Raw genomic sequence first — 144,179 nt, forward strand, 5'->3', positions numbered from 1 at the left:
CGAATGCACGAAAAATCCAGAAAAAGCATAGCAAATGTTGGTAAAGTCAGAGTAGCTTTAATACTGTTAAAACAACCTGAACAGTCCTATAAACTAATCAGGGCTCTCTATATATAATTAAAGGGTACGATGTGATTGCTATTGTTTTTAGTACCGTCATCAACTACATATTGTATTTAATGGCTCAGCATAAGGATATACCGTTTGTTGTGATGAAGACACGTACCAAGTTGTACTACAGAGAGCTTCTATAACAGAAAATGCCCCCTTGCGCGCTATTGTCAAGGCGTCCTGCCAGTTCGTCCCTTTTCTATTTCTACCGCCTTAGGCTGGCGGCTGAGAGCCCGCTTTCACTGTCAGTACCGTCGCTACTGCCTCCGCTTCTGCCCCACCGGGATATACCGAGTATGGCTTTGCCAGCCGACCGCAATCCTCCTGTGCGCTCCGGGGAGAACCGGCGCATCAACCACAAAGAGTTGGACAACATTACTATCAACCACCAGGACTCTGAGCCCGGGGTCCCTTTGCATTCTCCCTGGACATTTTGGCTTGACAGGTAGGAGGGAGTATTCTATTATATCGCCCTTGCAGGTAGGTAGCGCTTTGTGCTCTGTTGCGAGGCGCCGAAGCACATAACTTCGGGGTAGCACGCAAATGTTACGCTGGGGAGAGGGGTTGTTTGTAAGAGTGTTATACTTGCTTTGAGCCTATAGGTGTGAAACGTTCTGGTGCCGCGCTAGAGTGCACAGAGTGGTGCTCGGATCGGTATTACGTCTGACCGCTTTATAGTGCTACGGATAAAGGAGGATACGTGGGAGATGAGGCAAGGTTCATTTATAACAAGTGGGTGGTATAATTTGTTGTGATTACTGAAGCTTATCCAACCCACCGTGTAGTTAATTGATGATATTGTAAATCTTCTTGGTTTTGGACAAAAACAATAGGGCACAGGTGGTGCACTGATTTGACAAGGTGGTCTGTGCTGCAGTCACATCACACATAACCTAATTAGTGATTTTGTACGTCGGGTTTTGATAATGGGGAAGCTTGTATATGGGAGCCACAGGAAGAGTGCTGTGTGCAAATGACAAAGCAAAGGTATGTGTATGGGTCAAGGACTAGAGATGGGCTAGCCAGCAAATTCTTAAGCAGAGATCCGGCTTGGCTGTAAGAGCCAAAGCATGAGTCAAGCCATAACAATCTTGGCATGTAAAATATACCACAAATATAATGTGCAAATAAGATAAAGCCTCTGAACTAAAACATGTTTTTTTCTTCAATGCTTGTGTTCATATCCTTGCCTTGATGGCTCTTAAGGTTAATACCTTTAACATGACCCCCCCATGGGTTAGTTACCTGAGATAACTATAACAGGCGAATTTCTGTGGTTTTGTACATTTAAAATGTGACCCTCCCTATAGTACCCCTATAACTTTTTTTTTTTTTTTTTAAGTGAATTCCTATCTTATTTTTTTAAATTCTATTTCCTAACTATAATAATATCCCTGTACCTTTAAAAACATTTTTTTTCAGGGAATTTCCATGTTTCTTTTTTTTTTTAAACATAAAGTAATTGTCATTACTATACATTAATCCAACTACTGCCGTGCATAGCCTTTGGCCTGTGGCCAGACCCTGCAGCCAAACTCCCTAACTACTTAACCCCACACTGTGCATGGCCTTTGGCCATGCACCGCAGGAGTCGGTCGCGGCCTGTTTCTCTGGGTGTGAGAATAGGTGTGACAGGGTGCATCTAGGTGTGAGAGTGGATGTATCACTGTCTTAGTGGGTGTGTGTCTGGGTGCGTCAGGGTCTGTGTGGGTCTGTGAGTGGGTGTGTGAGGGTCTGAGTGGGTCAGTGAGTGGGGGAGTCAGGGTCTGAGTGGGTGTGTGAGTGGGCGAAATATATTGAAAGAGTGGGATAGAGTTTGTTTTAGGCCTTGATGGATGCTATACTTAGAATGATATATTTCTGGATTAGTTGAAAAGAAAAATGTATTTTTCAATTAAAGAGTGAGATCACCTTTTAGTATGAACCTTAAACTTTTGAAGTTGAAATGAAAGAACGACCACAGGCATACCTGGAGTAGAACCCTCAACTTTCAGTGCAAGGGTCTTTGACTGTAACCTTTCGGCCATAGGTGACTCCTTAATGTGGTGCTTCCATACATAGCTATGATAGTCAAACCTCACGAATGCGATTGGAAAGAAATGTGAACAATCCATCACTAGGAAGGTTTAACAGTCAAAATGTAGTAAATAAACAAACACACTGCAGAGCGATACAAGGATTTGAACCTTTAGCCTCCTGAGTGAGAGCACAAGACCGTACTATTAAGCCAGAAGTGACTGTTCCGCTCTGCATCCAAAGATATCTATAACATTCGTACCAAACATCTTGCTAGTCTTACTCTTTGAAGTCTTTATATGGAGAGACCATTGCAGTGACAATTTCTTTCTTTCTTTCTTTCTTTCTTTCTTTCTTTCTTTCTTTCTTTCTTTCTTTCTTTCTTCCCCCCACCCCCATATCCCACTATGGGATGGAAGCGAGAGAGAGTAAAAAGGACTGCGGGTAGAGGGGCAGAGCCTCAAGGCCCCAACGGTCCTGGCCGGCTCCACATCATTTCCTCTGGGAGTGGGCATTGCTTCCACAAAGAGGAAGCTGCTTTGAAAAGCGTCTCCCTGCTTGGGGGAGCATTGGTTTTCCTGCGCTCATATTTGTGTGCAGAGAAACAGATGAAAACTCTGCTTTCTGACAACAGGAGCTGTTTGACAGCTCCCTCTGTCAGAAAGCAGATTTTGTTTGCTTTTGGTTGGTTGGAGTTGTTGGCTCCGGCCAAGCAAAAACAAGCAGCTATGTCTCTGGGGTAGGCACCCCGGAACAAAACAGGAGCTGGCCCTGAAGGGAGGCGGTTCTCAGGGCCATCACTGACTTCTCAAGGGGGGCTGTGCATACCACCTCCAACGAGCATTGCGCTGGGGAGGTGGATGTCCCCGGGAGTCCCAAACGGACCCCCATACTCTTGTAGCCCTGAGGAGTTAGCGGTCCCCAGGGCTATGGTGGGGCCGTGCACACTCCCTCCCGCACACATTTTATTTGCGAGAAACCACAGTGACGTGGTGGTCCCCGATACTGTGGAGGGTGGGAGGGACGGCACGTGGCCCCCTGTAGTATTTTCATTCAGTGCCCGGGGGCGGTGGCAGTTTCCCAGGGCTGCGGGGGGACGACTACTGTATGCACCCTCTTCCTTCCCCCCCCCCCCCCCCCCAAATAAAAAAAAAAATGCCTGAGGCCCATCTGTGGCTTTAAAAAAAAAAAAAGAAAAAGCTCAGGAGCCAGCGCTTGTGTGTGTTTTTTTTTTTTTCTTTAATTTTTCCCAAATTTGCCAAAGCGTCTCAAATTTGCAGAAAACATTTTAAAAAAATGTTTTGTTTGGAGGGGTGGGCTTGTTCCTCCTGGGACCCAACACTAGAGCTAAGGGGTCATGGTGACTACTGAGGCCACTTGTATTTTTTTTTTGGGGGGGGGGGAGCTTGGCTAAAGAAAACTTCATAGTTGAAGTGTTAGCAGATGTATATTATCAAACAATCCTGTGCCTGGAAAGACTGAAGCTACTTACACTCTGGGATGCCAGGTATCAGAAATGTTTAGTGCTGACACGTTTTGACCCACCAGCCATTGGTAAAGCAAAACAACAGTGATGCTGTACCCAAACTCCCTTAAAAAACACATTGTGATCATAAACAGACTGCCTGTGTTAGTGCAAAACAGCCCACCATAACAATGTCGATAGTTATGAATGTCTTAATCAAGGACTGAAGACTCGTGCACAAAAACATAAGATTTAAAACAATGAGTGAAAGTGGAAATTAAACCTCAAAACAGGCTGCACGAAGGGATTAACATAAAAGCCCTTCAGATTAAGTGAGTTGCTGCGAAGCAAAATAGGTCGAGAAACACCCCACAGAATAGGTTTACAGCAACAAGCTTCACAGGGCAAGAGAAGTTACCAATCCCATACCTAAAGAAATATATATAGTCAAAGTGCACCTGAGTAGTGTCACAATATTGAAAACCTTAATGGCGTACTGATTCCATACTAATGCTAAGTGGCTGATGGACATGGGCACTTGGGTACAAGCACATTCCCATGAATACATTGTCAAGTGACATGAAAACAATACCATTCTGGTGCCTTCACGCAGGCACTCTCAAATCAATAAGCAATTCTAAGTTTAAAAAAAAAACATACTAATCAGATTACAACCCTTCAACGAAATCAAGCCCTCGATGTCAATCACTACAAAATAGAATGGGTGGTTGCACATCCATACATTATGCAAAGTACAGTGAAAACACCATGTGAAATGAATGAACAATAAAAAATAAAAAAAAGTGGGGAAGAAAGGTTCCCTGCAAGGAAATTGGTTAAAAAATTGTCTGTAAGGACAGAAGTAATCAAATACATAGGAAAGTGACATGACATAGCAGAAATAAATATGCTGTACATCGTATGTACAAGGGAGTATGCTCAAGAAAAAACATTTGGGAGATAAATCTCTTAATCTTCAAAGTCCATCTTACTATTTCTTCCAAAATCAGTTGCTGCTTGAGACAGTTCCATTAGTACCAAAAGGAAGGTGTATACATCCATCGTAACAAAGCAAAGGATAACCTCAATAAAGGTACAGATTGCGTTCTCTGTCGCCTCCTCTCACATTGTTAATAGCAAAGAATAAAAGTTGTCAGTGCTATGTGTGTGATACGAATGGTAATGCCGGGCTACCTGGTAATTAGGATCCTTGTTATATCACATACGTGCTCCAAAATTCTCTTTTTCACATGAAAGATGGTACTTTCCACGTACTGGCACCCACAAGGACAGACTAAAACATAAAATACAAAATCACTGGTGCAATTTATAACCGGGCACTAAGTGATGTGCTTATGAATTTTGGGCAACATGTAAAAGCAAGGAGTCATAGGTTTCTTTACCAATACAAATTGATATTTATCTAGACCCAACAACCCTTGCTCATGCCAGTTAGAGAGCATAGTATGATATATTATGTCACTGTCTGTATAGGGACATAGAGGATTTTTTAAACTGCTCAATAGGACCAACTGTCTGTTGGCCTCTCTTAGCTACTTGTTAGCATTCCATAAAACAACATTGCCTCCCCTTGCCGCATGTTTTACAACAAAGTAGCTCTCTTGAGATTGTCAAGTGCCATTCTCCGCCCTTTAGTTAGATTCCTGGCAAACTGATTATTACTTTTCTGCCAAATCTTGATTAACTTCTTAGTAACATGGAATCAGTATTTCCTTTAAAGGTTTTCGATATTGTGACGCTACACAGGTGCACCTTGTCTATGTATATTTCTTTAAGTACGGGATTTGGTAACTTGTCTTTCCTGGTGAAGCTTGTTACTTTATATCTATATCGTGGCGTGTTTCCTGACTTATTTTGGTTCGTAGCAACTTATTTAATCCGAAGGGCTTTTATGTTAATCCCTTTGTGCGCCAGTTTTGAGGCTTAATTTCATTGTTCCCTCATTGTTTTACATCTTATGTTTTTTTGTTGAGATACTTCAGTCCCTGATTGAGACATTCATAGCAATCAATACTGTTATGGTTAGCTGTTCTGCACTAACACAGGCAGTCTGTTTATTATGTTTATGATCATAATGTGTTTTCTTAAGGGAAATTGGGTACAGTATGCCAATTCCCTCGCCATGCACAGTTTTGTCATCAATAATTTTACTGCAGATGTTAGTAGTGATATTATCACTGATGTAAAGAAGATGTCATGAGTGATGTAATATCTCGGGTAATTAGGTCGCGTGTTATAGTTACCTTAGGGCACGAGTTATAGTTACTTGAAATAATCCTAACTATAACAGCTGAATTTCTATACGTTTGTGCGTCTAAAATCTCAACCTAACTATAATATTCTGTAACCTTGGGTGTTTTAAAAATGTTTTTTTTTTTTTTTACTTTGAGTAAAATGCCCATCGCAGTGCAGGTGGGGAGGGGAGTTGGATGCTGGGCCTGGTCTGGCATTGTGCTGCTCTCACCCAGGCTCCCTCCTCCTTGCCATCCATTGTCCAAGACCTCCCCCTGCTCCCTCATTACAGCCCTGTGTGGCTGATGTTCTGCCACTGCTGTTCCTGCCTGCCTTGAAAAGTTAGCTTGCTGCCCATTCACCACTTCCCTACCCTCCTTTGTTCAAGCTCATGCACCAGCCCCCTCCTTCCTGCCCAGCATGGTCCGATGTGCTGCCACTGCCCTTTATTTAGCATGATGCCGTTGCCCACTTCTTCTGCCCTCTGTAGCCCAATTCTATGCCCATAATTGCCCTCCTGCTTACCCTCCATGCTTAGCTTGCTGCCCATGCCCTCCAATGTCTGTTTGCCCCCGCTCCCTCCTTTTTGCTCATCATGTTCCATGTGCCTGCCACTTCCCCTCCTATCTACTATAGTGTTCTTTTGAGCTGCCACTGTCCCTGCTACCTCCACCTTGCCTGCCCAGATTCCATGCCCCATCCCCTCCCTCCTGTCCTCCATGGTCAATTTTGCTGCCACTCCCTTCTGCCCTCCATGCTCTGTTGTGCTGCAGTTGCTCCTGCCTACCCTGCATGGTCTGTGTTGAAGCTCCTTCCCTGCTGTCTCTTGCCTATGTCCTGCTCCTACCCATCCTTTTTTTTCATAAGATACATTCTGCTATCTTTAACTATAGGTTGGGGGAGGTATGATGGTCTTGTTCCAAATGTACTTATTTTGACAAGGTGTGGGATGGCTTTGGTGTATAGCATGCTGTCACACCCCTCCTCTCTTTTAGAGCCCCCAACCCTCAGAAGTTATCTGAAGCATGGTTCATGGCTTCTAGTGATTATTATAATCCTATTATCCACTTGAGGATGATGAGGCTGATTTTGAGAAACACCTTGTGATGGGGAAGACTTTGTTGTTCATTTGGACAGGCAATGTTCTAATAAAAAGCTTATTGATTCTAAAAGAGAGTGAATGCGCCAAATGTGAGATTAAAATCTGGGGAATGAAAAACAAGGATAAAAGGATGAAACTCAAGAATAAGAGAGGTTGGAAAAGATCAGAACCATCCATCGTGGGGCTTACCCACCTGAGTAAAATATTGAGTGAATAATCATAAATAGGGTGAAAAGAAAGAAAGCAAAGTATTATAAATAGGCGGAGTTGGGGGAGACAGACTGTTGAATTTCAATTCATGGTTTGGTTGCATTGACATTAAATGTAACAAAATCATTAAGATCAAATTAGTAAGTCGCTGTTCTACCATTCAATATACTGCTGATACCAATAAATCATACATGTTTCAAAATAGCCTCACCTTATTAATAACAGATATTTGGTCTAAATGGAATTATTAGTTTTTTAGATTGCTACATCCTGTTTCAAGGCTCTCTTCTGGGAAGATATCTTCTGTAAATATTTTGCCTGACTTTTCTGGCAGCCGAAAATTATTAAGCTGCAGCTAAATAGACAGTCGGTGTCAGAAAATAAACACTCTGCAGTGCTGCTGAGCAAGTATTGATTTTATAATTAAAAAACGATGTTTCAGCCATTTCAGTGTCCAAGGGGGTGTAGAAGACCACCAAATGACAAACTACATCTTAAAAGGTCTGTCACATAATGAAGTTCTATGCACATTTTCACTGGCTGCCTAGTTTTTGGCAGGGGTGTGGAATTCCTGTGGCCACGGGCATTAAGTTCTTATGTTCATTTTATCCTGGGGACAAGTAGTCCCAACCCCCTCCAGCACAGACTCTTTGGCTGCCAGTTTAAAGGAAAGGGACCTGTCTGCAGTTGAGAATATTTATGTCCATGTGCTAATGCTGTTTGAACTTGTATTTATAGTTTATTAATGCAAAGTCTCTATTATTAGGGTGTGCACTTTAAATAAATATGCAACTTACAGTGGTTCCAGTAAAATGTATACACACACATTTGAGAAGTTTAACAATATGAGGCTACGTATTATGCTCCCAGAATTACTCTGATTAGATGCAAATGTTTGCAGAATCTTGTGATCACGATTGATGACTATTTGCTTTTAAAATAAAATGTTCAGAAAAAGAATGCAACTAGGACCAATTTTTTGACACATCATTTATTAAAACGTGTTGATGCATACTAGTATTTCCAAAAATATTCATGATGGAAAACCAGTGTAAACAGTTTCAACAAGATTGTGAGAAACATGAAAATATACAAGCATTGACAAAGCCACCGATCGATCCGACATTGGTGGTCATTCTTTTGGTTTTGTCAATGCAGCTCTTGTTTTCACATCACTTTAGTGATACTTAATTGTGGGAGCTGCCAGGCCCTCCCCATTGTATCGAGCATCGGCAAAAGCAAAAAAAAGTTTAGCTTTTTCTCAAAAACACACATTGCCCTATTAGTTCCTGACCTTAAGCAAAACTACTTTGTGTGCCAATATGCTCTTTGTGAACAAGCGGAATTTTATCTATCACTCACAGTAAAGCCAAATGATAGCTTGATAGAGAGAGAGAGAAATAGAATTTAAATAAAAACAAGAGGTCTTGGTTAATGCCAGACTTAATTAGGGGCCCAATTCTTAAAGAAAGTCACAAAAGTGCACCCATTATATATGTCTGTGCATTAGTTCAGAATAAAAAAAAAATCTAGTTGTCGCGTCAAGAATTTTAGGTTCTATTAAGTACACTGAGGTGAGGATTATGCTGCTTTCTTCTTTACTGACATAATGGACAGGACCTTTTGTTGATCGTGAGATGATGAAAAGCACACAGGCATAACTGTATGTAAATGATAACAATAGAATGAATACTGCAGAGATTATTTTTAAAAATACTTCATTTCTATTCCCTGAAAACACTTTTCAACCGGGACTGAATGCTACTTCTGTCTAAACTAAACCCATAGTGAACACTGTCTCTGTTTTGTCTTTGCTCAGGGATACTAAGTGAGGTTTCGAGGGTGAAATTACAACACCTAGGACTCACTTTGGCAGACACAGCACCTTTGGATGACAGGGCAGCTTCAGATGCCATTCTGTTTTACAAGATGACCATTCTTTGACCATTTCTTTGAACAGAAGCAAGTCCTAAAGAAATTGCAGTGGCATATGCTGCCTCTTTCTGTACCTGGGCAGGGATTTGAACATCCAACCTAGTACATGGCGAAAAAAGCTGGAGGAAAAGTAGTTTGGTTCAGAGATAGCACAGGCAGTCTTCTTCAATGTGGGAACTGACCGGGAGTGTAATGGATGAATTCAACTATATAAGCGCGGTAGCAGGTCCCAGACCAGCCTATGGGCATCCGCTGATAGGAATGTTTACCACAGGCCATACTCCTCAGTGGGTTAGTGGCAGAAATACAGGTTTACTGAAGTAACTCTGTGGTTATACAGGAATTATGTCAAGAACAGTGTTAAATTTACCACAGCGCACAAAAGGCTGCCAACCTGTTTTTCACATAGGCAAGGTGTATGGCACTACGTATGACAATTGTATCAGGAAATCAGGGCCCATTACGTACTGTAGGGGTGCTGTTGGATATGTATTGCAGTCCTTTTATACATTGCCCATAAGAGTACAAATCAAGATAAGTTGATTCTTTGTCTAGAGGTGTGCAAATCATTAACATGCCCCCTCAAACATCAGTGGTCAAGTGAGTGCAGATCCAGCAAGAAGAAAAGTTCAAGCCCTGTCATTACCCATCCGGCAGATGCAAATAGATGTTTTCCTGGTAAACAGAGTATCAATTTTGCCAGCTGGTAACAGGCAGTGCACAGTTACTTTGAAAACACTGGCTGCACTTTACATTATGAAATACCCAACAAATCCAAAGGGCAAGGCTTTCAGCAAAGATGGAGGGTTAACACCACAGTTGGTTTTGATAGCAGTGATCTGGCCTTCCTGGATGACATTAGTAATGGTGAGGAGGAGGACTGCATTCTGTTATTGTTGAGTCTGCGATTGTAAAGATGTGGGAGTTAGGCCCATTCTGAGCTCTGGTCGTAGGTTGGAAAATCAGATCAGGTCCAACAGTTGGAGTTTGGATGGAGCTGGTGGCATAGTAGGAGCAGGAGAAGCAGTGTAGAAAGGGACACATGCTGTTTAGGTCAAGCCTAGGCAAATCGCATGCGCTTTCTTCAAGATGTGTTATATCTCCCCTGTGGGCTTCGAGCACGACCATTGCTTTTAATTAGTTTCATTTGTGTTATTTTGAAAACCTGACTTTTCATTGGTGTATTAGCTATATTTGTCCCTCCTTTTGGTGTGTGGTTACCTCCCATGGCTGCTGGCCCTACTACATGTACTCCTTCCCTCCTGTTGGTTTAGAGTAGTTATGGCGCACTATTTTCTTTATTTATTATTGCTCATGTTTTCGGAATTGTGTTTTGGTGCTTTTCAAGCAAAGGTGCTCAGCTGACGGCATTTACAGTTGTAGCTTGTGTATACACAGTGTGTTTAATTATGATTTTTGATCCCACACAGCTTTTATTTTAGCAGCACAGCCTCAGTGTGCCGCGCTTTAGGTTTCATATGCATTCATTTTAATTTTACAGGGAGTAGTGTGTGCTTTTGGAGGCAAAGCCAGTACCATGTGTAAACAAACTTGGGTTAATGATATGCTTGTGGAGCCCACGTGGCTTTTGTTAGAGCAGCACAGCGCCTGCTTCAACGATGCAATGCATCTGATTTCACATTCATTTTTTTTGTCCCACCAACCAAAACTTTTATTGCTTGTTTAAAAGCATACGGTGGGGGGGTCAACATTAAGCATGAGTATGTGGAACCCACAATGTTTGTTTGCCTCTGGCCGCTCTACCTCCAGTCCCAACATCTGCGACATTAATTGCTTGTTTTACCTGTAACTGAGAGAGGCCTAAACAGTTAACAATAACAAATAGGGGCTGCTTGTGTCTTAAAGAGAAGCTGTGTCACTGCAGGCTGCTTTGCCAATGCTATTGTGCTGTTACACTGCGTGTGACGCCGTGACTAACTTATAGAGGAAACACTTACAGAATGCACAAAGAATGTACTATACCAACATGGCCTCCAGCCTTTACTTGTAGCACCCTTTCTGTGTCCGCTGTACAGTGCGGCAGTAAGTGTGGAAGGCTTGTGAGGTCACTGCACTTGTCAGGAACTTTGCAGTCTCCTCTAATCATTCATCTTACTGAATGATTTGCCTCTTATGTGCTTGCATCTTTGTTGCTTAACAATAGTCTTATGGACTAGTTGTCTTTGGATGTATTGGATCCTTTCCTGCCCAGCACAATTCCTCTGTTTGGGGAGGGGTGGAGAGAGCCCGTGATGCTGGGCTGGAGGGAAAGTAGTGCGAAGGGTGAGCGGTGAGAGTGCTGCTGGAGTGGGGCATGGATGAGTTGCTTCCTGCAGATTGCTGGCCTGATGCCAACCTCCTCTTGCTGGGAGAAAAACCCTAATTTCTAAATCCCACTACTGTCATTTTCTTTATTATTTTGTAATCTGTGAGTTTTAAACCTCAAGTCTTAAGTGCAGTGCTGAGAAACAGGAAAAAAAATTAAGCTTAGAGCTTAAAAACTTGCTTCTTACATTAGATGTGTGGTTTGTCCGCTGTCACATGAAATTTGCACGGTAGTGTGTTTGTGTCTATATATATATATATATATATATATATATATATATATATATATAATGTGTGTGTTAGAAATGGGGTATTTGGTGAGCAGTCAGATTACCCCTTGTCCAAGCAAGGACCCTCACTCTAGTCTGGGCAGAGGAGAAACACACATGGTTAACCCCCACTCACCCCCTTGGTAGCTTGGCACGAGCAGGCAGGCTTAACTCAAAAGCAATGTGTTAAGTATTTGCACCAACACACACAGTAATACAGTGAAAACACTACAAAATGGGCACCACACCAGTTTAGAAAAATAGGCAATATTTATCTAAATCAAACAAGACCAGAATGACAAAAATCCAACATACACAAGGCAATATATGGTTTTCAAAAGAATAAGAGTCTTATTCCATAGAAAACAATGGAAAAGTTGATTTTACACAAAGTACCTGGTTTGCGTCTAAAATAAAGCCTCATGGGCGAGTGTGCATCGGAAAAGTCAGCAATTCGTCGATTCCTTACTTGCAATTGAGGATGTGCGTCATTTTCCCTTTCTTGCAAGAGAGCGATGCGTCGATTTCTGGATGGAGCATCTCAGATCCGCGCAGAGTTGGGATGACTTTGACGCCCAGCGACGATGCATGGAAAATCCAGTTGCATGGTGTTAGAAAACCACGCTGCGTGGGGTTTGTGTGGTTATCAGCAGCCGCAAGTGGGTGTTGCATGTTGTTTCTCCAGCTGCGATGCATCGATGCGCGATGCAGCTGGAGAGTAGATTTCAGCCGCAAAGCTGGCGGCGTGTCATTTATCAGCCGCGTTGCAGATGGTGCGTCAAATTTCCCCACATGGCATTCTGTGCCTGGAGTTTCAGCTCTTGTTCTGGCAACTTCCCCTTTCAAGGGCCCGGGACTGTATAGGGCACTACTTGACAGGGCAGGAGTCTCAGCAGAGAGTCCAGGTGCTGGCAGGGGAAGTCTTTGATGGCCCTGAAAAACAGAAGGCAAGCTCAGTTCAAGCCCTTTGCGATTCTTCACAAGCAGGAATGCACAACAAAATCTAGTCTTTGTCCCCTTCCTTAGGCAGAAGCAGCACCTGCAGGATAGCCCAACAAAGTGCAGTCACAGACAGTGGCAGCACTGCTCTTCTCCTTGGCAAAGGTTCCTCTTGAATCCAGAAGTGATCTTGAAGAAATCTGAACTCTGGGGTTTTGGGTCCACTTATTATACCCCTTTCTGCCTTTGAAGTAGGCAAACTTCAAAGGGAAGTCTCTTGTTTGCCAGCTCATGCCCTGCCCAGGCCAGGCCAGGCCCCAGACACACACCAGAGGGTTGGAGACTGCATTGTGAGAGGGCAGGCACAGCCCATTCAGGTGTGAGTGACTATTCCTCCCTCCTGACTCTTCAGGATATGCAGGCTACACCCTAGCACACTTTGTCTAGAGGGGATTCACGAGCAGCCGAACTGTCAGACTGACTCAGACAGGGAATCTACAAGCAGGCAGAGTCACAGAATGGTTAAAGCAAGAAAATACCCGCTTTCTGAAAGTGGCATTCTCAAACTAACAATCTAAAAAACAACTTTACTAAAAGATGTATTTTTAAATTGTGAGTTCAGAGACACCAAACTCCAAATTTGTATCTGCTCCCAAAGGGAATCTGAACTTCAAAGTTATTTAAGGGCACCCCCCATGTTAAACTAGGCCTTGCAACAGTGAAAACTGAATTTAGCAGTATTTCACTGTTAGGACATGCAAAACACATCAGTACATGTCCCACCTGAACATACACTGCGCTCTGCCCATAGGGCTACCTAGGGCCTACTTTAGGGGTGCCTTACATGTATAAAAAGGGAACGTTTTGGGCCTGGCAAGTTGGTGCACTTGCCAGGTCGCATTGGCAGTGCAAGACTGCACACACACTGCAGTGGCAGGTTTGAGACATGTTTACAGGGCTACTCATGTGGGTGGCACAACCAGTGCTGCAGGCCCACTAGTAGCATTTGATTTACAGGCCAACAAAAACTGTTCAGAAAAAATAGGAAGGAGGCAAAAATATTGGGGATGACCCTGGCAAAAGGGCCAGGTCCAACAATGTATATAATACTATATATATATATATATACACACACAGCAGTTATTGCGCTGTAATTATATTGCAGCATTTATATAGTGCTTACTACCCCATGCTGAAGTAGCACGCTGGTCTATGTAGTGTGTGTGGCTGGAAGGATGGTGTCTTTGTTTCGATCCTATATGGAAAGTGGTTCTATGTCTTGCGTGATGATCACCAAGGTGTGGTTAGGGTGTTTTGGGACTCAGCCTATAGCAGTGTGTTGGATGATGAAGTGTAAGAGACAAAGACATGGTTTTATGGTTTACAGAAAGCTGTCCGCTTTGAATAGCTCTGCAGGTCCTTTTATTGTATGTCATATGATAGTGTACGTTTCTGCTAACTGCACTGGGTTATCTAATCTGAGATGTATTGTATAGTTGTGGTCCTGAGCTGGCATGTTTGGAGGGGGAGATATTTGGAGAATTGTGGTGGGATGGCCATTTTGTGGTTTTATCATCCCATATCTGAGTGTCTGTGTGAGATGTAAAGAATGGACAATATTAAAGTCCTCCAACATTGTCCAGTCATATGTGACAGATATCTTCAGTTATTCCATGCCTCTTCATTTGGTCATTTTGGCTGTACAGTGCTGGTGATGGGCAACCCTCATAGCAGACTTGTCTTAAGTGAATTTTATAGGTATAAGTTACAATTTGTTGTGGCCTGCTGCCTATTATGGTTTTAGTATTATTGTGGGTGCTATCTGTTGTGGTTGAATTGCACTTTCCATTGGAAATGGTATTTTTTGTTTTTTTAATTGCCTATATCTTTTAACATTGTGGCCGAATTTGTACACAATTTGGCAAATTGATGGCATAGTCAGATAAAGTCTGGCTGGTATACCAATTTTTGTGCAGATATGTGCGGGGGTAAATGTTAAATGGGAAGGGAGGAGTTGTTTTGCATTTTTTTTGCTCATGCCTAGCACACACTAACTAGCAGGTGAACAGAATACGTGGCTCGAAAGTAGATCTTTACTGAGAGAATGTGGTTCTGTTGGTTTGTTGTCAGTTTGAGAGATGGTAGTGTTTAAAAAGTTGCAGTTAATTCGTGTCATGGCTTGTGATTCCGGTCTGTCGTTTTTAGAACTTTTAAGAAATGTTATTGGCTGAATAATTATTATTATTATTATTATTTTTTGCCCAGCTACGTGGCCACCTTCTGAGGGGCCTGACTCCAAGTAAGTGCTTAGGGGTATCCAAAGGCTGGTAAAACTCAAGTCCCACACCAGGAAAAAAAACCCTACCAAAATAGTAGTGGGGCTCTCCGCTCATTTGAGAGTCACATGAGGTGCCATTTTAGATGCAGGAATCAACTGCCATTTTGTGGTTGACTCTTTATTCAGTTCCGACTTGAATTTCATGCTGATTTAAAAAAAAAAAAGTGAACACCTAACTGTTTCACCGCAAGCAAACGTCAGGTATTTGCATACACCTACTACTACTGTGTACATCTGTAGGCTCTGCAGTTTGTTGTTAGGCTGCAGGCAGAAGGGTGCACAGGTCTGTACCAAATACCCACAGTGAATAGCCAAATGCCATGTGGCACAGCGATTAGCTGATGGCAGGGGATGTGGCATAGGGCCGTACAACAGGACAGGTCTTGTGCCGAACCCCTACTGAACACAGCAAAATGTGGTATGCAGCGGGGGCTGCCTGACAGCAGAGAGTTGTGTGGATGGTGTGGCTGTAAGCCACCTTCTCCACCCATCCCCCATTGTCACAGCAAAAGGCAGTGCACCCCAGGGGTAGACTCAAAGCAGTAGGTACTGTGTAGGGACTAGCCACAGGCCTGGCTAGGCATGTCCACCCCGCTGTGCATGCTTGAGTACTGTGTGGTGCGAGGGTTAATGGACTGCAAGGCAGAGACCGGCTCCAAGCCAGGGCCTTAGTCAAATTCCTACTGCACTTAGCATTCGGCTGTGTCCAGCAATGGTTGGCTGATGGCAGAGGGATAGGTGCCTCTGCTCAGCCCCTGCTTTGCACGGTCAAAGACTGTAAGCCTCAGACACAGCCATTCCTGGTAGCCTGGGTGCAGAGTCTTGCAGCAGGCCAGGTCCTGCAGCCAAACCATCTGAGCATTGCCCGTGTTAAGTTCCATAGAGTCTTTATACAAGCCTGCAGCCCAAACCACTGGACGAAATTACACCAAATGTGGCAGAAAAGGTAGCTTTTGGTCCGCTATTCGTGTTTTTAGGGTCGCTCTGGCCTGTTGTAATCTCTGTGGGCTCTTAAGCATGTGCACTCTTGCTATTCATTCTCTGTTGTGCTTCTCTTAAATGCTTCACTTTTATTGGTGCATTTTGTAAAATGTCCCTCCTTTGTGTGCTGAGTTCCCTTCCAAGGGATTTCACTAAGTGAACACTTTTTTGGGCCATCACACTACGTCATCCTTCCTCCTGTTACAGCGTGACCTCCTCTGGTTTTGGTTTGCCTTTATTCCCAGCCTCGATCCTTTCACATTCAGACCTGCTTCTGTCAACTGTTTTACTTTTCATTTTCAATTTGTGTGGCAAGAAAAGTCCAGTTAGAAATTTACAACGCTAATAGCTGTAACTCGAGCAAATGCGAGACTCATTTCATTGTAAATGCTTGTTCTTACTTGGTGTAAATCCATTCAGTAGTTTTCGAGATTTTAAAGGAAATCCAAATTTGTATATCTATAAGTGCGAATACTTTGCATATGGTCCAGTTGTCGTGCTTAGATTCGAATGGCTGCCAACACTTCAACCAGGAAGTGCTGGCAACCACTCTGATGAAGCAGAGTCCCCAAAAAGACAGAAAAAAGAGGGTAGGGTAGGAATACCCTGAACCCCTGGACTTGGTCCGGGAGTCCCCTAAGGACCCAGCTAGGACAAAAAAGCATTTGTTTTATTTTCACTGCAAAATTTGCGAATTTTGTGGTGATTATTTGTTTTATTCATTTTTAAAAAGCAAGCGCGGCCTCTCGCACTTTCTTTTAATATTGCTCCTGGGTGGGCCAGGTCCCAGGGCCAAACTTATCATTACTAAGGAGAAGGTGCACGGGGGACCCCTCAGAGGGCTTTTAAAAGTGCTACGGACCACCACCTTCCCAGTGCTATAATATTAATATCATGCCGGGGACCCCCACCTCCCTGGAGCAACAAGTAAAACATGCAGGGGGCGCCATCTCTCCAGGGCAACAACTACCAAAGAGATGCAGGGAGCTGTGCAGACCCCCTGCCCCCACCTCCTCAGGGCTATATCAATAATATGATGATTGGGGTGCCACATGGACCTCCCAGGGACCACAACAATATTAATTCCATACGGGGGCCGCATGGAACCCCACCGCATGCAGGTAGCTTCATTTACAGCAGCTCCCTGCCTGCTGGAGTAATGTCGGCTGGGACTGCAGGGGCCTTGAGGCACCCTCTGTGGTCCCCTAATCATTAACTTTGAGAGCATGACCAAGGGAAAGCAAGTGTGTTTTCTTTGCATTTTTACCATGACTAGTTTTCTGTAATCCTTGATGGAGGTGTTAGCATCCTTTTCTTTTTTCGAGCACAGTATCTCATGTAGTATCTGTGACGAGTGGTTTCTTTCTTGACATAGGCTGCTGAGACCAGAGATCGTGTTACAAACATTTACAAACTACAAGTGTGTAAACTTAAAGGCCTAAAAGACCCACCCATTAGGCCTCTCTCCATATAAAAAAAGTGTTATGCAACATCTCTTCCTCCCCCTGCCACCCCACGCCCACTTTCCCTAGAAGATTAAGAGCTTACTAAAAAGGACTCCCATCAAACGTGTTCCCTGCGGAATTTGGAGACTCATGTATAGGAATATGATCTCTTCTCCACCAAACAAAGAAACATATAATGAGTGCTGTGGGGTAGGCTGCAATGCAGGCCCTGTGGCCAAACCCAGCCATGCACAGCAATTGGCTGTGAAAGGCTTTGGGTAATTATAGGGGCCAGGCCAGGTCCTGTGGCCAACTCCTGCTGCGAACTGCCAAAGGGCTTGCGTGGCATGGAGTTGGGTAGTTATAGAGGGCTGGCTGCAGGCCCTGCGGGCAACCACGACACACACTGCCACGTTATTACACGCAACAAGTGCACATCCAAAACAACAGATAGATGCAATACCGTTTGGAGAAATTGTTAGAACAAGATGAAATTGCAGCAAGGATATGGACTTTCACAAATGTATAGAAGATTTGAGGAAAAGATTTATAGTTAGAGGATACCGGGAAGAAATTGTTAAGAAGTCTCAGCTTAAAGCTTCTACAATTCCACGCTCACATACTTTACAGCCTCATGAAATGGCAAAATACCGCGGAAAGAACAACAATAAAGACAGCATAGGAATAGTTTTGGATTATACTAACAATTCCACTACATTACTAAAAAGCATGAGAAAACATTGGGGAATTTTATTGCAGGATCAAATATTAAGAAAGTATATCAATGATAAGCCAGAAGTATCATATAGGAGAGGATTGACACTTAACAACATCCTTAGTCCAAGTTACTTGAAGCCCAAGACTATACCGAACTGGCTGGATACTCATAATATGGGTTTCTTCAAATGTGGTAATTCTGCGATATGTAGATGGGCATGGCATGCGAAAAGAGATTTTCAAGGATTGGGGAATAAAGAATATACTATCAAAACGCATATCAATTGCAACACAACATATGTAATTTATATTTTGGTTTGCAATTGTCACAAAATATATGTGGGTAGTACTATTCGTCCTCTCAAGGTGAGGATCTCAGAGCATTGAAGAGTTATAAGGCAGGATGATGAGCGTTACCCTATTGCCTTACACATGAGATCATGTAAGGCACAGGGGCCACATAAGGATTTTAAGTTTTTTGGATTTGAGCATATCAAGAGAAACCAACGTGGGTGTAAAAGAGAATTAGCATTTAGAAGGAAGGAATCTATATGGATAATGCGGTTAGGTGCAGTGGAATAACGTTTGAACTCTGACTACGAATTAGAATATTATCTAGGGGATATGTAAAGGGATAGCCATGGTATTGGGCTATGAGTTATTTGTTATAGACCAATAATAAGATCAGAGTATTATCCTTGGTCTCTCGAATTGAAAGAATTGGATTACCGATATGAGATATTTATTAGTCTGTTTAATGGACATTTAGGAATCTGTTGAAGTACTTGTAAGGCAATTTTTATGTGCTATTAGTTACTCTATATGATATACTTAGTATCAGATGGATTAATGTAGAGCATAACTTGAGTAGCCTAACGCTATACTGTACTGTATTAGCGTTAGGTAATGTGATACATTACATGAATAATATTAGAACAAGATTGTTACATGAATTCAGTGTGTACTCCAGCAGAGAGAATAGCGTATGAGGGTTTGGAGCATGCGCACTGATGCACGATACTGTCAAGGATTAGTCCGTCTTCTATCTTGAGCTTAGAAGGGGCAGGGTTATATTCGTCGGAAGAGAGGATGGACTCTTTAATGAAAAACGGCGTACACACTGTCTAAATGGAAGCGCAACACAGGTATGTGGTTGCGCTACTAAGTGGAGAGGTTTAATGAATGAATGGGTGGGTGTATAAGGGAAATAATAACTCCTGAATCACATTACAGAATACGCCTCTTTGCTAAAAACTTTAATGGGGCATCCCGGTCAAGAATAAAGAAACAGAGTACATTAACTACACGCAGACGGTCGGGTAAGCGTTATCAAGTAAACGTTGCCTCCGTTAAGAGTTATCAGTGCCACAGGATAGAGATGATGGTATATTGTGCATTCTATAATTACAGATGACGAATAGCAACAAAATGTATTATATATACAATAGACTTTAATGGTGATTGACATTGAGAGATCAGGTACAGAGTTTTCATATTGACAGATCAGATCACTATTTAGCATGAGTTTTTTCCACGCAGTAATTTTAATGAGAAAGGGTGTTATCATTAAGAACTGCTATAATTCGAAGAGCCTAACATGGGTTCAAATGGTTACACAAGGGTATAAGGACACAGTTATAGGGTGCTTTGTATCACTAGTAGGGGAGACACTTATATAGGCTGTTTCAAATCACGGTTTGCACCTTCTTTGTTTTTGTAACAATGTGTTGAATCACTGAGCATGATTTCAGGTGATGGAGAATGTGAAAGTACAATGTGGAAGATACAATTTATAAATATGTATGTTGGATACTGTTTATTGTAGAAAGTCCTGAGGAAGTCAAGGGGTAATCCCCAGACGAAACACGTGTTGACTGGAACATGAACAATTTTGGATGAAGGAGTTTAAAGAAGATCATGAGTCAAACAATGGAGTGTTTTTGAATTATGGACTTTGAATATTCATTGATATATATTCAGCAAATTTCGAATTAAGGCGTGTGCCATTCATAGATTATGCAATTGTGATAGCAGCTGATGTTATCATTACCGGGTTTATTGGGGGACTTATCCCAGGGATTGGCACTGACTGATTTATTACAGATTTTAGTTTGAATGCATTGAAGAAGAGCGCCAAGTACTCCTCAAAAATCTCCCATTGGTAGTTAGAGTAACAATAGATCCTACCTTAACAGACCTATCCCTGTTTTTCACTTTAATGTCTAACCGTGTATCTTACAAGGGATATCTTCTTCTCACTTGAATATTTTACCGTAATCCTAACCCAGCATTAAATACTGCCCTAAGCCTTACTCTACACATAATACTTAGATTAATTTTTAAGATAAGGCTAACCCTCTGTAAATCTTGCATTACCTCTTATCTCGACACCCAACTTTTTACTCACCTTATTTGACTACGTGATAGTATAAATTGTGTTTTCAATATGTTGCTTTTTAAAGTAATTGCATATCAGTGTATAGTGGATGTGCACCAGACACCTTTCGTGAAAACATACAAATTTGGACTATGGGTAATCTTATTCTGTTATTGCCGCTCACAGAGTGCGCAGTAGGTGTAACTACTAGGCACACCTCTTGAAGACTGTGTGAGACTGCAGAGGGTGTCTCAGACCGCCCAGATAGGGGCAGCATAAAAACTCTTAGTTAGGTTTCATACTCTGTGTGGAGATAGGGAATTCCTTTTCCCAAGAGCAAATGCTTTAGATAAGCACTAGAAATAGGGATCTATCTAGCCCTGATGAAAGCCCTTGACCAGTTATTGGCACTCAAATGGACTCTACAATGTTGGCACAACTGTGGATGAACTTGGGCCAGCCTTTACATTTGGCGAGCTGGGCTGATGCCCAGGGTGCCAATATTCTGAGGGCTCATTGAGTTGTGTGCATTAAGGTTATGCCAACCCTTCTTATGTTGCTCCAGCCTTGTCCCTGCCTTTTTGTTTCTGTCTGATTTGCCAGTTTAAAGTGGCTTTAGTCATTCATTATCATACCACGGACAAAGTTTTTAACACCCCTCTAGCCCCCTGCCTTGCCCTCCCTTCATCCTCTGACCGCTGCTGACACACATCAACAAAACGATCATCTGCTTGAGGCTACTAAGATATTGGTGATTTAGGTGAGCTGAGGGAGGTCTGGGGATGTTTTTGTTAAGGGTCAAGTCACTGCTCATCCAGGTACTGATCAGTGAATGCCTCAGGGACCCCCCTGATGCCCCCTTTAATTCACTACCATCAGCAAGGATGCCTAATTTCTCCCCGGCCACTTCCAGGCCACTATTTCAGCAAAGGCCGTCTCTCGATGAACTAGCCATTAAATTAAATTCTCATCCAGTTTCACATTTCTGTTTAAATATACGTGAGGTACCCCCTAGTAAAGGGATTTCCTTTGGGTTTACTGCAGTGTATTTTTATAATTGGGGTCCAGTATGTCTTTTATCAAGAACTCCTTTGCACTGAGGTAGAGTCCTTCCTTTATAGTATAATTTTATTAGAGCGGGATGAGATCCTCTATGATTTAGCATACCTCAAGTGTGGGCGGTTTCCTCATCCAGTATATACGCACGACCAGGTTTAAAAAAAAAATAATTAACACTAACCTTAACTTTGTGAACTGATTCATCTGTACTTGCTACACGCTTCTTTTCTGCTGTACTTAGTCCGTCCACTTCTTTCCGTCCTACAGCAGTCAGTGTCCTGGAAAGAACAGGAGGAACAGCTATCAGATTACTGATACTAATTATATCAATCTCTCAAATTGTAAAAACCCCTACTGGATTTCTGAGCTGATGGAGATCCAGTCTGTAATGTTCTTACTTACTGCATGGAATGCTTTCTACATCAACATTGGAATATCACCATGTCACTTAGGAGGGTTATCATTGGAACAGCGATGTCAGTTGTCTGCTGGCTCCTGAAAAGGCTGCACTGGAGAGCTTACAAAATAAACATCTCTGTCTGATTTGTCCTGCATCATGATTCTTGGCCTGTTTGTTAGTAGTGGAAGAGAACATAACAAAGTGACAACAATTTGCTCCCAAGCCTTGAACGTCTGTGAGCTCAGGCCTCAAAGCGTAACACCAGGCAACAAGACATTTACCTCCACAAATAAAAGCAACTTTTGGATTTAAACAGCAGTTGTTCCATGCTGCTCTTGCTGGGGACAGACCATAGTTGAAACATGCAACTGTTTCAGTCAAGTCAGCCAAATCATAGGCTAACTTCTCATGTCCCAGGAGATGCCAGAGTTTTTGGAGCCATTGTTCATAGGTTGAGAGATGGCTTTCCCCCACAAGAAAGGATATTGTGCTTGGCTGCCAACAGAAGGTGGATATGCGCTTGTCAGTGATAGAGCTGAGGGGGTAGAACTCCTCAGATGGCCTGCAGTGGTGTGCTATCTTGTGGCACTTGTTGAGGGTGTAGCCCAGTTTCGGGAGATGGTGAGAAAGATTTTGTCCCAGAAGTCCTCCATGTGGGGGCACGACCATATAATGTAGAGAAAGGTACCTCTCTCCACACCCATGCCAATGTGTATCTGGGTGTGTAGGGTCTATAGTATGGAGTTTGGCTGGTGTCAGGTGCCAGCGAAGGGTTGAGGGAAATATTAAGGTCTTTATCCCATTGCTTTTGGAAGTACGGTCTAAGTGCGGGGAGTGATGTCGAGGATAGAGTATATCTGGGAGGTCAAGTGCAGTGTTGTGGGGAGGCACTGCAGGAAGTTCTCGAATGGAGTCAATGATGTGGTAGCACCTGACCGAATTGAGGAGTGTGTGATCCAGTGGTGAATTTACAGGTAGTGGATGCGTTCAGACTCTGGGATATCATAATCATCCGGGAGGTCCTCAAAGGACCTTGGGGTGTCCTTGTTGTAAAAAGTCCTGAAGGCGTTGAGCGTGGTGTGCCCGTAGTTTATTGGCCAGGAAGATTCCCAATGTTTTGCTTTCCTCATGATAAAGAGCCCCAGCCTCGTGATGAGGTAATTAGCTTTATACAGCTTTGGGGTATGGAGTTTGGACCGGACCATCAAGACCTTCCCCCAGAGTTTGTTTGCAGGTGTGTGTTAATGCTGTTGTTAGAGATCAGCCAGATCTGCAGCCAAGCTGGCCCTAGTGTGGTCTTGCACCCATTTGAGTCAGGCTGCCTTTTGGATGAGGGCTCCCAGGCCCCCTGAATTCAGGTCATCCCTGACAACCCTCATGTCCACATTCCCAGTATCATTGAGGGACACATAATCCACAAGGGTGGATCTGATTGCATTCAGCACAACGGGGTCACGGAGAAGGGAGTCAGGGGCCTGGATGTCCCAGAATGCAGGTGAGGAAATTTGTTTCACAGGATTGTCACCGCCACAGGGCCGTGGTCAGAGAGTCATAGGAAGGTGGTCAGCCTGAGGTGGTCGCCCTAAAGCCGTATGTTAATGTGCACAAAGTCTATCCTGGCATAGGTGCGGTGGGCCGCGTGGTAGTGGGCTGTATGCCAGGCATCGAGAAGGCCAAATTCTGTGAGCTGCGCTCTGGATATAGGACAGGAGCCCATCGGTGGCAGTGTTGCGATTTGTCTTGTTGTGCATTGGCGTTGAGGACCAAGTTAAAGTCCCCCCCCCCCCCCCCCCCCACCCTTTTAGAATCAGGGGGCTTTGTGCAAAAGCAGTGATAGTTTGTGAGGATTAGAGGAAGGCCGCTTGGCCAGTATTAGGGGCATATGCAGAGGCTATACATAGGGGTTGGCCGTCTCGGCTACCGTTGAGTGCTACCCATTTACCTTCCTTGTCAGGTTTGCTCTGTGAAGCGTATGGGTTGGGAGATGAGAATCACCACATCTCCTTTTTTGCCCTTGAAGGAGGCATGGTACTGGAGTGGGAACTTGTGAGAATAGACTCTACAAATAACGGTGCATAGATGGGTTTCTTGGAGCATGCAGATGACACTCCAGTTGCCTGGAGCGCTCCCAGAATGGCAAGACATTTAAAGGGGTTGTTGAAAGCCATGACATTGTACGTGATGACCTGTAGAGTGAAGGGGTTAGTAGTGGCTAAGGGGAGCATGGGTTGTGTGCTGTGGGGTACCATGGTGGACTAAAGAGTGAATGGGGTGGTTGGAGACTTTGTTGTATCCCACCCTCCCAAACCCCAACCAATAACTACAAACATGTCCATAAACAACAGAACAAAGAGAAACACAGCAATAAATAATGGAATTCTAGTCCTGAGAAGGCGCAGCAGACCTTGAAACTATCAAGAGTGAGACAGGAAGGAGGAGGATCAGTGGCTGTGTTGACCAAGAGCCGGGTCCTGGACCCCCCTGCCTAGGGGCCAGAGTTAGCAAGTGGATGTATCTGGAAGGAGCCTTCCCAGCTAGAACCAGAGGGGCCGAGTTTCAGTTACCAGACATGGCCATGCTGTCAGTGGAGCAGCTGAGTTGTTCCAGGAGCTGATGAATGCAACTTCTATGGGGCTACAGCGAAGCCATCCATCCAGCTGTAGACCGCCCTCTACCCAGAAGTTAGTGCCTGGGTACACACCTCGGCCACCAGTGCTTCAAGTCCATTGGCATCCAGACCACACGGGCCGTCTCTAGCATGGTGGTGAGTGCATGGGTCCGGTCCTTCCAGATGGAGAGAAGGTGAAATGAGTGGGCCCAGCGGTATTTGGTATGATGGGCAATGAGTTAGTCCGTTGAGGGCACATCACCTTGCTAGCATGGCCAGTGAAAGACCCTGGAAAAGGAGCTGGGCGCCATTGAATGACATGGGGCCCTCCTACCATACCTCGACATGATCAATTCCTTGTCAGGGTGAGGCGGTGGATGCAGGCCAGAATGTCCAGTATGTGCTTGCCTGCCCGGGAGAAGGGGACAAATCTGTGAGCTCTGTCCATGGGGATGGGGCTCCCTCTTGTGTATTACAGGACTGCGTCAGAGAGGTCCGATAGGTATTTGCAGAGCTCTACGTCAGAAACCGTGATTAAGACCCCTTAGATGTGGATGTTATTTAAGCATGACCTGTTCACCAAGTCCTCACTCTTCGCCTGGAGGAAGGAGATCTGGTCCCCTAGCTGGAGGAGTTGTTGTTGGGTGGTCTTGCCCTCTTTATTGAGTTTATTGATGGAAGTTTTGGTTTGGGCCACCCTGTCTCCAGTATTGTTGACATCTCTCTGGAGGGCGCAGAGATTGCGTTGGGGTTCAGCCTTAACACCTTTAAGATCATCTCAAAGCTCCTGTAACACTTGAAGGAGCTGGTCCCTAGTGACTTGGTGCAGTTGGCTGTCTAGTGGGTTGTCTGAATTACTATGATTGTGCAGGGTGGGGAGGAATCTCTTCCCTATGGGTGCAGAGTTGGCTGCTGGAGAAAAATCTTAATGTTGGAGGCCTTCTTGCCTTTGCCTCTGCCTCTGCCTCTGGCCATGGTGCAGGTAACCGCTGCGTGGAGTGAACCTCTAGTGCATGGGTGAGAACTTTTACGATTTATTTTGGGGGGCGAGGTGCAGAGGGCCCCCTGGAGCTGCCGTGCAGTGCTGTACTGGGCTGTCAAAATGTGTAATAAGTCACTGCGGTAGTCTCTGATGGCAATGGCAGGCTCTGGTCCACAGTCCCACTTCTCCCTACCACCCAGGGTCAACTCTTGGCCGGTGGGACCCCAGGCAGTATCAAGGGGGGAATGGGCCGTCAGAGACAGTTTAGAAGGCAGCGGTGGGTCCTGCTGCCCCCTTTCCACGCACGCTCCCTGCGTATATTCCCTGGCCTATAGATGCAGGGGGTGCAGTGTGCTAGTTCTCATGGTATGGGCACCATCCCTCCTACAAGCCTGGTAAGTGGTGAAGCCTGATGCAGGGGGAGGGCAAGGCTGTCTTCCATCCCCCTCTCCCAAAACCACAGTTACAGCAGCGAAGCCCTCACATGCAGAACTGTTTACTCCTGCTCCAGACACTTTCCAATGGCGACAGGCGTGACCAGCAGGACCGCTGGGGGCAGACGGAAAATGGTCGGGGAAACTGATCTTCCCTGAGTCCCACACTGCTTGGGGCACCCCCGATGTGAGAGCAGTTGGCAAGACTCAGTAGGCAGTGGCCATACTCCTCTTGGCATTTTGATCTTTTCAAGTGCTTTGCTATGTCTGTCAGGCCATGGTGCCTCACACTGGTTGTGCTGCAGTTGCGGGGTGGACTGCGCTCCCTTAGGCCGTGGTAGCAAATTGCTTGTCCCTGGGTGTCGAGGTGGGGCCGGTGACCGCTTATGAAGCGCTGGGGGCTGCATGAAAGGCGACCGGGCAGAAGAGCATTTGTCTGCATATATATTATGTGCATAGTTTCACATAAACATATCTGTCTTGTGCCAAGCTTTGCCTTAGGATCTTTTACAGCAATGCCACCACATACTGATATTAATTTGTTTTCAGAACAGAATGTTGAGTTACCATTGCTCTCAGCTCTTCAATGACAGAACAGCTCCTATTTCATACATGCAGGTTGATCTCTGGGGATATCTTTTTACATATGTCCCAGTACAAAATACCTAGTTTTCTTTCCTTACTCCACTGCTCTTACCTCTAAACCATGTGCAGAACATAGCTAAAGCCGCATCCCCATACCTCCTGGAAAAATGAAACCACTAGTGCCTTCCTCTCCCGAGCCCAGGTATTTATTCCCTGATGTAGTAAGGAACAAGCTTTGACAAAGCCAAAAAGTCTTGTGTTTTGTAACCTGTTGGCTTTGCCTATGTTTTTTAGCCATGCCGCAGAGTACCCAGAATTCTTTGCAACTGGCTAAAGTAGAAAAAAGCCTTTGATGTGCAGACCCATGCCATTTTGTAGACGCACATACAAAGAATATGTGCAGCTACATTATGACACAGGTGCTTTTTCCTTTTTTGTTACCAATCTGAGTTGAATCTGTAGTGTTAGAAAGGGGATCTCTAGTTAGCAGAGGCATACACCCTTGTCCAAATAGGGAACACAATCGTAGTCCGGGTAAGTCACAACACAATCCAAATTATCCTGTGCCCACCCTCTGGTAGTTTGGCACCTAGCAGTTAAGCTTAACTTGGAAGGCAATGTGTAAAGTATTTGTGCAATAAATCATACTGTAACACAGTGAAAACACCACAAAAATGTACCACACAGGTTTAGGAAATAGATCATATTTATCTGAATAAAATAAGGTCAAATCGACAAAGATCCACCAAGCACAATTGAAAAATCACTTTTAAAAGGTTTAAAAAGAGTCTCAGTCCTAGTAGTTGTTTCTTTGTAACACACAGTCCCTGAGATGCGTAAAAAATAACAATGCGTGGTGATCGCAGAGGAGGAGATGCGTGGAAACAAATAAGGTGTTGCGTCGGATTTTCTGGTGTGGCACAGACAATGCGTCATTTCTATCCATGCTGCAAGGAGTTGCTTCGCTTTTCAGGCACGCAGTTTTGGTTCCTCACTGTGATGCGGGGTTATTTTGACGCCCAAGGACGATGTGTTGAAAATCCTTGATGAGCTGTTAGAAGGAGCAGGTGCTGCGTCGATCCAGTAGGCAATGAATAAAATTTTCTGTCACAAGGCAGGCGCTGCTTTCAATTTTCCATCAGGAAGTTGGTGCTGCGTCGTTCCAGTCGGCAGTGCGCCAATTTCCCAGTCATGATGCAGGCTGTGCGTCGATTTCTGCAGGAGTTGTCGATTTTTCAATTAACAAGGTTTTTCTTGAAGAGGCAAAGTCTTTGTTGGCCCTGAGACTTTAGAAACAGGAGGCAAGCTCAATTGAAGCCCGTGGAGGGCACTTCAGGAGGAAAGCAGAGTCCTTCCAGCGGAGTCAGATGCCAGCAGGGCAACAAGCACAACATCAGTCCTTCTCAGCAAAGCAGTTCAGGTGAATCGTTTGGGCAGCCAGGCAGTTCCTATCACAGAGTGCGGGTGTAGGTTCAGACGTTTCTGATTTGGTGTGGTTAGAGACTCAGTTTATTTACCCAGAAAATACCTTTGCTGTGGGGGAAACGTCAAAGAGTGGTATTGAAGTGCACAAGTTCCCCTTTCAGCCCAGTCCTGTCTGCCAGGATCCTGGTGGAGGGTTATCATCAGTCCTGTGTGTGAGGGCAGGCCACTGGCTTTTAAAATATAAGTGTGAGCTCTTCCACCCTTCCTGCCCAGGAAGACCCATTCAGTATGCAGATGAATGCAGATGTGAATGAGTGTCCTGTGTTTGTGGTTGTCTGGATGGAACGCACAAGCACAGACCAGATGAGAATTAGAGACAGGCTGAAAGGCACAGGTGGTAGTAAGTACAGAGAATTGCCCACTTTCCAAAAGTGGCATTTCTTAAATAGTAATATTAAATCCAACTTCACCAGTAAGCAGGGTTACTCGTTCCATATCTGAATCTACCAACTAAGAGTATATGAGGGCAATTCTAATTGTAATCTATGAAAGGAGGAGGCCTCACAGTAGTGGACAACAAATGTATCACTAACAGGGCATGTGAAACACATAAGTACATGTCCTGCCTTTTACCTTCATAGCACCCTGCCCTACAGGTTGCCTAGGGCCTACATTAGTGGTGACTTCTATGTAGAAAAAGGGCAGTTTAAGGCTTGGCCAGTAGATTTTTAAATGCCAAGTCGAAGTGGCAGTGAAACTGCACACACAGGCCTTGCAATGGCAGGCCTGAGACATGGTTAAGGGGCTACTTATGTGGGTGGCACAATCAGTGCTGCAGGCCCACTAGTAACAGTTAATTTACAGGCCCTGGGCACATGTAGTGCACGTTAAATGTAAATTAAATATGCCAGTTGGGTAGGAACCAATGTTACCGTGTTTAGGGAAGAGAGCATATGCACTTTAGCACTGGACAGCAGTGGCAAGGTGCGCAGAATCCTAAAACCAGTGTCAGAAAAAATGGAAGGAGGCTGGAAAAAGGTTGGGGGATGACTCCTGTAAGGCTGTCTGGTCTAACATGTAGCCAAGAAGAAAACAGAATGCGCAGTGTCACACACTCACCTGATTCTGACCGCAGATACAATGCTGGACCTCTAATCCCGCCAGAGAATAAAATCAAGTAACAACAACCTTAATTCACTAACTGCCTCAGAGGGGAAGAAAAGCATAGACTTATGCCACTAGGTCTGCTCTGCTGCCTTGTGACACTGCACAGGAAGATCATTACTCTCTGGACCTTTGTGTGTGGGTGCGGTGCACTAGAAGCAACAAGAAGAGTAGTATACTAACAGTTTTCAGCATTTGGTGTTTAAACTGTTATTTACAGAAGTATCGCTTACAGCCTCGATAATTAATCAGGCTTGAGAGCAGATACAAATTCAAAGGAATACCAGAGGTTTTTTGGAACTCCGCAGAATGGCCAACACAACAAGGTTCAGTTCGAAACTTGAAAGTCAAGATTGTGCGCTTAAAGTCTAAGTTCTCAATACAAAAGCTTGTTGAGGATACAAACATGAAGATCTTTAGTTTCGAGACAAAGTTCGGAGTGCCCACGAGGTGAACTGCTGGGAGAACTAGGACTTTCAAAACATAGGAACACATAAGATCCATTTTCCAGGAATGTGTTTTTCTCCTTGAAGGAACTTAACATTAGACAATTTTAAAAAGTTAACTAAGGATTGGTGCACAGTAACCTGAGAATCAAGTACTTAGTGTAGTCTTTGATTTTACAACTGGAATCTAGAGGAAGGTTGAAGACTGAGGAGCAAGAAGACACTAGAGAAGGTAGACTGGATTAAGACCATGCCCCAACTCTGGTTCAGATGGGATATTTATACCCAATGGGAAGACTGTTCCAGTAGGGCACGTGGCTCACATGGAAAGGCTGGAGAGTTCCAGTGGAAGCCTGGGAGAAAACACATGCTAACCTAACAGTGACCTTTGCTGATGGCAGGAGACGGTTGGAATCAATTAACCAAACAGCCGGAGCCAAGAATATTAGCTGTTAGAGTCAATAGATCACACCAGTTGGGGCCAATAACCGAGGGAAGTGGAAAATACTTCTAAATGGTCACATGCAATAGGTAATGGTGGATGTGGCTAATGAACTAGGAAACACATGATACTCTTAAGAGTGCAATTGGGGAGCCACGGTATAGGAGGTTCAGTGGGGTGAAGAGCTCTGGGAAGGAACAAGGGTTTGCAGGAGGCCATGAGGTGCTACAGGGGAAAAGCAACATTAGCCCTGTGCGCAAAACCCACAGAACAGAGGGCACAAGAGGTAGGTTTGTGGCACGTAGAATCTTGTTATTTTTTTCATTTTTTTTAATTGTTGTTTAGCAGGTGAGCAGGGGGAGTAGAAGCAACAGGGTGGGGTGCCTGGTGAAGAAACACCAGATTGGATTTAAAGCAAGGTTGGCTTGGGCTGGAGGGGGGACGCATAAGCAACCCTGGGGGAGGACGGGAGTAAAAGCATCACAGACCATGAGTGGGGGAAGTGCTGGGGAGAGCAGGCGAACGCAAGACGGAGGGTAGTGAGGAAAAGCAGTCTGACAATAGAGAGCAACACCGAATGCGAGAGGAGAGGCATACATCAGGGAGACTTCTCGAAAGACATCCACTCTAATGTAGTGCTTTAATCTAAAGAAAAATGTATGCTTGAAAAGCAAGCAGCGGAAGCAGCGATGCCTGTCAGTCAAAGACATTATAAGGAGGCAATCCTCGATGGGAGTAGCAAACTCAAGATTGACAAACCGAGACACCAGTGAGAAGCAAGCTAATGAGATTGATAAGGAAAGTCAACCAATGGTAAAGAATGGATAGGATTCGGGCCCCTTTATGTTCTGGGTGAGCCACAATATAGCTTGCGACAAGCAGTACAAGAGCTGACTAGTAGGCAGATATGTGGTGTCTTTTAAGGTACCAGATTTCACAATTGCCACAGTAAAAAACATTTTGCATGGAATTGCCTCTCACCTCTGTCAATAACATTGCCCTTTCACTCTCCATGCAAGGCAAAAGTAAGCTGTTATTACTTTCAACACTCTGTTTCAGTCACCCACTGTCCTCTCTCTGACATTTCCTTTGCGAATGGATGAGATGTAACTGATGCAAGTGCCACCTAAGCATTCCGAACAGAAACCCAAGAGCAACATCCATGAATTCACATTTGTTGCAGAATTTGCTCTTTTCTTGTTTTTAAGACAAACCTTCCTCTTTGAACCCTTCTTAAAGAATCCCTTTCAAGGTATGCATCAATCCCTGTCAGCTTGGTTTTGCTTCCTGCTCTCTGCTTGAGTTATTCTTGTTTTCTCTAGTGAAGCATGTAAAATCGCTTTGATACTCCGCACCTAAAAACACTGAAGATAAAAAAAAAAAAAGTGCATGATCTCTACACAAAATGAGGGATTCTGAAGTATCCCCAGTCTTCGGAAGCACACAGTTGCCCAGGCCAAGAGGCCTTATGTAGGTAGTTGACACATAATAAATGTGCTTCAGCCTTCTTTTCTTATTTTCACAGTTCAGAGCATTTCTATAAAAAGTCATGCCTAGCATAAGCAGATTGGAAGACAGAACATTTATTAGTTTGGGTGGGTACGTGAAGATGGAGCTGACTGATTAACAGTATATGACAACATTTTCTAAACTGTGGGTCGGGTCCCACTGGTGTGTAGTGAGCTGATTTTTGGTGGGTCATGAAGGTCCTGGTCTGTATGTAAGTCATATTTAAAATGATTAGGCATATTTGTGCCACAGTACAAGGGTAATCAACTATCACCTGCATTCCAGTTATTAAACAAACCCTTGCAAGTATTCCCAAGCAAAACTTTGGGTGAACCATCCAGTGTTTGTTGCTGCTGTACGTTTACTTCACAAAGCCATTCCAAATGAAGATACCACTTGTGTCTCACTTTCAGACATAAATTGAGAAATATGGATGTGGCCTAATGGCTAGAGCTGTCGACTTTGGTGTCGACTTTGGTTCTCGGTAACCAGTTACGATTCCAGATGTTGACTCGACATTCTTTGATTCTGGAGAAATCACTTAATCTTCCATGTTTAAAATAAAATTTTAAAAAAAGAATATTACCTTGTGTAATGTACTCTTGTGTACATGTAACGTTCTCCAGTATTCTTGGGCCATATTTGCGCAATATATAAAAAAGCACCACTGAGTTTAGTTTTAAAGCAAAAATTGATATTTGGCCTTAACTCATAATCTGGGGGCGTGGCCAGATGCCCGTGGTGGAAGAAGCCTCTCCGTTGGGCTCCTGCTGGAGATTTCCCCACCCCACCCCGCCCCCCAAGTTATCCTGACTCTCAGCAAGCCCCCCTGGACCCACCAACTTGCAGCCGATGTCACCTGGCGGCCCGAGGAGACTGAGTCACTTGGAAGCAGCCCTGAGGCAGTTCTAGCGACAAGAGCCACTAACGCGAAGAAAGCCATGCTGAGCCCAAAATGGCAGGCACGACAGCTTAAGCTACGGAGACCCACCCTGGCGGTGTACAGTGAGGAGCAGACGCTGAGGACTGTGGTCGCTTCTCGCCCAACATCGATGGGTGCTTCGCCAGCAACAGCTGCGCAGCCCTAGAAATGAGGACGGTAGGGGAGGAGTGCGCGGCGAGTAGAAACTGGGCAGAAGCCCCAACACCACAGCAGCTGGTCATCGCAGTGAAGATGAAGATACCCCCATCCCCTACCAGCATGAGATGACCTTGTGGTGATGCAGCAGTGAGTAGGTGACAGCCTGCTGTGAGCTGCAGAGCGTGGAGGGGAGAGCGGCGATCCCCTCAAGGAGTTGGCCCAGCACCTGGAAATCCAGGCCTGGTGGGAAGAGAGGCGGCGCCTAGCTGGGGGAGACCCTGGGCGCTGTCCGGGCTACTGAGCATGCTGGAGACTCTGGACGCATTCATACTTGCAACCGTGGACCCGCGGATACTGCCCAACATGTGGGACTGAACATTTCTGGGGCCAAACAGCAAAAGGAAAAGAAGAACAGAACGAAGCCCCCGGGGGTGTGTGAAGGGGACGTAGTAGCAGCAGCACAAGTTTAATAAAGAGAGGAGGAGGGCCGGTGCTGGGAGAGGGAGTCTCTTACCCCTCTGGGTGTACATGTCCTAGAAGTATATCAGGGGACCCAACAGAATACTGCTGAGACTGAATTGCCTGCGCTGCTTCAACTGAGGAATGCCCTCATGCTGCCGTAGGCTATGCTATAATAATAGCCTTGATCAGCCTGGGACAGTCATCGGTATCCAGAGGAGAACTAGTCATGGGGAAAACAGGACGCAAGAGAGACCCGGAGATAATGGAGGAAACCACTGCAGGTACCTCGGCCCCACACCTGGAGGCTAAACGTGCCCATTCAATGGAGAGCACTGGAGACCTTACCCTTCAAAAATTTCTACAAGCCATAACGGCCTTCTGTGAAGCTGTGAAAGGGAAAATTGATGCTTTGGCAACAGACAGGACCATTCTACGTGATGATCACCGCCGATTGGCAGAAAGAGCATCTATGTGGGAGAAACAACTCAAAGAGGCCCTACCAATTGCAAACGATTCGACCGAAAAACTTTGTAAGTTGGAGAGGCAAATTCATGTCTTGGAACTAAGAGCAGAGGATGCGGAAAGTAGATCATGGCGAAATAATCTCTGCGTGATTGGCCTACCTGAGCACATAGAAAAGAATAATATGGTGGAATTTCTGTAGCACTGGTTTAGGGAGGCAGTGGCAGATGATGCACTCTTCCCCCTTTTTTGCCGGAGAGAGCACACAGGGTCCCAGCGCGCCTTCCCCCACCAGGGGCTCCACCAAGACCAGTTATAGCACAATTGCTACATTATAGGGACAGGGACTATCTGCTGGGTCAGGCAACGAAGAACAGACTGCACAATGGAAAATATCATAGTCCGCATTTTTCCAGACTTTTCGCGAGAGATGCAGAAACAGAAGGGGGGGGGGCAAATACAGGTGATAATGTAGCACCCTCTAAACGACCAAGGTGGCTGCTCCTAGTTTCATGAGACTAGTTGATAATTTTTTGGTTTGGATGAGAGGCAGTTGTCTTTTTGTCCTGGGGAAGGGGAGTTGGGAAGTTAATTGTTGGTCCGGTTACAGGAGGAACTATGAATCACATGTTTTTTTAGGAAAGCAACTAGGCAATTAGGGAGGTTCATAGGAAGGAATTAAGGTGAAGGGGGTGGATACAGAGGCACTCAGAATGAAGGCAGGATTATGGCTACACTAGAAACCTATAAATTCATATCATGAAATGTCCTGGGTATGCATATGATGGCAAAAAGGTATAAGGTCTTCTCCTACTTACAAATGCGGGGCACTCAGGTGGCAATGCTCCAAGAAACACATTTGACACGGACTGAGGAGAGGGCTATACAGAAACGTTGGAGGGGACAGGTATACTTTACCACTTATTCAGCCTATGCCAGGGGTACCCTGATCTGGATATGGGCCGGAGTTCCGCTCCAACCACTGGCTAGCTTTATTGACCCAGACGGGCAACGTGGCTGTGCGGGGGAAATTAGAGGGTAGGAAGTTAGTCTTGGTCAATGTCTACGTGCCTAACTCAGATCAGGTGTCATTCTTTGCTAAACTTTCCGCTCGCCTGGCCCCACATCTTCTACAATCAATAGTGTTAGGAGGGGATTTTTATTGTATGGCAGCCCCCAATATGGACTCATCCCACCCCTCACTGAACGACTCCCCGATAGCAAGGATTGCACGACAGTTCACACACTGGCAAACACAGTGGGGCCTAGTAGATGCATGGCATAGGCTACAGCTGCGTGCCCGAGATTACTCTTACTTCTCCCATTTACACGACCTACATGTACAGTTGGACTCATTCCTTTGCACCCCTGATGTGTTTTCATCCATACATAATGCTGAACATCTGTCCCGCACCATCTCGGACCACAACCCCATATTACTATCACTGAGGTGGGGTAACACCCTACCATGTATCCTTGCATGGAAATTAAAACCGGAATCATTGGAGGATATGCAATACCAAGGTGCTATGAAACAGCATATTGCTAATTTCTTTATAAAAAAACTATGCCACAGCTAGCAGCCCATTATTCAAGTGGGATGCTTTCAAGGTGTTGCTGAGGAGGAAGGAGATGTGTAGCAGGGTCTGTGGGAGTACGGCAAACATTGGTCAGAGACACAATAGAAGCAGTAGATAAGAGAGGAGGAAAAGAGTAGACCAGAAAACCAGGCTTCCAGTATAGAATATTAGAATTAAAAGATACAGTAGCGAAACACGTTAAGCAACTTCTCTGTTTTGATTATAAGAACTACATATCACGGGATCACGCAGAGAGAGATAAGGTGGGTTGAATGCTTGCGTGGGTGGCATCAAGGACTCCGAGTTGGTCGGTCATTATGTAGGTACAAACTGATACAGGGAACAGTCTTTACAAACAGGAGGACTTTAATGGCCGTTTCATGCACTATTATGAGAGGCTATATAAAAATGCCCTCCAATATGAAATAGATGCCACCCATACATACTTGGATCAGGAGCCACTCACCACACTTAAATGGGAGGCGGCTGAACAGCTGTGGGGGGAGGGGGGGGGAGAAGCATTACACCGAAGGAGATTGGGAAAGCCATTAAGGACTTAGCTAGGGCAAGACGCTGGGGACTGATGGCTCCCTGTGGAGTTTTATGCCACATACTCTGACCTGGTAGCCCCAAGGTTGGTAACCCTCTATAAGGCTGCAATGGAGAGGGGACTATTGCCGGCTACAACAAGGAAGGCAGTGGTCATACCCCTGTTATAACCCAGTAAAGACCAGACTGAATGTGGGGCGTATAGACCATTATCCATGCTGAATCTGGATTATAAGATTCTTAGTAAAATCCTGGCAATGCAACTCCTCCCTCATATGAGGCTCTTTGTACACCCGGACCAAGCAGGCTTTGTCCCAGGGCGGAATACAGCTTGTAACACACGTCGACTGCTGGCTGTCATGAGATACCCCTCCTATGATGAAACAAAGGCAGGAGTGCTGGCAGTTGATAGTGAAAAGGCATTTGACAGTCTTGAATGGTGCTTTCTCTATGCGGTGATGGCAGAGTTGGGATTGGGAGAAGAATACATAGCGTAGGTAAAACTACTCTACACTGCCCCAACAGCTAGAGTCCACACTGGCCGTACAATTTCAGATAGCTATGCAATTGAGGGGGCCCCCTTTCCCCACTGTTGTTCGCGATAGCTATGGAACCATTGGCAGCCTTGGCTCACGGACGAGGCGCATGTGGATGACTTGCTTATTTTTCTGAGGATTATGCAGCGAGATCTACTGAGTGCCCAGCTCATGTTGTCCAAGTTTGGGGCCCTATCGAGACTTGGTGTGAACTGGCAGAAGTCCTGTCTTTTCCCTCTGGGGTCTGCCGGGGTGGCCCCCTCAGACCTGGGTGCATTATTATGAGAGCCACGATGTCTCTCTTATTTGGGGGTTAAAATATATCATGATATGCACAACATCTTCAACGGAAATGTGAGGCATGCTGTCCGATCCACCCAAGGAAGTATGGCCTTTTGGCAGACATTTCCCCGGTCACTGGCTGGTAGGGTGGCACTCCTCAAAATGATAGTCTTGCCGAGGTTGCTGTACTATTTTACGGTGTTACCGGTGTGGATACCCAGGGCAATTTGTATAGAGTTAGATGCCCTGGTAACGTCATTCCTATGGGGAAATAACCGGAAGCGGAGGGTTTGGCCAAACTGCAGAGACAATCTGCAGATGGGGGTTTTAACAGTCCCTGACTTTGAAGCCTATTATTTTGCAGCGCACCTCCAATGGTTCACACAGTGGCAGGTGAGTAGACATGCCCCCTGTGCATTAGTGAAGCCCTTTACCCCTCCACTAACAAGATTGATAGAAGTCTTGCTGAGAATCAGAACCCGGGGGGGGGTTGACTCACCCGAATCGAAAGTACTCTCTCAATGCTGGACACCCTATTTGCGTAAGACTAAGAAAAAAGTTCCCCACTCTCCGGACCTCCCTTTATTGTTCTTGCAAGCACTGCCACACATGGGCAACTGGGTGAGGTTACAATCCTGGTACTCAGCTGGAGTGTTAACAGTTGGTAGCCTTTTTAGAGATGGCTCTCTGATTCTCTTCGAAGATCCCGGAGCAAAGTTCGACCTACTGGTAGGACACTTTGTTGCCTGGCTCGGTCGCTACAGTAATTCGTCACCACTTGCGTACAGGCCTAGCTGAGCCCCAAACACAGGCCACCTATAACCATCTAGCAGCTACCTCAGGCACTGGAAAGGCAGTCACAAACTTGTGTAACCGAATATGAACAGACATGAGACTCCAACTGGAGTTGCTGAGGCTTAAATGGGAAGAGGATTTGGGAACCTGCATCCCAGACAAATTTTAGGAAATTATACTAGAAAGGACCCCCAAGGTTTCGAGAAATGCCAGATTTAAATTGATAAACTTCTTCATATTACATAGGGCGTACTTGACGGAAGGTCAGATTAACAGACATTTCAATACTGAGGCAGTGGAGTGCCCAAGATGTGGAACACTAGGGGCAGAATTCAAGCACGTTTTAGGATTGACCACAGCTTAGGACATACTGGGAAGAGGTGACACAGAAGGTGGCAGACGTGATAGATAGGGAAGTCCCTTGCACATTGGGCCATTGCTTGCTGGGGTGGTTTCCGCACACACCTAAGACGAAGGTGACCAGCTGATTTCAGGACCTGGCTTACATCCTAGCCAAGAGCGAATTTGCCCTGAACTGGAAAAATCCAGACGGCCCGAAGGTAATTAGGTGGTACAGGCAACTAGAAAGATGGGCAATCGGTGAAGAGGGCTTCTCTTCAGGGAGACCAAGAGGGGATTGAGACCTCTAGATATGGCTAGGGCATGGGAAACCCTTGTGGATAGTATGAGGGAGATAATTAAGAACGCCACGGACCCGAATAGGGTCTGATTCGGCTTGACTGCCTCCCCCATGATATTACCGATCCACCCTGAGCAAGAGGCCTAGATATCCCATTCACATGAATATTAGACATAGACGGCCTAATGATAAACTACACCCCAAGCATATTGTACCTGACATATTGGAGGGGAAGATGGGGGAGGGGGTATATTTGCTAAAATCAGTTGTATCAACATGAAGATTACTCAAAAGCCTTGTGATTTTAGCGATCGGATGTCTCAGGCCCGCATTCAGCAATTTAAGTAATTCCAGCTGCAAAATCAGTGCAGTTCACCATCTACCACTTTCATCGGCAGATGAATATCTTGGACTTAGTCGGATATCAAAGGGCGCACGGTCGTTTACAAAAAAAGTATTAACCTAAGAAATCACCCGGTCTCATGTGGATTAACGCTGGGTGTGTCGCATAACTGTCATTCAAAAAATTGTGTCATGGTTGTAAAACGTTTGGGAAGCACTTATATATGACATAACGTACATTAATGATGACATTCCATAAGTTCTTCATAGATACAGTCTATCCCTCCAAATTGTACTTCTGCCATTGTCTCGTAAAATATAATTATATGAAAAGTTAATAGACTTTCCTGGAGCGTTCCATGGTGTCTTTGACAGATGTTGCAAAATAATTGTAAATTATATATTTTGCTTTGTAATTTCGTCATCCATGCAATTTGCAGGTGTATGCGCCTCTTTACTCCAACACCCAAAACTATTTAATGTATTTCCACTTATAAATTGACTTTTTATTTGCACATTACATACTCTTGAGTAAAGTTGAATCCTTTTGAAACGATCGCTAAGCTAAATATATACATTTGGCCAGATTACATTTTCCTTGCCTGACATCTCCTTTGACCCGTATATCACAGTAGCTTTTTACACGAACGATTGCTCAAGTACAGCTGGTAAACATGATGTAGCTTGTGACTGCATGCCCTCGTTTATAAATGCTTTAAATATTTTACAGACTTGAGTGTCACTTCTTGAGGCGGTGAGGGAAAGCAAGACTTACTCTGTTTGAAAGCCCTTCACTAGATACTTTGAGGCGCGTGGAATTGCTTTTTTGCTGTGATGCCTTATATCGGAATCTATTTTAAATGTAATGCACCCCTGAACTTTCTTTGGTAATCTCCACATTAAACCCAAACTCCCTCACAGGAATCAGCACCACCAGGCGTTTGTGACACATCTTCGGAAATATTTAGTGCATGATAAATGATTTATCTATGTTATCTTTTAGGTCGCTGCCTGGAACTACAGCTGCAGAATGTGAATCTAATTTAAAGAAAATTTATACCGTGCAAACAATTCAGGTATGGTTTGAAAATGCTGTCTCTTGTCATAGTGTTTTATGTGCACACACTCTGCCTTCGCAGGTAGTGCAAGTTTACCAAATGTTTCTCTCCTTTTTGGAATGCATGGAATAGTGGCTCTTAGTCTTTTGACTTCTGGCGACCCCAACATTCCACACTTAATCCACACTGGGCTTCCCCTTTATGCCGATTCTTCAAATTGAACCTCAAAACAATGCAGAGAAGTAGGGAAACCAGAAGGCATTAAACCAACGCACAGATTGTTAAATATTTTAGTTCTTAGATATTTTAATTAAGTGTAATAACTCTAAATTTAGATTCTTTTTTAAAGAGGAAGCTATATGCCAGTCTAATATATCACTTTCCATTTTTCCCCTCCTTCTGCATGCTCACTTTATCTGTGCATACCAGTACTTCTGTTGAGGCCACCAAGCGTCCATACTGGTTTCCGTTTACCACTAATCAAGATAACCACCAATTTCACATTTTTCACATTTACGTAGTGTTTTAAAATACACAATTTGTTTTTTTTGTACGTGCTTTATTCATCTGTGAATCTTATTTAATTTTCACAACAGTTGTAGATTCCCTGAGTAGGTGTTGCAGACACTAGGTTAACATTCACTGGTATAGACTGTTGCATGTTGATATGTTGGGAGTAAATACCCGAAAACATGCATACTCTGAATATTGTAAGTCACTGAAGGATTCTTAGACAATAGTGACACACAAGCCACAGCCCACGTGACTTTTTAAGATGCAGAACTTCGAGGGGACATAAAATATTCCTCTTATGTCCTTGGGGGTACTTCAGTTTTCCCTAATGCAGTGGACAGGTCATGTGTTAGAGGATAAAAATTTCTCTTTTACTCAAATCCCAGAAATTGTTTGTCTTCAATCTTTGGTGGTGGTACCTCTCTTCTACGCTTTTATGGGTCTGATCCAGGAAGTTGGTCCTTGAGATGAAATCTGCAACCCAGTCATCCCACCCCAACCCCCCAATAGGTAATTGGACCTTTGTTTATGACTTTTTCGGCTGCCCTTGGATTTTTAAACTACAAAATGTGGAACCCTTTTGTATTTGAGCCTGTCGTAGAGTTTAAAGTGCAGTTACAAGTTTTAAAACCCATTGTCCTGTTGGCTAAAAATCCAAGATGGATTAAAAGAGTCACATTTGATGTGGGGCCACTTTGCAGCAATGTCACTGCACCGGAGACCCTAATAGATTTCAACTACAACTTTTAAAGTTACAATTCCTTAAAGGTTTAATTAAATGATTAACTAGGCTCCTCCTAATCTCATTTGTATGCCTAATCTCTGCATCTCCCTGACCATTGTAAACCTGCTGCTCTGAACACTGCATCCCAGCCTGCACTTCCATTGTAACCTCTATTATTCCCCTAAAAGATTGTACAAACGGGCTGCCATACCAGCTCCGCATCCTTTAGTTGTGGCAAACAAATGGCATCTGGTGGAATCCATTTTTATATATAAGAAGACTGGAATTAGATATTTTTAAAGGTAGCCTGGAAAGGGAACGATTAAGACAAATCAGAGCCCCAGTTATGATTTCACTGGATATCATTAGGCAATAATGAGAGATGTTTGCATGTGTATATATTCTAAATAAATGCATGTTACTGGAAAATATATACAGAGGTGGTTATGGTATGCTTATCCCTATCCATGTTCTGCTTTGCCCCTCTTTTTGTGTGTATGTATATGTGTGTATGTATATGTGTGTATGTATGTGTGTATGTATATGTGTGTGTGTGTGTGTATATATATAATATATATATATATAATTTATATTAGATTCAATATTATATGAAGTTACTTATCAATTTCTATATAACGTCTCTGTGCAGTTTTTATTTTTATAAAAACGTTTAAAAAATGAACCTACTTTGGAAATTCATGGCATGATAAATTTATATGGCATTTTCTGACAAGCTCTTAAGTGTTGCAGTTGTGTGCTTAAATAACCATTAAGCTCTTTTGTTTTTTTATATAGAGTTTCTGGAGCGTTTACAATAACATACCTCCTGTGACAGTATTGCCTTTGAGATGTAGTTATCATTTAATGAGAGGAGAAAGGAAACCACTGTGGTAAGTTTATACTTAAGAGGATGACATTAATAAATGGGCATTTCGCATAATAAATGTAACCCAGTGGTGGTTGCATGGGTAATTCGCCCACAGGTAAGCTGTCCTGTTTCTTATGATCTCTGTGCATAGATGATACACTGAGTTAAAAACGAAATTCAGTTGGGTTCAACATATGTTTTCTTGTCTTACTCGCTGAAAAATACATATCCAGTGTTTTATCTTCTGCAAATAGTCTATATTAGTGTAGTAATTTCTAAAAACTGATGGATATGATTTGTGATTACAGTGATCCTAATGAGCATGCTGCTTGCTCAATGTTTTTAATCATTATTTTTGATGCAAAATTGTCCTTGATTAATCTTGTGTGTAAACGTAAGGATAGGTGAAAATTAAATAAGTTCCTCAAATAAAAGCTTTGCTGTATGGTTGAGGCCCCTCCTTGTTCATAAAAGATAGCTACTGGAGGAGGTTGTCTGGTCAAAACATTTGTATAACTTAATAACCTCACCTTCCTTTCACATTAGCCTGCTTTCCCCTGATGTAATTATTCATGATTCTAGCCACTGCATCCTTCACAATAAGTGTGTTGTGCCCTTCCAACATTCAGCTTGCCCAAAGCATGGTGGCAAGAAACTAGAATATGGGCTGCAGTTTTTAGGCTGCCTAATAGTTACTTTAAAGATCTAGTTTGAAAGTCTCAATATATATTGCGATTCTTGATTGTCCAACATCTGTCCAGTGTCTGCATTATTGAGAAAGTGGTACAGGTGTGGAGGCTAGAATAGAGGATCTTCAGAGGCAAGAATGGTGTCCTGACAGTAAGACTAGCCAGAGAGAACAACAGCACAAGATTTGCCACTGGGTGTTTTTCCAATAATGAGAGTAAGCACTGGCTCCTGTAGACGTGCATGTATGCTGAATGTACCCTCCTTTTTTGAGCCAAACATACTGGATTTGCATAGGGCAAATTCAACAAGGTGGTTGACCTGCTGCAGTTCTGGGAACTGCACTGTTGCTCTGAATCCAGTAGTGAATATAATAGCAGGGATTAATCCCGCAAGAGGACATTTTTGAATAAATCTATTATTGGTCAGGAAAGGCACATCCTTCCAAACAGCAGTCTTGGGGTTTTGCCACAGTCCCAATTAGGTGTGTATTGTCACTTCTTCATTCCATGTTCTCCTTTTTCTTCATTCTGACATTAGCCAAGTGTTGAAAGGGGACTCCACACGAAGGGTTTATGTAGAGTCTCTTCCTTTATTAAATCCCAAGTTAATTTACAGCCCAACCATCTGCGAAGTGCCTCTCAGGAACAACTCTTGATGGACGGTTCTTCTCCCACTATATCAGTCTTCCTGACCTCCACCGTCTCTCCCTCAAATCCATCCCTCTAGGTTCTAGCCCCAGTTCTGGAATAGTTCTAGCTCTAGAATACTACATACCCCCCTCTCTAGTCCCCCAAATAAAAACAAAGAGTTAAACATAGTCCCTCAAATAAGCAGGGCTCTGCAATTTCCTGTTAGACTTCCTCGGATAGCTTCTTTCTTCCACCTCTTCAGGGTCACTTCCAACTTCGGACGAATCATCCTGCACCGCTCCAACCTTATACACAACAACCCTATTAAGATTCCACACACAATGATCACTGGTTTTAACAGCATTGGTAAAAATCTTGATGACTCTCATGGGTTTAGACAGTTTGTTCCCACAGGTTTATAATCCAGGACGTTTTACCAAAAACAAGTCCCCAACATTCAATTTAACTGCATGACCATGATCAAAATAAAGTTTGCTTTTCCTCATCCTGGAAAGTGCTCTCTCTCTCTCCTTTGAACATTTTTATCAGGATGTCCATCAGCATCCAAAAATGGATTTACCCAAACCGGTTCAAGAACAGTGTTGGGACACCTCCCACGAAACATAACAAAAGGAGGCACACCAGTGGTCGTATGAGGTGTAAACCTGTATACTCCAACTCTCTTGACGACTTTGTCTTTCCAGTTCTTGTTGTCATTCTTAGCCAAAGCTATGGTTTCTTTCAAGACTCTATTAAATCTTTTAATCATACCATTTGACTCTTGATGATACAACGCACATTTTTTGTGTTTGACCCCACACAGCTGAAGAACTTCCTCCATTTCTCTGGAAACAAGCTGAACCCCATTGTCTGTTAGTAATGTTTCAGGGATGCCTTCCCTCAGAAACAGATCCTTGAAAAAACGTACGACATTTTGTGTCTCAATACCTCTAGAAAAATGAATTTCAGGCCAACGAGAAAACATATCAATAACTACAGTGGTATGATTCCTGACCATTACCATGTACTGGCCCCAGTATGTCTAGGGCAGTATCTCTCCATGGCTTCTCAGGACGAGTTCTCAACATGGGTTGAACCCTCGGCTTCACACTTTTCTCACTCACGGCACATTGAATACATTCCCTTACTAGACGTTCAATTTGGATATTCATACCAGGCCACCAATAACTACATCGCAATCTCTCCTTGGTCTTAGAGATGCCTGATTGACCATCATGAGCCATGTCTAAGAACTCTTTTCTTAGTTTATCTGGGGGCACCAACCTAGTATCCCGCAACAGCAAACCATCCCTGGTTGCTAGCTGGTCTTTAACAAACCAAAAATCCTTACATAGGTCCCCGCCTTGATGTTTGTACTTCCAACCACCCTTGATAAGACCAGTCACTCTCTGTAGAGTAGAATCATCTTCCAATTCATGGCGCCATCTGTCCTCTGAAATCACAGCATGATTAATTTCACAAACAAAATCCATATCCTCCTCACAAACATCATCATCCATTAATCCCATTCTGTTCTCAGAAACCAACCTAGATAAAGCATCCGCAATCACATTCTCAACCCCAGGAATGTACTTTACTTCGAAATTAAATTTTTGGAGATCAACCACCCACCTGGATATCCTGGAGGAGATAGAATCTATCCCTTTCTTGTTGAAGATCAACTTTGAGACTCCTTGATAAAAACATAATGGTGTTCTGCGGCCCACACCCACCTTGCTGCAAAACAGCTCCCAGACGTTTGAGGCTGGCATCAGTTGTAATGATAGAACTTTTTTTGGGATCAAAATTCTTGAGACCGGGTGCCAAAGATAACTTATCTTTAATCATCTTAAACTCCTTTTGACACACGTCACTCCACACAAAATCCACACCTTTCCCTAAAAGGCCTCTCATATTGTAAGTAATTTCAGCAACATTTTTAACAAATTTATGATAATATTCAACCATATCTAAGAACCTCATGAGCTCTTCTTTCGTGGTAGGCGAAACCATCACTTGAATGGTACTTACAAGATCAGATTTAGGGGCAACACCCTCACCAGTTATAGTGTGGCCTAAATAATCAATCGTCTTAGTACCAAACCTGCACTTTTCCAATTTCACAGTTAGGTTGTGATCACTCACTCTCCTTAACAGATACCTGACCCTAGCACCATGTTCAGTATGATCCTTCCCATACATAAGAATATCATCCTGGTAAACACAGACCCCATCTAACCCTTTAAGCACCCTCTCCATAACTCTCTGAAACACAGAAGCAGCCGAGATTAAACCAAAAGAAGTCTGGTGTACCTAAACATACCAAAAGGTGTTATAAAGGCAGTAAGATCTATGGAATTTTCATCAAGCTGAATCTGATGATCTGCTGAGGCCAGATCAATAGTAGCGAACACTTTCTCATCACCAGTCATCATGAGAAATTGAGCAACGTTAGGCATCGGGTACCTATCCACCACAACGCATCTGTTCAATTACCTGGGCTCAACATATAACCTAAGTGAACCATTGGACTTTCTGGCCGCAACCACTGGGACCAACCAAGCAGTACTTTCCACCTCCTCAATGATAACTTGAACCTTGAGTTTATTCAACTCACTTAGCATTTCATCCCTGACATTAACAGGAACATCTCTAACCTTGCTGCAAAATGGAATCGAACCTGGAACAACCTTGATGGTATGTCGATAACCCTTTAAGCATCCTAATTCATTCCTGAAAACTCCGGGAAATTCTTCAGGTAAAACTTGTAAGTCCAAATCAGTAGTGGAAGCCTGATGTGACACACAATCAATAGAAGAAATATTTTTCAATATAATGGGATTCTCACTATTCGGATCCAACATTACTCCAAAGATCCTTTTGAATCCACCAGCTTATAATACTGTCACCCCTTTTCGACACATAAATCTTCCCAGAAGTAAAGCAACCTTTGAATTCAATTAAACCAACAAAATATCCATGCAAGTGAATCACTTCCACCCATAAGCACGTGGTCTGATGTCTGGTTTGAGAAAAGTAAAACTGCCTTTAAGATAACGACAGAAGAAATCATTAGATACAATCATAATCTTCGCACCCGAATCAAACAAAATCTGAGTCTTCTTCCCTTCAACAAGAATAGAATTGAGAGGGCCTCTACCCTTACCTACTTGAAGTACAATCTGTCCACTGTCTAAACCATCAGCAGCCAAACCCTCATCATCACCAGTATGAACATCATAAACACTTTGTTTAGCCTTTCTTAACCTACACATAGAGAGAAAATGCCCTTGTTTCTTGCAGAACGTACATACAGCTCTAAGAGCCGGACACTTTTTGTCATTTGCAAAATGCCCCAGTTTGTCACACGAAAACATCTCTTCACTCTACCTGTTGAGGAAGAATCGGACACCTTCTTCTTAGTACTAAGCACTTTCTTGTTGCTATCCGAAACAGCACAAACCACACTAGAGGAATCCTTCTTAATCACATCCACACATTTAATAGTATGCTCAATTCTTTTCGCAACCATCAACACATCTTCAAGAGAGCGTTCATCCCTAAACCACAACTCCTTGCGGACTTTCTCAATGTTACAGCCTAACATAAACTGATCCCTAATCTTCTCATCAGTCAGAGTTGCAAATTTGCATTAAGAGGAAAGCCGTCTGAGATCTGTCACATAGTCCTCAATAGATTCACCCTCCCTTTGTAACCTTTTCCCAAAACAATACCGTTCTAAGATGGTGCTCACCTTAGGAAGATAGTGAATGTCTAATTTCCGTATGCAAATTTCAAACTCATCGAGATCTATTGCTTCAATATCAGGAACATCAGGAAGATGATCAAATATTTCTTGACCTTCCGACCCCAAACAGTGAAGCAATAAGGCGGTTTGTCGTTTAGCACTCAGACGTCCCGCATACTTTAGCATAACGCTCAAACACCTTTTTCCATTTTGCCCATTTGATAGAAGGCTCACCCAGAGAAGAAAGAAAAAATGGAGGTGCTGTGACATTTTGCATTTTGTTACTCCAGCCACACAATGCCCACAAAACTACGCAAACACCAAACGAACAATTACTACTAATTCACATTAGCACTAATCAGTTGACGAGAGTTACTATGCTGTGTACATCAGCATTGCACGTTGAGCAATGCATACATGAGTCCAAAAGCTGTGCGTATCAGCGATTCACCAAATATGTGTTTACCGAATGAGAGTTACCATGCTGTGCACATCAGTGTTGCACGTCCATTTTTGATGCTGAGCAATGCACACATATAAGTTCAAAAGCTGCGCGCATCAGCGGTTCAACAATCAATTAAATGAACATTACAAATAAGCAGACGAGATCCGATGTTGTGCACACAACACACAGAACAAAATGCACGGGCTTTACGCTGTGTTCATCAGCGATGTACACAAAAGTCCCCCAGAAGCTTGAAACCGGCGTAATAAAATGTAATCAGCAATAAACTTGCTTACAAAACCTCCATTGGGACTCACAGACTGACTGCTGACATTGACGCAGGATGTCTGTTCTGGGTAAAAACTCCTCGAAACACAACAGAAGCTGCAGGAGATCCGTTCCATTAAGATCGAAAGATCCACGCAGATCCTTGAAATACAAAAGAGGCAGCAGAGCACAAGACAGCCGTCACCATGCGCTGTCAATTACTGCATATGTTGCCATGTAAACATGGCAGCAGCCCCAGGAGATTGACGTACACAGGAGCGTCCACACATCATAAAGGAAAGGACGTTGGCGCTCTTGTGACTCCCTCGGGAACTCTTCAAACAATAATAGGAGAGTTCCACGAGAATAAACAGTCACGGGCAAGTGAAATAAAGAGAACCGGTACAGTACCTTGATGAACGTGCAGTTTAAAAGCGTTAAAACGCGGCCATGTGAAAATTGTATAAATTCACTGTAAACGATCCAAACGTCCTAGGATGTTGAGCTGCAGAAATTGTTGTTCGCCCACTCGTCGCCAGTGTTGAAAGGTGACTCCACACGAAGGGTTTATGTAGAGTCTCTTGCTTTATTAAATCCCAAGTTAATTTACAGCTCAACCATCCGCGAAGTGCCTCTCAGGAACAACTCTTGACGGACAATCCTTTTCCTACTATATCCGTCTCCCCGACCTCCACCATCCATCCCTCAAATCCATCCCTCTAGGTTCTAGCCCCAGTTCTGGAATAGTTCTAGTTCTAGAATACTACACCAAGATCTTTTGGAATTGTATGCATAATACACTTACTTTTAGGAGCTTTCAGCTGCCTACCTACTTAAGCCATTGTTCTGTTGTCATTCACATTTTCTGGCAATCTCCTGCAGCATACAACATAGGGCAGTGGCCAGCCACTTCACCCACTGGATAAATTCACTGAGTGACGGCTTTCTGCTCTTTCACAAAGAGCACATCCAACACTAAGTAGTTCCCTTCAGTGCCATGGATTCTTATGGTAATGTGTGCTTTTTGAGACTGAAAATATAGTTTTGCTTTTTGCAAGTTGTTTATTCATTGGCTCATACCCAGCAGCTCCCCAACAATGTTTTGCAAAAACCATGAGAAAATAATTATTGACAAAACCTAACAGATGGAAGCAGTAGGCATTGGCATTACCAATGTTTGTTTTACAGATGGCATACGTTGGAGCAGCAGGAATTGCCCTTGTCTGCTGGTTTGGTCTTCTGATCATAACAAGACCATTGATCCATATAGAACAATTGGTTATGATTCACAGTACCGTAATAGCTCTGTACACAAGGAACTACTACTAATAATCATTTGTTAAATGGTTTGGTTTAAAAACGTAATTTCCATGTCAAATGTACAAAGCAAAATGGCACAGTATTGCAACTGCAGCTCATAATAAAACATGAGCAAGCAAAACACCTAGCAGAAGCTTAACATATGATACTCCTCTTTAAATAACCTTCCTACAAATCCAGTTTCTTATTAGCATGCGCTGCATCTCACATTAGCTAGCAGCTGTCTTGTAGCTTGGGTTCTGGCTACCTGCCCAGAAATGGAGTTGTTCTGTGAACTCCATTTTGAACTACACTAGGATGCTAGAAGACAAAGAAGAGACTGGGGTTATGCGGTTTGTAGTCAGTAGCTTGGCGACTGCTTTTCCCAAACAGCCGATTTGTTTTTTATGTAAAATGCCCAAAGGCTGCCTTTATAGTTAGTGCGTGACTGGTTCCATATTAAAATACTTTCAATCAATCATTCATTTGTAAAGCGCACACTATCACCCCTAGGGGTATCCGGGTGCTGCGTCTTCATCGAAAAGCAAGGTCTTGAGCTGCTTTCTGAAGACTGCCAGGGAGGGTGCCGTTCAGAGGGGGAGGTCATTCCAGGCTTTGGTGGCAATGAAGGAGAAAGCGCGAACCCCGCTGTGGGTGTGATGGATGCGGGGGACTTGGGCGAGTGAAGAAGAGTGCTGGTGTCTCAATGGAAGTTCAGCTGGTGGTTGATGTAGGATGGTCCCAGTTTGTGGAGGGCTTTGTAGGCATGTGAGAGTCTTGAACTGGCATCATTTCTGGACAGGGACCCAGTGGAGTTTCCTGAGGTGAGGAGTGGTTTTGGTACGTTTGGGGAGGTCCAGAATGAGTCTGGCTGCTGCATTCTGTATTGTCTGGAGTCTTCTGAGTAGCTGGGAGGGGATACTGGTGTAGCGTGCATTACCGTAGTTGGGGCGGCAGGTGATGAGGGCTTTTGTGACAATCTTCCCAGTCTTTACTGGGATCTATTTGAAGAGATTGCAGAGGGTGTGAAAACAGGAGGAGGTGACTGCGTTGACTTGTTGTTTCATGTTCAGTTGGCCGTCCAGGATTATGCAGAGGTTGCGGGCGTGGTTTGTCGATGGAGGAGTTGGTCCAAGTTCTTCTGGCCACCAGCTGTGGTCTCAAGCGGAGGTGTTCATCCCAAAGATCAGTACCTCGGTTTTGTTGGAGTTTCTCATTTTGAGAAGGCTCCCTCACCCAGTTTGCTATTGCTGGTTGGATGAGGTTGTCTGGTCTGGCCAAAGTGGGTTGAGGGTTAAAGGTGTTGTAGATATTAGCGATCTAGCTGTGGAATTAGTCGGATACTGAGTCGCAAAGTTGTTGGGAGGGCTGTATTGTGTTTTCTGTGGCAGTCTGCTTGAAGAATTCCTTGATGATCTTTAATAGTTCCGTGGTGTGGTTGGTTCCGGTGTTGATGCAGTTGGTGATGGCTTTTTTTTTTGCCTCCTTGAGGCTTTGGTGGTAGTTGTTGAGTGCTGTTTTGCATATGGCTCTGTCCTAGGGGACTTTGGAGATGCGCCAACGTTTCTCGGGTCGAAGACAGTTGCGCTTGGCGGTTCTGAGCTTTAAAATTTATTTTGAATTAACAGTATTTGATTCATGTTCTTCAAAGACCATCCCTGTATGATGATTTAGAACTATCCCCATTGCCAGATGTTCACTGCAAGAGAGCTGAAGTTAGTGATAACTTAAAATATGTTTTGACCATCAAGGCCATACCCATATTTTCGTTTTCCCAAAGGTAGCCAACAAGCTTTGCTAAACAAGAGGGCCTTGGCAAGACTTTGGTAATGGAAATCTCAAAATGGAATGCCCTTTCTTTGGCCAAAAGTATCTGCCACAGTGTCCATGTGAAAATCTGCCCTTTTGTGCACATTGTGGCAGAGCCAGGATGTTTTTTGTGTGCATAAAACCCATTTCACAGCGCTTCTTACATGCGATCTACATTATTTGCTAAGTTGCTCACTAACAAAATCCTAGACATTGGTGGGTGACATGACACCACCGATACATGACTAAACTGTTACGCTAAAAGATCTAGGTCCCAACTAGTTACAGCAGTGGGCAACAAGTCTTTTTAGCTACACCTAGTGGAAAGATTGCCTGCTTGCTGGCTGTGCCTTTATGTACTTGTTTAGCATACTCCGTAGGGTTTAGTGTAAACATTGTGTTCAGTCTATGCTGCCACCTTCCTTTGTCACTGTGTATCCTCCTCTATGCTGTCCTATTGATTCTCCTCCACCACTCCTGCCCTGTAAAATGTATTTGAGAGCCTATTATATTTGTTTGGTTTTGCAGTCAGACCGTTTGACTAGAGCAGGATCTGGACCAGGCCAGCTCATGCAGGTCAGCATGTGGCATGACAAGTGCAACACTTCAACTAAGGCTATGGCCAAAGGCATGGAAAAATACTTCTTATGATATATAAGGATATGGGCTACCAGCTCAGACCTGTGATCTGTCCTGATGAAGAGGCAAGAACTTAACACCAGCACCTGAAACCCAATGGTTGTGTGGATTCCAGTGCACTTCAGAGAGAGAGAGAGAGAGAGAGAGTTTCTATATGGCTAAATGCAGTAAAGCTGTAGCACACCAGAAATGAAAATGCACCTTGACGTGTGTTTGCTCCCCTTGGAAATTGGAGGCCAACTTGAATTCTGACCAACTGTCCACCCAGATTCAAACTCCACTGCGCTGGATTTAAGTAAACGTTTGGCTTAGCCACTGTTCAGTATTTACCTAAAGGATCTGAGAGCCCCTTTGTAGAGAAAGGCTACTAATACCAGAGGAAGAATTTGTGGCTATCTCCAGAGGAATATCCACTACTGCAAAGAAGACTGCTTTATTTGAAGAAATACGTTTTCTGCCCTTCTTGTAGATTGGATATTGTAAGCAGCCCAGGTCCAAAGTGCTGCATTTCTAAGCGGTTTTGGAGAGGCTGAGTAAAGGTCCTGGCCTGCTTTGATAAGATTTTTGCAGCTGCCTCCTCACTTGATATGCATTTTTCAAAGCAAGTTACATCAGGAATGACTGGAGAACCTGTATACCTGACTTCACTTCTCCTTGTTAAAGCTCATCCCATGAGATGCCATCCGAAGGCCAGTATGCACGCTTTGAAGAATCTTTGCTTGTGAATCCGATGTCAGTTTGAAGTCTTTGTACTTGCACTGTGCATTGCATTTTTGCACCTTCACTGCTTATATGGTGTTTCCCTGCAAGATCCTACTATCTGACCAATGTGCAGTCCCTCTCCCAACATTGTTAAATATCCTGCAGCATTTGCACCAAGGATTGGATGTGGTGAGAGTCTGTTAAGTTGTCTTCTTAATGGTAACTTCTCCCAATAGCTACGGTGCCAGTCTGCCATTAATAGAACACACATTGCCTCCTTAAAAGGATTTTAGTTGAGAGGAAAAAGCCACAATGATAGGAAAAATCTGCCAACCTTTTAGCTTTTCATTGAAGAATATGATTTATGAAGCAGTAAATAAGCAGGGCACTAAACCTTCCCCGACATCAGAGCATAGAGCGGAATCAAGCAAGGTTTTCCATTATAGGAATCCCATATAGACCCAGACCCAGAACCTACTTTCTGCCTTGCATCAATCATTTACTATTGTTGTAGGGGTGAAAAGGACACATTCTAAAGGAGTACAGACATACTACTGCTCTGTAATATACATAGTAAGATCACAAATGTTAGCCACCCTTAATTTGCATTCTTTCAATTTGAGCATTTCAATAAAAAACAGAAGATTCTAATTTCCTGAATGCATGTCAAATAAAGCAATTCCGGGCAGCTAACATGTTTCTGTTCTGCTACCGTACAATCCTGAGGCGTTTTCAAGGCTAATAAGTATTAGTGAGTTGTATGTGTCAGGAAAGACCTCTGTCTTTTAGAGTGCCTCCTTGGGTCTGGGTAAAACGACTTGGGAGCAGTTAATGGAACTCCCTATGGAGGGTAAATCTCTCTGTTCCACTCTGAGCTTCGGTTAATTAAGGTTCGCAATTCAAGAGTATGGTAAGTTACTGTGGTCAGTCGATCCGGTTCACACCTCAACTGGATTGACTCACAGTGCAACAGCTTTCACCACAGTAAACTTCTTGGTTGTAGGTGGATGACATTAAATTGGAGCTTGGGTAAACATTCTTTTAAGTATAGTTAACTCCTGTTTCAGCTTGATCATCCCTGTAAAAACCTACTTACAAGTAATGTAAAAAATGCAAACATCCTTTCTAAAGTGCATGATTGGCTGTAAGGTGTCCTGGCCATTTTCTACCTAAACAACAGATTACTAACTAAACACCCAAGTTTTGAACAGCTTCTTAAAATGGCTGACGTCTCTGGGCCTCCTGAGAGAAATTGGTAGGCCATTCCATAAATGTGAACACTACCTAGAATGCTCAGATTTGGTAATACCAGGGCCACAAAGTTTCCTCTTTTGACTCCCATTCTCAAATCTTCTTGGACAGAGACCAATGCATCCTCTGTTTTATGCACTGGGCAAAAAACTGACTGGGGTGGACACAATGAATCATTAACATCAAGATAACTCAATAGAATAGATCTTAGCTGAGAAGGGGAGTAGTAAAAAAGGCTGAAAGATGCAGTGAATGTTAGGATCAGCTGAACTCTTTTTCGGAAGTGGAACCTCCTAAGCCATCTTCCAGTCTGAGAGAACAGTCCCTGGTGACAAGGAGGTAGTATTACAAATGGGACGCAAAACATATGATAATATACCAGCCAGAGGTTGTCACACTTTCTGCTGAATCACATCAGCAAGGGAGCCAGACGTGATGGAATAAGCCAGTTTGTAAAAAAAATCATGTCTGAAATGTAACCAAGGGCTCCCAAGGATACAGACACAGGCCAAGTTCCCTTATCACCGGTGACAGATGAGTCATTGTACCACATGTACACACTAACTTGATGGGCAGTAACCTGTCAGCAGTGAAAGCACTCCAACAGTAATAAGTCTCCACCATAGTGTTATGGACTCTATTAACTGCCTATTCAACGTATCCACATCAACCTGAGCCCCAGGGCTTCTTAAAATGGCTGGTTGTTTCACATAATCCACCTTTAGTTTGGGATCACCTTTGTTAATATCAGAGTGAACAGAGAAATGACCAGGCAAAGCCTAAGGTCAAATGGATCTTCTGAGGCATGTGCGAATGCGTGCATGTCACCAGCGCCCTATGGCTCACACATCTGGCAGTATGGCTACGCCGCGCATGATTGGGTGCAGACAGGCCTGCCTATGGTGCACTGTTGGCGAGCCTGCACAGCAGTGCATCTTAAATAGGCAAGTTCTTGCCTGCACATATGTACTAGCAGGCTACATATGTAACTCCAAGCATAAAAAATGGTTGCACCAAGATAAGTTGACTGCCACTAACAAACAGTTCACTCCACTAAAAATTTCTTAAAAAACCTTCCATGTCACCGGTTATGTCTGGAAAAAATTCTCAAAAAATTGGCGACAAAATCCAAAAATGTTTTGAGTGCCTAACTATAATAAGTGAAGGCCATGCCAAAATAACCGAAGCCTTCTTTGGATCCATGGTAAGGCCAGAAGTTTTGAATCTAAATGAAAGATACTCAACCTAACTTCTCAGATTCACATTTCTTTTCTTTGCAAGAGAAATTATGTGCTTTAGTCTTGATGACAATCTTGCATGTTATTGGTGCTCTGCATGGGTCTGAGAACCCAGCAAAATATTATCTAGATACAATAATAGAAACTGATTCAAAACATAATAAAAAACAAATGGATCCGTAAACCATCGACAATTGACAGGGGCTTTGTGTTAATTCAGTTCCTTCCACAAAACAGATGATCCATGAGAGGATAAACATGCCTTTATTCCAAGAGCTAACGTATCACCACCAAAAGACAGCACAGCAGTGCTCTGCAAATCCTTTTATCAACTACCTCAAAACAGTGCATTCTAGAAAGAAGTTAATGATATGGATCCATTTCATTCTTCAACCCAGAACAGACCTAGCCATAACACCTCTTCCACCAAAATGTAATAGGTGTGTAATTACATTAGAATAATAAAAAATATAATTCCTGAAAAATAAAAGCCAGAGCGAAGTTCACAAACCAGAACCTTTGCACAATTCCTTGTCACTATACAAGACCTTATTAGAGAAATATGCAAAATAAAGGAAATGTGCTTTTGAACCCTAAAACTATTAAATAAGTTAGCTTGCATCAGTAGGCACCTGGATACCTAGCCTGCCACTTAAATGTGGCTTCCAGTTCCTGCTTGTTCCAGACACTGCAGCTGCCTGGGCTTTCTCAACTGGGTTTTCCCACTCTGTTCTTCCTGCCAACCGAATCCCCGCCCTCACCAGGATATGCTTAATGTAGGCTGCAGCAGGACCACACCAAGGTTGTGGTGCTGGTGCACCAAAGGTAAGCCCATCTGCACACGTCCACGCCTCGACCGCGCCCAGCGCCACAATCCCTGGCCCTTCCCCCCCCCCCCCCCCCCCCCCTCCCCGAAAATACGCCATTGCCAATTCTTACACCTCCAGACCGCAGCAAACACTGCCACCACGCTCCACGTCAGGACCTTTCACTGGCACGCACCACCTGCCACAGCACACAAAACAACCCACTGACCATCCCCACCGGAACACAACACTGAACCCAGCTGAACAAAAACACCAACTTGTGTGTGCCCTTCTCAACACATGCTCACTATGCAAGCTTTCCACCTAATTATGGGACCTCAGCGCCACCCTTGCACCCAACATCGTCTTCCTCACCGAGATCTGGCTCAGCCTCGGACATTGCCATAGTGATACCGGACAGCCATCATCCACAAAGAAACACCACAGTGCACCACCACCGACACCACCACCACCTCCATGGAATATTTCAACTTTAAGCTCCACACAGCAACAAAACAACCATTAGAGGCACTCTTGCATACCGACCTCCAGGCACGCACTCCAGGTTCTGCAACACAATCGCAAACTTCATTGCACCCCTAATTTAGGACTCCAAGGACTGCATCTTCCTCTGCGACCTAAATGTCCACATCAACCTCTAACAGCAACAACATTGCACACCTCCTCGACTGTTTGAGCAGCCACGGATTGACCCAGATCATCCACGACCTTACACACAACACAGGACACATACTAGACCAACTCTTTACCTCCAGCAACTACTTCAAAAATAGCCATGTGGCAGACCTCACATGGACCGATCACTCCATTGTCCACTTCTGCATCTCCAGGCTCCGTACCACCACCCCCAAGATGTCCAGCCCCTCTTACCGGAGGTGGATAAAAATCTCAGAGACCAGCTGGGCGGACACCCTCAACACCTCCAACTCTGCTACCTCCACCAGCCTCGAACAGAGTGTGAAAAACATCAACGCCTGGATCACCAATTGTGCTGACAGCATCGACCCCCTCAAAAGCAACATCCAGAGAAAATCCTCCAAAAAGGCCAGCTGGTACACCCAAGAACTCAGAAAAACGAAACAAGACAGCAAATAGTGGGAGGAGATGGCGCACCAGCAAGGACATCTCCGACAGAGCAGTCTTCAAGACTTCCCTCAATCTCTACCACTGCCTGCTGAGGACAACAGAAAAGACAGCCCTTGCTGCACACATCGAAACCAACACCAACAGCACCAAGGAACCTTTTAACAGCGTTAAGCAATTCTCCAACCCGTCTGCCAGCGATAACATCACACCCTTACAGTAGCTGTGCGACAACCTCGCCCATTTTTTCCATGGAAAGATTGCGACCATATAGAGAAACTTCAAACCCCAACCTACACCTATGGACTTTCTCGACAAATACGCCATCAATGTTACCGCCAGAAACTACACACTGACCACCTGGAACACCCTCTCCACCCAGGGCATTGCCTCCACCATGAAATCATTCACTCTGGAGCTCCCACAGACCCGTGCCCATCGTCAACCTTGGATACCAAAGTATCGGACAGGAACTCACCACCCTGCTCAACACTGCAACATTTCCCGAAGCCTGGAAACATGAAGTCAGATCACTACTCAAAAAGCCCTCCGCCAACCCCAGGTAACCCAAAAACTCATGGGAAAACTGTTTGCTCCCATTCCCAGAAAAAGTACTGGAAAAGATCATCAACAAGCAACCCAAGACATACCTGGAGTAGAACCATGTACTCGACGCCTCCCAATCCAGTCATAGCACCTAAACTGCCCTGATCTCAGCCACTGACTACATCCGAACCCTCCTTGACTGACTGAGGAGATTCAGAAGCTTTGATCCTCCTAGACCTCTCTACGGCCTTCAACACCATATCCCACCACTTGCTGTTCAACAGACTCCACCACATCGACATCCAAGGGCACGCAATCAGATGGATCACCTCCTTCCTCACCGGAAGAACACAGAGGATCCACCTCCCACCTCTGAACCCAAAGAGTTCTCCTGCGGTGTCCCCCAGGGCTCATACCTCCGGCCCTCGCTCTTCAACGCATATGACCCACTGGCCAACATCGTCAGATCCCACGGTCTCAACATAAATTCCTATGCATATGACACCAAACTCATCCTTTACTCACCGACGACCCCTCCACCACCAGAACCAGCTTCCACAGATGCATGACCAGCTTCACTGACTGGATGAACAACTGCCTGCAGCTGAACACAAACGAGATGGAAGTACTGATCTTTAGCAACAGCAGGAATGATATCGGACCTAGGAACCGCACCCATTCCCTCTTACCATGCCAGAAACCTAGGAATCATCATTGACAGCGAGCTCACCGATCAGTACCATCTCTCCTGCCTGCTTTCACACTTTGCGTATGTTACATAAGACCTTCAAGTGGCTACCCCTACTCACGAGATGCACCGTGACACAGGCACTCATCACCAGCCAACTGGACTGTGGCAATGCCCTCTATGTAGGAATTGCTGCACACCTCCTACAGAGACTTCAGGCCATACAGAATGCCGCAGCCAGACTCCTTCTCGGCTTTCCCTGATGAACCCACACCGCACCCCACCTCCGGCAACTCCACTGGTTCCCCATACAGAAAAGATGCCAATATAAGCTGCTGACACCAGAACAAAAATCTCTATACATCAAAGGACCAGCGTACATTAACTACTGCCTGAACTTCCACCAACCCTCGAAGCAGAAGTGGAGAATGCTCCTTCTCTCACATCACAGCAAAAACATTGAACAGTCTCCCCACGCACCTCCGGACCATACCTCACTTCCTGAATTCTGAATGGCCCTCAAGACCTGACTGTTCAAATAAGTCTCCGGGAGCTGCATCCGACTGGATACCCTATCGGTTGATCAGCCGTGCTTTATACATCCTGATTGATAATATGACATATATGCAACGAGGATAAACCCAAAAGGAAAAAACCATAACACAATGATGACTTTTTACCCTACTTAAAACATCCATCAACCACAGACCTAATTTTTCATCCTCCTTGAACAAGCTTGACTAGTTGAATGTAAGGCATTGGCTGAAGAAAACTGGACTTCCCTATTACCCTCAACCATACTATGGGTCTCTTCCTTGGAAGATCTCACATGTTGTGACATGCTTGAAACATCACCAGAGTCTACAATTTTCTTCCTTACTTTACTGCCTGAAAGGCCCAATTACGTTGGAGTCCCTTCCTTGAAAAAACAAGGACATAACATTGCTTTGTACCAGTCTATGTGCTTCCTTTTATTATCTCTGTACCTTGAACTTCATTTCCTTCATCTCTACAGTCAAACTCCTTCTTCCTACCCATAACCAAACAGGGATAAATTTGGAAGTGGCCTTCTTTCTTCTCGTGCCTTCTAAAGGAGAAATACCTATGATATTGTGGGGTATAGTTCAGTGTGCCTACACAGTTTACCTTAACACACCAAACAAAATCACTCTCTTTTTTAAGCCCTCTGTACAGACCCTTTTGCCAGACCATTAGTGACCTTTGTCAAGCCATTTGCGTAGGATAAGTAGATGTATGGTGATAGGAAATTGCTGATCCTCCTCGGGAAATCAAATTTTTCCTCTGAAGTGAACTGGACTCCATTGGCAGTCACTATGATCTTGGGCATACCTTCCTTGGCAAATCTGTTTCATTGCTTGTAGTTATTGAGTTGAGCCACTTTTTCGTGACCCACATAGTAGCATATTCAACTGAGACTACCACAAATATTTCCAATGGTAGCAACAAATCAAAACGTCTGACTACATCTGTCTGGTTTCTGCCAGGGCTCACCGAGCACTTTCAGGTGAGCAAATTGCCCTCCTTTTGGTTTTGTTTTCTGGCCATTGGCACAAAGCAAACTTACTTTCAGAACAAACTCCACCATCCCATAAGGTCACCATTGTTGTTCACGGACTCTTGCCAATATTGTCAAATTTTTACTGAGATATGGCCCTCATGGTCAGGGGTTCACCAGGTTTCTTCTCATTCCCTCAAATGGGACATTCCTTTCACTTTTAAATTACTTGTCTGAAATGGATAACTCATCATGAACCTCATCACGAACCACATGATGCACTCCTCCACCTCATAGAGGTATTGCCAGCAGGGACGATGTGAACCACCTCCTTCTGCAGCCTAAGCAGCAGTGGTGTTGACAGTAATTTATGAGTCCTGTCTGCAGCTCTGCAGACCAAAGCTCTTAAAAAACAAAAGGAAGGGAAAACAATAACCAAGGTTGGGGATGCAAAGTTAATCACAATAAAGAAATGTGAATAAAAAGAAGGTGAGAAGAAAGGAGAGGGCTGGTGAGGAAGAGTGAAAGAAAGGACATTTAAATATAAGGAAGAAACTGACAAAGTTAGGATCAAAAGGATGAAAAGATGGATGGAAAATTTAAATGACTGGTGGATGGAAGGGTAAAACAGCATTTACATCGTTGGGTGAAAGAAAGTGGATGGAATGATAAAGCTCAATGAGAGGAAGGATGAATGGACCGCTGGATGGAAGATGAAAGGGTGGATTGATAAAAGGTGAGTGAATTGGTGGATGAATGAAACAGAATGAATGGATGGGTAGACGGACGGATGGATGAATGGTTGCATGTGTGAGAGGATGGATGAATGGAAGACTGTAATTTTGAAAAGATGGAAGGAATAAATGGTGAAATGATTTATTTAATGACGCAGGAGAAGAGGGATAGATTTGTCAAAGGCATAAAGGATCCAGAGATAGGAGGATGGAAAGAGGGATAACAGGACCTTATCTATGGTGGATAGTTCTTACTCGCTTCACTCACCTGATGGCACTCCAGGCATGGATCAAAGCTGACGGTGTTTTAATTTTCTGGCTGCTCTCTTGATTGCCTTTACCATATATCCCTTAACATTTTAATGACAAAATCTGTCCCTTTGGCGACTCTCCTACATCCAAGGCATTCATAGACACCCACAGCACCGAAAAAGCTCTTCATTTAAAAAAAACAAAAAAAAACTATTTTATTGTTTTCATTGCCATAATCCAACCTCAGGTTACATCTCATCAATATGAAAGGGTACATTATATATTGAGATAATCTTCGGGGTCATACAGTTAGCAGAGGGACTTAAACCAGAGATGTAGGAGACCCAGAACACTAGTAGGAGAATCATGATACAAGAGCTATTACGAAAGTAGGCTGGGGGGGGGTGGAACTGGGACAAGGGATTGCTTAAGGAAGCAGGGATGGGTCACAATCAGCAGATATCTTCTGCCGGAGGGTATGGGGTGATTGGGTATGACGTGAGCATGATAAAGCTTCATCAGTGTTCCTTTCTATTGGTTGTCAGGAGAGGCAGTCTACAGCATCATGTTTTACACCAGTCAAATACTACACTTCAAAACTGAGCTCCATAAAACAACCTATCCAGCTGCTAATACTTGCAAAATTCCTGTTTAAAATTGGAATAGTATTGAGCTAGTCCTAAAAACAACCGCAATTGCCCTTGGTACATGATACTGGTGATTTAAAAATGGGCTCCACCATGTCTGTCTTGGAACTTGGTTTCCTCACCAGAGGTGGTATGACCCATGTGTGACACATTGCCTACCAGAAACCAGCGTTCTCTCTTCACTCTCAGTCCGTCCCTTACAACTTGGCAAGCACTTCCATCAGGATATGATCATGGTCTTTGCTATTTTTCTCATTGACCAGGATATCATCCTGGAAAAACTAAACTTGTTCCACATTCTCTAGCACACTTTTCACCACTCTGAGGAAGCATGCTACAGCTGATGTGAACTAAAAGGGAATTCTTATGAATGAGAATGCTTCATGCAGTGTTGAGAAGGATGTCAAAGGTCTGGATTCCTCACATAACAGCAACTGATAATATGCTAAAAACAGACCTATCCTGCTGAAACTGGTGAACTATCCAACATTACAACTCCAGTCAAATTTAAGTAGCGGTTGCACATCCACCTAGATATTTTGGTTTAGATTGCAGCAGTCTATGCTCATATGTATGTTTCTTCACCCATCCTTGAAGTCAAAACTCCCAGGGCCAGCCATTTAGGGAATTCATAGTCTTCTGTCATGTCTAACCACCTTAGTTTTCAATGCTCTACTCTGAAAGTCTCCATAATAAGATGCAGTAGCTTTCGAACCTTGTGCACCACAGATCTTACTCCTCTCTTGAAAAGTTTTATTTTTAAAGTCATGCAGAACTCTCAGCTTGGTGCCTTGTCTTAAGTCTGCTCCTTCCACAAAAAGACTGAGACCCATCAGAGGTGAAACTTGTCTTTATTCCAAGAGTAATCTTTTCAACACAAAAAGACGACACAGCACTGCTCTCTAAAGCCTTCTCTGACTCAAAGAACCATCACAGCCTTACTGTGCTGCACCACAGGGAAGAAACAAATGACATAGATCCATTTATATTCTTTAACTCTCCCACAGACCTAGCCAGAACACATCACTCAAACCAGATAGCATTGCTCGATATACAGAATGCCCAGGTGGGTTGCTAGAAGCTGTTTTCCATTTTGCCTTCCCTTACACACAGAAAATTATAAGCACTTCAAGTTCAGTGAAAATCTGTGCCCATTGCATGGACTCCAGAATATCTTTTATGAGCTGTAAAGGATGTTGATCTTTACTCGTAGAAAGGCGAAAATCTGACTGTTTGGTACAACAAAAGGTGTCCCAGGTGGTGAGGAAAATAGTAAAATAGTGCAAATTCTCCTACAAGAAGTTCTCACTATCTCCCTCTTTCCTATAAAGAGTAAATATGTCCTAAACGAACAGTCACACCAGGTTCAGTTGGTATGGCACAATCATATTCCCTGTGTGGGGAAAATGAACAGATCTTGGGTTTAGCAAAACTATAGAGCAAGCATGATACTGAAGTGACACCAAAGAGAGAGCAGCCACTATTAAATTGATGTGCGGTTATCTCGTTATTTGGTGAACAGTAGCTTCTTGAAACATAGCAATGCATAACTGTAATGACAAGGATGATATTCTATTTGCCCCAAGGGCAACAAGTTTTTATGTTTACTTTGTCCTTGGGACAAGTAGGCCCAACCCCCTGCAGCACAAACCCTTTGGCTGCCTGTTTACAGAGAGTTGAACTCTCTGCAGTTGAGGTAATGTGTTTCCAAAAGATAATGCTGTTCGAACTTGTATTTATGGTTCATTATTTGAAAGCCTTCATTATTAGGGTGCGTGCTGTAAAGAAATGTTTTAAGGTCACACTTCACTACTGACGTTGGTTCCAGTACAAAAAAAAAAGAAACGTGTACACACATGTTTGAAAAGTTTAGACTAAGAGGCTAAGTATAATGCTCCCAGAATGCTCTCTGATTATATGCAAATGAAGTGTCATTTAGTAAAATGTGTTGATGCATGCTAGTATTTCCCAAAAATATTTCTAATGGAAAATCAGTGTAACCATTTTCAACACGATTATGGGAAGCATGAAAATAAACAAACACTGACAAAGCCAACTGATCTGACATACTTTTATACGTCTTTTAGTTTCATCAATGCGTGTCTTGTTTTGACATGGCTTTTGTAACACTTTATTGTTGTGGGAGCTACCAGGCCCTCAACATTGTAACAAACATTGGCAAACCCCCCCCAAAAAGTTTTTGAACTCTTAAAGCACACGTTGCCACCAGCGGCATAACAAAGGCCCCGCAGCCGCCCTCCAGGGGGCTCCGTCAGCACAGCACCTGCCCTGAGTGAGTGTGGAGAGGGGGCTCCTCCATGTTCTTTGCAAAGGGGCACCCTCCAGTTTCGTTACGTCACTGATTGCCACTGTAGTTCCTGACACTGAACAAAACTACTTTGTGTGGCAATATGCTCCTTGTGGAAGAGCAGAATGCGATCACTCACAGTAAAGCCAGCCGAAAGAGAGAGAAATAGAAGTTTAATAAAAACAAAATGTCTTTGTTAACACCAGACCTAATTAGGGACCAAGACCCACATGTAGGTAGCTTTTTGCATGTCGCAAACAGCGACTTTCGCTGTTTGCGACGTGCAAAAAGCACATTGCGATGCACAAACCCAGTTTTGCGATTCAGTAACCTGGTTACCGAATCACAAAACGGGTTTGCGACTCGCAATTAGTAAGGGGTGTTCCCTTCCTAATTGCAACTCGCAGTGCAATGTAGGATTGTTTTGTGACCGCGAACGCGGGCGCAAACCAATCGCAGTTTGCACCCATTTCAAATGGGTGATAACACTTTCGCAAAAGGGAAGGGATCCCCATGGGACCCCTTCCCCATTGTGAATGTCACTGTAAAAAAAATTTCAGAGCAGGCAGTGGTCTTGCGGACCGCTGCCTGCTCTGAAAAAATGAAACGAAAACGTTTCATTTTTCGTTTTTGTTATGCATCTCGTTTTCCTTTAAGGAAAACTGGCTGCATTACAAAAAAAAAAAAAAAAAAAAACTGCTTTATTGAAAAGCAGTCACAGACATGGTGGTCTGCTGTCTCCAGCAGGCCACCATTCGTGAGGGGGACGCAAATTGCGACCCACCTCATGATTATTCATGATGTGGGCATTTGCGAAGCCCTTGCGAATCACAGATGGTGTCAAGGACACCATCCTACATTCGGATTTGCGACTTGCAATTTGCAGGTCACAAATCTGAACCTACCTACTTGTGGCCCCAAATTCTTAAAGAAAGTCACAAAAGTGCACCCATGGTATATGTCGTACCCCTATAAAATATTTGTGAACTGTATTTTAGCGTGGGTAAATACGATGTGTAGATTTGCTCATGTGAAAATCTATTGAGCATTTGCAAGTTCATTTTCCCTCCAGCCACTTTCTTCCCAACCCTGGAAGAAGTTCTAATTCTGCCATTGTCAGGAGTAAATGTCCAACCTTTCTTATTATGGGAAAATATTAGAGAGAAGCTGGTAAAAATCTTTAAAACATGCAGGTTAGTAGGTTTGCAGACTCAAAGGCATTCCAGCCCTGGAACTATTGCTTACTGCTTCCTCCCGTCCCAGTATGCAGATCTGCAGAAAGGTGGCAAAATAAGGAAATTGCTACAGTAGGGATTGAAACTCCAAGTATTCAAGCCCTACTATGGTAGTAGCCCTGGCATAATCGGAGAGGCTATTAATTGCTGCCATAATTTGTCGCCACACTACATGGCACCAAAGGGACAAGTAGATCTTTTTACAGGACAAGTAGATTTGAGAAGCAACCTGTCCCCTGGACAAGTAGATATTTTAATAAATTCCACACCCCTGATAAAGCAAATGCAACTGTGGTGGCATCATTGAGAGATGGTATGATTTCAGTCTAAAGTGCTTCAGTATGATTTCCAGAACACACCTGCAAGGGTAAAGAGGGTTTCGGCACCAGGTATGAAGTTCAATACACAACCATCAACAGTTTGAATCGTATGAGGCGATTTCTGACCTCAAATAGAACTATAGTTATTAATAACCTAAATCGGTTCAATAAACATTCCACAAGCACAAGGAAAGAATGATTGACAGTATTATTCATAGAAGATACACTAAGAAAACCAACACCCTGTTAATGCTCTTTTTCCAGGAGGTGGTTGAGTTCTTAGGTTTTTATGATGGCATTTAGAACAGACGTGAAGCACCATTTCATTATGGGCCCAGCGTTTAGGACAGATGTCAAGCATCATTACAATAAAAACCCAGACTAGCTTTTTGCTGGGGTTCTTTTTTACATTCCTTTTCAAAGAACCCATAGCTGCCCCACTTGGACTAATTCTTCCTGCAGCAATGGGTGCATTGAAATACCTGGCCAACTGTAAGAAACTGGTAAAATTAGATTAACTTTGATGGCGTTTCCTTCTTTCTTACATATTTTCTGTAGTAGATATTCAGTTAAGCGTGGTAAATAAGAGTTTAAGAAATGAAGGAATGCTTTAAAAATGAACAAACTTGACCCTAATTATTTCAATCCGCGTTGTAAAAGAATCGTTTTGGTTCTCTCAACCCAGTTATTTTTGACTGTTGATTGGCAAAACTGAGGCACATAGGTCAATTAAACCATTCCACCTTGCTGAATTGTGATCAATTCTTCTTTAGCAGAATGCTCCAAATCAGGACCTTCAACAAAAAAGGTATCCTAACTCTACAACTGAGCAACCAAAATATATGGGGGGGTTGCCCAAGTCAAAGCAGGTTCAGTAAGGCAACCAATCATGTAATCCACCTTGGTGTGATCTTTATTAAACCCTGCAAATGAAAAAAGCAAAAATACACCTTAAAGAAATCCCAAAAATGCTTTAAGAGGTCATTTACCTTGCCAATGTATATATATATATGTTACTGAAACGTTTCGTGCTTGAAAGACTGCAAAAGATATGTTTTCAAGTTCTACAATAATCCTGTCGGGTATGCTGACCCCCCTGTTTAACATCTTGAGTTTTTGTTCCCTTCATCTGGGACACTTAATGATTCTATGATCTAACAATTGTTAGCTCATTGGGAGTGGGATGTATGGAATTGTGCTCCTTGATTGAACTTTTCCTTTTCAATTTAATTGTATTGACCACATTTTAAATACTCCATAACAAGTCTTAAAAAAACAAACAAATAATCCCTTAACTTCTTGGGATACTAAGAAACAAGAGGTGCTTTTAAGGACCACTGGGATATCTGTATACTTTTATGCCAAGGTCTACTTAAAATGTGAAATTTTAATGTGTAGTTGTACCTCTTGGGCTTGGGCTTGGTCCTAAAACAGCGAAGATCAGTCAAGTTTGTAAGGTGTCTCCTTGAGAGGGGTCCTTGTTTGGAGGCAATAACTACAGTGGAAGCAAAAAAAAAAAAAAAAAACTCTTTGGCCATAATGTAGTTCTTGACTGAAGAAGATCTATATAGAAGTAGATTAGCAAGGTATCTCACCATACGTCACATAAAAGCAGAGATCTTCCAGGAGAGATCTAAAAGAAGTCTAGCTGCGAAGGATAAAAAAAATAGGGTGCCAAATAGTAGCAGTTGGGCCACGAAGGTAATGAAAAATAGGGAAAGAAATAATTTCAAAGCCATCCATCACTTGCTAAGGCCTCCTTGTATATCAGTCACACAGTACCACAGTACATGCACAGTCTTCTTGCCACCTCAGGTAAGCTCACGTCAAGTATGTAACAATTTGTGTTAACTTATACTGGCTAAATATTTATTGCTTTTGACTCCTGTTGTTAGAAACCCTTCAGAAGCCTGAATGCTGGTCTCGGATAAGCCAGTTGCAACCTTAAATCACTCAATTTCTATGTAGGCTGAATAATAGTCTTGAGACACAATTTGCTTATGTACATCCTTACTATAAGTTTCGGTTCAAGGTTGTGTTAAAAATGTACATCAAATTTGCTTTCATTTGTGTAAATGCAACCACTTTGTTCTCATTTTTCCTCCCAGGGAAGAGGAAGCCAATGCTAAAGGCGGTGTATGGAAAATGAAGGTTAATAAAGAAAGTACGGTACGTTATATGATAATACTTGGGCATAATAATATTTTTACTGCTTTTCATCAGAGCTTAAAGGGATTTGGTTACAAAACTTTGAATCCACACTATTAAAATGAAGTACCGTAATTATACTACTTTCCCATCGACCACCTAGCTAGACGAATATGCATTTAGTTTGGGGATTATGTAAAATAATTAGAATGATGGATGATGATGTGTTCGCTTCTTATATTGTTAACTACTGCCTGGCATGTTGCTGTACATTATAGATTTATATCTTGTTTAATAATGTGTTATTAGATAATCCGTACAATGCTTGTTGTTTTTATTTACTCTAGCCATGCAGGCTGATAAGGTAAGCAGGTTTTTGTGGCAGTGTGCATTCCTGCATTCAGTGTCTTAAGTTGGAACAACCTTGTGTAGTGCTCTTATTGTAAAGGGGGAGGGGTGGCCATTACCAAGAGGCAGTACCTTCATATATCAAAAGTCGCCCCTTAATACAGGCCGGAAATTGCTCTCTTTGATTTTTCAAATTCTAGCAACACCTTTTCAGCAAGGTTCTTAGCTATCGTCGTCTGAATGCACCCATAGAAAAGCTCATCACAATTTGTGGCGCCATTGTGCTGTAGGGCAAATCATGTCATTTTTTTCATCCAATTGAGTTTGTTTAAATCCACCTGCAGGTGCAATAGTGACACATTTAGAAGAGCTAGATATTTAAAAAAAACAAATGGTTACCATTTCTAGCCAGGCATCTGCAATACCCTATTTATCCACCAGTAGGATTTTCTGCCAAATGACTCAGTTTATGCTATATGGACTGACCACTTTGGAATGTATTTCTGAGATAAATATATAGGGCAGCTCTCATTTTACCTCACTTTTGTTGTGCTTTTCCAGTTTGTTGTCAGGCACTTTGTTTTGGCTTAATTCCAGTCGTGCCAGAGTGTCCATGTTGGGTTGAGTGGAATAGGTTGCTATGAGTTGGCAGATGGTAGCTTGGGCAGCCAGCCAAACTAAGGTAACAAACTATTGTGTTCGAACCTGAGAGTTACACCAGGAGTGAGTCATGGCCAAGTTCTCATTAGAACCTTTGGACTTTTCCTCATTGATGTGAGGCAGAATTGCACATCCACTGAGCCCATTCATTTCTAGGTTTTGGACCACAGAGTAGGCTGTTGGTACCAGGCATCCCTGTGAGAGATTGTCCCCTCACAGGGACATTAGTACAATCATATGAGCCTGCATTTTATTCATTCAGGACTTAAGTGCAAACAAATGTGATTCCTTAATTAATATTCCTCGGTTGCCAGTCTTGGCCAAGAGCCTCAGTCGCAGATATGTGTGAACACCTTAAGTGCACGTGTAGCTGTTCTGCACTTGTCCATCGGCTCAGCATCTTTTAGAGTAGAGCTGTGGATGTTTGAGAACCTGTCTGTCAGTTTTTAACACTAGTAGGATTGATAATGAGTAGTCAAAGGTTCCTGGCAGTGTGTGGCCTTCGCTTGGCCTTTCTGCACGTGCAGTGTTTGGAATTAGATCCCAATTCCAGTAGGAGTCCATAGAACGCTACCTTCACGTCTGCCTTTTCAAATATTCATGTACATTCTGTCCTTCAGGTTCTGATGCTTTACTGCTCATCTGTGATCTTTGTGAGGCGCTTAATGTTTATTACATCACACTATTCAACTGTGCTATCACTTTGAGAGTCTCTTTGGAAGTTCAGGAAAGCTACCAGAGCATGTAGGGGCACTCCTTGGACCTCTGCATTTTATCTACTTGCAAATGAGACTCGTGTTAAATTTTCTCTACTTTTTTTTTGTTGCTTTTTGGAGTCTGCATCAGACTCTCTCAACTGGGATTTCAATTGTTGTTCATTTGTTTCTGTGTCGAAACCCACTAGGCACCAGGAATTATTTTATAATTATGTTTTATGGCAGCGACCCTTTTGGCAAGGGTCACTGCCCTGGGGGAAAATTTTGTTTGCTTGTTTCGGCCCCCACGGGGATACATTGGCCATGTGTTTGGCAGGTCTGGTCCCCGGGGTGTTGAAACCCACTAGGCACCAGGGATCTGTGAGTTTGTTTTTTGTGGGGGTGGGGCGAGGTTTGCTAATGATTCTGGGTAACAGAACCTGGTGAGAGCGCCACAAGTAACCCTGTTATGGGTTCCCTTAGGTGTCTAGTTTTCAGAAATGTCCAGGTTTGCTAGGTTTTCCTAGGTGCCAGATGAGCTAGAGGCCAAAATCCACAGCTAGGCACTTTGCACAAAACAGGTCAGATTTCAGAAGAAAAATTTGATGTGTCCATGTTTTGTTTTCAGGCGTTTACTGTTGCGGGCACTAGGCCTACCCACACAAGTGAGGTACCATTTTTATCGGAGAGACTTGGGGATGCTGGGTGGAAGGAAGTTTGTGGCTCCTCTCAGATTCCAGAACTTTCGATCACCAAATTTTGAGGTTTGTAAAGGATTCTGGGTAACAGAACCTGGCGAGAGCCCCACAAGTCACCCCATCCTAGATTGCCCTAGGTGTCTAGTTTTCAAAAATGCACAGGTTTGCTAGGTTTCCCTAGGTGCCAGCTGAGCTAGAGGCCAAAATCCACAGCTAGGCACTTTAAAAAAAAAAAACATGTCAGATTTCAATGTAAAATTGTGATGTTTCCTGTTGTGGGCACTAGGCCTACCCACACAAGTGTGTTACCATTTTTATCAGGAGACTTGGTCGAGCACAGAACAGAAGAACAAGTGTTATTACCCCTTGTCTTTCACTACATTTTTTCCTTCCAAATGTAAGACAGTGTGTATGAAGGAAGTCTATTTGAGAAATGCCTTGTAATTCAAATGCTAATACGGGGACCCCGGCTTTCAGAGATGTGCAAATAACCACTGATATCAACACCTTATTTTGTGCCCATTTTGGAAATACGAAGATTTCCTTGACACCTATTTTTCACTCTTTATATTTCACCAAATGAATTGCTTTATACTCGGTATACAATAAAAATCCATTGCAAGGTGCAGCTCGTTTATTGGCACTGGGTACCTAGGGTTCTTGATGAACCTACGAGCCCTATATATTTCTGCAACCAGAAGAGTCCTGCAGACGCAACGGTATATTGCTTTAACAAATCTGCCATAGCTGGAAAAAGTGTATAGAAGAAAACATGGACAGAAATGGCTCTTTTTTCACCTCCGTTTCAATTTTATTTTTATTTTAGCTGTTAGTTTCTGTAGGAAAACCTTTAAGGATCTACACAAATGACCCCTTGCTGAATTCAGAATTTTGTCTACTTTTAAAAAATGTTTAGTTGTCCGGGGTCCAGCATTCGTCACACACCCATTTGTCACTAACTGGAAGAAGGCTGAAAGCACAAAAAATAGTAAAAATGGGATGTATCCAAGTAAAGTGCCAGAATTGTGTTAAAGTGTGGTTTTCCGATTCGAGTCTGCCTGTTCCTGAAAGCTGGGAAGATAGTGATTTTAGCACCGCAAACCCTTTGCTGATGCAATTTTCAGGGAAAAAAACACATGCTTTCATCTGCAGCACTTTTTTCCCCATTTTTGTGAAAAAACGAAGTTTTAGCAATATTTTGGCTAATTTCTTTGTCTCCTCTAGGGGAACGCACAAACTCTGGGTACCTTTAGAATCCCTAGGATGTTGACAAAAAAAGGAGGCAAATTAGGGGTGGATAGCTTATGTGGACAAAACGTTATGAGGGCCTAGGCGCAAACTACCCCAAATAGCCAAAAAAAAGGCTCGGCACCTGAAGGGGAAATGGCCTGGCAGCGAAGGGTTTAAGCTTCGGTTGTTGATGAGGAGCTTCTCTTTGTTTACCAGCTCCTGTCATGTGCCTATAACTCGATTGATTGGTGGTCACTAAGAAATTTTGTTTTACCTGCACGTTGTAGCTGTTTGCTTTTCTGGCTCAGAATTATTTTGTTTTTGTTTTTAACTCTTAACATCTTGGCTTCTACATTGAAGATATCTGTAATAGAGACTAGTGCCTTTGATTGGTACATTGCCACATGAATACAAGCCTTTAAAAGGTGATAGGGACCTATTTTACACAGTCCAGAGGAGAACTGGAGCATACTTATTGTTTGATTCAGCTTCTTGCCGGCTCACTTTAACATCACTTTTGAATACAATCACATCAACCTACTCCATTCTATAATCCTACCAGGTTAATTGTTCATTTAAATTTTATGCTTGATAAGCTCACTTAGAAACAACATAGAACCTCTAGCTTGCCTTTCAACTATGTGTTATTTGTTTTCACCACCTTCTTCTTGTAGTGCCTGCAACATGGGTATTTTCTATGAACCTTGAAAATCTTGGTAAAGTCCATTGCAGACAAAAAGTGTTGGCTGTTGTGCTTTTACCATGCTGTTCAGTTGTGCCTACCGTTACAATCAGTCTCTCATCAAATCAACAAATAAAAAATAAAACTTTTTGTTTCTGAAACTTTTATTTACTATTGGCTTTGCCTAATCACTTTCTGACTTTATTGCTGACTTGTGTGCTCCATCCATTTGCATGCAAAGGCACATATATTTATAGCTTGAAAAACAGATGTGGAGTGGGCTGGTTATCCGCAGAATTGATCAGATGGGAGTGTGGCAAGTGCTGTGTCTTCCTCATCATCCAGCTGGAGATGACAAACCCTGCGTGGGACCACTACCTATCCCAATGGCAAAGACCAAATGGAGCAGTGCCAGCACCCTAAATATATATATATTTTTTTATGGGGAAACAGAGGCGGTGTGAAGGAGAGTGGCCCCCTTGTAGCTGCAGATATGGTGGCGTCCAGGCCAAAGTGCACCAAGTGGTGACCTCTTGATAGAGAGCGTTAGGGTGGGAATGAAACAGCCTAGTCAGCGGATTATGTCCGGTTAAGCAGAAGACATTGCAGAAGGCCCTGTAAAGCTTGGGCACGAGATGGCTGTCCATCCATGTGGGGAGCCAACACAGAATCTCCTTGGATGACTTGTGCATGTCAGAAGGATGTTGGAATAAAAGGATACAGATTCAGGGGCAGTGCAGAACCTAAGGGAAGACTGTCACTGCTGAGGCCTTGGAGGTAAAACTGATAGGATAGGTAGGTTGCCTGGCACACAAAGAAAACCTCCAGCACCAGAGGACGTCACAGGAAGCCTAGTGTAAAGCAAAGAAGGACAGTTGTAGGGCAGTCACTTTAGAGGCAGGAATACCAACACAGTTGTTGAAGGGGATATATGAGGAAGTTTGCAAGATCAGGTCTAACCGGATAGGGGTTTCTGCATGGGCTGCAAAAGGACATGTGTGTGTTGATGAGTGGGGAGGCAATTTAGAAAAGACGTGATCATAAGGGTATTGGTATTCTAGCTGTGGAAGAAAAATACGACTGACTACTGGTGAATCATGAAGACCATGAGAACAGAGGACATACTAATGTAAGAATAAGGTACGTCCCTAGCAGTGCTGAGAGATCCGACATTAATTACTAATTCAGATACCTCCACAATATCACAAACTGACCAGAAGCCCTTCAAATTCATCTTGTTCAGGCGCTAAGGGATGTGCCCAAAAGGGTAAGCTCCACCAAACATTTGAACACAGGTACACGTCTATGCAGGCTGAAGAAAGCAAAAGCTTGGTGCACAACATAAATGTCAGTCTTTAAATTACACAGGCACCAGATATACCACCTTGAAGAAAAAGGAGTTCAGAGAAGTCCAAGAGCAACTACACAACTGAGATGTATCTTACCAGTGAGGCCATGTGTTTCACAAGATATACCGGGAGCACTGGCAAAGCATTTTGTTGGAGGGAACTTGGAAGCACAGTTCATTTCGGCACTCAAGAAGCCATCCAGTTTCCATTTCATGAAGTTCTAGGGGATGCATTGATCTGAACTGGAACTTCTCCTGCATTATTCATTCCCTTCCACTTCTTTAATTCCTTGTGTGATGAGGATACTGAACCAGAATTGGCCACAGATGGTTCTGAAAGTCCCAGGCTGATTGTGGAGGGTTTGGTATGCAGGTTTGTCATGACAATCATTGTATTCACCTGTTTTCCCTCAGGACAGGCCTTGGCGCATAGCTGGAGGAACAGGTTCTGCACCTCAGCCTCTAGAGCCTCCCCCTTCATGCCTAGCAATTGAGATGGAAAACTTAAATGTTTCCTATCTACCAAGAAAGGTGGTGAAAATCATCCTGTCTGTGCGTAGCCCCTCTACGAAATCTGCTGACTGTTGCTGTTGCACCCGTTTTAAACCTGCAGCACTAGGGAGCACATTCATCCCACTTCAGGTGCATCTGTCAGATGTGGTGCACTTTGCGCTTTTTTTTTTTTTTTTCCTTTTTTTTAATCTGACAAGTTTTTTCACAGGACACAGTTATATGATACATTTTCTCTTTTTCAGTCTTAAACTACCAGATCAGCCTTCACTGTTCAAGTCCCTGATTAAGATGAGGTATCTCAAAGGCTGTGGTTATTTGTTTTCTTCATCTAGCATTCATAATGTCTTAGACGAACCTTAACTTGACACCCCCTTTTGGGATTTATTTAAGCTCATGCATAGCTACCATTTGCATCTGTTGATAGTAAAGCCAGTTTTCTTGATTGCCATCACATCAGCTCCTCAACATACGAGTGAGTTACGGGCGTTCTCTCCCCTACCTCAATTTGTGTCTTTCTAAGGGTGGTGACCCCATTCTAAATGGGTCAATCTTATGGCACAGCCTAAGTTTTACCCTTCATCGCCTCCCACTAAGGAGGACAGACTCCGTTATGTGGATGCTTGCAGTCAGATCAGCTATTACATAGGCTGGACCGCTAACTTCATGCGTGGTGATCAGCTATTTATAGGTGGCTCTATTTGTGACCAAAGGGCAAGGCTGTCCAGAAGAGTACACTGTTCATATGGATTGTACTGTCCATTAAGTTGTGTGTGACCTTACCATGAAGGAAACACCTGAAGGTAACTCTGCCTATTCCGCCAGGGAGAAAGACTTATTCTGCCTTATCCAAAGGTGTCCCTGGCTCAGATCGGTGCCATTCTACAACATAGGCTTCAATCACATCTTTACCAAGTGTTATTACTTGAACTCAGCACCCTGCAGTGATGACCATTTTGCAAGACCTGTCTTGCATGGTTTCCTGAAGTGACCATCTGCCCACACCCTCCACTTGGGAGAGGCATCACTGGTAAAAATATTCATCAGAAGAACATGTTCCTTATCTTCAGTGATGATCATTCTGGTGTATATTTACCTGCAGATTCCTCACCAATCCCTCCCCATCTGAGAAGTAGTCCTAGATGACAAGATAGTAAGGCTCCAATTTAGATTTTGTCACACTGCATAAGTTTGTCTTTTGTGTTGGCCTTGTCTCTGTTTCGTACAGCATGGATATGCCAGACAAGGAAGTGCAGTCCAGGTGCCGGGTTGGAGTCTATAATGGCTTAAGTGATGTTATGTCCAGATGGAACCCAGCATTGAGGTGCAGCCACGTGCCAACTATTGGCGCAGGAGGGTTGTTACAACTTTTCTGGATCCAGTTTGGCACCTGGGGATATTCAAAAATTGAAACATTTGCAGGTAGATAGAATACTCCCCATAAAGCACCTTACAGAAGGTAAGTAACTTGTTAGTTCTTAGCAGTCGTTTTAATTAGACAATGGTAGATAAATGTCAATAGCTATTTATGGGGTTGTAAGAAACCCAGAAGAGGGGGATCTCTGTATCTCCCTGTACCGCAAGGAGGTCTGGCCCTACAGGACTGGCACATTTCCAGATTACTGAAATGCATTTTATTATGGAAAAATGTACACTACAAAACAGTGGTGTTTTATTGATCTTTTAATTGAGGGGACTTCTCTCTGACTAGTGCCATGGCTTAGGAGAACTGTGGGCCTATACTCATCACCTTTTAAAAGGGTGACCTTTGGGGAATCTGGGATAAATTGAATGTACAGAAGTTGTCTTATCCCTCACAAATGACCCTTGATTCAGCAGACCTGGCTTTATCCCAGGTTTCAATGATTGTGGATTCAGGGCGTGGATGGCAAGCTAGATGTTTGTTGGAAGTATCACTGTTTAATCAAATGAAGATTGTTTTTTGAGGAAATTAAAAAAGACTTTGAACTGCCAGAGATGGAAAGGTTTGATTATTTCCAGGTAGGGACTCTGTGTCAAGCAGCCCTTGATGGGTGCAGCAGTGGCTCGTGATGCCACGGACTTTGAAAAATGGATGCATGACAGGAAACCTCATAATTGTTTACCATCAGCTTTGTATAAATTGATACTAGGAGTGTCACCCTGAGATAAAAGTCCAGGACAGAACCATTGGGAGAAAAGAAAGTGGAAGTAAAATTACAGATAATTAATGTGATAAGGTCTACTAAAAAATCCATATCGCTCTACACCCTGAAAGGTACATAAACTTAGCAATAACTGACTACATAATGGTATCATACTGCAGAAAGGTCAGGCTGGGATTGGATGAAGCACAGCACTAATCCTGCAAGAAATATATGCCATGTTTAACACTCAGATGCCACTGCTAAAGATCTCCGAGTTTGCAAGTGGACAAACAGCTGCTACCGTCATTGATGACCACAATGCTAAACAGACAAGCAGAGAGGTGGAGGTAAGCCAGCGCACATCCTCCCTACCCACTAGAAAACACACAAAGGATGTGGTAGCTGAAGAAAGAGTTCTTAGATAAAGTACTACTAGAAAGTGAGGGATCCAGACACATGTAGGTGTTTTTAGCTGTCTGGATCCCTCACTGTCCAGTACAGGGGACTCCAACCTTCTCTGTAGTGGGAGCTACTTCTTGTCAGTGAAAATCACTGTGATCTACTGAAGGCATTGTTTCGAACCACCCACGCGCCCAGCTTCACTTACTTTAAGCCTAATGTTCACGGAGTCCAACACTATGGTTTAAACCAAATACCTTGAGTAGGGGCACTATGAAGGGTATGCCATGTATGTCATTGAGAGTGTGGTCTTTGTAGATGTATGAACGTGTGTGCCTGTGAATGGGATATATGTGTATGGGTGACTAAGAGCCTTTTCGCCGTATTCTGCTGTGTTACATATATAACACTAACATACTCTGTCCCATCATCTTGTTTGCGTTACTGTGTTCGTCCAAAATGGCCAGGGTATGCCCAGACGTCAGTATCTTGCTCACTGTGCCACTGGATTCAAGCTAGACTGCCTGATTAGGGGTGATGCCCCGAAACCGATCCCAGGATGCTTGTTTCCCTCCTGGGAGGATCTGGCCTGGCAGTTTGAGTTGGACTGTTCCTACGGGGAACAGGTTCAAGACTGATTTGCATATGGCTGGGTCCAAACTTGGGTGGCATGGTGAGCAAAAGAATGATGGTTTAAGTGTCTGAAAAGGTTCAGCACTCCGTCCATCATCTTGTAGTGTTGCTGTGTTCGTCCTTAGTGATCAGGGTATGCCCAGATGTGAGTCTCTTGCTCACTCTGCCACTGGATTCAAGCTAGCCTGACTGATAAGGGGTGATACCACGAAGCCTTTCCCCAGATGCTTGTTTCCGGCCTGCAGTTCGGGCTGAACTGTTCCCATGTGAAACAGGGTCAAGACTGGTTTGCATATGGGTTTGGTCGAAACTGGGGTGGCATGGTGAGCAAAAGAACGATGGATTTAACGTAGATCTGTGACTGGGGGGGAGTGTCTGAAACGTTTCAGCACTCCGTCCATCATTTTGTTGTGCTGTGAGAAACTTAAAGTGCAGAAAATTTTACTACAAAAATGTTCATATTATAGGAAATTTTTCAGCCACTTGGAGCAACAGAAGAAAATTAAACTAAAGAGTTAACTTTGTTAATATGTATTCCATAAAACTCGTCATTAAAATGTTCTCTCATTTCAAAGTGTCACATTTACAAACAGCAGGCATCTTTCTCCCAGTAGCCTGTTGACATGGTGCCATATTTATAACAGAAAAATACAGCCATTTGTTTAAATGGGAGGAATTTATTATAAAGAAACATGCTTCTTAAAACATTAAGATGCAATTGGCTTAATTGCTTAATTGCAAGTGGAGCAAAACATTAAGACTTAATGTTTCATAGAAATAGTTGTCTTCTCTTTACATTTCTCCCATTTAAAACAATGAATGTATTTTTCAGTTATACATATGGGAAAGTGTTTACTGCTTGCCAATGGGAACATAAAACCTGCTGTTTGTAAATCCGGCACTTTGAAATGGGTGGAAAATTAAAATGAAGAGTTAACTTAATCATTTAAGTTAATTCTTCATTTTATTTTTCTCCCTTTTTAAAAGCATTCAGAAACATAAGTTAAGTCCCATGCTCCAATACGGAGTTGAAAAGGACATTTTTTTAAAGAGAGAAACAGTGCTTTGGTTCTTCATCTCTGTCTGATAAATCTGACTGAGCACTTATCAAGGCTGTGGCCTACCCAAAGGTGTCTGCAGGCTACTCGTAGTTCCAGATCGGGCCACCTTGTCCAGTAGTACTTTAAGAACTCCTGCCCCTTTTTTTCGAGGTCGAGTCCTCCCTGGTGGTATTATCCTACCTGGGTGGGGAGAGGTTGCATATGTAGAGCATACCACATGATGTGGGTGAGGCTTCCTCTGCCAAAAAGATTGGTCTTTTGCTAGTATTTTCCAAGCCCAAGTAGAGTAGTGTCTAATAAAAGAAAAAAAACTATTGGGTTGAACTCTTCCTGCAGAGACCACTCCTTTTGTGTGTGTTTTCTTGATGACCACAATGCCATCCATATTTTAATCTGGTCACCCCTTGTTTTCTTCTCATTTAAGGCATTTTGAGTGTGCACATCTTACTGAACACTCAGCTCCTTTTAAAGGCGGCACACTGTATTGCTTAAACTCGGCATTGTGAACAAGAATTACAGATGTCCAATGGGTGTGGCTGTAATTCACTGTACACATGATTGACGGTCACTTGAACGGGTGGGTGGGGAAACAGTAGTTTTACTAACCAGGAATTCAGGATTGCTTGCCAACTGAATGGTCGTAGGTGATGGCATGCCTAAGCATAAAAATGGTTAATCCTAAAATCAAACTTGTAACAATGGGTGAAAAAGCCTGATAAGATAACTGTCATTCTGTATTATGTTGTGCACTTTTTATATATTGGAGCTTTTACCAGTTACGTGGCTTTAGATGCTGTTGCATTTGTCTGTTGCTTCTGCCCTCTGTAAGGAGTGGGTACGTTTAAGATGCTTTGAATTTACTTCAGTTTTTTATTTAATGTTTTAGGCTGTTGTTTGGAAGGAGTTGCTGCTGGCCACTATTGGGGAACAGTTTACAGATTTCTGTGCAACAGGTAAATTCTTTTTGTTAGGAATATTGCCTTAAGACTGGATGAGGTCCACGTGGCACTAATAATCCCTTGTGAATTCTGTAGAGGAGTATGGGGATGTACTCTGTCCCAAACATTGGCGCTTTTGTTATAACATTTGATCATTCTTTTGCAAAGTCCACAAAAAAATGATCATATAAATAACAAAACCGTGCTATACTGTACTAACGCTTATTAGGTCTGCAAAAAAAAAATATAAAGGTCCCGCCTATCACAGTGACTTGCCTTCCAATGTAAATTTTTCCTTTCCTTTGGCTGCATATAATGAGGAGCTAGGAGCCCCACAAAGCAGGTACATTTTAGAAAATTAGCCTCTATAAACGCTCTAGTGGTGGAAAAGTTCATAAAATGCAGTGACCATATGATTGTCTTACACTAATGACAAAAGATAGCAGTGCACATATCTGCAAAGAGGTTTTCAGATGTAATCCAAAATTTGTAGTGAAGTGATAACACAAAGGGTCGGCCTTCCTTAGCCTAGTTCAGTAGTTCTCAACCTTTGGACTTCTGTGGACCCCCACTGAATCATAATTGGAAACCGGGGACTCCCCACTGAGTCATTACTGAAAGATGGGGACCTAATGTGTTAATATCTTTTAATTTTCTAAGCAGTTGCTGGACCCCATAAGAAGGCTTTGCGGACCTCCAGGGGTCCCCGGACCACAGGTTGGGAACCACTTGCCTAGTTGGTTAAAAATGTAGACAAGGGTACCACTCTTCCAAGAAACCAGGATTTTTAAACCACAACCAGTATTAAAGGCAAGTAATTGGATTAATACCTCACCCTAGAGCAGAAGACTTAGTGACTGTAGAGCAAAAAGACGAAAATCAAGTCATACTATTTGCTATCACTATTTACTACTTTCTACAGTGACCAAAGAATCACAATTGTAACATGCCCTATTGGAGTTTTCCATGTTTGTTCCCCACAGCTGGTACATTTATTTAATTATTGATGGGACCGTTCTAGTGCAGGTTCAGCAGACTTCGGTCTAGAGGATTAGCCCGAGACACCAATCTTGATGTCACAACTGGCACTGCCAGTTCTGATCTTTGCCCTGTCTGTTCCAGACCTCGTGCTCAACTTTTTGTCAAGGAACTTTCTCCTGTGGATCTGTAGCAAAGGTTTGCTCCTCATTATAGAGTTCAACCAAGTGTTGGTGTACCTTCTTGACATTTACAAAGAATTTGAGGAGTACACTTGTAAGCTGCAAAAATGCTGCATCCGTTGCACTTTCCAGGAGTAGTTGCATTCATAAACAATTACTAGTTTGTTCAAGCTACAGGTGTCTATGCACATGTTTATTCAACCATGTTAACGTATCTTTATTTTATTTGTTTTGAACATGTGGAAACATGTATCTCTGTAGAGAAACATGTTCCCAAAATTCTCATAACTAGTTTAATGCGTGCTTCCTCTCCTTTCCTTCTAAAAAGAGATGAACTTCTACACTGGAAGGGAGCAACACATTTTGAGCATTAACCATCTCACTCCGGTGTTATCACTCGTGAGTCGCTCACAACCAGACATTTATGATGGAATTTATTACTACCTGCGTTGGTACCATTGTAGTGGTAAAAAATAAAAGGTTTTTGAATGAAAATTAAATTCTTGTATATGAGCATTGGGGCCTGCACCCTGGGTCTGAAAAGCTGGATAAAATCCAGATGCCATTGCTGCAACCGTTGAAGTTTATTTTCTGTGAGGATAAAGACCAACTATTAAAGGACATTTAATCGAAAGTCCTGGTACAAAGATCCATGTTTTTTCCATCTCAAATTCAGCATTTTTGATTGCTGAACAGTCTGTACTCCTCAGGATCCCTGTTTCGGTTCTTTTGGATCTAGGGCACCTACCCTATCTAGTGGTTCCCTACTTGGACTTATGCTATGTTTCTGGGCCTTTGGCAACCATTTCTTTCCCTTTTAACAGTCCATATCACATCAGCAGTATGGATTGCGTTATTTGCTCCAGTCTTGGACAACTGTTATTATGCATCCAAGGGGCGCAGTGCCATAACAGACTAGATGAGATATTTGTTAATACCCTGTCATGTAGGTGACCTTTGCAGAGGTTCTTTTGGGCAAAGCCAGAGGGAAATCCATTTTGAATCCACCACACTCCCTTCTTAACTTCCATAGACAGCCCCTTTTCAACCAGATGTAAAAGAGGCTTTTAGTATCTGTTATCACCCTCTGATCTTCCGGTATTGTTGTTCCCAAAAGCTATGACCAATTCAGCCTGTAGCTCATTAATAGTAGTGCCATGAGAGCAATGTGAAGTGGTGTGATAAGAAGTCAAAAAAGCGTAAGAACCTAATATGTTGTCACTTGCTTCAAAAAAGAAAAATTCTCTCTCTTGCATGCTGCACAGTTTGTTTCCTTTCTGCCATTCCTGTTGTAATTGGGCAGCAACTCCTATTCTAGTAAGTAATTTCTGGCAGCAGTTGGTGCTCTTAAGTTGTCTTTGCCCCCTCCAGTTTATGACCAGGTTGTTAAATGTTCCATTATTGCTCATAAACATTTTAAACTTGGGACTTCTAGTGATTGGAAACCATGGTTTTCGAGGGTGTGATTTCCTATAGTCCACTCAGAGGGTGATATTTTTGCAGACTTTCTTCCAAAGAACATTAGATTTTATACCATAATAACAAGCTTGACCTTGAGATCCACCCTTACCTTTTACAGAAGGTCTTTTGGAATTTCCCACAAACCAAAAAAATCGTTTTCCCGCATTTTTCAGAGCTCCTATGATGTATCTTCATAGTAAGCATGTCCAGATAGCAAGCAGTGTTTATTTTCATCTTCAGTGGTATCTGCAGATCAGACAACTGGGCAGTTCTTCTCCATGTAAACCGTCTAGCGCCCGTTCTCTGGGAGAGTTTTATATTTATTGACATTGTGGACAGGGACAAAAGAATTGGTGCCTTTTGAAGGTGATAAACCATTCAAGGTTACATGTGTTTCGATGACAGGAGTCATGCTTTTTTTAAAAACAGTGCAGATTTAAAAAGCTGCAGGCAGTGCAAAAATGCTTCCATTTTATGCTGCACTGAGAGGTCCCACCACCACACGCTTGATTTGACCATTCTACCATATTTCTGGTGAAAATTATTGGATGTTATGTATATTGTGATACTTTTTCAAGCCTATTTTAATAATTGAATTCTTTGTACTTTTTTCCTGTTATCTTTACTTTTAGATGACGAAGTAATTGGTGTCAGTGTCAGCGTTCGTGATCGTGAAGATGTTGTACAAGTTTGGAATGGAAATGCAATGCTAGTCGGTGAAGCAACAGTTTTAGAAAAGATTTACGAGCTTCTTCCAAAAACAACTTTCAGAGCAGTATTTTATAAGCGTAAGTACTTTCTGACTCTCAGATTGGAGTGTGTGCAATTTAACTTAATTCACAAGTGTACCATGTGACATTAAGCATAAACCTTGAGATAACCAGATTTGTCTAGTAATAATGTCTTTGTAATTGGGTTTTTATGCGTTTATAGTCCAACCCAAAGGTGCGGAATTTGTTAAAATATCTGCACCATTAATCTACTTGTCCTGTCAAAGTTCACATGTCAATCGTGCTATGCACTGAGGCGAAAAAAATGTTAGCAGCATTCTCATTGCATCAGAGCCCTGATAATAGCGTATCTGCTTATGCTAGAGCACATATTATAGCAGGGTTGGCATAAAAGCAGTTGCCTGATTTTGCCACCTTCCCACAAATGTACGTATTGGGGCTGCGAGTAGCCGGACGCAGTAGTTCTAGGTTTGGAAATCCCTTTAGAGTCAGTGCGCACCTGTGGACATGCATGTTTAAGGGTTTTCACCAACTCTTCTTTAATCTCTTCCTTGCTGGGAAAGGTTAGAAAGTTTCTTCTGTAGAGATGGTGAACTTGCAAATGCTCAGCCGTTATTTTCATGAGCAAATATATTTGCACATGCTAAAGTGCAGTCTACAAAGTTTCTAGGAGTATGATCTCCAGGCCTACTTCTGTATTTCTTTCGAATTCCTGAAAGTTGTATGTTTGCACTAATGGAAGGACATATACCATGGGTTCAGTTTAATGTCTTTCATGTAGAATTGGACCCCTAATTAAGTCTGGCATTAGGCAAGTCACCTTTTCTTTCATTAAATATCTATCTATCTTCAGATTTGGCTAACTTCACTGTGATTTACGGCATTCTGATCTTTAACAAGGAGTATGCCAGGACACAAAGTAGTTTATTTCAGTGCCAGTGACTTCTGTGGCAATGTGTGCTTTGTGAGACTAAAAAAAGTATTTTTACTTCTCAACAATGTTTTTTAAATGTGTGTGTATATGTGTGTATGTATGTATGTATGTATGTATATATATATATATATATATATATATATATATATATATATAAATAAAAAAGTCCCGGCAGCCCCATAATAATGAAGTTTTACAAAAACAAGACATGCATTGACAAAAGCAAAAGGCTGACAAGGAATGTCCGACCTTTTGGCTTTGCCAGTGCTCGTTTATTTTCATGTTTCCCACAATCATGTCAAAACTGGTTTTACACTGATTTTCCATTACTAATATTTTGTTGGAAATCCTAGCATTTATGACACGTACTAAATATGTAATAGTTTAGCAAAACGTTTTATTTCTATTTGCTTCTTCTGAAAGTTTGCCATCTACTGCATTTTGGGGACACTATATAGATGGTTTCATATTGTTAAAATTTGCAAACTTCTGTAAACATTTCTATACTGGAACCGCTGTCAGTGGTGCAAGCTGAGTCCACAGCATTTCTTTGGAGCACTCACCCTAATAATAAGGCTTTGCAATAGTGAACCGTAAATAAATGTTTGAACAGCATGGACAACTGCATACAAATATTTCCTTAAGAATTCTAAAAGAGGCCCTTTCAGGTGAAGTCTTTGCATAGCCGTTGTTCAAAGTGCATGCTAGTAGATACTGGTCACTGCATATAGAAGCAGTGCTTAAGCTATTCTAGATGGGTCGGCCTACCTTCCATAATACACAGAATCATTGTTTTGTGATTAATTTGATTCTGTGAAACCTTTAGAGACCTAGAGAAAAAAACAAGCTAGATAACTGCAAGCAGCCTGATTGCCAATTGCTTCATACCCCCATCAATTTTTAAGATCGTAATTATGTACCCCTGCCAGCTCCTAACTAACTGACTGCCAAGGGCCACCCTATGATAGTCTTGAAAGTTTTCGAACTATTCATGAGAAATCAATTCCTGAAATTATCTCCATTGACCGGCCCACTTCTGCCTAGTTGGGCTTAAAATATATTGGCTCTTAGGGATGTGGCTGGTGTGGCAAAATGGCGGATGCGTTTTAATTGCACTCTCAGCTGATACCTTTAATCCTGCCTCATAATCCTTACAAATCTGCTGCTCGACAACAACAAAACATTCTTCAGAAGACGGTTGCTGCTGGGAATCTACAGGTGTTGTGGCTCCAACATACAGGGGCGCAATACAGCAGAGATCACCGTGAGGACAGCAAGGGCGAGCCTGGGTGGTGTGGCGCCCTCAGGGATGCAATCACGAGCGCTGTGTGTGGAGCAGTTGGGACTGGTGCGACTTAAGTGTGAAGCCAGGCGGCAGTCCTGCAGAAAACAATGGCCCTACCTGGGATGAAGAGGCAGAGCATAGCTGGTTTGGGAACCCAGGCCTGAACCGACTCAAGGCCCTAAGGCGGAGTCTGGTAATAGAGGCAGGCTCCAACAACACATCTGGAGCCCCTCATCCCTCTTGGACCTTAGACGCCCTTGGCTTGTAAACTTCCCACCCCCTGCTTCTGCCCATGCAGCTGCATAACTGAAACCCCAAGGAGGCGAGTACTAGGGGCCCATGGCGTAGGAGCGGCTGGAGTCCTTAACCTGGATGGACAGGGTAATCCACTAGACTCATAGAACACACAGCACTTGAGGTCCAACTTGGGACAGCTCGCCCCAGAGTGGGAGTTATCTGGAGGTTCAAGACATGATGGCTTAGGGGGGGACAGCCTGGTAGACCTCCTTTGATTTGTGATTACAGACTTCTTTGGCCTAAATCAATACTCAGTTGATTCCCCTCTCTGCCTTTGCGAAGCCTTCAAGTCTGTTTTGTGGTCGGGCCTATTCAGCTGTGTAGGTGTACAAAAACGTGAAAGAGAGAGGGAGGTTACCCTTCTAGAAACTTGGATTTTGGCCCTGGACCGAACAATTGAGGCAGCAACACTATCCAGGAGCTTACAGAGCTTAGAAGATCTAAGAGGGTCATCAAGAAGCAAACTCCTTGACTTGAGCGGCATCACTTGCTCAATACCGACTTTATGAGCAGGGTGATAAGGCCAGAAAGTTGATCTTTTGGCTTTCCCAGACATGTGACCATCCTCGTGTGGTGCCAACGATACTAATGTCGGAAGGATGATTCATGTGGAAGTCGGAATAAATTGCAGAGACTTCTACTAATTATTATCGTGCCTTATATAGCTGCAACCTCCACGTTCTTTGGAGATCACCAGCCCGACTTACCAATTAGTTCACTCTCTCTAACCCATCACGAGGACCTAGAGGCACCTGTCATTCAAGAGGAGCTGCAGGCAGCTAAACTGGAACACTTTAAGAAAAGAAAAAAAAAAAAAAAATTCCTCCCTCCGGACAACCTATTTACTATGTCTCTTTGAAGAAATGGACCACACAAAGTCTATGCCACCTGACATCAGAAACGCGACCATTGCTATGGTCCTGTAACTGGACAAGACAGCAACAAATTGCTCCTCCTATAGACTGGTTTCTCTTATAAATATGGAGACTAAATTCTTGGAGAAGATGATGGCCATGAGACTTACCACCATCATTAAATCATGGATCCATGAGGACCAAAATGGATCTATGCCTGGCAGAGGCATGCACCACTGTCTCCGTACACTGCACGTGGCCCCTCCCAACTGGACAAACTGCACGACCCAACGCAATCCTTCTGGTTGACTATGAAAAAGCATTTGATTTAGTCTACTGGCCCTTCATGTTTCAAATACTCCATCACATGAACTTTGGCCCTAGCTTCCTCGCACTGATCGAGGCTCTTTATGACTCCCCTACTGTGAGAATGAGAGTAAATGGGATGCTAGCCACACCCTTTGTTGTCCAGCATGTGGTACAAGGCAATGCTGCCCCTCCTGTCACCCGTCCTTTTCGTGCTGAAGATAGACCCACTGGCAAACTGGGTTAGGGTTTTTCCTGGCCCCGCAACACACAAATAGAAAAGCCCTCTACGTCGCTGGCATGCTATTGTACATGCAATCACCTTCAACAGTGTTGCCATGCCTTACCCAAATCCTAGTCATTCATGGTTATGCCTTGGAGCTAAGAATCAACTAGGTCAAATCCCAGTGCATACACCTGACATGCCCACCCTCATCACAACTCCCAAATGCTTGACTAAACATCACTTTGGGTCTCTTTAAATACCTAGGTATCACTATCGTCTGTAATCCATACACTGCATAAAACCTAAACATTTCCCTGTTTTGCAAGGACAGACTTAAACTCCTGGATGTACTGTCATAACTCCCCCTCGAAGTCTTCTTAATTGAATAACCCTATATAAGATGTTTTCGAAGGGCAACAGCGCTTGCATTTCACTCAGCGTTTCCATGATTGATGTTGCCCCCGAGGACACCTGAGGACCTGCTGATGTTCTTATTGGGTGCTCTGGTGTGACAGAACGCAGACCTCTCTGCCGCTAGGAACTACCTCCCAGCACTGAGAGACAGACCCCCGCGCTCAGTAACAGCACTTTATCATTCTTCGTTGAGATTGTCGACGCATCGGACGAAGACTCACCACACGCCTCTGCCGGATGGCTCACGGCGAGAGTGTGAACGCGAGAACGCGATTCCCGACAACCCCGACAGCCGACTGGATGCCCGGTGGTAGCGGCAGGCAGCAGCACCCGCGATCCCCCGACAGCCGTGACAAGACATCTGGTAGCCCGCCAGTGGCCGCAGCAACGGTAGGAGCTAGCGGCAGAAGGGCATAAGGGGAGTTGGTGAAGAAGCGGGGGAGTCGCCGGTAAGTGCTGCGACAAGGAGCGAGGGGGGGGCTCCTCCCTCCTGCTGTAAACTCTCGGCTCTTGGGCCCAGCAGAGCCTCCCTTCCCCCTTTCTCCCTCTGCTGCAACTGCTTCACACCCCCACCCACCAGTAGGATTCCAACTGTAAGCAGCCTTGGGATCGTTTTGTGGGAGATTGCAACAATGGAAACCCCACTGAAAGATCCCAAGTTTCCTTTTGTGGTGACGCGAGGAGGCGGGGCCTGTGCTCGAACGCCGCCCGAACGAACGAGTGCGGCTGGTGGCACAATCTGTGCACGCTCTCCCCCGCGCTGTCCACCGGACCCCCCTGAACCCTCTGGATTTCCCTCAGGATTCCCGGGCCTGCCGCCCTGCCTGGCTCTGAGGACCAGCATCGCCTGGTGACCCCTGGTGACGACCCCATTTTGCTTGGGAAGTAAACTCGTACCAAAAACTGCGCTGCAGCAAGGGCAGTGGACCGGGCCAGGTCTGAGGGTCCGAGGCCCTTTTGGAGGACTAGGAAGGAGGGGCTGCCTGGGGAGCCCATTTATGCAACGGAGATCGGAGACCTGAGCTCAAGCTTTAGGCCACCTGAACCACCTGTAAACACTGGCTCCAAAATAGTCCTCTGGGCCCAATAATTTGACTGAAGAAATATTAAAGGAGGGCCACACGTGCTCGTGCCCCTCAAACTCGAGGTGTGGCGGCGTGTCTATTTGGCCAGGAAAAAGAAAAGAAAAGCCTTTAAGCTCCTGGGCCCCTCATTTGAAGACGCAGAGGCATCTTCCACTTTGTAAAAGCAAGGAGAAATAACAAAAAGAAAGACAAAAATCTACGTAACGGGAGGATAAGGTCCGGGAAAGAAAGGGCTCTTCAGCCTCAACCTAAGAAAAACAAGAAATCAAATAAACTCTCGTCCTCACCTAAAACTCCAAAAGGGGAAGGGAAGTCAAGACAATACACCAATCCTTGATCTCCCCCCAATAGCCCCTTTTTTTGTTAGGAAACAAAGATCAGGAAACGTTTTCAACAAAGCCGACTTCCTGAAAGACCTCTTGGATGTAATTTTCTCCCTACCTAATGGTGCTGCGACACTACCCCACTCAATTTCCCCCATAAAAAGCTAATTTAGGCTACATGAGCAGGATGACAAAAGTAGACTCAAGGAAAAAGAGGGGACGGAGAAGACTACATTGGGAGAAAAAACTAACCAAATGGAAGATAACATCAAAGTAAATGACTGGGGCTCATTAAACGATCTGGAGTTATTGACCCTCCGGTCATCCTCACCTTCCCCTGATACTTACAATTTACCTCCACTGGTAAACCAAACCGATTTCCCCGATCTAGGTACCAAACCCCTGTTGGAGGTAAACGTTATTATTAAAGGAGCAGCTGATTTCTTTCAAAGTGAATCTTCCCCAGGGTTACAAGGCCATAGCAAAACAACTGCAATGAATCTTCACTCAGAATCCGAATATAACCTGGAGAAACACCAATGTCAAGATCGGGATCTGAGCTCTACCATGCTCAATTGTAATAAGTCTTTCAATTACGATATGGGGGCGTTCCCGCAATTACATACAATTGGAACCTCAGAAATTAAAACAAATAGTTCTCTTTTAGAACCAGATCCCCAAATGCATCTCTTATATTAAAAAGGATAATAAGGGAAGATGAAGAGGATGACAATGAAAATACCCCTCCACCACCAAACACCCAGGACCGACTGGATCAAAATGCGGTATGGGACATTTTCTTCAAAACCTCACAGCTAACGCTGGATGCTTTAGCTTACCAGTCTTCAAAAATGGATGTCCAGGTGGACATACTGAATACTCTGGCCAAATCCATAGCAGGCATTGATCAGAAACTGGCAAATTTAAACAATCTGATTAAGAGAACTCAAAATGTTGCTGAAATGACAATAAATGACTGCACCTGTGAGCCAACAATCAACAAGTTTGCTTTCCTTCCTGAAGCCCTAAACTTGTTGATTACGAACCTCAAAGACAATTTAAACATGAGACCTGATGAACAAACCACAACCGAAGTGCCACCCCTGGATCAGAGGGAGATAAGGGATTCCCGAAACTTGGGAGACGGAGCATATGGGTGCCCGAGGAAACAAACTGACTAAGTGGCGCAAGCCCAGGAGGAACTTAAATGTGATTAGGTTGGAGACCATAATGTAAATACAGGCCCCTCTATGCTCCCCGAATCAGTAGGGACTCTGTCTCAGCCAGTGAAGTCTCTTAAAAAAAGACAAAAGAAACAATGAAGAAAAGCGAGAAACAAAAAAGCAGTCATTCCACTGGGCCCAATGGTAAAAAATTTGCGTCCCACCCTAAGCCTGGACACAAGACGATATGTCCAGGTCAAAGGACTCCTTGACAACTATAAAGGGAATATTAACAACAAATAAACCTTTTCCAATATTTAATACCAGAGCGGGCCAAACCATACGTATGACCCAAAACTTAAAAGGAAAAAAGGAAAACGCACAATCTTCTACTGTGGGGGATATGATAATTAACGACCAGCAAACTACACTAATATTATCTGAATTAGGCCAATCAGAAATGGCTTCTCAGGTTACAAACCTATACCAGCAGGAGAACAAAGACAAAAAAGCCCGAGCCCTAAAATAAGCAGGAGGTCTTTTGAAGAAGAGGGCACAATAAACAGGATCATCAACTGGTCTCGACCTGCTTATCCCCAAGGGGCTCAAATTGCAACCCAACCAGCCCAATATCGGGGAAAAAAAAAGAGAAATGTCAAAACTACCTCGGGAGGATGATTACTCAAACAGATTAATAAAGCAAATGACCATAAAGTTGAAACGACCTGACAGAGTAGTAGAAGATCTAAGGCTCGCCCAACTTCGTGAACAGGAGGACGAAATAGGCAGCCCCGACCCCGGTATGTCAAATGACTGTTTACAACTAATACTGGAACCTCAATACCAGTCTAGGGGGCGATTTGACATTTTTAACAGGGGAAACATATTGAAGCTACTACAAGTTACTCCAACACTAAAAGATATAAAATCCATTGATTGGACTATAGAGTTTGTCTCAATGGAAAAGACAAATAAAGGAGCCCCTAACGAAGCAACTTTGGTAACCTGGAGGACACCATTTCTGGTAAAAAAAAAAGTGTCGGATGAAAAATGTGCCTTTCTAAAATGGGGAATTAATCTCAGCATCCCCAAGCAAATTTGTTATCCCGATCCGTTAGAGGAACACAAAAACCCATCAAATCAACAAATATTAAAAGAGTCGGGTAAACCTTTTTCAGTTTGTAGGTCGGCAATTGGAAAATCCGAGGGTTACCCTCTAGGGGGCACTCCTTTTAATATGTATCCTTTAGTACACTCTGAACTAGGCCAGATATCAGATCTAACATATTTAGAAAAACATCACTGACTAGTAAGTAGCAGGGGCATAACATGCTAAAAAACCGATATAATACCCTCTTTCAGGTCTGCTCATGGAATATAAACGGGGTAAGACCAAACACAAACCAAAAAGATCTATCAACCCTACTGAAGAATTTCCATATCATCCTCCTTCAGGAGACTTGGGCTACAACCCCTTTTAAAATCGATGGACATATTGGGTTTTTTCCCCCAGCAATAAAGGAGAAAAAGTACGGCCATTCAAAGGGGGGCCTTGCTACGTTCATTTCAGCAGGTCTAAAATTATTGTGTACTCGAATATATGTCGAAAACAAAGATTTCCTGGTAGTGAAGCTAAACGGATGGCATAGGGATAATTCAAACCCCCTTCTCCTAATCAATGTTTACATCCACCCCGATGCCCAATCCAAAAAGTACATGTCATCGAAATTGATAGATATAATCGTAACTGCCCATCAATATCTAGGCCCCCTGGAGCTTCTGATAATTGGGGATTTCAATCAAAAATTATTAAATCCCTTTGAAAGGGATACACAAACCATTTTGCAAGTTCACCTATGGGCTGTGCCACAACAATCTTTGGGGGAAATCGAGAGAGGAAAAGCTGGTACGCCAGCACTCACTCTAGTAAAAGACTTTGAGGCTCTTGGGCTTAGAATTCTAAATGGGAGATACCCTCAGGACACTCCGCCAGCCCCTACCTGCTACGCTAACCAAACCCACACAATAATTGACTATACTGTGGTCTCACTATTTCTGCTTACATTAATTACAAAGTTTATTATCATAAAATCAGACATGAGTGATCATGGCCAGCAATGCCTGGAAATAGGATATGATCCTCCTACTCATAACTCTGCACAAACCATGCCAGGAGACGTCCCAACAATAAACTATAAAAAAAAACTCTGATGGTCCAAAAAACTAAAGGAATCTATAGGGGTCCGATCAAGGGTAATTTTTGCACAATGTAACATGGACATAACCAGGGACCCAATAGAAACTTGGTCGCTTTTCCTAAACAATTTTGTGGTTAGTCTTCTTGTAGATCAGCCACAAAAGTGATATCGAAATAAGGCGCGGGGTGCAAATACAAACATAAATATAAATTATTCAGCGCACATTATTAAATTAAGGAAATAAAGCATTAAAATTATACAATAAGGACCCGACAAATGGCTGTATTAAGGCTGACTTAAAAAATCTAAATAATGCATATCGGAAACAACTATGGGAACATAATAAACACCAGAAACTGCAAGACCTCTGGGCAAAAGCCCTATTTCGAAGTAAAAAAACAAAATACTCAGGGTTTTTGGAAAATGGTCAATGATTTGAATAAGGCCCGAGCACTTTAGTTCAAATATCCCGGAACCCGTCTGGGTTGACTATTTAAATCAACACTTTGATGAATCCAAGCTAGTTGATAAAATCTTAGAAGTGGCTACAGAAAAATTAAGTCCAGGGAAAATTATATCAAAATCCCTTTTCATCCAAAAGGAAAATAAAGGAATAACTTTCTCAGCAACAGAAGTTAGCAATTCAATTAAAAAAAGTAGAAATGGGGGTGCTCCCGGCCCCAATGGGATCCCGAATGATCTGTTTAAACTCGATTCGACTTACTGGGGTGAAAATCTTGCCCCTACTTTCAATCATTGTATATTGTCAAGAAGTATCCCCAAATCCTGGAAAGGAGCAATAATTCACCCAATATTTAAAGGAGGTAACAAAACAAAACCTGAGAACTACCGACTAATAACTCTAATAGACGTAGAAGCCAAATACTATGCAGGTCTCTTACTGGAACACCTCCGTAGCTGGGCAACGGAAAATAGTATTATCCCTCCTAATCAGACAGGCTTTGTAAAGGGCCTAGGCACCGCTGCAAACATATTAACCTTATCAATGATTATTGACAAATGCAAACACAAAAAACAGCCCCTGTATCTGTGTTTTGTGGACTTTAAATCCGCTTTTGATCTGGTCCGGCGACCTCTCTTATGGGAGAAACTAGCTTCCTGGGGAATACCGGAGACTTTATTAAAAGCCATACAGTAGCTACATACAGACACGTGGGTAAGAGTCAAGGTAGGGGATGGCTCCTTCCTTTCAAGGAAAATTATGACAAAGCAGGGATTGAAACGGGGCTGTGTGCTGGCTCCCCATACCTTTTCAATCTCTTCTTATCTGATTTATCTGTGGAATTAAACAGGGTAAATGGGCACTCTCCAAAGCTCAGCGATATGATTATTTCAAATCTCCTATACGCCGATGATGTGGTTCTCCTGAGCCAAACTAAAGTAGGACTACAGCGACTCATTGTTAAGATATTTGAATACGCAGAGCAGAGTGGAATGGAAGTTAACCAGGATAAAACTAAAGTAATGAGAATCAGTAAAAAATCCTTAAGAATCAAATGGAACTCACAAATGGGCCCTCTGGAACAAGTAAATCAGTACAGATACCTTGGTGTACTTTTTGACGAACGCAGCTCCTTTTTTTCCCTGAAACAGGCCACGTGCTATTATTCGCTTTCCAAACGTAAACAAATTTCCTAACCGGCCCTAGCTATCGGCCCCTGCTTAAAGTCATTGCAACCAAACTAATTCCAACTCTAGGATATGGAAGCGAAGCTCTGTGTGGGCAAGACGCTACTATCCTAAATAAAATAATTGGGAAAGTCTTTAGATCCCTATTTCAGCTACAGGGATACACCTCATTAGCACAAATTAGGCTGGAGTTTGGCTATGTAGACCAAAGCAGAGACAGAAAAACCAGCTACATCAAAGCCTGGAAACCGTTACAGCTGGCAAAGGAAAATCCGCTCTGTTGTTCCCTTTGGAAAGAGATCAGCTCAAACATCGCAGCCACTGGGTGCCGGTACTTAGACCAGGCACTAATCGACCTAGGGGCAGTGGAGTTATGGGACTCAAATATCTTACATTTCTTTTTTAAAATGTTTAAATCGGATTGCAAAAAAAAGATCACTAATCATGGACAAGGATTTACTAGCTACTAGATCACACTTGTGGATGATCATTAATGATTACAAACTTTTAAAGCTTCAGCGGTACCTGGAGGCAGGGTGGACCAAGACAGATAAAGATCTTTTTATTAAATATAGATTTGGGATTATTCCGGGCAATGCCCACCTAGTCCCATGGGAACGCTCTCTAAAAATCCCACAGTGTAGGCTATGTGGTAACGGACATGAAGATATAATTCATTTAGTTTGTATTTTTAACGTTTTAAGAACCGAACGCAAACTTCTATTGAAGTCATTATTTAATCAGAGGGGTATACGGTCATGCCGGCAAGCGGCGATTGCCTGCCTCAAACCCCAGGACATTGTTTTAAATGCTAAATTTCGAAGTTTCTACACTTGGTATCTCAAACTTCTAACGTTGGAGGACAATTAATATAAAAAATCTTTGCACAGGAGTGTGGAAACGCTTTTTAGATAACAATAGGTTTTGGTATGCTTTTTAACATCTAGATTGTAGAATGTAAAACTGATCTTTTGTATTGTATATTTATTATTTTTTATAGAATAATGTGATGTATCTATGTATTGATTTTTATTAATTACGCATCAAGAATTAACTTGTAACTATATAAGATGTTGGTTGTTACTAGATTTCTATGTGTATAGAATTACCCCTACATACAATACTCCTCTCCCCACGACCTGCAAACCATGGTTATTACATTTTATTAGGCAAGCAAGATACCCAGAGATTTGTGTGCAAAATGCATAGCAACTCAGTAGGAGGGGCTTTAAGTACTCCTGGCCTTCACCTCTGTTACTGGACGGCACACATGATACCCCCTCAATGACTGTTTTTTAGGATACAGACACGACTCCTCTTGGAGCCAGGAGCTACGAGTCCTGGAACTATGGGGCATCCTTAGCTTCCTCTCTGAAGGCCACCCCGGTGGTGCCCTCCTGCAGATCTCAAAAATCCCCCTGATGTCCCGGCAGGTTGCGTTGTCACATATTAAATGGCTGGGAGGCCGACTGCTCAGATTCACCAATGGGAGGGGATGTGGTTCAAACCTTCCAGGAGGCCTTCCAGGGCTGGGACCACATAGGAATCGCAGCACTAGACGACTTATGGGAAACAGGCCACATTGTTTCAGTCAGTCACCTCAAAACCAAATAGTCTACACAGAATTTCTCAAATATAAGAGGGAAAAAACTCCTTTGAGACATCCAGATGGATACTTGAGGAGGTTCATGTATTCAGTCCCCTGGAGGCAAAACTAACAATGAGTCCCATCTTGAATAAGGGGATTTCACAGCTCTACCGATCCTTCCTATTCAGTGCTCCGAGCCCCTCTTAAACCTCCGATCGTCCTGGGTAGAGGACATGTGAGAAATCGATGAAGATGACTGGTGGGAAGCAAAAAGAGCATTGAGCTCTCAGGCCATACACTACAATCTTAGGCTTATACAGGTTAATTTTTTTCACCGTACCCACTACATTCCAAATAGCCCCCCATGTCGGTGGCGCAGAGGAATTGATCTTTTGAAAAAGAAATCTTTTAATGGTAAGGCTGTGTCAAGAAACACAGTAAGATATGGGGAAATTGGGACACAGACTTCGCCTTAGTACTTATAAGAGTTACCCCTGCCAAACCAGTGATATGTGGTGGATATTGCTCGGGATATTAGGAGTGGGTGCGATGCCACACTTCGTTATTTTGACAACTGTCTATATTTTATGATGTGATGTCTGTGTACTGTCATACGTACTTCAATAGCAAAAAAATGAAGTGCTATAAAAATATATATGGGCTCTTAAGAGTAAGAACATGTTTACCCATGTCCCTTCGACCATGAATTGACCATACGGCACCACCATAAATGTCTCGATATAGAATGGGAAATGAGCCACAGCTTAGCACCGATAGTTAGACTTAAAATGTGTGCATCGGATTCTGTTTCCTCTTTTACTTTCTTTCATTTTTTTATTTCTTGATTGACTTCGCTCCTTCTTACAGCCTCTTAACCTCACCAAAGTGTCATTTTTAATGAGAAGTAACCTGTCCAAAAACTTCGCTGGAAATGGGTTCCTGTTTTTCAAAACTATTTGCCACTTCACCTTTTTTCAAGCAAAGGTTCTTTGACTGAATGCAAAATAAGAAAACCTTAATCCAGTCCTATGTTTGTCAAAGTGAACTATAACGGGTTAGTGGTTTACTCAAGAAATAGCTCAATTTTGTATTTTTTTTATATTGATTTTTATATTTTGTAACACAAAAAATAGCAATTCATCAGTACAAGCATATATTCAACATTGTCTATTGGAAACATTGCAGAACATGTCGATCTTCCCATAAGGCATATCTTGCAAAAACGCATGCTTAGGTCTAGGCCAGTATTACATGTTCCATTGCTGCGTAGCAAATAGCTGCGTTCCTTGGGGCCTGTGCGAGTGTAAACAAACACACATACACCCACCCACCCCAAGCCCCTGATCCTGAGGGTTTAGCCGATAATAACAGAAGAATTGTGAAACCTATAACATCAAGTGGAATTAGTTTAACATAGCCTAGTAGAGCTATATCTGACCTCAGTTTCACTCTTGTCAGTCATGGTAGGTATAGTGGAAAGTGTCTCAAGAAAAACAAGGATAAGGGGAATCACAAGTCGACCCAGAGAGATGCATAAACTCTGCATGATCTGCATGACATTGTGAGTAAATATGAGGTTATAATAGAACTATCTTATAGCTTTTACTGGAAGTAAAATAAGTGCATTCTAAAAACTTGAAATTAAGCAGCTTACTTTGATCGGTCATAGAAATCATTTTCGCCGGAGCACAGCAAAAAACCCATTTAGCATCTCGGATGTTGGACCCTATTGTCTAACTCCCAGGCATGTCTACTATTTTTTTGAGCTGGTCACTTTTGAAATAGATATAGCCGTGTATGGTCTGGATACCCTCCTTGTAGCATCACTAGATCTGATTATTTGAGTAAGGAGTATGAATTCTGGTAATTCCTCAGGAAATCCCGGTATCATCTCACGGATTTTGACTCTCAACCTACTCTAAGTAAACACATCCAGGGTTGTTGTACTGCATGTACTATTCTATTGCGCAGTAATAGGGAATCTACCCCCGTTTAGAGATGGAAAAACATGGGGAATCCGGCCCCAGATAACATTAACACAACTCCATGATATTTGGTGAGCGTGAGAAGTGGATTTTTAGCTCAAGAGGGTTGCCAGAAAATATGAAAAGAAGAGTCCCCAGTCCTTTGGTAAGCAGCTGTCCAAACCCAGATAGTAGCGACAACTGTGTCTATTTTTCCCTTCTGGGTCTAGGCAAACCCTTTTGGTAAGAGGGAGGCCGGCGGGGTGCCCGCCGTGTGTTCTCTCTCTCGAACAAAAAAAGGGTGGCACCAATCCCTGATAAAGTGTAATATGCCACTAAAAAATAAATTTCTAGAACCAGTACTTGTATGGGAGTGTCATGACCTCACAGCAAACTGTTATTCTGTTACGAAGTGTTCATAGGAACTGAAACAAGCTCTTGTTTAGCACGTAAGGTATATTGTAAAGCAAGAATTTAGAGAGGACTACCATTTTTAAAAGTGCGACCCATCCAGCGGTAGATGTAGGCATTTAAATCCAAGTGTCCATCTGGCATGTGAGTTTAGCCATTGCTGGGTCATAATTTTCCCGAATTGATACTTAGTGTCCCTGCATAGAGCCACTCCCAAATATGGAACAAGCTGTCCATCCAGTGACTAGAATACTCTGGAGCTATCTTTGCTGTTGTGTCTGTAAGAGGAGATAATTTTGACTTGTCCAAGTTAAGGGTTATACCAGTAAATCTGCCAAATTAGGTTATCTCCATTATTAGGGTGGAAATGTTATTAGATGGTTTCCAAACACATAGCAGAATATAGTCTGCATACATAGAAAGGAGCAGATTATCCGATTTCAAAGAGTGCTCTGTGTGAATGGTGGTTCTGAAATTGAGTAGCCCAGGTGTTCATTGGAAGTATATAAACAATTGAGGCGAAAGGGAACAACCATGTCTGGTACCCAGGCCACCACAAATGCACCAGAGATCAGGCAATTCATACTGATTCTGGCAACCGGCTTGGAGTCTAACTGGAATATCAACTGTGGTATATAACCTCCCTTCCCAGTCCTGCAAAGCATAGATCTAAAGAAAGGTTATTCCAAACAATTAAAAGCCTTCTCTGCATCTAGGTGAAGAATTGCAAATATTGTCTATTAGTTTATTGTATTAGACCTATGCCGGACAAACCCCAATTGAATGGCCAAGGTAAGGTTCTCTGTCAGTAGGGACAACTGGTTTGCAACCACATTTGATTGTATTTCGATGTCTTAAGTTGAGCATCCATAATGGTCGGTAGGATGTACATTTGTCCAGATCTCTGCCTTGATTTAGGGAGTACCATGATGACCACTTAAGGTAATGATGTAGGATTTGGAGGTTGGAAAGGCGCACTCCTGCAGGGCTTCGGTGTATACTTCCAACAAAACTGGAGACAATATTTCTTTCTATGCTTAGTAAACCTTTGCTGATAGGCCACGTGAGCCAGGAGCTTTCTGTCTTGCAAACGTGTCGCCTTTACTTCTTCGAATGTTTTTTTTTTTTTAAAGAACTTTATTGATTTTACAAACAAGTGAAAAGAAATGAAACACAAGGAAATAAGCAACAAGAGACACCAATTGGCGCCTAGAGACTGATACCCTTCCAGTTCCAAACTGGCCCTATGGGCAGTAATAACAGTCAGGATTCCACATGTAACATTAGAAAACATTACGAACTCCTGTTGGAGAGGAGAGGGAGGGGGAGAGAGCGGGGAGAGAAGAGGAAGGGGGGGGGAAGAGAGGGAAGAAGAAACGACACCCTTGGAAAAACAAGACCCCATTGGTCCCCAGTAGATTCAACACAGTGCCCACCGCTCAGGGGCATCCAGAGGCCTCCCACTTCCCCCATATCTTATAGTATTTATTTGGGCAACCCCTGGCTTCGGATACAAGTTTTTTGCGCCGGGCAACCCAGTCCATTCCTTGTCTCCATATGGCCAATGTTGGTGCCTCAGCAGCTTTCCAGATCGCCATTATATCTCTTTTAGCCACTAGGCATGCCATTCCCAGGAAGGTCCGATCCGCTCTCTTAAGTCCCATCTCCTCCATGGCCCACAGTAAAAGCGGCACCGGAGCCATTTCGATCTCACTTCCCAGGATCTTCGAGACTTCCCTCACCACCACCCTCCAGTAAGTTGTTATGGATGGACAGGACCACACCATGTGGAAGAAGTCAGTGTCTGGGCCTGAGCAGCGAGGACAGTCAGCCCACGGCCGGAGGCATGCTTTGTGCAGGCTAACAGGTGTGAGATAGGCCGCGTGAAGAAAGGAGGACTGCAGTAGTCTGAATCTGGATGCCATGGTAAGGGTCTGCGGGGCCATAAGCGCCTCTCCACTCCCCCTCCTCCACGAGGCCCAACCAGCCCTCCTATTTCCGGCGGGGTCCATCAAGGGGACAGGCCGTGTTGGCCATCAGAGAGCGGTATATCTGTGAGGCCCCCCACCCCCCTTTGCCCAGGTTTCCCGTCAGCACCTTTGCATCCATGGGACTGTGTTCAGGTATAGCTTCACCCCTCTGGACATGTACTGATAGTGCGTGGAGGAGTTGCACATATCTGTGAAATTGAGTTTTGTTCAGAGAGAAGAGTCGCTGAAGCTCCGCAAAGGACCGAATCTGCGACCCTCCCCAAACATCCCCAAGCAGGGAAATACCAATGGCATCCCAACCCTGAAATCCTTCTAGTGCTGACGTCTCTGTCAGCAATCTGCCCCACCACACCGGGGTTTGCTTAGTGAGACGGTTCCACCAACCCGATTCTTTTTGGGCCTCCCAACAAAACCACCCTGGTTACCTCAGGCGTTACACGGGGAATTGGACGCCCATATAACATGTCAAGGATTTGATGGTAGCCCAGTGTTTGGAGTTCCAGGCGGTAGGCTGGATCTGACCAACCTCCTCCCATCCAATCATTGATCACCAGTAGGTGCATGGCGAGGTAGTAGTAGTATATATTTGACATTCCCAGGCCTCCGTCATAGATGTCTCTTTGGCAGGTGGTGAGGGCCAGCCTTGGGCGGGCACTGCCCCAAAGAAAGTGGCGTGCCATTGTGTCTATCTCTTTGAACCACCTCCGAGGAATTGGATATGGGAAATTTTGCAATAGACAAAGGAGCCTGGGGAGGATCATCATCATCATCTTATAGAGTGCTATTCTACCGAGCAAGTTGAGGGGTAGGGTCTGCCAATACTTCTTCTAATGTTATGAATATGTTCACAGATTGCCCATCACAGTTCTCTAGCCACACGAGGACAGTATCATCAGATAAGTCTCAGTAGAATCCGAATCATCTTGAACTTGGGAACGTTTACAACCATTCATAGTGTCTTTAAAACTCTTTGCACATGTCTTCACTAGCTAAGAGTGGTTCCTTGCTAGCCACCTGCAAAACGGGACTACAGTGCCTGTAATTTTAGCATCCAGGCCAGTATCTTACCAGATTGTTCACCATCGCAGAAACGTGTAGCCAAAGCATAATGCCTCAAAACAGTCCACCTCTGTTTCACCCTGTTCTAGAAACGTCTGCATTGAGTTATTTATTTCAACCAAGTAGTCATGATTTCAGCTCTTTCCTCCACGTTCTCAATATCTCTCTGTTATTTTCTTAAGTCTGAATGTCTTTCAGGATACCTGCCAATTTGGCTTTGGTAAACAGCTCATATAAACCTTTAAGGCTTCCCTTACTGTAGCCCATTTAGGGACTTTCCCCGCATTGAAAAGTAAGAAATTGCAATGTGCAATCCATCGCTGAGAATCACATCTGAGTGATCCTAAAGGGAACCTTCATCGGAGGCGGCTTAGCCTAGAACAAGGCAAGGACAGAGTCTGTTTTACTGGGGAATGGTCAGATAGTATGAGAGGAGGGTATACTGCCTCCAACACCGGTGGTTTGGCCACTTGCAATATAAATCTGTACTCTAAAAACAAAAGCACTCCATGGGGAGATTAATATAATGAGTATTCTCATGTTACATGTCTCATTCTCCTTAAGTCTATTAATTATGAAACATCAATAGTTTCAGGCAATCTCTCTGCTGCTTGATTTGTGTGAGCCTTAACCTCTAGATCTATTGAGTTCCACATTTAGGGTTAAGTTAAAATCTCCTCCCCAGATTACCACTTCTGTATCATTGATATCACAGAAGAAATTAGGTCTCGAGGTTTGGCACATCTGCCTTTATTAATTTTACTCTTCTGTTGTGAAGTGTAACATGAAGTGTTATAAATAACCCGTAAGGGCCATCCATTTTATTGATTATAATCAATGGAACAGCGTATACTCCTTGAGTATGTGCTAAATGACAAGAAAAATCTGTGCTAAGGACATTTCCTAGCAAAGCAAGCAGTAAGTCGTGGGTCCAGATGTGTCTCTTGTAATACCCCAATGCCCGCCGTGTCTTCTAAGGTATGCCAGAACCCTCCTAGCCTTCTTAGAATTTTTTAGGCTTATGATATTCCATGACAGTAATTTCAATGCTTTTCTAGAGAAATGTACACCTTGACCTGTCTACGGAAATAACATTGTAGAAATACACTGTACTCACACATACGCATTCTGATGCAAGCAATAAAATAGCAAACTGTTCCCCATGTTTCCTTTCACCCACCTCCCACAGTGAGAAGCCCAAATATCCATGCCAGTTCTCTCCAGTTCCCAGTGTGCTGCACTGTTAAATCAGTACCTTTTTGGTATACGCCTTAGGGCATGGCGTGCCAAGCTGCTGTCCGTCCCATTGCTTTTTAATAGTTGGCTCTGGGTAAAGGGCGGTATGTCCAACACAGACATAGCACTGGACCTCGTGCGGATTATTTGAACTAGTAAGCAAGGCATCCATCTTGAGGAATGTACTATATCTGGCAGAGGAGTCTGCTAATCATCAGCCTTAGAAGCAGTGTCCACTAACGGATAAAGGCACAGATATTACAAGACGTCCTACTTTGCATTATTGAGTTTATTCCAGTGATCCCCAATATCCGTGCAAGAAGAGGAGGGCTTCATCATTGCAGGTGTCTTCAACCTTGCCATGCCATTTAAAGGATTTGAATGCTGCTATGGCATCAGTGAAGACTTGGATTTGCCCATCTAAGTCAGTTTTAAGTTTTGCAGGGTATAACATTGCATATTTTATTCTTTTTGAGTGAATGGCTCATTTGACATCTGCAAATTTATATCCAGTCTTCTGTACCGTCATACTGAAATTTGGATAATTGCTATAGTTGTGCCTTGATGTTGTAATGGGCTCTTCTCCATCGACATCTCAAGTATCTTGTCCAGACTGCCCATATTGGTGTGTTCGATCACCACTACAGTTCATATACTATTGTGCCAGGAGTGCCTCTCCAATTCTTCATTTTTTTGCTGTAATATTATTAACCTGTCTCTCTATTTGCAACAGCTTTTCCAAGGAACTGAGAATTGTCCTCCAAATTGGAGATTCAGTGCTCCGGACCATCAAGCCTTAAGTTCTGATAGTCTATACATTCTGTAAGATGATCCAGGCGAGATGTGACCATGTTGATTTTTATTGTCAATGGACTTCAGACTGGCCTTAAGTTTCATGAGGATCACTGTTGTAGCTCCAGTAGAATTTGGCTGGCCTGAATCGCCCTCACCTTCCCTTCGAAGCAGTCGCTGCTCATCCCAGCAGTGTCCTCCGCTTTGAGAGTACTAGCGCGCCTGATCCTTAGTAAGTAAACTTATATTTGGGCGCATGTAGGTCGATGAACCTTTTGAATCATGTAGTGACTACCGGAATAAAAAATCAACATAAATAACTATTAACCTTTAATAATCAACATCTATAAACATCTATTCGTAAATAACCACAACTCAGTAACGAGTTAAAATGTTTTTATTCCATTATTCATTACAATACTAAATCATCTGTTATCAGCTCAATTATTAATTCTTTAATAAAACAATCAAACATAGCTTGAGGAAAACATATGCAAGAATACACCTACATACTCCAAAGAATATCAGCCTTAATAGTAGAGTTCAGCAGATAGCTTGTCAGTCATTTATCACTGTCAACATCTCCCTAAAAAGCCTACCTAACCAAGATTAGCATTAGCATGTGGGACTTCATCCAAAACAATTGAGAAAACATAAATTTGGAAAAACATTTTTCTAAGTAAAAATTCTATAATCAGCACAGTTGGTACATAGAAGAAAAGGCACAATTAGTCAGTCACATTTTTGTAGCTACCTATCCACAGAATGGATCAGCAAGAAAGTCAGTCTTCGTCTTCAGGTCATCAATTGGTCAGCTACACACCAGGCTCTCTGAGTATGAGCCCAATGACAAGTGATGGTAAAGTGACGGATATACCACCATCCGTATTACGAGTCCATTATATCCTATGGAACTCGTAATACGGCTGGTGGTATATCCGTCACTTTACTGTCACTTTTGGGACGGATTAACACCTCCTCCAAAGTTGTAATAACCCCCAAAATATTTTACATTTAGAGCACTGCCTTCAGCCATGCTAGTTTAACTATTGTTAGTCTAACTATTGTTGAGCTTTTTCTGATTTGCAATTAGAAGTTAAAAAGTGTGGCCCAAGTGACGCCTCGGAGTAAGGCAGGCACTCTATAATGGTGCAGAATGCAAAAATGTATCAAACCGATTAGCTATCAGATTCCTTAATGCAGGTTTTAGCTGTAAAATCAGAGTGCTGTGGTTCAAACAACCTTTGAGGCCTTTGATCTTGACCTGAACTTTGATGAGCACCCTTCAGCATCTGCAGTATGGTTTAAATTTCCTGAACTCTGCCCTCTGGTGTGGTGATATGATGTTGAGCCTCTCCCTGCCTCCCAGAGCGTTTACCAACTTTGATCTGTATATGTTCTTCATTACATAGGCACTTAAGTATTCAGTTTTTTGGGGTCGAGCGCAAAGTGCTCTGCCCCTGGAATAATCTCTCTGTGGACTTTTAACCACGCCTATGTCAAGCCCATCAGTTTGGTTGGTTCGTGGGCTTGCCTTTTAAAATTAGCTTGACTTAATTAGTGAAAGGCATGCATACGTCATGCCCTTTCTGGTGTTTCGCCCGCCTGGAGCGCACCGGCGACCTACTGAAAGCATACGAGGCTGCCTGTTTTCCATATGATGTCTGCACTACTTTTTCTCTTTATTTTGTCGGCAGCGTGATTTCGCTGGGCAGTAGTAGAGCGCTTTGTATGACATCGACCCTGTTACATGGATATTTGCAGTTTTGCCTGGTATATGAATAATTGCACTTTTGCCGATACGTTTCACTGTGAGCGAACTTCTGTTTCCTTTTGTGAGTTTGCTTTGCGCTCGTGGCAGCCGTCAGCTTGCTTATGTGAAACAGTTTTACTTTTCATTTTCAGTTTGTGGCACGAAAAAGGCCGGTTACGAGTTCACAACGCTAATAGCTTTAGCTCGAGCAAACTTGAGACCCATTGCATTGGATATGCTTTTTCTTTAGTGTAGACTATTCTATCTCTTGCCACCCCAATTTGATCACTTGTTTGGGACTTTTGACTGTCTAAACTGTTTAGTTAGCCAGGTGCTGGATTCGCCCTTCATGGTAACTTGGTTACTGAGACATTATCCTTGTTAAATGTATAACCTTAGTATGAAAACCAAGCTGCTCCAAGCAGATCAATGGCTGAGCCTTACTGCCATACGAGTCTCCACTGTACAGCGTTAAAGTGTTTCCAACTCTACACTTTTCAGCACATTGGCCACAGGTCTGCACAATATGTTAAGTAAAGCAGGAGTCTCAAAGTCAAGCGTTCACTGTTGTTGCAAGCAACCTAGTGTAAGCATGCTGGACACACCTTGTGCAGCGCTCCACACTGTTAAAGAATCCACTGTCTTCCACCAGTACATCATGTCAAATAAGATACCAACCTGTGCTGTTTTTGCAGTAGCAAGTAAATTAGTCTTTTGTCGCAATAAGACTTGCGACTCTGCTCCTTTTTGCATGCTGTGTGAGTTGCTAAAGAGCGCATCAAAAGTTTCTGAAAAACAGCAATAGTACTTGTGTGGCACCAGCCCCACATCTAGATGGTCCAGTATGCTCTCAACATGCCCATTGGGCATGGCAAATGATAGTGGCCCGTACAAAACAAGACTTCTAGGAATACAGCCCCTAGAATTGGCCAAGTATCGACTGGCAGTGGTCCATCCAAATTTTCCACTAAGTAGATGTAGAAAGGTCTCTCTGTTGGGAAATTAACATGAATAACAATCTCATTCCTTTCAATATTTGCTAAACGAGATCGCTATGGCATTTGGGCTGTGAGCAAAATGCTAGATCCAGATTATGTGCGAACACCTGCTGGGGGCCACCTCTGATGATAACGGTTTACTTGTTCTGTTGCAGTGCTGACTGCTTCCTTTAGTGCTTTTTACAAAATAGAGGTGCAAAGGGAGGGTGCTGGGGTGGAGGCAGATCTTCTTAACAACCGGTCTCTGTACTCCGAGGGAACGGGGAATCAGATTTGATGTGTAGACATGTACTTATCAAATAAGTTCCTCTGTGCTGCCGGCCCCCCATCTGTGCTCTTAAGGTGCTACAACGGTTGTGGAGATGGATTTATTCAAGTATTTTTATTCAAGTATTTTTTATAGTTTCTGTGACCACTTTTTCCAGGTGTTTGGCAGAATATTAAAATATTGAAATTAAACTCTCAACTGGGTATTTTGAACGAATATTTACTCAATGTGCTCTTTATTGTATGTGATGTTGCTGTCTTAACTAGAAATTCATAAAGAGGATTATTTTTAAAAAAGCGTTGACATTAGACCTCTAACAAGTAGAAAAGGATCTGTTTAAACTTTTTTCCTGGACTGGGGAGCTGATTGCTTTCTGATGTATCCTAATTACAGGGAAAGTGTTGATTACGTTTATCAGTGGGCAGCAGTGGGAATACTTACTTATGTAAGTGGCAGTTCAAGATTATAGTGATATTTTAGAGCCTTGGATTTTAAATCATAACTAGTTCCTACACATCTACTGTTTTGTAAGTGTATAAAGGTTTACTGCCTAGGGCGAAGGGATAAGGTCATGACTAGTTGTGTATACTCAGATTCTTTTTACTTGACTTGAAAAAACCGAAGTAGATGTTCAGCTATGTGGGCTTTAGCTCTTCTTTGCTGATTCTTCAGCATAGTGCCTTGTTCTTTTCAAACACCGATGTTTTGCAACAGCTCTCCAAGTTCTCCATCACACTGCCTATTCAGTTTTCCTAGTTAAGTGTTGAACCATTTGTTGGTGGCTTTGAGACCTTGTTTGGTTTCCACATTTTGAAGTGGGTCAGCTTTTCAAAGGTGACTTTTCTCTGTTTTTTTTGTCTCCCTTTGCACCTAGCAAGATAGCTTTGCTATGGCTAGTTGCAGTGATCGTCCATGCTGTTTTCTACTGATTGAAACATTCTACTTTATTGACATTCTGAAGCATCGCAGTTAAATGGGTTTTTAGCCATCCTGGTACGGGGCCATGGGGTTCACAAGATATTTGGTGACATTAGGGACATGTCTATCAATACATTCAGAAATGTTCAAAAGTATCCTGTGATTTAGTAGATTGCCATGATGATAAAATAACTATTAGGGTTCAGTTGCAGGCATTTGACAGAGTAGTATGAACTGATAGATGCCTCTGATGGGTTGTCTTCTAGATCAGTGCCAGTGATTTAAAATTGTGTGTTTGAGGATGTATTGGTGCCGTAGAGTTCAAACCTACATACAGATAAACATAGCTATGTGCATAACATGGAAGACCTTAATCTAGTTTTGGATGCAAATAGATTTTAACCATGTACAATATTTGGAAGGCAGGAAATGAGGGATTAAGTCTTCGTTGTAGGCCTCGATTCTGGTGGAGTTTTGTTGATCCTAATCCATGACTATTAGGTTCTTCTACAGGGGATGAGTTTACAAACTCTCAGTGGGACAGGGTTGTTGTCCCAGATCTTCAGTGCATAGAGTGACAAAGCTGACATGATGGATATTTCATTTTTGTGTTTCTTGATTTCATGTATGGCTGTGGTATGACTCATTGTCTTCGTTAGTCTGCCAGAGGTTGGTCATTTATGGGGCAGATATGTTTTGTGCACTGATTTTAAATATTATGTAATGGAGTGAGTAGGTTGAGGACTTATAGTTTTTGCGTAAATTTTGCCAAGCATCAGGGTAGAATGCACTTCATCAGGAAGATAGGGAGTGTGGACACTATAGTCCAGGAGGGAACGGCCTTTGGCTTGAATAGTTCTGTAGTGACATTCAGAGAGGTAACATTTTAGTTTGTGTGAAGTGAATGGTGTGGTGACAAACTGCCTTTTTGTAGGTTTATTATTATTATTATTTTTTTTTTAATGTGTTACGAAGTTCCCGAAACCAATTTTATTTGGTGCTGTTGACAGCAGGAGTGAATTTCAAAGAATCGGGGGATGGAATATCTGCACAGGAGATTGGGGACTTCTGTCCTGACACTATATGTATGCGATTGTTTTATATATATCTATATCTATATATATAGATATAGATATATATATATATTGGGAAGTAGTGTGAGTTCCTCTCTGTAGAAGAACATTGTAATGGGTATTGACATTGTAGGTAATAGTCTTAAAATTGATGATGTTTTGGGGTTGTGGACAGAGGTCTGCCTTTGAAGGCCGTTTGTAGGCTTTTTGTGTGATAAGATAAGGGCCGGGGGACACAGTGGTTATCTCCTTTGTACTACCAATATGGTATCTGTTCTAGTCGGTCTCTTGAAAGTTTCGGTTGATGGCCTTGCAGTAGACAATAGCTTTGGATATGACGGGGTCTGGAAGAGGAATGACAATGTTTGACATCTTTGAAATGTGCTAAGCCTTTGTTCGAGGCTTCTGTGATGTGTTCACATGCTATAGATTACTTTCACTGGGGAGTTTGGGGTTCTTTTAGCAGAATAGAATGTTTTAAGCTGTTTTGTCAACTTTCAGGTTCTAATTGGTGTGGAATCATTTGCATTTAGTGACAGATTGTCTAACTAAAGTACAGAGATGTTTTGTGCCATCCTTGTTTGCTTTCATGGTAAAGTTTTATCTATCAACTAGTGTTCATGCTGGTTGGATTGTGGTTTATAGGGTGATGTCATGCTTTTGTGGAGGTAATGAGGTGGGTTTTTGAAGGTGCTTAGTAATGTGATTTACTTAATTTGAGTTTGAGTGTTACAGGGAGTTTGGGGTGGTGAAGTAGTCCTTCTAGTACATAGGTGTCCGGAGAGGTCTAGTAAGTGATTGGATTAGGAGTATGGTGCTGTTAATGTGGGTTAGTTTGGTGGTGGTCTTTGATGGTTAATGTAGGAAGGAGGTTGGAGAACTTTCATTTTCTTAGTTGATTAAGTTATAAAGACATTCAATCTCAGAGGAAGAGTTTGTTGAAATGGTTGGTAAATTGTTTAGTCTGTGGGTTCTGTAGCTCCTGTGGCAGGTAAGGGAACGGTCAGGTGAGGAGCTAAAGGAAGTTGAAGATTGTGAGTTTCTGGAATGTGCAGGGCCTAGACTATTTGTGGATAATTTCAAGGTGTCTGTCAGGTTTCAGTATTGAGGATGAGGTAACATTTTGTTTCCGCAATGTGAGATATTAATGTGTGTTGGTGAGCATGTGGTCAAGGGCCTTATTTTTTTATATATTTGTTTATTGCATTTATATTTGACAGATTACATAATACAGTATAAAGGCATGTGTGATCTGCGCAGGCCCCAAGGGAGTAGTGAGGCCCATTAAAATTAGCTCTCATTGTGACCCTAGAGGATACTTGCGTAGTTCCAACACTTCCTCGCGCCGAAGAGCTGTGCACTTTGCTCTCGCCCAGTCAGTCAGCGATCGTACCCATGCTTCATGCACTAGCGGTTCGGGAAACCGCCATTTACGGGTGATAAGGCGCTTGGCCACTAAGAATCTAGAAAACGGGATGTTGCTTTCAGTTTTTTCCCCCTAGGGAACAATCTCAGAATGCATGCCTCCCTTGTCTGAGGTAAGGTTCGGTCTACCCAGCGCTCTAGGTTTGCTAGAATCGAAGACCAGTAGTGCCTCATAGTGGTGCAAGACCATAACATGTGCAAGAGGTCCACCCCCAAAGTTTGACAGCACGGGCAAGCAGCATCTATACGGTTAAATTATCTGTAAATGTTCTCGGGTGTGAGGTAGGCTCTTTGAACTACATAATATTGTATAAGGTGAAATCGCATGTTGCAAGGGATACACAGGGGTTACTAATATGGTCTCCCATTCCTTGTCTGTGAAAATTCCCCCCTGTTACTCTCCTGTCTCCCTCGGAGGGTCCACAAGTGGGCCGGATGTACGTGTACGTAAAGAGTCGCCATCGAGTGTATTAAATGCCACCCCTCTCCGAATACATGCAGATATTGCAGCATGTAGTGTATCTGGGGTTCCCTTGCCAGGTTCCCCCATGCACGCTGGAGGGTATGCCTGAGAGAGCTATACAGTAGAAAGCAGCCTAGAGTGTAGACATTATCCTCCATCAGTGTGTCGTGAGTGTGGAAGGTGGATTTAGCACAGGGGTGGAATAAATGAAGCAATTTACAGCGCAACCATACCGGAAGGTCAGTGGCCGTATCTACCTGGTGTTACGACCAGAACTAACAAGCCACCCACTGCATCTGTGCTAGGTATTAATGTTCCAGATTTGGTAGCAACAAACTCCCAAAAGCAGTGGGCAGTTAAGTTTAGATAGGGCTACCTTATGTCGGGAGGTGTTGCACATTAAATTACGGATTTCTCAATCCATAGATCGGAAAAAGGAGGCCGGGATATATAGTGGCAAATTTACAAAATAATCTAGGACCTCGGCAGCACTATCATTTTAACAAGGGCTACCCTGCCCATGACTGTTGGCGGCAGCGTCCTCCAGAACGTCATCTGCCGGTGCAAGGTCAACACAGCACATGTCAGATTTCCCTCAAACAGATCAGCATCTGCGTAATATACCTGTATGCCAAGATCTCTGAAGGTACTAGGCTGCCACGCCAGGCCAGGCGCCATCGATGTGCAGTCCAGATCAGGCACAGCAGGCGACAGTGGAAAAACACAAGACTGCCCAATTCACTTGCAAGCCAGAAAGCTTTGCATGTGCGTTGAGTAATGGTATTATATCGCTGGGGAAGTCTGCTATATCTCTAATGTACACTAGAAGGTCGTCCGCATATAAAGAGACCGCATAGTTTCCATCGCCCAGTGGTATGCCCCAAGAGCTCCCTGCCTTGCGGAGCGCGGCCGCCCGCGGTTCCACCGCCAGAGCGGAAAGCACTGGGGATAATGGACACCCCTGCCTTGTGCCTCATTCAATACAAATGGAGAGCGACACGAGGCGCCCTGTTTTGGTTCGAACCGATGGGAGCGTGTATAGCAATTTCACCACCTGTAAAAAAAATTTTTTTTAAACGCGGGCCAAAGCCATATTTAGGCAAAACTGCAAAGAGGTAAGGCTGTTCCAGCGAGTCAGATGCTTTCTCTAGGTCTATCACTAGGCAGCCCACTCGTGGCCATCGAGTGGGAGAGTAGCGCATCACCCGAAAAAATCTACGCAGGTTGAGGGACGTCATGCAGCCTGGTACAAAACCGTTCTGGTCCTCATGCACTAGTGCAGGCACCAGTGGGACCAGTCACATTGCAACAATTTTGGCTAATATTTTATAGTCCGTATTGAGGAGCTCCAGTGGCCTGTAGGAGTGCAGACTAGTAGGGTCCTTGCACGGTTTCAGGAGGGAGACCAGGGTGGCCTCTCTCAATGTATGGGGTAAGCGCACCTGTGCCAATGCTTCCTTATGTAGAGTAAGCAATTTAGGTGCTAGTTGAGCTGAGTATGTCTTACAAAATTCGCCCGGTAGCCCATCCTGACCTGTCGCTTTACCATCGGCAATAGAGCAAATGGATCCCGCACCTTGGGTAGCAGGAGAGGGCCATCTAGTTCTGAACATTGCTCGGCAGAGATCCGGGGCAGGGGCAACTGCAAGGATTAGGTCCATCTCATTCAGGGGAGGATGAGAGGACGCTCTGTACAGGGACTCATGTGCATGAAATGCTGCATGGATTGAATCATGCGTGCACAACAAGCCATCCGTTGGCGTCTGGATAGACATTACTGTGTTATGGGGAGGTTCTTGACTTATCAATCAGGCAAGAAGTGTTCCAGCTCTATTTGCCCTTGCATGCGTATCTGCCGAGTGCGCCGCATAGTTAAGGCACCTAAAGCGTTCAAGGAGTTCTGAGTGAGCTTTACGGGCGGCTTGCAGTTCAGACAGTACCGGGGTTCAGGACCACTTTTGATTCATGTCGCAACAACTGGCGCTCCACAGTGGACACTTCTTGGTCCAGCTGACTGCGCATGCCACAACTAAGCTCCATGCAGTGACCTCGCAGCGTGGCCTTGAACACATCCCATTCCATTGAGCGAGACAAGGCCGTGCCTGTATTGAGTTCAAAGTAACTGGCTAACTGTTGGACAATCGATTCATGAAATGATGGGTCCTCCAACGTCATAGGCTGCAGCCTCCACATGGGGGAGAAGAGTGGGCTGTCCCATCCCAGTCGAGCTGGAGGTATTGGGGGTTGTGTTCGGAGTGAGTACGGCCCAGATAATCGGTCCGTACAACTGCTGGGACCAGATTGGTTGTACAAAGTAGTCTGTCAAGTCGGACATGTAAATCATGAGGGGCCGAGTAGAAAAAGTATACTCTGGTTGTTGCATTATAATGACGCCAGATGTCTGTCAATTGCCAGTGGTGTAGCCAGGATACTAAAGAGCGGGCATTAGAGGTAGCAGTGGTCTGTTTCAATGGTGGAAAGGACATGTCCAGATGTGTATCTAGTACACAATTAAAGTCCCCACCGATCAGCCAGGAGACAACCTTCCATCACGCCAGCAATCGATGGACTGCGATAAAAAATGAGGACTTGTCTACATTTGGAGCGTAAATGTTGCCAAGAAGAATGTGACAACCGCTTAGCCGGTCTCCAACGAACATATACTGGCAATCTGTATCTGCAACTTGTTCTATCAGATCAGACGGGATCCCCGGTCTAATCCATATTAACACACCCCGCTCATAAGAGGAGTAGTTTGTGGAATATACCTTGCCTCGTGACTTCCTCCTGAGCGTGTGTAGGAGGCTGGCTTGGCTTGTAGTGGGTACCAGAGGTACTTTCACCTTGTGCCAGGTCCATTTATCCCTTATTAGTGTAGAAGAGGTGTTTCTAGCAGCTTAGACTGATAGAAGGTAGGTATGGCAAAGCAGCTTAGGCTGAACTAGGAGACATGTAAAGCTCCTACTATACCACTGGTGTCATATGCACAATATCATAAGAAAACACAATACACTGAGTTACTAAAAATAAAGGTACTTTATTTTTATGACAATATGCCAAAAGTATCTCAGTGAGTACCCTCAGTATGAGGATAAGTTATATACACAAGATATATGTACACAAACCAAACTTAGGTAAGTAATAGCAAGAAAAGTAATGCAAACAATGTAGAATTACAGTAGATTGCAATAGGAGCACATAGGTATAGGGCAACACAAACCATATACTCCAAAAGTGGAATGCGAACCACGAATGGACCCCAAACCTATGTGAGCTTGTAGAGGGTCTCTGAGGCTGTAAGAAAACAATGAGGGTTAGAAAAATAGCCCACCCCAAGACCCTGAAAGGTAGATGTAAAGTGCACCTACTACCCCCAGAGAGCACAGAAGTCGTGATAGGGGGTTTCTGCAGGAAGAACAAACACCAGCAATGCAACAACAGTGGATTTCCGGACCCGAGTACCTGTAAGACAAGGGGACCAAGTCCAATAGTCGAGACAGTGTCGAGAGTGGGCAGGAGCCCAGGAAATGCCAGCTGAGGGTGCAAGGAAGCTGCCACCGGATGGAAGAAGCTTGGAGTTCTGCAAGAAAGAAGAGAGCTAGGGACTTCTCCTTTGGAAGACGGATGTCCCACGGCGTGATGAAGCTTGCAGAGGTGTTCCCACGCAGAAAGACCGCAAACAAGCCTTGCTAGCCGCAAGGGTCGCAGTAGAGGTTTTTGGGTGCTGCTGTGGCCCAGGAGGGACCAGGATGTCGCCACTTGGAGGAGGAGACAGAGGGGGTGCCCAGCAACTCAGGGAGCCCTCGCAGAAGCAGGCAGCACCCACAGAAGTACTTGGTAGGAAAGTGAACCGGAGTCCACGCTAAGTCACAAAAGGGAGTCCCACGACGCCGGAGGACAACTCAGAAGGTTGTGCACTGCAGGATAGCGTGTCGGGGACCCAGGCGTGGCTGTGCACGAAGAAAATCCTGGAAGAGTGCACAGGAGCCGGAGCAGCTGCAAATCACGCAGTACCCAGCAATGCAGTCTAGCGTGGGGAGGCAAGGACTTACCTCCACCAAACTTGGACTGAAGAGTCACTGGACTGTGGGAGTCACTTGGACAGAGTTGCTGAGTTCAAGGGACCACGCTTGTCAGGCTGAGAGGGGACCCAGAGGACCAGTGATGCAGTCTTTTGGTGCCTGCGTTAGCAGGGGGAAGATTCCGTCGACCCAGAGGAGATTTCTTCAGAGCTCCCGGTGCAGGGAGGAGGCAGGCTACCCCCAGAGCATGCACCACCTGGAAACAGTCGAGAAAGCCGGCAGGATGAGGCGATGCAAAGGTGCTAGTAGTCGTCTTGCTACTTTGTTGCGGTTTTGCAGGCGTCCTGAGCAGTCAGCAGTCGATCCTTTGGCAGAAGGTGAAGAGGGAGATGCAGAGGAACTCTGGTGAGCTCTTGCATTCGTTATCTGAAGAAATCCCCAAAGCAGAGACCCTAAATAGCCAGAAAAGGAGGTTTGGCTACCTACGAAGGAGGATTGGCTACCAAGAGAGGTAAGAGCCTATCAGAAGGAGACTCTGACGTCACCTGCTGGCACTGGCCACTCAGAGCAGTCCAGTGTGCCCCCAACACTTCTGTTTCCAAGATGGCAGAGGTCTGGGACACACTGGAGGAGCTCTGGGCACCTCCCCTGGGAGGTGCAGGTCAGGGGAGTGGTCACTCCCCTTTCCTTCGTCCAGTTTCACGCCAGAGCAGGGCTGGGGGATTCCTGAACCGGTGTAGACTGGCTTATGCAGAGAGGGGCACCATCTGTGCCCATCAAAGCATTTCCAGAGGCTGGGGGAGGCTACTCCTCCCCCCAGCCCTTGCACCTATTTCCAAAGGGAGAGGTTGTTACACCCTCTCTCAGAGGAAGTCCTTTGTTATGCCTTCCTGGGCCAGGGCTGCCTGGACCCCAGGAGGGCAGAAACCTGTCTGAGGGGTTGGCAGCAGCAGCAGCTGCAGTGGAGACCCCGAAAAGGCAGTTTGGCAGTACCCGGGTACTGTGCTAGAGACCCGGGGGATCATGGAATTGTCCCCCCAATGCCATAATGGCATTGGGGGGACAATTCTGTGATCTTAGACATGTTACGTGGCCATGTTTGGAGTTACCATTGTGACGCTGTACATAGGTAGTGGCCTATGTATAGTGCACACATGTAATGGTGTTCCCGCACTCACAAAGTCCGGGGAATTTGCCCTGAACGATGTGGGGGCACCTTGGCTCGTGCCAGGGTGCCCACACACTAAGTAACTTTGCACCCAACCTTCACCAGGTGAAGGTTAAACATATAGGTGACTTATAAGTTACTTAAGTACAGTGGTAAATGGCTGTGGAATAACTTGGACGTTATTTCATGCAGGCTGCACTGGCAGGCCTGTGTAAGAATTGTCAGAGCTCCCTATGGGTGGCAAAAGAAATGCTGCAGCCCATAGGGATCTCCTGGAACCCCAATACCCTGGGTACCTCAGTACCATATACTAGGGAATTATATGGGTGTACCAGTATGCCAATGTGATTTGGTAAATTTAGTCACTAGCCTGTTAGTGACAAATTTGGAAAGCAGAGAGAGCATAACCACTGAGGTTCTGGTTAGCAGAGCCTCAGTGAGACAGTTCGGCATCACACAGGGAACACATACAGGGCACATACTTATGAGCATTGGGGCCCTTCCTGGCAGGGTCCCAGTGACACACAGACTAAAACAACATATATACAGTGAAATATGGGGGTAACATGCCAGGCAAGATGGTACTTTCCTACAGCGTGTCTACCTCTGATTAGGTGAGACTCTTGTAGCGTGGATACATTAGCGTTGCGGCACTTCAGATAGGAGTACATGGCGTAGCATAGCGTCACGCTGGAGTGTTTATGCCATGAGTATTCCAAGTCACCACGTTAATGTGCGCCATTTTATGGAAAATGAACAACCAAGGCTGCTGCACATAATTGCCATGCGGCTGGTAGTGCCCTTAGTGCATGTGAAAGAGCAGATCAGTGTGTGGGAAGTAACTTCATGAGTCGCCTTGTGGTGGATAGGTTATTGGGGGGATAACACGGAACATCATATTGTAACAAAAACATTGCCAATGCCAAAAGAGTAGCACACCAAAACAAGAGGCCAACCAAACTGGGTGATCATAACTAAAACAAATGACAATCGGTCTTACAATAGGGGGTACCGGGTGAGGGCCCGCAATATGCAACAACAGAGGGACTACATTGTGCACCACTTTATGGACAGTCTGACGTTTGCGGCCACATAAGGAGCATTATACATTATCAAGAGCTTGGGTGGTCAAGGGCCTTATATGGTGGTGTCTTGTTGGTGGGGGTGACTGGGGTGTAATTAAGGTTGTTAAGCTTGGGGCTGCTTCTGTGTTTGTTTCAGGTGTGTATACATGAGATAAATGCACTTTCAGTTAATCTAAATGGAGCTCATTTATCTTAAAAATGCACAGTTGACTCAGTTCTCCTGCCCCTACACTTGATACCCCTGATTAACAGCCACCATTGCTCTTGGGAAGGACTATCATTCCTGGATGTATAGTGGGTCCCCCATCTTACATTAGTTTCATTGAAAGTTTCATATGAAAGTAAACAGTGTACAATTTGGGTTTCTTGTATTCTACTTTGAAAAAGCTGATATTTTAATATTGTCTTTTCCAGCCCATGAAGAACATCATGCGTTTGAAGGTGGACGTTCAAGGCATTAACTGTACCTTCCAAGGAATAAACTTTACTCTGCCATCTCCTTGAGCAAATTCGACACAGAAGGGAGGGATGCTTCTTGGACCTTTGGCTGGTGCACTATGCTTGTCATTTTTAGATATTTTTTAAATACCTTCTGATTAAATATTTGGGCAATTAGTACTCAAAGTAAAAAAATATTGTATATATATTTCTAAAGCAGATTTTTTAGACTTCAAATTTCCCTTTTCTGTGTGATCTGGACTATTATTTGTTGCCGCAATGTCTTTCAGTCCATTTGTATATGACGTTTCAATCGGGTATAAGCCTTCCAGATGTTATGTTAATTGTACTGTCTTTAAAGCTAAATGCAAATATGCACAAACATGAAATGCTGCTTTTTTTTATAAACTTGCTGTACATATAGGAGTAATGGTTTGGTTAAACACACACTTTATATTTTTTAAAACATTCCCATCATGTTGAGATGCTGTCTGAGACTGTCTTGGTCCCAGGAAAGGAAAAAATGCACTGCATTTTTTTCAGATTCATCTTTCTTCTTGTATTGCACTGATAATAGCACACATACTGTAAATTTATCGCCGGGTACTAATGTAAAGCTAAAGATCGTAAATTGTCCATTTTGACTTCAGGGGGAAATGATGGTGGGCAACTTACTTGTGCCACTTCTCTGATAGCATTCGTGCTCTTTGACTTGGAGGACTTTCCTTCTTTAACACATTACGTTTTTGGCCACTACATTTGACTATTTTATTTGGTAAATTATTACAGTTGAAATGTTGTCACTATCACGCTTTTTTAAATTAAAACGCCCATCTCTACCTTTAGTTATTTGTTTTTGTGTATGCAGTATTTAGAGCTGAGAGCACCTTAATGAATGTGTCTCTGTTTTTTTTTTCCAGTCAAAGCAGCAGAACTACCCATAATAACTAGACTGTTGTCAATGCGGCCACAAAACAGGCTAAGATGTGTGAGAATGTTTCAAAATCTGAAACCTACTTTAAATGTGACTTTTTTGAGGCTTTCACACACGTTTTGTCTGAGTTATCAGTTCAGCTTTTCCGGTTACTCTTCCATTTACTTTAAACTAGGACTTAAGGAAGAGCTACCATGGGTGGAGCTCTGTGAAAGTTGTTTGTATCGAGGAAGAAAGAGTAAGGTTTGGTGTCTGGGTTGCACATATAATCCCCAGTCTTGTACGTTTAGAATCGGGGGAAACTGCATTGCCAGATCCTCTATGAAGAGGATAAAAAGAGGGTTACATTTTTGCAAATTTCATTTTGTGTGTTTTTATTAGGGCTGTCAATTTTAAGATGAGCATCTTGGTAGCACTGCTGCTTTCAGAAAGGGTCTGAGTAAATTTCCAGTAGAACTGTGAACGTGTACAATGTTAAACTTTGAGTGCATTTTGTCCTTCATTTTGAAGCTGTCTATAGGTTTTATTCTTCTAGTACCAAAGATTTATTGGTTTAGTTGCCTTTGAAAGATGCTTCAAAGCACTTGTTCATCTTTGCACCGGACTGAATAGTTTTGGTTGTTAGAGCCGTAGCCTGCATGGAGTACTTTGCTGAATTAAAACAGGAACATCCCTGCTCAAAATCCCATGCTAAAGAGGGCTGCTGGTGCTTTGATTTGGAAACATTGAGGATGCACTGATTTCCACACATTTGTAGCAGGAAGGCGAGCATTTACATTGAGTCAGTTTCTAAATAGTTAATATTTTCACTTCTATTTAAATGACCCAAATGTGCTTTTCACTTCAATCATGAAAGGAATTTTGTGAAGAATGCTTTGCTTCAGTAATACTCAGAGCCCTCTTTTAGAACAAACTCCTGTTTTTGTTATTCTGGAAAAAACATTTTGCAATTGGGTGCCATCCATTACTGAGGTTTAAGCGTTGCAGACTGCCTTTGCCAGGTCTGTTTTTGTGACAATGCACAAAATTTCTGAATCAGTTGAACTTGTTTATTGATTACCATTCTACTTAAAAACTAGATAACAGATATAAATCTTGATTATTTTATGCAAGCATACCTAATGTTTTCTGTCATGTTGCAATGGAATATGGTTGACTTTTATCTTTATCAAATTTGTGCCTTGTGTGTTACTAAGAGTAAAACTAGCTTAGAAATGTGTTCAGTTTGAACGTCTTATTTAAATAAATTCTTTATATGCCAAAACCAGTTTTCATTATTGTTGTTGAGTTTCCAGTTAAGTTATTTTGAATAAAGTATTTGTGTATTAAACACCTATAAGCTGTGTACTTTATGTACACTATTTCAATAAATTTCATAACACCATATGTGAAACTTGAATTACATTCTTTTTTCTTAAACTCTGTTTCAATGCCAATTGCAAGAAATGCGATAGCCAGCTTGACAAAACTCTTCATAGACTCAATATGATCCACAAATCACCCCTAGCGAAAGCGAAATTACACTATTAATGGAACTGATCTTTCAGAAAATGAAGTATGGCAGGTCTGTAACATAGAAAGCAAGGGTTGAGGATAATGGGGAAAAGGTCACTGAAAACAGCATATTTCTGAACAGTGTCCCCTATGAATATTTCTTATCCGTATGCTACTGTGCACCGGTCAGAATGGGTCTGACGAGACCGAGAGACCCAGACAGAAAGAGGATTGGAGTCTAAGAAATATCCTAAGTGACTATGTAAGACCAAGAAATAGAGCTTGAAAAGGAGAGAACATATGAGAACGACAGTAGTGCTTTATAGTAAAAAAAAAAAAAAAAAAACTTTAAAAAAAAACTTAATAAGATTTTTAGTTGGTTATTCATATAGCTCTTGTAAGTCATCATAGGGTCCAATCACATTTCTGAGGGTGGGACCAGGCAGGAGAGATGAAAAAAAGACACCAGGAGACAAGAAACAAAATAAAATTGGATTGAAGAAGGGACAGTTCCTTCTCAAAATAGGTATCTCATGGGTCAAAGAAACAGTTCTTTATCGGTTGCTTGCATTAGGCATCTGACCAAAAGGTAACGAGGAAAGGGGAAGTAGATAGAGGATGCAAGAGACGACCAGGGGACTAGGTAGTAGTTTGACATGATTGTTGACAGAAAGTGGAAATGGGGGGCTGACTGAGTTAGAAACAAGAGTGGAATATTCAATAAAGACTAGTGCAGACAAAGTCAGGAGAAAGTCTACCCACTCCAGTGTAAACTGCCAGTCCTCTCACAAGTCTGTCCCATATATTTAAATGTTGATAAACTGCCCACAGCTAAAGAGGGAGCATGAGAGAGAACTTAATAGATGACAGGGTTAGCAATGTCAGGTGTTTATCAGTGCCTTAAAGAGAAGGAAGAGGAGGGTTTAATTAGCTAGCAGGGCAGTGCTTGGAAAATAGTAAATGAAGGTATTTACTGTCTTGAAGTTCCAGCTGTTTAGAGTTAGTATTCTACCTCTACAGAGGAAAGGAGATTGGAATTAGGAATACCAGACATATCTAGAGTGCCTATTTCGCTGCCGTCTGCATAAGTAGTTTTTAGTATCTCTGAAACACACATTTTCTCTTCTATTTAGATAACATTATTATGCAAAACCTTTTTTAATTGTACTTATAAATTACTCCACTTCCGTAGATTTGAGTTGTAGCAGTTATTCTTCTGTTCAATATTTTCGCAAAGGGTATTCCCATTGAAAATTCTGCAGCTTGTGTTTCTTATGCAGGTTTGCATATCTATTCTCTGTCGTGGGGGCATCTTTGACAGTCATACAATATGCTGCATGTCTGTGTTTCAACAGAAAAAATAGTTCCAAAACTGTGCTGTATTTCAGGCTACAGGATTGTCAAAGCAGATCACAGCCAAGAATATTTATTGGGAACTAAAATTGATTTAAATCCTGTGATTATTTATTTTTATCGTCTTTAAGCTTTTGTCGGGCCAAAATGTGTTTTTTGATTATGTTCAGAAGTACTGCTTAAGCCTCTGACAGTCTAACCATAGAACTGCTCTGCTTCTGTTATTTGGATGAGAGGTGATATTACCTGCCAATGCAAGTTGAGTGCCATGAGTCTAGTCCATTTTCTGTTAATGAACTCTTTGGCTACTGTTGCTGTAGCAGGTGTTATCAAAAGAGGATGACAACAAAGGAGATGAAGTAGCAGTTGCTCCAGATCGTGGAGATTATCCTGTTTCTGTGATTAATCAAGGCAGGGAGGAGTTGCTGCCAATGTGTGGTCATCTGTATGCGTAGAACCAGATCCAAGTTGTGAGTAGTTGAGAGCCTCTAGGAGGGCCATATGTAATCTTTATTGTAGAAGATTAAGTCTGTCAAACTAGATGTTAACGTCATTTAGGGTGCAGAGGTGATTTAAGGTCCAATATGGCATCCAGACAGGTGTATGTATGCAAATGTGTTTTTAAAAGATATATATTTTTTGTAAAGTTTGTTATTTTTTTTTTTTTTTTTTTTTTTGGTGGAGGGAGAAAATTTGAAGAAAGAGTCCAACGCAGTGGGTTTTAGTGAGAAAGTGAGTGTTAAGGACAAAGGTAGAAAAGGTGGAGGTAAGGATGAAAAAGGTAGGGAGGAGAGATTTAAGAGTATAACCTTGGAGCAGGCAGGTTATTTAAGTGGCTGGCTAGGAGGTGGTGACAAGGGTAATTGTCAAAATTTGTTTCACCCAAATGGTTTATTAAACTTTACTCTAAGGCCACGGTAGATGGCACAAAACATGCTTCGATAACGTGGAAGTTAAGTCTCATACGTTGGGCTCTAGTATGTATTTACATCACCCACAGAGGTTACAAAGAGTGAGCTGCAGTTCATGTGCCACTAAACAGCTTTTGAAACGCTAAAGTACTCTTGCCATGTAGGAATGCTTATTGCTCTGTATTAAGTCCGCTCTAAAGTATGCTTTGTATGCTCTTAGAGAGGCTAAGATGTGTAAAAAACGAAAGTAGCACTGTACATACTTGAAATTGTGAGCTGTTTTTATTAAGTAGGTCTAGGCTTCATTCTCCGTGACCAAGCCAAGTATATTTGAATTTGTGTCTCTGCTTGAGAAAATACTAGCAAAATAAATCAATTATTTTTTCACTTTGATTTCAAAAGCCGATTTAATGGTGAAATCATATTTTTGATAATGTTAGTGTAAATGTAACTTTAGAAAAATGTATTTGTGCTGCCTGAGCTAAAACAGATTTAAAATCAGTTCCCCACTCAACTCACCTCCCAAGACTCAGTGCACATCCCTGGCTAGAGTTAGTGCTTTCCAGAGGACAATGGTCTGACCTCTGGGCCAAGGAAGCCATGAGTGTTTACATTAACTGGCCACCCAGCAGTGATTAGCCATCTGGGAGGTGGATAGGGACAGGTGAAAGAACATCTGGGAGGCCCTATTATATCCTCATTCAATACTGGACACGTCTGGGTTCAAATAAGGTTTATTTGTATAAATATGAACAACCAAAGGTAAACTGCCAATAGGAGATAAAGCCAGGTCCAACTGTGAATAGCTGGAATCTCTGCCTCCCAATATTTTACAATCAAGACGAAGATTCAAGCCACCAAGATTCCAATTAAGATGTCACACATCCCCCTTCATAAACAGAATGATCTACCTAAATAGTAAATTAGAGACATACTTATGCCTACCACCTCTCCAGGGGTATAGGCCATCAACCAGGACTTACCAGGCATGTGTCCAGGGCTTTTCTTTCAAGCTTACTCCAGGTGTAACTCATCTCCTTGCAGCCAGCCTCGAAGCCTAAGCGCCAGGTGTTTCTTGGCCTTTATCTTTTCCTTTTTCCTTGAGGGTTCCAGGTCAGGCTTTGCCTGGTGGTGTTTGATGGGGGTTTGCAGAGGGTGTGACCTCTCAAGCCTGGTGTCTTTTCATGATTTTTTTTTTACAAGAGCTGGGGAGTTGGGAAGTCATAGGTTGTTGCTGATGGTGTTTGGCCAGTAGATTTGGAGCATTTTCCTCAGACAGGTGTTGATGAAGGTCTTGACTTTGGTGGTGGTGGTTAGTTTTGTCCCCCAAGTTTTTGCTCCTTACAGAAAGACTGATTTTACTCTGGAGTTAAAAAGCCTGATCTTGGTTAACAGCGTCGGATCCTTGGACCTCAAAATCATTTTTAGCTAAATGAAGGCAGCCCTCGCTTTGTTGATTCTTGCCTTGATGTCGGCGTGTGTGCAACCCTGCTTTTCTATGACACTGCACATGTAGGTGAAAACCTCAACTTCTTTCAGTGCATCGCCTGTAAGAATGACTGCATTTGTGCTGGCTGTGTTGGCCTTCAGGTTCTTGGTTTTTCCCCAGTGGATGTTGAGGCCAAGTTGTGTTGATGTGTCTGCCACAATGTCTGTCTTCTCTTGCATCTGCAGATGGGTATGGGTCAGCAAAGGGCAGGTCATTAAACTGCTCCAATGTGTCCACTGGGTCCCATTTCTTCTTTTCTTCGTGCTGTGGATGTCTTTATGATTCAGTGTATGGCCTGCAGGAAGAGAAAAGGTGAGAGCAAACCACTTTGGCCGACTCCAGTCCTCACTTGAAAGGTTCCCATTAGTTGTCTTCCATGGAATTTCTTGCAAGTCATTTCCACGTAAGAGTTCCTGATGATTCTTACAAGTTTATCTGGCACACTGTAGTTGCGGAGGAGTTTCCAAAGGGTCTGTCTGTCCACACTGTTGAATGCCTTCTCATAGTTTATGAAGTTGACAGAGATATGAGTTCAGTTCCATTGACTACTTAGTGATGATGTGGAGCTTTACAATGTGCTCTGTGCAAGATCTATCTTTGCAGAAGCCAGCTTGCTGGACTCTCAACTGAGCATCGATGTTGTTCCTTCATTCTGTTCAGGATGACTCAGTTGAACACTTTGCCTTGTGTTGATAGACTGTTTATCCCTCTGTAGTGTGCGCAGACTCAGGTCACCCTTCTTGGGGATCATAATGAGACATCCCTCCTTTCAGTCTGATGGCACCTTTTCCTCCTACCTGATCCTTCTAAACAAGGGATAAGGCATGTCTACTTATGTTTCAGTGTCTGACTTTAGTGCCACTGCAGGAATGTTGTCAGGGCCTTCTGCCTTCCAATTTCTCAGATGTTTGATGGCTTTCCGTATTTCATCCTTGGTTGATCTGCTGCTGCCAGTTGGCAAGTCCATCAGCTGGCTCTAAATCTGGTGGAGACCGCTGCAGGGGCTGCTTCAGCAGTTCTTCAGAGTGCTCCACCCATCTTTGTTCTTGGCCTTTGTTACCCATGATTATCTTCCACGCTTTGCTTTTAAACAGGTCTTTCTGGCTTGCTGTATCTGCAGGAGAGTTTCATTGTTATGTTGTTGATGGTCTTGCCTCAGGAGCCCAGGAAGTTTCTATGGCTTGCTGCTTCCTGAGCTTCTGCAACAAGACCATTGATTAACCTTTGCTTGTCTGCTCTTAAGCTTTTCTGTTCTTCAACGTTGGTTTTGATGTATTCGCTTTGAGATTTTGCTTTTTCTGCTCTTTTTTTTTCGGCGGGTGTTGACTGCAGCTTTCTTTTCTCTTGAATTTTGCAGAGAGACCCTGCGGAAATCGTTATTTATGCCATGGCGGGTCTCGAGTCCAGCTGCAAAAGGATGAGTGTTAGGCGTGGGCTACCTAATCCACCATGTAAAAAAAGTCCTAGCTACAGAAACGTCAACAAAAATACTAAAATGAAGAATTACATACTAAATGATTACTTGGGCATGAAAAACTTAATAACATTAATACTTGAAAGATAACCTCTATCCATTCGATAAGCAACCATGTTCCACATTGAATCTCTAGAATTCTATTCGATTTCACTTACAAATACCTATGATTTTATATTTGATAATCCTTGCACCATATTGGTGCATCCATCATACATTTGTAAAGTTGTTGAGTATTTATATTCCCTGGAACATAAGCACTCATAGCACCCAGAACCAGACCATCACATGTTAGTATTGCAGCTTTTCTTATCTTCAGGCCACAAACATCTTCGTAACCCGACGACTTTGCTCATGCTCAAAACATTTTCAACTGTTAACTCAACATCTTGATTTCCTACACTGTTATTTTCATGGAAACAGATTCCCCTGCTCTTACAAATCTTCCTTTTTTTTATTCAAATCCATTGAAAAATGTTTCCACCTCTTTCCTCCGTTCTTAGCCCTGAATTGCCCTTTTCCAAGGCCAATCTGCGACTTTCACATTTCACCTCACCATTGGTATTATATTTTATAGCCATCATCTACACCTGATTTAAATTAATTACATTCTACTTTTCTGCCTCTCATTGTTTCAAAAGGAGACTCTTCTCCAGTAGCTCTAGGTGTAATATGATAACACAAAAGTAACTCCTTGATGGTTTGATGACAACCCTTGCCATTAGCTATGGCAAGCTGCAATCCTTCTTTCAGCGCTCTGGTCCACCTCTCCACAATTCCATTACTCTGTGGATACTATACTGATGTGCATATATGTTCAGTTCCATGTTTGGTTAAAAAAATATATATTTTACTTGATGTTAACTGTACTTTGTTATCCATCACTAAACTTTTGGGGAAACCCTCTCTTTTGAAAACTTCCCTAAGAAACTGAATTAATTCTTTTTTTTTTTTTTAGGTAACACAGGGTACAATTTGAATCACTGGCCATTGTGACCATAGATCAATTAGGACTGCACCAATACATGGCTCTTTAATAAATACATTGGACCAGCTATATCGAACCATACTCTCCTTGGTCTAGAGATGGGTACCTCAGCATACTCCTCTACCTGATTTATCACTATTAGCAAATTCAACACACAATCTCACTTTATCTTCAACACACTCGGCTGCCAAAAATCACTTTGAATGCTTATTTTAATGCTGCTCATTCCAGGTTGTCCCTCTTGAGCCACATCTAGTATAGTTTGACTGAAACTCACCAGCACAACCAATTGTTCACCTCATAATAACAAAACTACTTTGTTCTGAAGGCAATATAGAAATAAGACAATAAATTCTCATCTAACAATTTTGTAGTTGGCCAGTTTGTTCTGTTCTATTCCAAAACCTTTTATATCTCTGCATCAATATCACTTGCTGTTTTCCATTGATTATCCATAATACACCCATCAGACACTTCAAAAAATTGACATCACTTTATTCATTCCATTATCCACAAACACACGTCCTGTTTTCTTCAACTGGCAGTCTTGACAATCAACCAGCCACAATTGTTTCTAGCTCCAGTTATATATTACACAAAAATGAAATTCCTGCAATGTATATTGCCATCTTATGACTCTCAGCGTCTCTTTTCTACAACCCTTTGTGATCAACAACTCTACTAATGGTTGATGGTCTATTCTCACTAAATTTAGTACTGTATACATATTTTCTAAAATACTCAGTGCCCCAAAAATGCACCAAGGTGTCTTTGCCCAAAGTTGAATACTTTACCTCTGCCCCTTCCCCAGTAGTCTTGAGGTAAAAACAATTATAACTTATTTGCCTTTACAGTCTTGCAATAAAACTGCAACAATTCCTACATTTCTTGCATCCACCATGAAAATGGAATCACATTTGGTATCAAATGCAGGCAGTGCTTGAGCAGTAGGATGCACATTCATCATTCCATATGAACTGTTGATTTTTTTTTTTTGTTAACTTTCTCATGTGTATTGTATTATCAGAAAATGCAGGAATAAAATTTTGCACAGTATTTTTCAAATCAAGGAATGTCCTGAAATGGTCTTTCATTGCATTAAGAAATTGCATTTAATAGACTATGATTTTGCAATATACCATGTTACAGTATTTTGGCCCAGATAATCAACTGCCTCCATTTCAAATTTACATTTGTCCTTTATCAACGTTAACCCATTGTCCTGCAAAATGGTTAAACATTACATAAAGTTAAATATAAGAATAACATCTTGAGGAGACAAAATAGTTTTACATCCTTAAATAGATTGTGCAAACTTATTTGACACACGGCCCATGACTAAATTGATATGCCTGTTCTGGTGTAATAAGACATATATTGTTTACTCTCCTCGTTTAGAGCAGTCTGGATGTTGCACTAGAAAGAACTAAGGTGGAAAACACTGTGCACCTTTCAGCATGGAGAATATTTCCCCAAATTGGGCACTGGATGCTGATCCACATAGTCACTAGGATCTCTTAAGAAGATAGTGTAATTTTTCAATTTGGTTTATGTTCTATGAACTAGGTGACAACCACAATGAAGATACTATCTCTTCTATTATATCTAACTGGCAGAGTTTCTCAAATTTTTCTTTTAATGCATCTCTCATGGATAGATGGATGTTTCTGGCATTATAGATGTTTGGCACTGCACCATTCTTTAGAATTATTTTATGGCCGAAAGTTTTTAACAGACCCAAATCTGATGAAAAAAACTTTGGAAATAGGTTCTCCTATTCCAAAGCATTATCTTCACATACTTAAAATTAAGTCAGTATATCTTCAAACCTGATTAGGGTGGTTAGGCTTGGGTTTCATCATTAGATCTCTTTACTGTGGCCATTCTTACAGACAAGACGTTCATTGACAATGAATGCTTTTGTATCAGTTGTCTGACCTTTGTAGCTATCCCTTTTAAGTAATGAAGTATTTCAATTGGCTTATTACCATGTCTGTAGGAAAGTACCCTGTTTTGCCATGGTTATCCCCATTTTCTACCTGATGTCAGTATACTTGACTGTGTTCACTGGGATACTGCTAACCTGGACCCCAGTGATTATGCGCTTTCTCCTCTAAATTTTGTTGTTGCATACTGGTTACCCAGTATTTCACCCAAAATTGGCATACTGGTGACCCCTTATAAGTACCTAGTACGTGGTACCCAGGGCATTGGGGTTCCAGTGGATCCCTGTGGGCTACAGCATATCTCTTGCCACCCATAGGGAGCCCATGCAAAGGCTTCTGCAGGACTGCCATTACAGCCTGCGTGAAAAGGTGCATGCACCCTTTCACTGCCATTTACACTGAACCTGGTCACTTATAAGTCACCCCTATAGCAGGCCCTCCAGCCCTGAGGGCAGGGTGCAGAGTACCTGTGTGTGAGGACAACCCTGCACTAGCAGAGGTGCCCCCACAACCTCCAGGACCATTTTCCCAGACATTGAGAGTGCGGGGACGCCATTTTATGCATGTACTGGACATACGTAGTGACCTATGTCCAGCTACATAATGGTAACTCCGAACATAGGCATGTTTGGTAGCAAACCTGTTGGAATCATACCCCCAAGGCTTTTGTATGATTCCATGCACTCTGGGGCTCCTTAGAGGGCCCCCAGTATTGCCATTTCAGCCTTCTGAGGTTTTCCAGGCAGCCCCAGCTGCTGCCACCTCAGACAGGTTTCTGCCTGCCTGTTGCTTGAGCAGTTCAAGCATAGGAAGGCAGAACAAAGGATTTCCTCCGGGACAGGATTGTTACACCCTCTCCCTTTTGATAGGTGTTACATGGCTTGGGAGGAGTAGCTTCCCCAAGCCACTGGAAATGCTTTGAAGGGCCCATTTGGTGTCCTCCTTGCATAATCCAGTCTACACCGGTTCAGGGACCCCCAGTGACCACTCCCTTGTCCATCACCACCCCAGGGGCGGTGCTTAGAGCTCCTCCAGAGGGTCCCTGGATTTTTCCATCTTGAATTCCAAGTTGTCAGGGAACTCTGGGAGCATCTGAGTGGCCAGTGCCAGCAGGTGAAGTCAGAGCCCTCCCCTGATAGGTGCTTACCTGTTTAGCTGACCAATCCCCCTTCCAGTGCTATTCAGGTTTTCTCCTTTGGGTGGTTTTTCAGATTCGGATTGAAAGACTCCAGCAGGAATCCTCTACTTCACATTCTCACTGAAGAAACTGCATCGGGACGCTTCAGGAGCTCTACAAACTGCAACAAAGAAGCAAAGACGATTTCTGCAACATTGTATCTTCAGCTTTTGCCAGCAACTGCAATTGTTTCCCAGTTGTGCATCCTTAGAGGACAGCCTGTCTTCAGCCTGCACCAAAAGAATGAAGGAATCTCCTTTGGGGTTAAGGAGTCACTCCCCTGCTTCAGCAGGCACCTCACCGCATCGACGACTGGCTGCGTGGATCCCTTCTCCTGATGAGCTGTGTGGATCCTGCAGCATTGGTGGTGGACTGAAGTGGTCCCACAGGTCCTGACGTCCTACTGTCCAAATTTGGTGGAGGTAAGAGCTTGCCTCGCCACCCAAAACAGTACCCCCTTGCACTGCGTGTTTTGCAGTTGCCATGGCTTGTTGGCATCCTTCCACGAAGTTCGTCTAGCACCGTGCAGCTCTGGCCCCTAGCACTCTATCCTGCAATGCACATCTTCCTGAGTAGTTCTCCGGCTGCGTGGGAGCCTTTGTCGTAGTGCTGCGTGGGCCTCCTTTTGCACCTCATTTGTCCCCATGCTGTGGGACTTCTGTGCGCGCTGCATGGTCTTCTGTGGGCTCTGAGTTGCTGAGAGCCCTCTCTAAATCCCACTCCTGGGTAGAGTCCACCAGGTCCCAGGCAGTGCCATTTTCTGCTAACCATGAGCTTTGCGTGTGCCAAGGATTGTTGGCAGACTCCAGCGACGCAAACCGGACTGCAATTCTCCATCTTGCGTAGGACACCATCTGCACCAACAAGGAACCCAAATCCTTCTTCTTGGGTGCAGTACTGACTGTTCTTCCTTACCGGTGGTTTCTCTTTTGCATCTTCATCTGGGTTAGCAGGGGCTCCTGTTCTCCCTGGATTCTTATGTGCTTCTTGGACTTGGTCCCCTTCTTCCATAGGTCTTCAGGTCCAGGAATCTACTGTTGGTGTTTTGCAGTCTCTTCCGGTTCTTGCATAATCTTTTTTGTGTTTGTGTGTTCTAGGAAAATTACTGGTACTTGCTTCTGCTTTCCTGGGTAAATGAGTTATCTAGTTTGAGGCTTAGACTAGTAATGTGCTGGTGCTATCTCAAATGCTCCTGAAAAATGAGAAAATGCTTGTCAAATGCAGGACGATAATGTTTGGATGAGTTGAGACTCTTCAGAAACTGGGCGGTGGACTGTAGAAAGAATGTGGAATGACCCTTTGTGTGACTTTGAGTATAGCCTGTTCAACCATGTTCGGCTTAGCTTCGAACTAAGAGGGAACGAGGTTAAAGAATGCAGCACTCTTAGTCTGAGTAATTAATTTATTCAGGCACTTCCCAAGTCTCAAACAAGGGCTTACAAAATATTAACATGAGCATTTAACTTAAATGCAGCAAAACACGTGCAGATACTAAATAAAATCACAGCAGTTGAATAATAATAAGCAGAAAAGGTGCAATACAATGGATATGTATGCAGTTAATATATATATTTATGCATGCACACAGCAAAGCTAGATAATTAGCTAGATAATTAAGAATTAAAAATGCATCACCATGGGAATCGAATCTAACCTCATCCTTGTCCTTGCCAACATCAAGCTGTGGGACCCTGGACAGCTGATACAGTAGAAATATTCCCCAGTGGGACTCTGATTTTTTGAGCAGTGTGTCCACCCACAAAAGTGAGTTCCTTCTACCTCAGCGCCAAGTTTCTCCACCTTATATATGTTAAACCCAAGAGGAAGTTTCTGGTAACCTTCCCCCTCCCTGTGAGTAAGTTGTGAAATTCAAGTGCTGGCTGTACTTGGTCTGTAATGAAAACACCAAAAAGAATTGTCCAGATCCCAAAGTGCATTTCCAAGACAGTCGTACCCTTCTCTGCTAAAAACATTCTCATCCTGGTACACTCCTATCACCGTCGCATCTCCCACGATATGTTCCCTTCTGTGGTGAGAAGAGTGAAAACATGTTCCGTATAGAACCCAAGGTGTGCGTGGACAAATACCTGCGCCACCGACATGACGGCATTTGAAGCTAAGCACAAAATGAAGTCGGTGGTCAAGATGGAATTGGTAGTTAAATACAGATAGCATTACACTCCACCCTTTGACCAATGAATCTAATAACATACTGTTCTAAAAGTAACCCTTTTTGGTTTAAACTTTGTAAGTAGGTTAGGTATGCATTGTACACAGCAACATAGCATTATTTTAATAAAAATCACTATGGGTATTCCACCTAAAATTTTGCGTAATTACCCAAAATCGGGTAACCTGTTAAATCACCACTTCTTACCACACTTTGTCAACATATTGTCTTACTCCTTTCACCAATTCATGTACAGCATCAGTATGAGACTGGATAGATTTAGAGTGGTCTGATAGATTAAAACAGCTTATTTCCTCAAATACTGAGCAGCCATGGTCATGCTTCAAGAGCAAGTAGTCAATGACTGCCCTGTTTTGCAATGCAGCTTTTCTATTGCCTCTTATATCAAGGAGTAGTTCAGTTAATGCAATGGATGTGGGATTGATGTCCTTAACCATCAAACATCCTAACTTGTTAATAACTAGAGTATTATTAACAGCTAATAGTGGAACTCCTACTACAGAAATGCCTAAACTCGCATATTCTGATTTAGATAATAACTGAATTTCAGAGTAAGTGTTCTTTTAATTGAACTGTTTCCCTTGGATAGCGAGTATGTACAGAGTGAAATGGAAAAATCATGAGTCGTAACTGCGTAAAAGCACATGATCCACCTGTTATTTTGGCAGAAGTGTATGTATAGGTGATATTTCCACAAGAGAACAACCATCCCACTGGTAGTTTGACATGGTTGATGTGGCTAGCAGTAGTCACAATATGTTGGGAAGTCATGCTATTGTCCATATACTTAAAGTTTTATTGTTTCTATCCTGACACCTTATTTGTTGTTCCCACGGGATCTCTTGAGGAGACCCATTGTTGTCTCCAGGCGCATTTGAGCACATTTTCCAATTTTCCGAGTATCACAAGTTAAGTTGTAGCAGACATCACCGGTAGTAATATTGTAAGTAATCACATGGGTTAGGTTATCCCATTTTTCATCCATTACCTCTTGGCAAAACCTGCAGTATTCATATAAGGGAAAGTGTGACAACACATCACTTCAACTATTCCATCTTTGTTGGTGGCAACAAAAAACTGGCAGGAGTCGATATGGCAAAAATGTTGTTAATCTCGCATTCAGAATAATATCAGATCCTACACATACTTACACCTCTCTGTTTAAAAGAATCTTTCAGGAGTTTTCTACGCACTTGCAGTAAACCCTGACAGACCAGGTGGATAAAGTTCTCCACCCCAACCACTTAAGGAACAAGGGGACTAAATTGGAACGACCTGAAAGAAGGCTGATTTGATATCTGATAAATGAGTCTGTTACTTTCCTTGACCAGCCCAATTCCAGGTATGACTGGTATTTTAGTGTTTTATACTCATTTAATATAACCCACAAATTAGGTCTACCCGCAAGAATACCCTTATCCATAATTAAGGACTTTATCTTCATAATACAATTAATCATTTTTTTAAATGCATCAAGTGGGAGATTCTTATCCCACAGTGATCGGACCCCCAAATCATCTAGAGCTTGATCCAAATATAGCCAGAGTGGAACCCTTAAATTCAGACTCATCTCCTTCCAGAGTGCCTGACCTAATTGATTTCCTTTCGCTTGTTCTACATATTTCCAAATTTTAATGTAGGCACCCTTTCTTCCTATAATTTTGTTCAAATATCCAAACTCTAGCCTGGTTTGGGCCTGAGATGCATTCACTAGAAGATAAAACAGGGACCTAAACACTTTACCAATCATCTCATCCAGAAAAACAGCATCTCTTCCTCACAAGGCTTCACTTCCATAAGTGATGCTGGGCATTATTTTATCAATAATTACTTGTGTAACAAAGGTCGGTAACTAGGATCATCCAGCAGTCTTTGCAAGGTGCGGAATGCAAGCAACAGAGCATTACCTTTCTGCTGCAAGTCTGATTTCTGAGGAACAAAAGACCCCCTTTCATCAAATACACCCAAATAACTGTATAATTTTACCTGTTCGAGTTTGTGCCCTTGAAGGTCCCACTTACACGTTTTGTGTATTTTTTTGCTTACTTCCATAATTTTAGTTTTCCTCTCATTTATGATCATTCCATTCACTTCAGCAAAATCCACCAGTTTAGCAATTAGTCAACGCAATGCAACTTTGGTTTGGCTTAGAAGGATTACTTCATTGGCATACAGCAAATTTGAAATAAATAAATCACCAACCTTGGGAGGGTGCGCATTTTCTCTTCATTTAGCATAATGGTCAGATCTGATACAAAAATATTAAAAAGGTATGGTGCAAGCACGCAGCCCTGCTTTAAGCCTTTCTTTATAAATAGGTGGTTTTGGTGGAACAAATAGGCACTCACGACCCTATATACCTGTTATTTTAATTTATCTAGTCCCTGTCCTGCTTATCTGTAAGACAGTGCTCTTACAGGGAACATACCCTAAACCCTGTACAATAGCAATCTTACAATTGTTACATCAATACAATGTAAATAAGGCACACGTCTTTAATCATTTCCCGTTTTGTACGGTAGTCTTCTCTATTTTTTCCTTTAACTCCAACTTCAGCCAAGCCAACACATGTTTTGTCAGGGATGTAACCCAATGACTTCCTCAGGGATATAAATAACGTACATATACAACACTAGAACATCCATTCTGAATATGTCCCTTTTCCATTATGTTATTCCATCAGATCAATGCTTTTTAACTTGTAGGTGGAAACCAAAGGTGTATTTATCTCTCACGAATTACATATCCATGTGTTCAAATTTCACAACTCCATTTTAAGTCCTCGTGCCACCAAATATATCTGTGCATATTATTGAAAAATACATGGTCTATCTCCATCTTCACCCATTAAATATATGTGTAACGTGTACTTGCGTGCAGAAACATGTGGAACTGATCCCCAAAAGAGGACAACCTTATGTATTGTCCTTATATCCCAGTTCATTATTATTAACCCTTGAATCAGTACCTTTTCCCTATGCCAGTTAGAATATCTTTTTGCTTCCCATTCAATTCACCCACATCCTATTCTCCGAACTCCCAAGTTTATTGTTGTACTTAAATCCACTGTCCCAAAAAAACAGTGATTAGAACCTTTTTATTTTTTGTAGTAGTAGTCTCTCCTCAACTTCAATTGAAATCTAACTATTAGGTACCATCCATGTTATGCTTACCTAGTCATGTCTAAATTTACCCATGTTCCTTTCTCCTTGATCTCTTATGCCCTGTGTTTTTCAATGCTCTCCTGTAGAATTAACCAGAGTCTGTGTCAGTGTTTATTCTCAACATGTTTTTTCCTACTTCGTATTCATCCCATTTCACTTCCATCCCCACGTGACCAAGTCTCGTAATCGACTTATCTTTTATCAAACAAATCGCTCAAACTACTCAAGTCTTACCTACTACCACCCACCTTTTCTTTTTCAATCGTACCCAATATCCCCAAATTTCGCTATTACGCCCATGTCTTTTACACTATTGACATTATTTTAAAACCGTTACTGGTGACTCCCGACATTCTCACCTATTGCTTATTATCCATCCATTTTCATGATTACGCTTACGTGAATCCAATTTTAAGTCAGTTTTAATCCCTCCTATAAATACAACCTCTTGTGGTGTCACAGAGGACTGACCGTGTTTCTTCCTGTCTGAAAGTTACGTTCTCAGCTCCAGCACCTTCTTGAGCTTCCATATTACTGGTAATATTATTTTCGTCACTATCTTTCTGTACCTTTTGTTATCAATAACTCCCTAATTATTAGAAAATCCCTAAATATTTTAATCTGTCGGTCACACTAGTACAAACTTATTATATCTGAGTAAACGCTCATATCAAATGGCCGACATCAACCATATTCTGTATTGTGATATATCTTGTTTCTTGTGTACATTCAGATGATGACCATCTCATCTATAATGGCTCTATTAAATTCAAACTATACGTCCTTCCCTCATGTTTTTAATATTAGTACATGTTTTTATTTTATGATTCATAGAACAAGTATAAATTATCTCCGCTTATCCCTCCCTCCATTATCGTAAAGGTCCACCCCTTCCATTTACTCCATTGTTGTACTATGTTTCCGTTCGAAGTGTGTGCATCACTTCAGATACAATCTAATATCATAGTTACGTACATTGTATTCCATAATATATATTGCAATCAATTTTTCGTACATTGTATTCCATAACTTATATTGCATTCAATATTTATAGTACATCCTCTTGACATTACAGACAGTTTACTCCTTGCCCAATAAATATTCCATCTCTTGATCAGAGTTAAGTCTGCACTCCACTACTTTCAAGTGCATAATCCATATTGATTCCCTCCTCCTAAGAGATAATTCTCAATTGCCACCCCAAGGGTTCTTAGTGATGTGTTCAATACCAAAGAATTGAAACTCCTTTTGTACACTCTGTATCGCATGTTTTCATGTTGTGCAATTGGATACTGCTCATCCTCTTGTCTGATCACCCTCCAGTGTTCTCCAATCCTTATACTAAGGGGAAGAATCGTACTTCCAATGTATATACGTTTGCATTTACATATTATGATATATATCACAAAAGTTGTATTACAATCTATATGAGTTAGAATTATATATTTCTGGCTCTTGCCCACTCTAAAATCTTTCTTAGCGTGCCATGTCCACTTACATACTCCACATCCTCCACATTTAAAGAAACCCTTATTGTGCATATCTAACCAATTCGTATTGGTGCTATTTGTGGATAGCTGGGACAAAGAAGGCTCTTGAAGGATTTCCCTTTCTGAAATGCCACCTCTGGTCTGTTAGCCATGCAACCTTTTAATATTGAATCTTGGGCTAAAAGTATTTCTTCATGGTTTTTAATAAAGTAACCAAATTATCTGTATAATCCATCATTACCCTTATTCTGTCCTTATCCCTTCTCTTCTCTGTACTAATACGATATTACAGTGTTTCCTGTCAATGTATTCCGAGTGCCTTCTGTTGAGCTTTTATAACATTCCGTGTTTGATAGCCTCTTAGTAAAAAAAACATTGACCCATATCTTGAATACACTTACGGAAATCCATCTCCTTGCTACAATCTTGCCCATATCTCCCCAAATGGTATTGCCTCAATTTGATATGTGGGGTGCGCACCTGTTGCATTCCTTGACAGAGTTGCATGATGTCTGTTTCCGGTATAATCTGCTTTCAATCTTATTACCTTCCACAAAGAGTTCCACATCCAAAACTTCTATGTGTAGTGGTTGATATGTAAATCTAATATTGGCATTGTTGCTATTGAAATATATTCACAGAATTCCCTTAACTGGTCTATACTCCCCGTCCAGATCATGAAACGGTCATCTATGTATCGTCCCCAATACAGAATATATGTTTGCCATTCCGCTGCTCCTCTTCCCCAGATCCACTTTTCTTCAAACCACCCCATGAAGAGGTTTGCATACGAGGGGGAAAACCTAGACCCCATCACCACTCCCTGTTTCTGTCTGAACCATTCATTATTGAATAGAAAAAAATTGTGATTTAGAATTAGATCGATCATCTCTATTAACATTTCCGTGTGTTCTAGTAAAATGGCTGATCATGTACCTCAACATATGTCTTAATGCCTTTATACCAAACTCATATTTTATACTTGTATAGAGTGCCACCGCATCCAATGTTACCATCATCGTGTCAGTTTTCCATTGTATGTCGCTCAGAATATGTTTTGTATCTTTTATACCTACAAGTTAAAAAGAATTGATGTGATGGCACAACATAATGGAAAAGGGACATATTCAGAATGGATGTTATAGTATTGTATATGTATGTTATTTACAGCCCTGAGGAAGTAATTGGGTTACATGCCTGACTAAACACGTGTTGGCTTGGCTGAAGTTGGAGTTAAACGAGAAAATTAAGAAGGCTACTGTACAAAACTAGAAATGATTAAAGACGTGTGCCTTATTTACACTGCTTTAAACCTTGTTTAGTCCAAATTTTTCTAGCTAGAAAGGAACCATCCCCTACTATCACCCTAATCCAGGTATCAGTATATAACAACTGTATAGCTTTCAATAACTGAGCGGGATTACCACAGGAGGGTAGCTTTGCCAATAAATGACTACGCTGTACCAGATCAAAGACTGATAAATACAGGGGTTGATTTGTATTTTTTTTTTTTGCTTACATTTATCTATGGTGATGGAAAGAGATAAAATGTTTACGGCTGTTCCAGGCCCTTTAATGAAGCCTGACTGATTGACCAGGATTATATTATTTTTTGTTGCCCAGCTCTGAAGATCCTCTAAGAGTGAACTCTCATAATATGTTGTTTCAGAGTCTGTCAGCGTAACTAAACAGTAGTTCTCCGGGCTGGTGCGGTTTCCTCCTTTAAAAATTGGATGAATAATTGCGCCCTTCGAGGACCCTGTCTGCCTGCTCTTATTAATCAGCCTGGTAATCTGAGCAACAGAGAAAGTGAAATCTTTAGCTTCCTTTCGGCGTTCGCATTCTGTATTAATTTCTTCTCCTGGATAGTGAACCGCCATTGACCCTCCCAAACTGAGCATAGCTTCTTTACACTCTTTAACTCGATTAAAATGCTGAGTTAAAAAGTCGTTCCAAGCCAACTCAGAAATATCTAAACTAATCAAAATTGTAGGAGCGTTATTTACCATTTTCCAAAACCCATATGAATTGCTTTTTTTACTTAGAAATAAGGCCTTTGCCCAGAAATACTGCTTATTCGGTAATTTATATTCCCATATTTGTTTCCAATAAGAGCTAATAATGGTTTTCAAGTCATTTTGTATGTGGAGATCAGTTGGGTGCTTCTCAGCAAGTCTTAAATCTGTTCAGCTTCCTTCTCAATAAAGCTGTAAAAGCAGAGATTTTTATTTTACTTTTATTTATTACCTTTTTAAATATAAGACAGTGATGGCATTTTTAAGGGTTTCCGGAGAGAAACCTGACTGCAAACTCATCTAGGAAAGCTGACCATAAGATTATTGGATCATCAGTTGACTCACATCTACATTGATAAAGTAGTGCCATTGAGTTTGCACCTGTAATATCCATTGAGTCTTCACGTCTCATAAGTTTTTTATAATTAATAGTAGTAATGTCCCTGGGAAGTGTGGCTGCAAGTAAAGGTGTCGATCAGCATGGTCGGTCAATCGTTTCGGAGCTGGGGACTTTCAGTCCCTCCCGACCCCAGACGCACACGCCGGAAGGGAGACCACATAGAACAGCTAGCGCAAAGACTCGTCCTAGTATGATCTGTAAAAGACAAGTATGATAATTCTTGCAAAAAACATTTATCAGCTGGAACATGTTCCCATTTTTCCTTTCCTGGTTTCATGATTATTAGGATGTTGACCCTGCCCTTCGCTATGACTTCTGCTGGTTCAGGAGGACGATTTAGGGATTCTACCCCACCTTAGCACCAGGGTTTTTGCCAGTTGACCCTAAACCTCCCACATCACGCACTGTAAGAAGGGCTGGGGCAGTCCCCTTTTTCACTATTCCTCCATACACTGGAATGTATCTCCAGATTGTATTATCAAATCAGTGTCTCCACTATTCTAAAGAATAGTTTTTAATTCTCCTTGGTAGTCTGCATCAATCACTGCCTCCTCTGCCTCCCCCCCTCCAAAGGCCTGAATACCTTTGACTGCCAACCCAGATCTGGGAGCAATCAATCCAAAATGCTCTGGGGGGATCTGTATTCCAGTAACTGTTTCAAGAAGTGCCATTTCTCTTGGCATCAATCGGTAAGTGTTTAAGGCATGTAGATCCAGGCCTCCAGATTCTGGTGTGGCTCGGTAAGGAACTAAGGCTCCTGGTTTTATTTTCCAATACATAATAGTGTTGGTCGCTTCATGGGGTTGTATCCAACACTGGGGTCAACATTCGCATTAAAGGGGTCTCTGCATTTGTCAATGGTCTGTTATTCAAAATTTGGAGAGCTTCATCTAAATAATCACTCCATTTTCTCAAAGTTCCATCTGATAATGTTCGTAATTGGGCTCTCAGTAAGCTGTTCATTCTCTCATTCAGTGCTGCAGATTGGGGGATATGATAAATCCACTCAATATTGTGTTGTGGGCATCACCGATTTTCCTTTAAAATCTGACCAGTTGTCACTGTGGACTTGAAGTGGGACTCTGTAATACAACATTAACAAGTTCAGAGTTTTGATGGTGTTAATCTGAGTGACGTGTTTGCAAGGGACAGCAACCAGGTACCCAGACTAAGTGTCCACTACTGTGCAGGTGTACTGACACCCCGCAACTAGTCAGTAGTTGCTCAATGTAATCAATCTGTCATATCTGCCCAGGCAACTTCCCTCTCCCCAACTGACCTTCGACAGATTGCGGGACAGATCTCTTTTGTGTGTGTTGACAAATAGGAGACTGCCTGATCACTGTTTTTTATCAAATCTAGGGGAATGTGCATACCTCTAATATCTGCCCACCTGTTAGTGACCTTGTCTCCCAGCTGTCCAAATTTTTGGTGCGCCCATTTGGCCATCCCCACCAAATCAAAATCCTGTGTCGCTACTTCTGCCTCTACGATTTTGGCTTTGTCGTCTGCAGGTGAATTAAACCATCGTTCTAGTGAGTAAGTGGGACAGTGGGCATCTACATGATACACAGTGACGGTACTTTGCTGTAGCATTTACCAAATTTTGTGCCACAATTCTTTACCCCATACCTCCTTGGAATATATTTGCCAGTTATGTGCATGCCAAGTGGGAATCCAGGTGGCTAACCCATTGGTGGTAGACCAAGAATCAGTATAAATGTGACAGGTCCCAGGCAATTCTGGTTTCAGTGCCTGATATACAGCATACAATTCAGCATATTGACTACTCTTACCTTCTCGTGTAGTTTGATAGCAACTTCTTGGTGACTGGGTTGTAAGACACTGCCTTCCAATGACTGAACCATCGGTAAACCATATATGCTTCCTATCCTCAAGAGACAAGGATTCAAATGGCTCACACCACCTAACTGGTGACTCGTTTATCTCTGGTACTTCACGCACCCTCATCATCCTGCACAAGGGCTTGTGCCACCTGTTCATGCAGGGCTGCTGTCCCTGCTGATCCCACTCGCGGCCCTGTCCTGTATGTACCACTTCCACCGGATTATACTGGCCTCTTGCTCATGTCCTATTTGGTGGGTTTTAGGTGAACACATCGCCCACTGCATTATTAAAATCTCATGTCTCAGAATAACATGAGTACCTGGAGTAATTTGCTCGGAGTCCACTAGAGTTCAGTAACATGCAAGTAACCTTCTCAAAGGGACTATTGCTCTCCAGCATCTGGTAGCTTTTTGGTCCAGAAACTCCGGGGTCATCCTCTTTCTTCCCTGTTTTTGCCACATGCTACAATTTGCATATTGTCCCTGAACGGTTACATGTAACTCATTGTTTCCTTCTTGTACTGGCCATAAGCCTAAAGTCTGCTAAATCACCTCTTTTGCCAAGTCAAATACACACTGCTGCTCTCCCCATTCAAACTCATGTTTCTTTCTCTGCACTTTGTATAAAGGGGCCAAAATCTGACTCAAGTGAGGGATATGCTGTCTCCAAAAGGTCCAATGAATTGCTGAGTTTCCTGCTAATTACGGGGAACGGCAACTTCTAATATCTTTTGTTTTGTCTGCACCAACACATCTCTACATCCCTGATTCAACTGAATTTCCTAGCAAATTCACATTTTGAGAGGGTCCTTGTGTCTTATCTGAATTAATCATCTACCCCTTGCTCTGCAAGAGTTCCACAACCCTATCCAACTGAGTCTGTACCTGTTCTCCCTGAATCCTCACATCATCAATATAATGAGACCGTTGCACTCCTTGAATGACGGATACTTCATCCAGGTGTTCTGCCATCAGTCGTTGACAGATGGTGGGGCTAAGTACATACCCTTCAGAGAGTCTTAGCATTCAGAATTGTCTACTATTCCACAACAAAGCAAATTGCTTCTGACTCTCAGGGGCAAAAGGTATGGAAAAGAAAGCATTGGAAGTATTAATGGTTGCATACCAGGTCCCTTTATGTTTTTGTATTCTCTCAATCAAAGTGAGGGTGTTGGGGACTGCAGCAGTCAAAGGCGGCGTATATTTGTTCAATTTGTGGTAATCAATAGTTATTCCATAGTGCCCATGTGTTTTGTGCATGGTCTATATTGGATTGTTCTATTCAATGGTGACTGGAACCACCGCATTTGCCTCCATCAACTCCTGTATAGTCTCACTTATTTCCTTCTACCCTCCCTGAATTCGGTATTGTTTTAAACGAACCACCTTGGTTGCTGGCAGCACCTTCACTGGGGGTATCTTCAGATGACCCACCCTCACTGCTGTCACTGAAATATATCACTTTGATCTAAACTGATGACAACCATCATCCAGGTACAAAGTGATCGCCTTCAGAATGTCAATTCCCAGTATGTACTCTAAGAGGAGCACAATCAAAACAGTATATTCTCGTTGGCGTTCTCCCTATTTTCATTTCAATAGTAGCCTGCACTGCAGGAATTTGCTTTCCACCAAACCCTGTGATAGTGTAGTGCTGACCTGTAAGCTTTTTTTGGATTTCCATAACTTAGAGGCCTCTGCTCCGTTGTCAACTTAGGCCTGGATCCTTTGAACATTTGTGTGCTTCCAGCAAATTTCTAAATCAACATGGGGCCTGTTATCTTTACGAGCCCATCCCTGTACCGGAGCTTGGCTTGTTTCCTAATCTAATTTAAACATGTCAACTTTTGCCCAAGTCGGTGGGGGGGGGGAGGGTGTAGGAGGGGTGTGGGGGGGGGGTGAGGGGGGGAGGGTGTAGGGGGGGGAGTGGGGGGTGTGTGTGTGTGTGTGTGTGTGTGTGTGTGTGTGTGTGTGTGTGTGTGTGTGTATGTATGTTCTCATATATGCGAGAAGATTCCTCTCCTTCCCTGTTTTCAATAGTTAACCAATAGCTGTCCAACTGTTCCTCCTCTTTCCCTTGTGAAGAAACTGTTTTCTCCTTCTTTTCTTTCCTCCTGCATCTGTGGCTGGCCTCGATTCACTCGTTTATTATCCCTCCTCTTCACTTTCCTGGTGCCCTCCTTTCTGGCCTGCCCTCACTTACGGTACATATCCCACAAAACTTTGGTATCTATCCTATCAGTCTGCTCCTTGTTGACTTCATCCTTCAGTAATGCCCTAAACATGTCTCTCCTAGATATTCTGTTATTATCTGTGCGACCCTCAGACCTCAAAGCTCTCTCAGGTTTTGTCTAGTTTCCAAGCTCTCCTAATTCGCAAACTGCATCAACGCCTGCCCTGTCTGATTAATTAGGAGGGTCATTATTACCTGCTTGTAAGCTGGAGAAGCAAGGCGAATAATTTTGTTTCGCACTGACACAAAGAGCGGTCCATCTAATAGGCGGTGAGCACCACCTAGGAAAATAGCAGTTTTCATTCCCTCCTTAATTCTCTGCTTCTGCAGCTCTTAAGGTGTACCAGGGCTTCTCATTTTATGGCCAGTCTGACTCTGTACGATACTTATAGTTACACTTGCTAGCTGCAGTAGGGTGATCTGTTGGTTACCCTGATAACCCCTAAACTGCTCCTGTATTATGGGATCAGTGCTAAGAGTACAAAACCTAGGAGCGTCTTCTATATCCAACATTACTCCAGAGGCTCTTGTGTCAAATAATCATACCATCCATGTAAGTAATGTTTCTCCAGATCTCCGCTTGAATCTGTCTATGATATAATTCACTTCCTATTGTGTATAATCTTCTAAGGAGCGCATTTCAACCCCCCTCGGACTTTGTAGGGTGCCATGTATTTTACGTATAAATGTAGGCTGTTCATCTGGCTCAAGCTGGCCCCCACCTTTTTTTTAACAGACTCATTACTGGAATCTGAAAAATCTGTGGAATCCCAGATATTAGCGTCTCAGATTTCTGGATCCCAATTTAACCCTGCTTCAGCAATAGCTAAATGAACTTTCTTTTGATGTGAACAGCTGCCTGTTCGGTGACAGCTTGCTAAGTATCTTTTTTATTGTGCAATAACTTATTGCTAGACAGCATGGTTATGTTGTTTTTAGCTTCAACTAGCTGCCTCTGTAATTGCTGGTTTTCTTGTTCTAACTGTACATAACTTTCATGCGTTTTTTTATAAGCAGATACCAGGATCCAGCCCCGTCTGTCTAAAATAGATAAATCACATCCCCGTTCTACTGGCACTTTCTGTAAACAAAGTAAAACTGCTTTTGGCTCAGCATCGATAGGACATCTGTCCCAATTTTCACATAATCCTGCTCCACAAGACCATTCGTTCGCATAAACCTAACAGGGTGCTTTTTCCAGCCCTGGTCTGTCATTTGGAACCTGGGAAGACGCCTTTGACTTTTTGCCAAACATTTTTCACTTTTAAATCTTTCCCTTCGTATCCTGCCGACTATGCCAAATTGTTCTGCTTACCCTCAAACTAAGAGGGAACACAGCTAAAGAATGCAGCACTCTTAGTCTGAGTAATTAATTTATTAAGGCACTTCCCAGGTCTCAAACAAGGGCATGCAAAAATATTAATGTGAGCATTTTACTTGAATGCAGCAAAACCTGTACATATACTAAAATAATCACAGCAGTGATAAGTAATAATAAGCAGAAAAAGTGCAATATATCAGCAATGAATATGTATGTAGTGGATATATATTTATGCATGCACACAGCAAAGCTAGATAATTAATTAAAAATGCATCACCATCAGAATCGAATCAAACATCATCCTTGTCCTTGCCAACGTCAAGCTGTGGAATCCTGGACAGCTGAGAGAGGAGAAATATTCCCCAAAGACACTGATTTTTCAAGCAGTACCTCCACCCTCAAAAATGAGTTCCTTCTGCCTCAGTGCCATGTTTCCCCACCTTATATACCTAAAACCCAGGAGGAAGGTTCTGGTAACCTTCCCCCTTCATGCGAGTACATTGTGAAATTTGAGTGCTGGATGTACTTTGTCTGTGTTGAAAGCATACAAAAGGATTGGCCAGATCCCAAAGTGCATTTCCATGACGTCGCCGTAATCTTCTCTGCTATAAACATTGTCATCCTGGTACACTCTTATCACCGTTGCATCCCCCACAATATGTTCCCTTCTCTGGTGAGACGAGCAAAAACACGTTCAATATAGAAAACAAGCTGTGCATGGAAAAATACCTACACCACCAATGTGACCGCATATGAAGCTAAGCACAAAATGGAGTAAGTGGTCAAGATGGAATCAGTGGTTAAATACAGATAGCATTACAAACCAGTCCAGCTTTTGCTCTATCTTGCTTAAACAAGTTGATAATTAATCTGAATGCCTTGCGATGACAAGCAGCATGTAAGGACATATCTGGAAAAAAATGCAAAATGAAAAGTAATGTGCTGTCTGAAAGACCTTAGTAAGAACCTGGTTCTTGGATATAACAGTCTCCGAAATTCACAAGGATAATTCTAGGATATTTAGAGTTGGAAGGGAGGTGGCCAGGGACCCAGCGGGCAAGCATAATGGTAAGGTCCTTAATGGAAGCCACAAAATCATGAATTACTTATGATTTTATCAATTTGGTAATTAGGCTTCCAAACTCCCGGTCTTTCTCCTGGCCTTCAGGTATGCCAACGAAGTCGAGGTTGGAGCGTCAGGCTCTAGCTTTCTTCTTCTTCTTCAGCTTGACCTTATGACCATTGTGTCCTCTCTAGACTGGGTGGCCGTGGTATCATGCTGGTTGAAACTGTCCTCTAAATCCTCTGTCTAGCTTGAAACAGACGGGCATTACACTGATGCAAATTTTCATTTATGGCTTGCAATTGATCCCTGATTTCCTTGTTAGCTTTAATTTGAGCTGCTCGCCTTCCTTGAATCTCGAACAGGACCTGTTCAAGGAGGGCAACGAGCGATGAAGTCTCTAGGGCAGTTGATGCTGCTTGCTGTCTAACATGTGGCACCATCTCTTGAGAAATAAATTGGTTGAGCTCCTTACATACATCAATAGACTGCAGAAGAGGGGAATCCTGGGGAGAATCTGGGCTCAGTAGGCCACCTCCAGGCACGTCCAAATCAGTGCTACCATAGCGTTGAGTATTAGAGTGGCAAGTTAAGGGAGAAGTTGGTGGTAAAGGAACAGCGGAGAGGGAGATCTGTAAGGGAAGAGGTTACCTTGCAAGAGCAAACAATGTGGAATTAGTATATCGAGTTGCAGAGGTCTTATGTACTCCTATCCAGCTGTCTTCTCACACTAAGAACTAGACCATGCTTTGATCATGATTGGCATTGACATATATATCTCTTTGGTTTTCACAAACTCTGTGGTAATGTTTCTGTCATTGTTTTTCAGACAACTCACACACCCTCCAGATGTTTTTCACAGTTCTCAAACAGTTAAGTCACTTCTACGTTCTCCTAAATCAGGTGAGTCACTGCTGACACACCCCAAGCTATAAGTACTCATATAGGAGCGAAGCTCTGTCAAACTACAAGCTCCCAGTTAAGTCACCGAAAGCTTCAGCTTAAATCACAGCCCAGGGTTAGATGATATTAGTCATAAGCATAAGATATCTTGAAACGTAGAGGGAAATAAGTGAGGAAAGCAGTGTACCGCTGTAGAAATACCTTTCTGCTGCTGAGCGAGAATGCGGTCAAATGGGCTTACTGTTAAGAGCGGCTGGTCTTACTGTTATGTTGCGTGCTCCTGCAGGCTTCTGCCGAAGTTCTGTGTGGCTCAGAAAGGGTCATTGAGGGACTGTGATGTCGAGCAAGAAATCCTCAGATGTTGCTGTGGAGACAACTGCAATGTGGAAGAAGCCGACGACTGAGGAATAGTGATCATGGTTGCTCGGGCAAGGTCCTTCTTTATAGCGCCACATCCAAGATTGCCTCTGCCCTATGTGATCTGGGAGTTGAAGTCCAGTTAGAAAAAAAACCTAAAGGAAGAAAAAAACAACACAGCACCTAGATCATTGGCTCAGTTATGTACACAGCTTAGCCACCAACTTGCAGTTGACTGCATGAGCTTTACGACAAGGCAGTCTTTGGACAGTATGCCGCTTACTACATTGGGACCATAACCTGCTGAGCTGGATAACTGGGTGGCCTCATTGTGGAGATGATAGTTGGGGCGGGCCATAGGTCCACAATGTTAACATCTGGCAGTATGCATTGTCTTTGCAAAAATGGGGTATGTGACTTTAGGAGACGGTAAACTACAGGTGCTGGCCCTTTCTGTGGGGGCTGCTGCTGGACTGAGGCTGCCACCCCAATGGACTGGGGCATAAGGTTGGCACATGTAAAATTTGAGCATCGTTAAGCCCCTCAAAAGCTTGATTCAATTCTTCCCTACGACCATTAATGATCTGAGTGGCATTGCTAGACGTAAGTGCATAGGGGTTGGAGAGCAGCTGCGATGGAGGTGATTCTGCTATCCTACTAGATGAATCCAGTTTAGACAGGCTCCTGCCTGCTCTGGCAATCTGAGATTGTATTCCTTTGCTGGATTTACTGCAACTTGGGGCTAAAGGGTCGGGGAAGGAGTGGCACTTGATCAGCACAAGTTAATTAAACTACAATTTTCCTTTTGCTATGATAGCGAATGTCTGATCTCGTCAAGTTGATGCTGGTTTAGAACTGCTCCTCCTACATTATGATGATACAATACTGTCAGTTAGCAAGTTGGTTGACAAT

The 144,179-nt window shown here is 43.0% G+C and overlaps 1 protein-coding gene across 1 annotated transcript; it reads left to right on the forward strand.

Annotated features, from left to right (window-relative positions):
- The first annotated feature begins 309 nt into the window (after positions 1-309).
- EIF4E3 (eukaryotic translation initiation factor 4E family member 3) lies at positions 310-116,837 on the forward strand. Its single transcript, XM_069206704.1, has 7 exons — positions 310-556; positions 39,270-39,342; positions 41,357-41,451; positions 66,411-66,471; positions 77,727-77,793; positions 81,032-81,187; positions 114,494-116,837. The coding sequence occupies exons 1-7, from the start codon at positions 408-410 to the stop codon at positions 114,538-114,540; spliced, it is 648 nt and encodes a 215-aa protein (XP_069062805.1). The 5' UTR covers positions 310-407; the 3' UTR covers positions 114,541-116,837.
- Positions 116,838-144,179: the final 27,342 nt, after the last annotated feature.

This window comes from Pleurodeles waltl, chromosome 9 (assembly GCF_031143425.1).
Source record: "Pleurodeles waltl isolate 20211129_DDA chromosome 9, aPleWal1.hap1.20221129, whole genome shotgun sequence".
In the NCBI taxonomy this organism is placed as follows: domain Eukaryota; kingdom Metazoa; phylum Chordata; class Amphibia; order Caudata; family Salamandridae; genus Pleurodeles; species Pleurodeles waltl.

Coding starts and splice junctions, on each gene's coding strand:
- EIF4E3 (XM_069206704.1), top strand. CDS start 408: ATGGCTTTGCCAGCCGACCGCAATCCTCCTGTGCGCTCCGGGGAGAAC. Junction 66,472..77,726: donor AGGTTAATAAAGAAAGTACG/GTACGTTATATG, acceptor TTAATGTTTTAG/GCTGTTGTTTGGAAGGAGTT. Junction 77,794..81,031: donor TACAGATTTCTGTGCAACAG/GTAAATTCTTTT, acceptor CTTTACTTTTAG/ATGACGAAGTAATTGGTGTC.